The sequence below is a fragment of the Talpa occidentalis genome, unplaced genomic scaffold (assembly GCF_014898055.3).
Source record: "Talpa occidentalis isolate TD23 unplaced genomic scaffold, MPIMG_talOcc4v2.1, whole genome shotgun sequence".
NCBI lineage: Eukaryota > Metazoa > Chordata > Mammalia > Eulipotyphla > Talpidae > Talpa > Talpa occidentalis.
In genome coordinates this window covers 17,189,139-17,333,317 of record NW_026555331.1, presented here as the reverse complement: position 1 = coordinate 17,333,317, position 144,179 = coordinate 17,189,139, and the positions used below count along the sequence as shown (strand labels likewise).

At 39.9% G+C, this 144,179-nt stretch overlaps 1 protein-coding gene across 11 annotated transcripts; it reads right to left on the bottom strand.

Moving 5' to 3' along the window:
- Positions 1–34,720: 34,720 nt before the first annotated feature.
- On the bottom strand, positions 34,721–142,520 carry ENPP2 (ectonucleotide pyrophosphatase/phosphodiesterase 2). Of its 11 annotated transcripts, none has more exons than XM_054692014.1 (27): positions 142,454–142,520; positions 111,754–111,856; positions 102,730–102,885; positions 99,698–99,823; positions 96,795–96,855; positions 94,416–94,513; positions 94,122–94,201; positions 93,223–93,342; positions 86,140–86,195; positions 80,035–80,100; positions 79,310–79,382; positions 74,411–74,566; positions 72,423–72,531; positions 69,261–69,386; positions 66,132–66,163; positions 65,345–65,472; positions 62,983–63,070; positions 62,734–62,821; positions 61,439–61,623; positions 58,582–58,633; positions 50,572–50,646; positions 49,153–49,289; positions 47,658–47,793; positions 46,931–47,008; positions 43,034–43,166; positions 40,369–40,525; positions 34,721–35,317 (listed from the first exon to the last, which is right to left on the bottom strand). In XM_054692014.1, the coding sequence occupies exons 1-27, from the start codon at positions 142,472–142,474 to the stop codon at positions 35,147–35,149; spliced, it is 2,811 nt and encodes a 936-aa protein (XP_054547989.1). In that variant the 5' UTR covers positions 142,475–142,520; the 3' UTR covers positions 34,721–35,146. The 11 variants fall into 11 exon arrangements, with proteins under 11 accessions (XP_054547989.1, XP_054547984.1, XP_054547986.1 ...); XM_054692009.1 differs by lacking the exon at positions 142,454–142,520 and adding an exon at positions 112,191–112,317; XM_054692011.1 differs by lacking the exon at positions 142,454–142,520 and adding an exon at positions 112,191–112,317 and having other exon boundaries at positions 61,451–61,623.
- Between the last annotated feature and the right edge of the window lie 1,659 nt (positions 142,521–144,179).

Below are 144,179 nucleotides of genomic sequence, written 5' to 3'. Positions count from 1 at the left end.
CCATGCAAATATATCAACCAGTTTTAGTCTGAAAATATTTGCTTCTAGGAGCCTACCAATTTCAAAATCAGGCTCTTCCACATCAAAAAATCTTGTCCATTCTCAGGGGATTTATAGCAACTCCATTTTCCTGTTCCTAACAAAATGCAGGACAGAAGTAAGATGGTATCCATGGAGGAAATAGGAGGTTGGTGCTTTAAATAAATGTGAGACTGAAGAAAGGCCCCTGGTAATCAAGCAAGTTCCTCTGAGCCATGTCAATGCTATGAGCCCTGAGCTGACCCAAGATTGAAGACATTTAGCTAGTTTCTGTAGGAATTATTGTCAAAAGTCTTTCAGGCAAGCTATTTTAACTTAGACCATTATTGACTATCTTAGGTCTAACCATCAAACCCTTCAATCCTTCAGTTCTAATACTCCCACATTTCTGCTATTATCAGCTTTGTCCAACTTAAGTTTTTTATAGATTGACTCCACTCTGCCTCTACTGAAGTTGGCCAAATGGCTAACATAAACTCCATATGAAATGGAGTAATATTCATTATTGAGTGAAATCTTACAAAGTGAAAACTTGCACATTTATTTGATGCTCTGGAGTTTATATCCATGGTGCAAATCATGTTCTGTTTTTTTTTCTACAGGATTCCAGGCCATTTGTGTCAAAAACATAGTTAATATATTGAGAAAAATGTCTCCAATATATCATTAAGGACATATCTGCATTTGAAAATCTAAAATCTATAGATGACATGACTGCTTCAGTTTTCAAAGGGTTTTTTTTTTTTTCACAACCTCCTCCTTAAGAGTCTTCAAATAAATCAACCTGCCAGCATGTTGAAACTGCTTTCTATGTTGTGTGCTGCAAAAAAAGCTCAGAGTTTACAAGAAAACCACTAATCCCCACACTAGAGGCACTCAGTCTCTTATAGCAGGTGGTAGCTTATCCTGAAGTCATGATTATCTTTAGAGAAGTGAAAACTATCATTTAGGAAAATTTTATAAGAAAAAAAGCTAAAAGAAAATTCTATCCATGAACTTTGCAAATAGGATTAGATTTGTTTAAAATAGTGTAATTTTCTTATGAATATGTATTTCTCCATGGGACCTAGAATTTAAAAATTAGTGAATAGGTGGTTGTATCAATATTTGGTCGTGCCTCCTGAACTGGACTACACAGCTGCAGACCACGCACTGGCAACCACCATGAAACAGTGATTGCCGAAGAATGCACCTCCAGCTTGACTTAGATACCAAGCTACCTGTTCAATCCTGAACCAAATAGAATGAAGGACAGACAGGATTATATGGACTGTTTTGTTTATTTATTTATCTATCTATCTATCTATTTAAAGATTTATTTATTTATTATACAAGAGCTGGGGTGTAGGCCAGAGTGCAGAGTGGGTGAGAGGATTGGTCTCAGCACTATCAAGGTATTGCCAGCCACTGCAGACTGAGTGTGATCCCTGGCCAGGGAGATGACCCACATGGCACAGCAGACCTTTCCTGTGTCTCACCCACTGCTCCCCTCAGCAGTATATTTCAGTAGATCTGCCTGTTCTGCTCCCCACTCTGTCTCTGGTGAATCCTCTCATCACCACCACCCCCACCTCTGACCTACACCCCAGTTCTCATATGCATAAATAAAAACAAATCTTTAAAAAAATAATTAAGCAGAGGACTTCAGGTTGACAGTGGAGAAAAGATTCCCTCTCTCTCTCCTGGATGTAAACAAGAAGATAGTTGACCTGAATTGCTACCAGAAACCATCTAAAATTATAAGAACACTTTATAAGGTTATCAACCCTTAGAAGAATAATAACAATACAAAACACAATAAAACAAACAACAACAAACAATTATAAACCAGAGACATCCTGCAGGAACAGGGAGGGATTGGAAAGGAGGGAGGAAGGAACACAGGGGACTGTGGCAATGGTGCACGAGTGAATTTGTGGTGGAAATTATTTTTTTTTAAAGATTTATTTATTTATTTATTTATACAAGCACTGGGTACAGTCAGAAGCGTGGGAGGGTGAGAGAATTCACCAGAGCCAGGGCCTCCCAGGTGGCGCAGCGGTTGAGCGCTGGGTTGCGAAGCTGCCCGCGGCCTCTGCGGCGCCAGTTCGATCCCCGGCTGCTCCCGGCCACCGAAGGAGGGTCCCACATGGCGCGCAGACCTCTCCTGCCGCCCGCTGCTCCCCTCAGCAGTGTACTTCGGTCCTTCTGCCTGTTCTGCTCCCTGCTCTGGCTCTGGTGAATTCTCTCACCCTCCCGGCTTCTGACTGTACCCAGTGCATGTATAAACCAAACAAACAAACAAACAAATAGATAAATAAATAAGACATGCCTCTAGAAAATTAAAAAAAAAAAAAAAAAAAAAAGAATTCACCAGAGCCAGAGCAGGGAGCAGAGCAGACAGAAGGACCAAAGTACACTGCTGAGGGGAGCAGCGGGCGGCAGGAGAAGCCTGTGTGCCATGTGGGACCCTCGCCTGGTGGCCGGGGATTGAACCGGCGCTGCAGAGGCTGCAGGCAGCTTCACAGCCCAGAGCTCAACCTCTGCGCCACCAAGGGAGGCCCTGTGGTGGAAATTCTATGGGGACTACACTGAAGAAAAGAAAGCAAACATTGTTTAAAAATGAACAATGATGTAAAATATATAAATAAATTTTTAAAATTTAAATAAATATAAGAATTGACAGGATATAACAAATTCAGAAAGAATAAACTAAGTACATTACCTGCAAAAAAAAAAAAAAAAAAGGTATCAAGGTATCATACCCTTACAAGGCAAAGCAGAGCAAAAAGAAAGGAAACTGATGACTTAGTACCATCATTGAGTCACTGGATCATTTGTGTTTATTTTTCTGTGGCATGCAACCAAAAAAAATCCTAAAAAGTACCCAGATCTTTAAAAAATGTCAAAGTTGTCTTTCCCTCCAAATGTTTTACTACTGAGAAATCGCTGGTGATTTTTCACCCTAGTGCAAGTGCTGCATTCAGGGAAAGCAAAGAAGAAACAAAACCTGAATTGAAGGAAGGAAAGAAGAGTCATTACCTGGATCATCAAGAGACCAAGGTGATTTTCCATATGATGACACATACAGGAGGCGTTAGAGCATCTGGGTCTACTCTGCACCTGATCTTACATTTCATTCACATAAATCCTATAACCAGGCATTTGATCTTCTCAGAAATAGGAAAAAAAACACAGACACAGTCCTTTGACTGTTATAAAACTCACCAGCAAAGCAGATCTTTGCCTCTACTGCTAATAAACATCACAGCCTTAGCCAGAAGCACCGTTCTCAGGGAGGGAAAGTCTGCATTTGTTAAATTCATCTTCTCTTTGGCTCCCCACCTACAGTTTCACCCCACGTTTGGTCTGAAAATACACAGACACCTACCAAGATCTCCTGGAAGGCATGGAAGCCATGGCTGGAGCACTGAAAGCTGGAGACCATTTGGATAGTTCTCAGTAAGCAAGCATCTTCCACAGCTTTGAGGTGGAGAAAACTTGGCTTTGTGGTGATGGTAAGCATACTTTCTGGAGTCAGAGAGCCTTGTCTCAATACAGCCTTTGCTTCTTATATGTTCTGGATGTTGGATAAGTTTCTTAAGTCATATATAGTTTAGCATCCTCATATGTAAAATGGAGGTGATAATGACTACACACCTCTAATGGCTGAAACATCTTGATCTCCATCAATCACTTAGCACAGCACCTAGCTGGAAGTGAACTCTCAATATTACACTAGCTATTAAGATGTATGGGAAGCAGGACTTCCCTGGTGGTGCAAGGGGTTAAGCACAGCATTGTGAAGCTACCTGCTGCTTCTGCAGCACAAGTTTGATTCCAGCTGGCCAGGGAGCAGCCCACATGACGCCTCAGACCTGAGGCTCACCCGCTGCCCCCCTCAGCAGTGTATTTCAGTCAGTCTGCCTGTTCTGTTCCCCATTCTGTCTCTGATGAATCCTCTCACCCCCTGCACCTCTGGCCTTCAACCCAGTTCTTGTATGAATAAATAAATAAATCTTAAAAAAGAAAAGATATATGGAAAACAGAAGCAACAATAACAACCCAGTCAGCAGCACTGAAATGGTTAAAAATCCAGGTAAGGGTGCTTTTCAGATAGGGAACAAGAACATGTTTTTTAAGAATTATCCAGAGCTCTTCATAAGCAGTTTAGACTACTTATGTTTATACTCCTGACTGTTGCATTTTCTTATCTAATAAACTTTGCCAGTTCTTCCACTTTATCAATAATGAGTTTGCCTATCACATCTGTAAACAATCAGACCAAGGTCAAGTTTTGCAGGTACTTCCTTCTCCCATCAATAATTTGAAATTGCTTTTCCAGTACCCAAACACTACTACTGCTACACACACACACACACACACACACACACACACACACACACACACACACATTCTGCTTCTTATTTTTTGCATCACACTGTGGCTAAAGAGAAAAAAGAAACTATTACTTATAAATCAGACATTGTTTTCAAGTCTAGGTTAACATTCCTGGAAAATCCATCTATAGTATTTTTCAGGCAGGTTAAAAATCTCTCAGCTGTGATCAAATAGCGTGCCAAGAACATGGTCAGACAGGGAGTTTGGAAAACTGGAAAGGGAGATTTATTTCCATGTGAAAAGTATATCATAGTCAGCTGGGTTGACTATGAAAAGTATATCATAGTCATTCTGTCATGCAGGGTTCTGTGGACAAACCTGTGCTCCGGAAAGAAGTAAATTGGATTTGAGCATGGGGTCCAATCAATATCAGGGTCGACTCGATTCTTCTATCAAGAAGGACTCACTCTTCTCTCCTTTCTCCATTAAAGAAATAACCTTCATTATGGCACATTTGCTAGCATGGATGGTTGAAATTTGAATCTGTAGAGACGGCCATCTATGCTCTGTGTTATGTGACTTTGCTCTATCAACCTCAGGTGACTCTTTGGGCCCCATGATAAGTATAACCTCTAAAACCTGTGAATCACTCAAAATGAAAATAGGTTTCTATTCATGCAGATCTTTCAAAAAAGAATAGAGGACTGACAGTCCTACTGAGAAGCCTTTTGATTCCAAGTATCACTACAGAAATGAAATAAGTTTCAGATTTGGTAAAGAGGGAAGGTCTTACTGAGGCATAAGTAGGAGGGAAGGACGTAGAAGGGACAACGTTTCCCTACCTGACAATCACAAAGAGTCTGAAATTCTAAGTTTTAACTTCAATAACATAATAGGAAAAAAAATAAAGCATGAAATTTAGAATTAAACAGACAGCAACTTGACTCCATATCCTGCACTAAGTCATGGCTGTATTTTGTGTTTCAGTTTCATCAACTATAAAATGGAAATAATAATGGCCTCAGAGTCTTACTATATCAAATGAGTCTGACTATGTCAAATGAGATGGCATAGACTGTTCCTTTGCAAAGCCAAATAAATGGTTCTTCACCGCAAAAGTAACTATCATTAAAATAAAGATACCTTACTAAATAGGGGAAATATTTGAGCATCATACATTTGATAAATGACTAATATACGAAGAACTGATACAACTCAACAAATAAAAAGACAAATAACCCAATTACAAAATGGGCAGAACAGGGCCTCCCCTGGTGGCGCAGCGGGTTGAGTGCAGCGCTGTGAAGCTGTCCGCGGCCTCTTCATCGCCGGTTCAATTCCCAGCCGGCCGGCGAGAGTCCCATATGGCATGGCAGACCTCTCTGACTCGCCAGCTGCTCCCTTCAGCAGTGCTTTCAGCCCATCTGCCTGTTCTGCTCCCCACTCTGTCTCTGGTGAATTCTCTAACCTTCCTGTGCCTCTGGCCTGTACCCAAGTGCTTACACAAATAAACAAATCTATTTTAAAAAAATTGGGCAGAACAAAGCTCTCCTGACTAAAAAGGTGTTAGTGAGAATGCAAATTGGTCCAGCTCCTAGGGAAAAGAGTGTAGAGGTTCCACAACATTTTCTTTTCTTTCTTTTTTTCTTTATTTATTTTAATTTATATATATGTATTTTACATCATTGTTCATGTCTGTACAATGTATGCTTATATGCTTTCTCTTTCAGGTGTGTTCCCCACAAAATTCCCACCTCCACAACATTTTAAAAATAAGTCTACCCTGTGATCCAGCAATTCCACTCCTAGGTGTCTATCCTAATAACACACAAGCAAAGAACAACCAAGAGCACTTTCTGTGTTTGGAGAAACAAGTCCTTCATTGACAAGAGATTGGGGGTGTGTGGGGTGACTAGAACATATCACAGTGCTCATTCTGTAGAACAAAACTTTCCAATCCATGGAAAAGTCAAGGTTTCCCCAGTGGCACAGACATGAAATAGCTAATCCAGCAGGTGGCAGTATTATGATTCATGTGTTAGGTCTGGGTTAAAGGGCTTGAGTCAAGGTTCTTAGATGTAAGCAACTGAATTAGTTCTTACTGCTTGGAGCATTAAAGGATTTAAGGAAAGTCATGGATGAGTTCAAGAAGTTGCTGGAAAGACCCAAGAAGCAAACTTAAAAATGGGCAGGAATAGTAGAGAGGGTGGGTATCGAGAATGTTAACCAGGGTCCTGCCACAGGAGCAGCCTGGATTGGGTGCCTCTTCTGACATCAGGGCACAACAGGTGCCCCCCACCGCCCCCCAATGCTGCCTCTGACTCAGAAATGAATTCTGACTTGTCCCCTGCTACTCAGCTATTCTAGCTCCAAATTCAGAGACCCAGACAGTAGTATTTAATGACAGTAGTGGAGGCAGGGGTCCCCATTCTACCTGCCAGGGCTCAGGGGGAGGAAGCTTCTAAGCTTTCAAGCTTCCTTAGGAGGATATGACGTCCTGCCTCCCCTACCCCACAACTCATGAAAAGAAATATCCTTGAGCATCAGAGGGGCTCCACACACTGGACTGATTAAAAACAAAAATACATGAAGAATGAAGAGCTGCCCATTCACATGGCACAATACTCCTGAGAAAGGGTACACAAGAGTTACACAGGAGGCCAGCCCCAAACATATAAAGAGGGGACAGGCAATGGATTGGTAAAACAGAGCAGAAAAACAATAAAGACCCAACAATCAGTTGGGCTTAACACTTGTGAGAAGGGGTTAAGGAGAATTATGCGGATGAGGTGGACAGATGTGGTGTTGACAGAAGGCTCCAATCTCTTCAAAGTAACAAGTTACAAAAATGTACTCAAGAAGCCAAGGCCAAGTCCCAATCAGAGGATGGAGATTAGTGAGAACTAAAATTCAGAGAGTGGGCAGATACCCTTGGCCCACTCCCAGCAAAAATATTGGCAACAAGACCAGTGCCACATTCTTTCCAGTGTAAGGGGAAGGCCCTGACACTACAGCCATGTTTGACCAGGACTGACTCAGGCACCAAGGAGGAGCTGAAATAGCTTTCTCCTCTTATGGCCATGTCCTCCAAAGCCCTCCCCCAAAGAAAGGAAAAGACAAGAAACATTCATCTCCTGCCAACTACACAAAACCTGTGGGAAGTGTTTTCACAAATATTCTCTCCAAAACCTTACCAAGAAGCCTGTTATCCCATTTTCCCAGAGCAAATGCTGAATATCATAAATGTCAAAAAACCTGTCCTGTCAAAGAACCTGATGTAAGATTCAAACTCTCGTCTACCTCCAAACAGGTCATACATTTCTTATTATTTATGCTCACTCTCATCCCTTACTGTATTCTAGATTCTACATTCCTCATTTTACTCTGATAGGGCACTTTGCATTTCTGAGACTTCTCAAGTCCGAATTTACATTCTCATTAGAATATGTGTGGGTGGATTTGAGGCCACAGATTCAGTATAAAACACTTACAATGACATTTTTTTAAAGATTTATTTATTCATTCATTCATTCATTCATTCATTCATTTATACAAGCACTGGGTACAGTCAGAAGCGCGGGAGGGTAAGAGAATTCACCAGAGCCAGAGCGGGGAGCAGAGCAGGCAGAAGGACCGAAGTACACTGCTGAGGGGAGCAGCGGGCGGCAGGAGAGGTCTGCGCGCCATGGGGGACCCTCCTCCGGTGGCCAGGGAGCAGCTAGGGATTGAACCGATGCTGCAGAGGCTGCGGGCAGCTTCGCAACCCAGCACTCAACCTCTGTGCCACCCGGGAGGTCCTACAATGACATTTTTACTGGAGGATTTTGCAGGACTGGGGTGAATAGAGGGTTAACTATTACTGGTTACTGCTTGTGATATTTTTTCAGGAAAACTAACACAGATGCACATAAAATCTAAATATTAAAGACAAAATAGATGAAATCAAAGAAATTGCAAGACTTTTGGACTGAAATATGTGTTCACTCTTCTCTGTCACTGAGGATATATGAAAATCAACTCTTTGGAAATACTAGTTAGAAGGAGAACACCTATGGAAACTCAGTTAAGACCACCACTCTCTCCCAAGCACACCCTGATCCACCAGTCTCAACTCTCCATTTTGGAGAAAGGTGGGTGCTGATGAACACTCAGAGAATCCAGGCCACCGAGGGCCCTCCCCCACCCCAAGACAGCCACCACTGGCAACAATGGAAACTGCTAGCCAGAAAAATGAGTCAGCACAATTAGATTAAATAGAGCAAAATAAACTTTTGACTTGAGGTCCAGAAAATTTCTAAGAGGTAACAAGCACTAGGTGACTAATTCATGTAAGAGTGATAGGAGGAGGCTCCAGCTAGGAGCTCACCAAACCCAACAGGACCAAGGCAGCCTGGACCACAGGGGACCTTCTGTGCTGACTTCAGGAGGGCCAAGTGGTCAAGCAGGTCATTTTCAGCTCCTATTTCTGTTACTGTATGGCACAGGGTGATTCAAACCGTATGTCCTTAAAACCACTCTACATTTCAGTGGTTTGGTCGTTTGCGGTCCTTTAAAGCACCATGTGACCAATTGCAAAACAAAGCACTCTCACAAACAACGCTTGTTTCCAACCTAAGTCCCTTATCTTCTCTTCCTCATGCATGTAAAGTAATGTGCTTTCTCTTAGAACTCGTTCCAGGGTAAACTGGATTGATGTTATGCTTTGTGTAAACCATGAGGCCAAAGAACAGAAGAATATAAAAGATCCCACACTGGGTAGGATCAAATTTCAGGGCAGCCTGGAGTTCTGAATCTGAGAGTGGTACCCAGGGACATGTGGTTAGAAAAAACATACATTGGTGGTTGTCAACCTCCAAAGGATAGGGATGTGCCCTTGCCGATGAACATGCTTATCTGCAGGCGTGCGTTTTGTGACTGCGTTGCTCTCTCCCAAGTTAAAACAGCTTGGGCTTGGGGGCCTCCCTGGTGGCTTGAAGAGTTAAGACTCAGCACTATGAAGCTATCTGCAGCCACTGCAGAGGGAGCTGACCCACATGGCGCAGCAGACCTCTCCTGTCTTGCCCACTGCTCCCCTCAGCAGTGTATTTTGTCAGGCTGCCTATTCTGCTCCCCTCTCTGTCTCTGGTGAATCCTCTCACCCTCCCCACCCCCCGACTTCTGGCCTACATATACCCCAGCTCTTGTATGCATAAATAAATAAAATAAATCTGTACAAAAAAAAACAAAAAACAGCTTGGGCTTCAACGTCACACAGAATCAGGTTTTGACTTATTCTGTCACACAGAGAGACTTTGTGGAGTGACTATCTTTTCTGAACTTTATCTGTAAAACTGAGACAATGAAATATACACTACAGCAGGGCTGAAAGAATAAGATGAGAAAATATACACAGAACTGAGGGCTGTGACTGGCATATAGAAAGTGTTTAATAAATTTGAACAACTCATAGGACAAAGATTTTATCTAAAATTCTCTTAAGACTGTGTCTTCTCAATTCCTGGTGCTTTAATACTGTGGTTCAATTGTATGTGCGATCCAAGCATTGTTATATTTACAGTTCTCTAATCAGTGATTTCCCACCTCAATAATAGACACCTGCTGCCTTGCACTTGGAAGGGGCCTTAGTCTTAACCCATTAGGGCTGCTATAACAGAACACCAGAAACATGTGGATCAAGCAACAGATATTTTTTCCACTTGTAGGGGCTAAGATGTCTAAGGTCAAGGTACTGGATAATTTGACTCGAGGTGAAGTACCTTTCCTTGGTTTGCAGACTCTCACCTCCTGGTTGGATCTGGGAGCTTTCTCTCTCATGTCTCTTCTCTAAAGGGCACCAATGGGACTCATGTGGGCTCCATCTTTCACATGTCCCGCCTCCAAATGCCATCCTGTGGAAGGGCATACATTTTCAGCCTAATGGGCTGAAACACTAGGGAGTGTTGATATTTTTCTACCAGTGCCCTGACTTTAAGATTTTATTTATTTATTTGCTTTTGCTTAGAAGAACTTGGGTGTAGGCCAGAGGTGCGGGTAGGTAAGAAGATTCATCAAAGTAGGGATCAGAACAGATGGATTCACTGAAATGAAATACACTGCTAAAGGAGCAGCAGGTGAGACCAGATAGGTCTGCTGTGCTATATGTGGGTTAGCTCCCTGGCTGGGGATCGAACTCAGGCCATAGCAGTGGCAGGGCAGAGACTTAACCCCTAAGCTACCAGGGAGGCCCCCAGGGTCCTGACTTTAGACTGCATAAGAAGATCCACTCTGTTCACTCTCAGTCCTCAGGGTAGTCTTCACATCTCAGACTTCCTTTCTCAACCCGATCTTGGTGCCTAAGGAATCAACCTATTCGCTTACCTTCCGGATGCTATGAGCTTACTTTCCCCTTTTGTGGCTTTCCCTAAACAAATTCTCTGCCACTTAAATACAAGGAGATTAATTGCTTATTTGTTATTATGAGAGTGTCAAAAGTCAAGAAGAAATGTATAAGTGCTTGTCATTTCTTTGGCAGAGTGTCAGGATTTGCCAGCAACCTCTTTGCTTGCCATTGCTTGTCGGCCATGGAGCTTGGAGAATGCACCCAAGGGAATGAAGTAGGAGACTGCTCTGATGGGGAGAAAATCCTTTATTTGAAAACATTCATTTGTTCCTGTCAGATTGATAACTGCTGCAAAACTAGAAAAGGGGGCCCTTATTCAGTGATCAGTCCAAGTCTATGATACAGTTATTTGTGGATTCATTAGTCATCACTCATAAATAAAATTGGGGTTTTGTGAACGTTTTTAGGCAGTGGGGGTATCTAGCAAGTATTCCTGTCAACACTAAATGCCCTGATATCATAGGTAAACATGGAAAACATTTCTAGACTACAGACTACACAGATCTGGGGCCACAGGAGAAGAGTAGCTACCTGCTACTTACATTTGCTGGCCCATCACAGAGTAATTTCCTTCATTGCAAAAATATGAGTTTTTTTTAGGGCAAAAAACAGGAAAGTTATTTTGCCTGAGGGTTTCAATAGTGGAGGCGGGGGGGCTGCCCTCTCCCCTTTAACTCTACCTTGCACTGATTTTCCCTAAAGTTCGAATGCCTGAACTCCTCACCCCCACTTGTTTTCTGTATTCCTAGGACTTATTAGTGTCTTAGGATTTGGGATATAGTTATGGCCTGGAAACTAAATTATAAAAATAAATTTTGGGCCTCCCCTGGTGGCGCAGCATGTTGAGTGCAGCGCTGTGAAGCTGTCCGCAGCCTCTGCAGTGCCGGTTCGATTCCCGGACGGTCAGGGAGCAAACCACATGGCGTGGCAGACCTCTCCTGTCGCGCCCGCTGTCCCCTCAGCAGTGCTTTCGGTCTGTCTGCCTGTTCTGCTCCCCACTCTGTCTCTGGTGGGTACTCTCACCCTCCTGCGCTTCTGGCCTGTACCCCAGTTACTGCATAAATAAATAAATCTTAAAAAATAAAATAAAATAAAAATAAACTTCATTTAACTTGGGCAGTAAAAGAATTGCCTAGACAGATATTGGCTATCTCATAGGATGGCAAGAATATGAGATACCCACTTGTGGCAAGAACCAAGAGAAAACCTAGACAAGACCCAGGCTAGAGATGGTTTGCCTAAAATGCCGCCATTGTAGGTGCAATGGTCCTCAGCCACCAAATCCTTGCTATAGTGACCCTGGACTTATGATTGAGCCACAGTATAGAGGGGTAATTGTTAACTGGCCATGCTGTTTGACCTGTTTCTCAACATTCAAAATGTGGTGTTGGAGAGTGAGTCAGATTAGCTGCACATGGGACATACGACAATACTCCAGTCTCAAGAAGGCAGAGTTAAGAAGAGAGTGACCCACTCCTTTCTGTAGAGAGAATAACCTCGTATCCTAAGACTTTTCCCACAATACAAAAAAAAAACAAAAAACAGTTTTATATTCTCGGCAATCAAAATGACTAATGGGTATTATAGTCCATATAGTCATTTTGGATAAGATCTTCCCAGATCCTTCTTCCCTTCTTAACATTTCCAAAAGCAGTGCTCCTGTTTAACACAATTAAACTCTCCCCAGGACAGCCAAGCTCTCACCATCTGGTGGGAGTCCAAAGCCATGCTCCCTCTGGTGCTGTACCTAGCTCCAGGTCTAGGATCTTGGGATGGTGTCCCTCCTCCATTCTTATATTCTGCCACTTTGACTAAACTAAAAATCAAGTTATGACAACACATGATATGTACACACATATAAAAAACAGGATAAAGTAAGAAGACAAAAAAGGAAAGAGAGTAAACCACACACACACACCATGGAAAGAAACATGGGTTGAGTTTATAACTGGTATTACAGGTTGGGTTTTGTTAGAAGTAGACTCTGAGATTGCATTTCATGTCCATGGTATTTATTTGGGAGAGTACTTGGGAAAAACACCTTTGGAAAGGTAGGGAAATGAGAGAGAAGACAAAGGAAAGAGTCAAGCTTCAGTGTGGACCATTTCAAAGACCATAGTTAGGCTCTGAGTGTGTGAGTCATAAATAATTAATCCATTTCAACCTTCCTATCTCAGAAAGTCTTTTGATTCCATCTCTGCAATTAATATGGCATCTTCTTTATGTAGATCCGGATTTCAGTCAACCAAGTGAACAAATAATTAAAAACCACTCCCTGCTGTTCAGTTTTGTTCTTTGAAAGAAAAAATAGCCATGAAATGGACCGATACCAATTAATTCACCTGAAATAAAGTTAGCTTCTTCCATCCTTAATCTAAAACCCTTAGGATCCCTTCCCACACACAGTTTTGAATTTTGTCCTCATAAATTAGTAAAGTTTCATAATGTTTTTGGAGTATAAGATTTCTCCTCTCAGCTTTAATTTTTTAAATTTAATTTTGATTGAGAATCCTCACCCCAGGTATTCTAGGAGCAAACTGTATTTATAGATCAAGAATGGGTAAAGTTGGTGAACAGAGTTCAAAGGCTGTTCCCTTTAAGAGTTAGGGAGTTAGGGACCTCCCTGGTGGTGCAGGGGTTAAGACACAACCTATGAAGCTATCCGAAGCCACTGCAGCACAGCACGACTTCGATCCCCAGCCAGAGAACAACCCACATGATGCAGCAGACCTCTCCTGACTCACCTGCTGCTCTCCTCAGCAGTGTACTTCACTTAATCTTCCTGTTCTGTTTCCCACTCTGTCTCTGGTGAATCCTCTCACTCCCCACACCTCTGGCCTGTACCCCAGTTCTTGTACAAATAAATAAATCTTTAAAAAAAAAAAAAAGAAGAGTTGTGGAGTTAGATACAAAGTCTTCCAGCAAGCTCAATCAGGAAGGAAATGTTCTAAATGGTCACAGACGTTCACTGTGGTTCTGACTTTAGATATTATCTACCCCCAAACCCCATTCGCATTATAATCTATGAAGTCTCATCCTATTTCACTTCACAACATTAGGAGAAATCTAATGAAACTGAATTGAACTGATTGTGTAATTTGGAAGATATTCTTCTTCCACAGTCATAGAAAATACCTCTCTTTTAGGCTATTCCTTGAACTAAGAATTTAGAAATTTGATTTGGTCAGTCACTTTAAAGCTAACTGTTGCTGCCTTTTGATGAATAGTCTCTGTTTGCCCATTCTGATCTACATACTATTCTTTCCCCATCTTGCTGTTTGCTCCAGAAAGGCAATCTCCATGATTTGCATCAACTACATTATCTTAATCTCCTGACTTCATATTGGGTCTGGTTAATGGGATGCACAAGGCAAAGAATCAAGTGGAGAAAGAGAAGGAGGAATTTATTTCCTGCCCTAATCTGCCATGCCATGAATTAGCAGTGACAGAATTCTTTTGCCATACTCCACAGTTCTTACTGGACAACCTTCCACAGTTCCAGCTGCAACTGCAGTTCTCTCTAGGTTCTGGCAGCAAGTCCTTTCCACTGTTCTTTCAGGAATGGTGTATCATTGGGATCTTATAGCTCAAATCCTAAACTATCTCACCATTCTTTGTTAATTTCCCTTAGACTTGCCCACAGTGCTGTGAATAAGCCCTTTGTTAAACTCTTCTCAAATACCCCATGTGAGTGTGTCATTTCATTCTTGCTGAGACCCCCAATAATGCACACCCCAAATCACACTTCTCAATTCCTGTGGGTCCTTATTCCATCCTAGGACATTTAATTCTTGGTCTACCAAACTCTTGCCTCTAACTTGCATTTCATTCCAGATTACCGGGGATGGTAACTTAAATAGCAGACTCATGAGCTTCCAGATTCTCATCCCTGAATTTGAGCTGAACTTCTATTGCTTTTAATGGAAACCAACTGATTCAGATAGATCCGTATTTCTCATATTTTCCTGATATACATACATATACTCCTGGTACCAGTATTTGCATTAGACACGATCCCTGTTTATATATGATAGGAATTTACACTGATAATTAAACAAAATAATAATAATAATTTGTTAGGAAAAAATTGGGAGCCCATGGAATTGACAGGAAAACCGGAAAATGATGTTCCAGAAGGAATAAAGGAGACAAAACATAATCAAAACACTTCAAGAGTTACTCCTGACACCATAGACTACTCACTGCCAATAGCAATGCTCTTGAGCCCAATGCACTTGCACCCCTCTGCCTTGGGTTACTCAATGTCACTGCAACTGTCCCAGGAACTTCTTAGCAGTTTCTCTAGTTCCTTGGCACCAAAATGTTCACATCAGCCACAGACCAACCCTGGGATTAGTGTCAACATACATTTCAGGCTTCTTATTCTCCTTGGTTTCAGAGCTCAGTTGCCTTTCTTGTTGCTTCATTTTCCACTCCTTTCCCCTTGAGCCTTTCTAAGACAATTCATTCTACTCTCTTCTCTCACATACATCCCTTTCTCTGATTCTAGCTGAGCATGCAGCTGAAGTGGAAGTGTTTCTTTTTAATCCAGCAGTTACTGTGAACACATTGAGAATAATGTCCTTGCATTAGAATAAACTGAAGAGCTATGGCAATGGCAGATTCTTTGAGAACACATAGTGAAGTCACAACATTGCTCCTTGAAGAATCACTGTGGCAGGTGCAGGATCTGGACCAGCAGGGTCACTCTCTGAAAGTAACTTGAGATACTATTAATTTGAGTATTAAAAAAAAAGGAAGGATCCTCATTGTGCCATTAAACTGGTGAGACAGATTATCTTAGTTGATGGAAATTTTGTCCATAAAATATTTCCAGTACAGTCACTCCCTGTTCTTTCTAGAACCTCTGTGCACATCTTGGGAAGAGAATCTTGGTACATATCTGAGGAAGTGACACACTAAGACCACTGAAGAACCAAAGTCACCACTGTGGTGACAGGAAGGTGTTCAAACCTTGAACTTGAAATTAAAGCAAAGCCACTAATGTATTACCTTTCTTGTTTATTATGCCTGCCTGCCTAAATCTGTGGTATAGACATTATCTGCTACAAAATGAAATTGTCATTCATTCACTGAGGATATTTAAAAAGTTTTACTGAGTAAGACCATGTGGTTAAGTGTAATAAGCACTAGGTTTGGAATAAGTAGACCAAGCTGATTCACAGACCTCATAAACATTTAATTATCTGTGCAAATATGGACAAACAACTTACTTTCTTTAAACCTACTCCTCATCTATAAAATCCATAAAATGGAAAAAGCAAGGTCATTGTTGACTACAGCTCCGGGTTACCATGAAGATCAGATGGGATAAAGCATGTGACACAGCTTTGCAAATTGGATTAAACAAAGTATAAATGTGAGAGATGACCTAATTCATCTTCAGATTTTAACAGGCGGATTGGGAATTGGCAAATACACATTTGAAATAACAGTCAGGAGTTCAGGGCCTTTCAATCATCAGTTCCCCAAGGCTTTTAAAGAGAGTCCCAGGGCTAAAACTGCATTGCCACATTTGGGGTATGAAAAGGCCATTTAGCTGTCATCCCCTGCTTCTGGCAGACTCTCAGGGAATGCCAGCAAAACGTCTGAAATTGGAACTGCAACCCACCAAGTACATCCAAATCTTTCATCAAACTGTGCCTAGTTTAGAAGCAATATTATGTTAACATTACCCCCACCGTGCATGATTTCTAATGAAGCCAATCTGCCAAGGTGAAATGAGAGTGTGTGTCACGAAGAAGCATAATTGGATTGACCTGAAAACTCAGTTTAAGAAGCAAATAGACCCTCAATTAAAGATGAGCAAAGAGAGTCCAGAAAATATCAGGAATTCTGTCTCCTTAAAATCTGTTCCCCACTCTGTCTCTGGTGAATCTTCTCACCCCACTCACTTCTAGCCTGGACCCCAGCTCTTGTTGCATAAATAAATAAATCTTAAAAAAAAAATCTGTTTTCTCTCTTTTTGACCCTCTCTCTCATTTCTGAATGTAATTAGAATAGAAATTTGTATTGTGTTTACTGAGTCAGATTATCCTGACAGCTAAACACTCCTAATTGCAGGCTAGCAAACTTCAAAGGCAGAAGCAGCTCTTTGGAGCTAGCATGGAACTTCAGGATGTGGAAGATACCAAAGCAGTCTTTAAGTTCAGCCTCTAAACGGTCATTATTTCTTTCCTCTCCTTCATTGCTCCATCGACTTCTACGTCCCGGTAACCACCTCCTGCTAAACCCCAGCCTTTGATTGTCCTTCAGTTTTCTGGACACCATAATGGATTCCAGGAATATAAAGATGAAAAGACAGAAGCCTTGACATTGAAAACTCTGAAATCATCTCTTTTGTTCATTCTTTCACATTCAGATCAAATCATCCATCCTGTGTGATGCTTATCCTTGTTTACCCTGGAAGATTTTTTTTCAAAGATTTATTATTTACTTATGCAAGAACTGGGGTAAAGGCCAGAGGTGCGGGAAGTGACAGGGATCCAACTCATGTTGCAGTGGCTGGTGGTAGCTTCATAGGGCTGTTTTTAACCCCTACGCCACGAGGGTGTCCCCCCCCCAGGAACATTTAAAAGTTCTGGCCTTATGATTTAACCACTCCTTGAAACTATTTCCATCCTAAGACATAATCTTGCCTTATCTGCAGTTTCACTTTCTGTAGTTTTAGTCAGGTGAACCATGGTCTGAAAACATTACGTACAATAAGATAGTTTGTGAGATTAGACAGAGAGATTACATTCATTTAACCTATTACAGCATATTGTCATAATTGCTCTATTTTATTGTAAATTTCCATTGTTAATCTCTTACTGTGCCTAATTTATAAATTAAACTTTGTCATGGGTTACATGTGCATAGGGAAAAAACATACTATATGAGGGGTTGTTACTATCCAATTTCAGGCATCCACTGAGGATCTCGGAATATATCCTCTCCTGGCAAAGAGGGACTACTCTATTTTAGTTGTATTTATTATAATCACTTGTTTACATATTTCCTTGAAATCAGTGATTGGAGTTTTTGTTGCCCAATGTCCATACGGTATCTGGCACAAATAGGTATTAAAATTTTTTGTTGAGTAGTTGTGGTGACCTACCAATCCAGTCATTCCCCAGTTACCAAATAATTTCATTTCTGCCCCTCAATGATTTTCCTGACCACATTCCATTTCTTCAATACTTTTATTGCCCAAGTTTGGACCTCCATAATATTTTGTTGTACCTGCTTTAGATTTCTCATATACTATTATTATGTGTCTCTGATCCAATTTCTATTTCTACCAGAGTTATCTAAAGTATGTGTCTGACTATCTTAATGCATCAAATATTCTCTACTAATTAGACAGTAATAAAGATCTGCTCAGACTTACCTTCTTAAATCTATTTTTCCTCCAACCAAGTTTCCTGTGTTTCTAAATAACGTATGCACTTTTGATATATCTTTGTCTTTGCCTATGTGCTTTTTAAGCTTAGAGGACTCTTTGCCCTATGTCTGCCTTTTGAAAATCTGCCTATATTTAATGTTTTAGCTTAGACATCTCACAAAAATCACCAAAGCACAGGCTAATAAGAATCTAGCCTTTCAAGTTTACAAAAGGCAGGACTAAATCTAAAAATATAAGTCTCCTAAGTCTAGGCCTCTTTAACACTGGCTCTGCTGCCCCACTTATAGATAAGATGACCACTCATGTATGGGCCAAAGTGGAACACTTTTGAAAATTAAAGAGGATGCTATTAATAATTACACCGGCATAAGTGTCAATCAGAATATACCTACCAAAATTGAATCCCCCTAAAGCTATGGTAAATTACATGGGTTCTGTAGCATCAAGGTCTTTCACCTAATGACACACCAGAGGATAATTAAGGTAATTTGAGCCATTAACAAGTGATTTTGTACTCTGGTTCCCTATTTTAAAACAACAGCAACAATAAACACATACACACACCCCACTGTAACTAGTGTTATTTCTAGAGTAACTGTACAAGTTATTGTGATACCAAATACTTCTTGAGCTCTGGAGTCAGATACACTTGTATGGTCACATAATTTCATCACTTATAAGTTTTAGTCTTTTCATCCATAAAATAAACACAACGGGTCCAACAGAACTTTTGATTCATTCATTCAGCAAATGCTTATTGAGTGCTTACAAAGTATGAGATACTGTGTGTAAAGGCAGGAACTGGACACAGTGCAGGTTCTCTGATCCCATGCAGACTGGGTAAAGGAGGAGTCAGAGTCCTCAGTGGTTTTTTGCAGGTCTTTTATTGGAGTTCACCAGGCATATGGCAGGCAGGGGTGCAGGCTGGGGTGCAGGCAGGCCTCCCAGCCCCCAGCAAGTCTTTTCTCTATCTGGGCTCTCTGGCGTTGGTTCTGCTGCTTCTCGGCTTCTCTTTCGGCTTCGGCTTCTACTGCTGCTTTCTCGGCTTCTGCTGCTGCTGCTGGCGTCCCCGTAACGCCGCCCTTAAAAGCACAGTCTTAGCTCAGCTGAATCCCATCTACCTATGCCCACACCCTACTCCAGGTACCTGCCATCAGGCATGCATTCAGGACAAGGATCCATCATCTATCCTGATGGCGGAAGGGCAGAAAAGCCTGATATTTTCTTTACCCTACACTGTGTTAGATACTGGGGAATAAATACATCACTGAACAAATCACAGGTCTCTGTTACAGTCTGGTTGGAGAGACAGATATTAAACTCAAATGAATGGGCTACCCAAGCAAAGATGCGTGCATGGTATAACACCATACACCGCATAACATAGGGACCTGATGTATATTGTGAGGACTTGAGGGTGGAAATGGTGAGAGATGGAACTAGAAAGGCAGGAACCAGTATAAGAAATGACTCTGCAGGCCATATTAACAGTTTCTGTTCTTGTTCATGTGTTTGTTTTGCAAAGAGCAATGAAGTAATAAAGATTTTTAAGTAGGTAGTTGATGGGGTGAGCAGGGGAAGAGGTTAACATTTGGAAATACAGAATACGGAGTAGACTAAATTAGGGCCAGATCATAAGCAGGAAGACCAGACAGGAAGCTCTTACAATAGCTCTGGTGATAAGGGGTGGTGGGGGGGAGAGAAAGAAGGGGAGAGAGAGAGAGGAAGAGAGAGAGAGAGAGAGAGAGAGAGAGAGAGAGAGAGAGAGAGAGAGAGAGAGAGAGAGAGAGAGGGAGAGAGGGAGAGGGAGAGCAGGAGAACCAAAAGTGATCTCAAAAGGCCTGTTATCTAACTCAACCAGGATCTGTAAAACAAAGGATCCTCATGGGGGAGGCAGCTGGCTCTTTATCCTATTTTTTTTTTTCTTTCTTTATCCTATTATGTGGCTGCAATAAGTGGACTCCAGCTAGCCTTCCTTCTTTGAAGTGGATGCCTCAGAATCAAGCTTTAGTCAAGCTCTTGCATTACAAAAGTAAAACCAACTGTCAGAGTTTTCACTACAAAGGAGCCGAAGACCAATCCTTAAAAAACTTTAATATTTAATGGCAGGTTACAAAGGAAAGACGGTTCAAAGAGAAAGAAACCTCAACCAAAGACGGAGAAGACAATCCAAGAAGGTGTGGCATCTTGGAGTGTTTGTGAAGGAGGCAAGAATCCTTGGGATCGATACTACTGAGAGGTCGAGAAAATGTGGACTGAAAAGTGACCATTGGATTAAGTGGCATGAGCATCATTAGAGACCTCGGGGAGTTACTAGCAGAAGGCAGGACAGCAGCCAGATGGGACTGGAGGGGAAATGAGGGCCCCTAGGGTGGGCAACATTTTTGAGAAGTTTGGCTATGTAAACTGGAAAAGACTAGAAGAATATTGGAAGAATGGCTAAAAGAGGCTTCAGGAGGAAAAAGACATAAAGGGGAGATTTTTTGCAGTTGACAAAAACGAAGCATATTTAACTATTTGTGGAAAGATCCAGTTGAGAGTACTCCCCTTCCAGTTGAGGTGGAAAGGCACTAGAACTTCATTCCAAAACTCCCATCACACCACCAAACTTTCACAAGTTTCTACACACATCTTATCATCATTTCTTAAAAGAAAAAAAAAGGAAGAGCTACCAAACAGGAAAGATACAGTCATTCTGGAGGATCTAAAGAAGTCAAAAATGCATGGTCTTCAGGGGCCTCCTTGGTGGCTCAAGGGGTTAAGCACCGCACTGGTGAAGCAATCCACAGCCTCTGCAGCACTAGTTCGATCCCTGGCCACTCTCCCTGGTGGCGCAAGGGGTTAAGCACTGCACTATGAAGCAATCCGCAGTCTCTGGATCACGAGTTCCATCTCCTGCCAGAGCAACCCCCATGGCGCAGCAGACCTCTCCTGTCTTGCCCGCTGCTCCCCTCAGCAGTGTATTTAGGTCAGTCTGCCTGTTCTGTTCCCCACTCTGTCTCTGGTGAATCCTCTCACCCCCCGCATCTCTGGCCTGTACCCAGCTCTTGTATGCATAAATAAATAAATATTTATTTTTAAAAAATACATGGTCTTTACTCAAGATGTCTGGGAAAGGAAGGAGAAGAGGAATTTGTCGAATTTGTCTCAACCGAACGTGTTAACTCCACTTCAACACATCAGTCACATTAGCCACACATAAGACCTATAGCATGTAGGTAATAAGAGTTCATATCAAGTATTGCATATAACCATGCTTTTTGCTGAATCCTGCCCCGTTATTTTTCCCTTTTATGTTTTTGCCAGTCTTGTGTTCTGAATAATTGTGATTTCTCACTTTCCAAACTCGGTGAGTAGAACAAAGATAAGAGCCTTTAGTGGAAAATTTTGGCAAGATTCTGTCTTATAGCTGCTTTTCTTCTATTGCTCATATTTGCCCAGACTACAGAAGTGACAGACATTCTCCCCACTTCACCTTCTGTAAGACTTTTCTCTTCTTTGACCTAAGAGAACTGAAGCTTCATTTGACACAAGAAGAGTTCCCAGTGGAAAACTCAAGCTAAATATTTTCTGAGTGCATTATGACCCTGCTGCTGGAATCTGGGGGACATGGCACTCTCCCAGCCTCAGAAAATAGCAAGGAGTGACTGCCAACATCTCAGCTCTACTAGTGAGATGAGTCTCACCTTAGTGCAAATCCATCGCTGGGTTCCAAAGTAGTAACTTCCTATCCTGCTTCCAAAACCCACATTTAACTATTTGATGAGTCATTGGTTCCCTGATAGTGGTAAAAAACACTTGAAATGTTTCCCAGGGGAGGAAAATTATACTGCATTCAAGCCTCTTTTTTCTCTCTTTCTCTGTCTCTCACATTCTCTCACTTGTTTTCTCTCTCTCTCTCTCTCTCTCTCTCTCTCTCTCTCTCTCTTTTTCTCTCGTTCTCTCTCTCTCTCTCTCTCGCTCTCTCGTTCCCCTTCTCCTCCAGTGTCTACAAATCTGAAGTTCATAAACTTAAAAATGGAGGTGTCTAGAGCTAAGCCTTTTCCTCATCTAATTCAGCTCAATGAACTGACTTGTGGGTTTTCAAAACAAAAATGAATTATTCCTCTCTCTCTGTCTCATATAGGATCAAGACATTGAATTTATCTCTGTAACTGACAGGTCTGAAGGAATAAGATGGGAGCAGTTACTAGGTTACTATTGGTTAATGTTTTTTGCTTGCCTCACATGAAACTTGGTGGTGGCCCAGTTAGTCAAGGACAAATGGACATAAACAAGGGAACCAGTCACCATCTGGAGAGAACTAGTAAGACAGCCTATGGACTAGGTGGATAGGGAGGTTTGTGACTGGGCAGGCCACAAGAGGAGATGAGTTAGGGAGGTGGCTGTATGGCAGAAAGTTAGAATTTAGGCAAAAGCTTTGAAACAATGAAAATGATGATAGTAGGTAGAAGACAGGTATGTATGGCTAAGATTATTTGCTGAATCTTGGACCAGTTCTTAAACCTTAATCTGCAGAAAGCAGTATTACCAGCTCTAATGTGAGTCAAGATTCTTTCAGTTACGTGTCAAATTCAAGTCCAAATTAGCTAAAGAAAACAAGACATTGTTGTACTACATTACTGCAAATTTCAGTGGGGGTGCTAGCTGTATGCTTGCTTTAAGAAGATGACTCAGCTTCTTTCTCTTTCCTTGCTGCGTCCACCATAAAACACCATAAAAGGAGTATTCATGGGCCTCCCCTGGTGGCTCAGCGGTTGAGCGCTGGGTTGCGAGGCTGCTCACAGCCTCTGCAGCGCCAGTTCGATCCCCGGCCACCGGCAAGGGTCCCACAAAAAAGGAGTATTCATCTCTCCTGGAATATGGTCCTGGTGTTAATCTTCCTGGGTTCAGTTTCAGTGGAAGGAAGATCTATTTTTCTTAAAGTTCCAGCCAGAGTCCCACTGTGCCATTAAACCTGGTCAGGTTCAGACCATCCGCAACTCTCTCTGTGCAGAGGGGAAAGCCAGCCTACAAATGGTCACATCTGAATAACATGCTCATGAAACTTTAATGGGTCTATATCACTCCAGTTGCACGAGCTCAGAGAAGGGTAAACAAAGGTTGTTTCCTAGAAGGAAATCAAGTGGTGCTAGAAAATGGCAGTTGGTGGATCTCAGGCAAACACACTGCAAATATCCTCCACAGGTAACTGAGTTGTTGTGATAATATCTTTGATGGCTTCAAGGACCAACAAGACTAGAGAAAATGAAATAATTTGATGTATATGACAGTGTGAATTGTTCTGTAATAAATAGTATTCATTTTTATGCTGGTTTATCTCGATGTCATATAATTCTCATAATCATTCTCTTAGGTAGGTACTTTATTAACCTCAATTTACAGACAGGAAAGTAAGGCTCCATGAAGTTTAGGGATCCTTCAAATTCTTATCACTATAAATGGAAGAATCAGTATCACAACTGAGCAGATTTAAGCCAGAGATTCTGCCTGAAAGTTTCAAAGAGTCATAAAATCTAGCCTACAGTTTCAGAGGTTATTTGAGGGAAAAAGTCTGGAGGGATAAAATTCCATCATGAAGGAATAGACTTATAAAAACCCACATAATTTGAAATCAGACATGAGTGTAATGCTCAGATAACTGTTAAGCAGCCCTCAATTTATTTTCTTTCAAAATTATATGAAAGCAAAGGTTTGACTGTAAAGACAAAAAATCATCATGGCATAGAATTCTGTCCATCTTGTTGGGTTATTCCAGCTTTTCCAAATGGTCCACTGAAGAAGAATATAAAAGAAGGTATAGAGGTTGTGAGATGGGTTTTAGAATGTCCGGTCATGGGAAACGGCCTTGGGGCAGCATAAACACCCAAGCAATGTATGTTATATTTGGTTAAATGAAGTGATTTCATGTTCCTTTCTTCTTATGAAAATCTTGTGAGACTCTTGTTTTTATGCATTCATCCATTTTTGGACATTTATCAATTGCCTGGTAGACACTGGGACTACACCATTGCATAACAGAGATTTATGAGCGAAATAGTTTATATAATCCAAGCAGACAGGAATCAATGGGGAGCAAGTAGCTAAAGAATGAAGAGATGAATCCTATCTCCTGCTTGTATAGAGTGCAATGGGACTATAATGATGCGAATAAATGATGCGAATAAATAATCTTGACTTTGGAACAAGTTGTTACGAGGTTTCCATGAAGAATTCTACATTGAAATGAAAACTACAGAAAGATTCAGGGATTAAATGTAGAATGAGAGGGCAAATTTAAAATTCAAAATTATACGATTCTAATCACCAAATTAGAACAGGAAAATGATCTAACTCTCTCTCATTTTGCACTTGAGAAAATTGAAGTACAAGATAGATAAAATCACTTGAAAATTCAGCAGAAGCATATGATTAGAACTCCAGTTTGCAAACTCATGACTTAACCTCAGACTCCTCTTGCTATTTTAGTGAAAGACAATTTGGTAAATATGCACTGAGTATCTACTGAGGGTCAAATTCAATGCTGAGATCTAAGGGTGATAAAGCACTGTCCATGTTCCTGAGGAGCTTGAGAGGTAGAGGCAGCCACAAGGATTATTAAATACAGATGCCAAAAATGAGAACCAAGTAGTAGCCAGTAGTTTTCTGGAGAAGTGCTCCCCGAACATTCACCAAGGGAAGAGGGAATCTAAGGCACAATTTCATTGCTGGAAATTATGTTATATATTCTTTGATTGCTCTGTATCTTTGCTCTCACTCTTCTATTCTGTTTAACAGGAGGTTATGCAGTCTTCCACAGGCTCCATTGTCCTCTGATGTCCAGTTGAGTTTGACCAATGAGAGGCAGCAGCAGGAGTGAGATAGGGTTACCATGTTTATCTCTTGCCTCTTGATTGCCATTTTATTTTGATCTACACCTAGGGTTTTTCATTCATAATGACACCAACTATCTCAGAGGTTGAAGAGGGTAAGATTCATAGTCCTGACTATGATTCTTTAGATGTTGCCAACAAAATTGGGATCATCTAAACCGACTCCAGCTGACTAATTCTAAATACAAATTTTCACCATAAAAAAATCAATTTTCATTTAGTGAAAATCAAATCTGTGCCAGAAACTATGCAAATGTCTCTGAATATAATGATGAATATGACATGAACCCCCACTGTTGAGTGGGAGAGCTAAATATCTTAAAGTAAAGCAGTGGCTGAAGTTATTACTGAGAGGACAAAGAAAGCCCTGGGGAGGAAAGAACTTAAGGATTATTGAATTAAAACAACTGTACTTTTGGGGGGGGCCTCCCTGGCAGCGCAGGGGTTAAGACGCAACCTATGAAGCTAGTCACTGCAGCACAAGTTTGATTCGCAGCCAGGGATCAGTCCACATGGCGCAGCAGACCTCTCCTGACTTACCCGCTGCTCCCTCAGCAGTCTGCCTGTTCTGTTCCCCACTCTGTCTCTGGTGAATCCTCTCATCTCCCCACACCTCTGGTCTGTACCCCAGTTTTTGTCTGCATAAATAAATAAATCTTTTTAAAAAAGTGTACTTTTTTACATCAAAACACTAATAGAAATGTAAAATAATGTAAACACTGGGATAGGGTGACCATTTCATTGTGGAAAACTCAGTGTAAAATTCCTTCAGTCCAGTGGGAGACATCTGGTCACCCTAGTATGTGGGTCAAGATCAAATGTGATATAGAAAGAGTATATGAATGTAGTAGGGTAAGTATAAGCAAAGCAAAAACACAAGTGTAATAAAAAATGACATCTTGTGTACTCTACCTAGAGAATAATAGAACCAGTGTGGACTTAGAACTTGTGACCCTCATAATCAAAAACCATGAGCCCAGGATCAATCCAGTCGAACACCTGTTTCTGTCTGGACAACAAATTAAGAGTTAAATTTCTTAGTGTTTGGAAAAATGTAAAGAAAACCAGTATTTTTGATGCATAAAAATTATATGAAATTCAAATTTCAGATCCCACAAATAAGGTTCACCGAACAAAGCATATTCCAGCCATTTACGTATTGTCTAAAGTTTCTTGCACAGTACAATAGCAGAATTGAGTAATCAGAGGCTGTATAACAAAACCCTTCACAGAAAACTTTTCCCAGCCCCCGATTTGGAGATTGCACAGTCAAATAGTCTTCCACTGACTGTTGACAGGAACAATAGCTCACAAACAATGACCAAGTAAAAAACTCTATTAACACTTTAAGAGGTAAGAAATATGTATTTTTATGGGAAATTGATGTTTAAATTTTAGCATCTAATTCATTTTTTAAAAAGTTCTCTGGCATAGTTATGTAATCTGTGGCCTGTATCCAGTCTGCAGGTCACCACCTGGCTGGCTGATGTACATCACATGTTCTGTAGAACACCTACCCCATAAAGAAGTTGTATTAGCTCCTTAATTTGAAGGCAAACCTATTGCAGCTGACTCTATTCATCAGATGTTTTCAATTTCAAATTTGTTTATAAAGCAATTACTTTAGCCATTAATGCCTCTCTAGAACCTCAAATCTTTAAAACAATCATAATGCTTTTTCTTTTTTTTTAAGATTTATTTTATGGGCCTCCCTGGTAGCTCAAAGAGTTAACCACAGCACCGTGAACCTCTCTGCAACCTCTGCAGCATGAGTTCGAGCCCCGGCCAGCCAGGGAGCTGACCCACATGGCGCAGCAGACCTCTCCCGACTTGCCCGCTGCTCCCCTCAGCAGTGTATTTCAGTCAGTCTGCCTGTTCTGCTCCCCACTCCGTCTCTGGTGAATCCTCTCACCCCCCACACCTCTGGCCTGCACCCCAATTCTTTTATGTATAAATAAATACATTTTTAAAAATAGAACCACAAATCTTTACAACAATCAAAAATTAAAAATTAAATTAAAAATTAAATTAAAAAGGGCTTCTCCGGTGGCGCAGCGGTTGAGCGCTGGGTTGCGGGGCTGCCCGCAGCCTCTGCAGCACTGGTTCGATTCCTGGCTGCTCCCCTACCACTGGAGGAGGGTCCCACATGGCGCTCAGACCTCTCTTGCCGCCCGCTGCTCCCCTCAGCAGTGTACTTCGGTCCTTCTGCCTGCTCTGCTCCCCGCTCTGGCTCTGGTGAATTCTCTCACCCTCCCGTGCTTCTGACCGTGCCTGGTGCTTGTATAAATAAATAAATAAATAATATATATTAAAAAAAATCTCTTAAAAAATAAAAATAATAAAATTAAAAATAAAAATTTATTTATGCATACAAGAGCCTGGGGTATGTGTGTGTGAGAGAAGATTCACCAGAGACAGAGTGGGGGGCAGAACAGGGAATCTACTGAAATACACTGCTGAGGGGAGCAGCGGGTGAGACAGGAGAGATCTGCTGCACCACGTGGGTCCGCTCCCTGGCCAGCTGGGGATTGAACTTGTGCTGCAGTGACTGCCCATATCTTCATAGTGCTGCGCCTTAACCCCTTGCACCACCAGGGCGGCCCTACATGCTTTTTCCTGTCCTAAATAGAATACAGTCCCGTTCACTCACCGCTCCCATTTGGTCTCTCATTCTCTCCACATGCTAGTGTGGTTGGCTGTTCTCCAGACCACTTCACTGAATGTGCTTCCAGGAAGGTCAAGATGAGCACCTAATTGCAAAATTCAGTGGGTGCTTTCAAGTCCCATCAAACTTGATTTCTCTCCAGCATTTGACATCCCTGACCACTTCCTCCATTTTGGAAGCGGCTCTATCCTTGAATTTCATAAGGCTTTCCCTTTCCTGGTTCTCTTCCTACCTCTCCAGGATTAGTCCTTTATTTTTTTTTTCCCTTTCCCTTGGTTCATTTTCACCTAGTTTATATTTAGTGAAGCCCAGACAGGTACCAAGCACGGTGCTAGGTATTTTCCAAATGTAGTTGATTTGTTTCTCACACTGTAAGAAATGAAACTATTTCCCTAAAATAAATTTTATTTTTAATCTAAACTTCTAGTTTGCATAACATACTCGATGTTTTAATTTGGACTTTATTGAGGTTCTTATCTTCTTTCATAGTTGTCATACCAGAATCTGGTAAACGGAAAATGATGGGAGTATTGCCACATTCACGACTGAGGTCTGCTTATCTGCTTATCTCCTCTTTCTTTCTTTCTTTTTTTCTTTCTTTTTCTTTCTTTCTTTCCTTGTTTCTTTCTTTCTTTCTCTTTCTCTCTTTCTCTCTCTCTCTCTTTCTCTCTTTCTTTCAAGATTTATTTACTTATGCATATAAGAACTGAGGTGAGAGGATTCACCAGAGGTGTAGGGGGTGAGAGGATTCCCCAGAGACAAAGTAGGGAACAGAACAGGCAGATCTATTGAAATAAGCTGCTGAGGGTAGCAGAGGGCGAGTCAGGAGAGGTCTGCTGCACCATGTGGGTAGCTCCCTGGGCAGGGATTGAACATGTGCTGCAGTGGCTGCGGATTGCCTTATAGTGCTGCGCCTTAACCCCTTGCACCAGCAGGGAGGCCCTATCTCCTGTTTCTAAGTCATGACCAGGACACCCAGGGCCCAGGGCTCACCTCCCTAAAAGGCTCACACAACACCTAGAATGTAACCACGTGCTCAGATGCAATCTTCTCTGCACTTCTGAATTCAGAATACAGTAAGATCTCTTAAAACTCAACAATAATAAAACAAATAATTAATTTTTATGAGCAAAATAGTTGAACAGATATTTCCCAAATGAATGGCAAAAATCACACAAAAATGTCTTCAACATTAGTAGTCAATAGAGAACTACAAATAAATCCCACAAAGAGACACCACCACTCACCTATTAGAATAACTAAAATGAAGATGATTATTCGAGGAACTGGCAGGGATGTGAGGGCATGGAGCGCTCATACACTGCTGGAAAAATGTAAAATATATCAAGTACTTTAGAAAACCGTTTGGCAATTACTTAAAAATTTCCATATACACGTACTTACCATATGCTCAAGCTATCACACACCTAAGTATTTGCCAAAGTAAAATGAAAGCATGTGTCAATATAAAAACTAGTACAAAAATGTCCCTAGCAACTTTGTTCATAATAGCTAAAAACTTGAAATAAACTAAACATCCATCAACATATGAATAAGCAAACAATCCATATCTTCCTTAATGAGTACTGACCTATAATGACAGAAAGCAGGTCAAGGCTTGGCACTGGGGATGGTGGGAGGAAGAAGTTATGAAGGGATCTGAAGAAAGCTTTGGGTTGAATGGTTTCTTTCACTCTGTCACTTGTGATGATGGTTTCATATAGATGTTTGTTGAAATACATCAAACTGTATACTTTAAACATGTGCGGCTACTTAGGTCACTTTTACCTCAATTTTTTTTTTAAATAGAGGCATGTTTTATTTATTTATTTGTTTGTTTGTTTGTTTTGTTTATACATGCACTGGGTACAGTCAGAAGCACGGGAGAGTGAGAGAATTCACCAGAGCCAGAGCAGGGAACAGAGCAGGCAGAAGGACCGAAGTACACTGCTGAGGGGAGCAGCGGGCGGCAGGAGAGGTCTGCGCGCCATGTGGGACCCTCCTCTGGTGGCCGGGGAGCAGCCGGGGATCGAACCAGCGCCACAGAGGTCGCAGGCAGCATCTCAACTGCTGTGCCACCGGGGAGGCCCAACCTCAAATTTTTTTTAAGATTTATTTATTTATGCCTACAAGACCTGGGTTGTAGGCCAGAGGTGTGGGGCTGAGAGGAGTCACCAGAGACAGAGTAGGGAACAGAACAGATGGATTGACTGAAATACACTGCTGAGGGGAGCAGCAGGCGAGTCAGGAGAGGTCTGTTGTGCCATGTGGGTTAGAGGCCAAGGATCAAACTCAAGCTGCAGTGGCTGGCAATAGTTTGATAGCACTGTGTCTTTAACCCCTGTGCCACCAAGAGGCACCTCAATAAATTTTTTTTAATATTTTATTTTATATAATTCTTACATCATTTTTTTCATTTTTGCACAATGTATGCATTTTCATTTTGGTTACATTCCCCATACAACTGCACCACCCCTTATTTTGACCCTAATCCTGCCTCTCTCCAACCCCCCGTCCCCCGTAGAGTGTCTCTGGCTTATAGTTGCTTGTTGATTTTAATTTTTACTTTGTATTAATTAGTCTTTTTCCTGGTCCCTTATTTAGGTTTTCCAAATTCCTGCTATGAGTGAGTGAGACCATCCGGTATTTTTCTTTTTCTGCCTGACCTATTTCGCTGAGCATGATCCCTTCCAGCTCCATCCATGTTGCTGCAAACTGCATGTGTTTATCTTTTTTGAATGCCGAGTAATATTCCATTGTGTATATGTACCACATCTTCTTGATCCAGTCATCTATTTTTGGGCATTTGGGCTGTTTCCAAAGCTTAGCTATTGTAAATAGTGCTGCTGTAAACATAGGGGTGCAGGTGCCCTTTGGAATTAGTGTTTCTCTGTCATTTGGGTAAATACCTAGCAGTGGAATTGCTGGATCATCAAGAAAATTTTTTACAGGACTGAAGATTCAACTTGTCCACTTTCAGATTCCAGCCAAGCTGAAATCCCTGCCAAGAAGGGTCAAGGACATTTCCTAGAAACGTTGCCCAAGCAGGAGGGCTCACCACTCTTAGCTGGGCCTCCAACAGTGCTGTGCTTTCCTGTAAACCCAGCATCTAAACCTTGTTCCTCACTGTCCCTTTTAATCTCTCTCCTCAGAGCTGTGGGAAAATTCCTCCTGGCCCTCACCGCTTCCCACTCTCATAGCTAACTTGAGCAGGAGCTAGTGAGAAATCATTGTAGTAAGGAGAAATGCAAACAGATGAATCCTCTGAGCTTTGTCCAGTCACCTACCAGTAAACAGGAGAAACAATGGACATGTAGTTTGGGGCTGCGGGCAAACTCATTTGGCATCAAACACTGCCTTTGTTCAGAGATTTAAAAAAAGTCAACTCTCCTAAAAACAATTCATAATGTTTATACCCTTGAAAATCTGTGCGGCTGCCTTCCTGGTTTCCCCTATTTACAATGAGCTCATTTTGGGGAGGCAATTTCTCAACCCATCCAAAGGACAGGACCACCATGCTAGCAAGCAGTTGGCAACTTGCTCAATGAAAGCATGAATGAGCCAAGGCCTGCATTTAAAAAAAAAATCCCAACTTAAAATAGTCTTCCAGACCTCTTTTTTAATAGGGTCCCTGTCCATTCAGGGACTTTCATAAATAACCCCACAATTAATGACGTGTTTATCGGCAAAGTCACTCACCTGAAATATAGAGTGGTTGATGTTCTCTCTGGGTATGGAGTTTATTTATGGGGAAGAAAAGCTTGACCTAAGGATAAAAATAGGGCAGCAGCATGCAACTAAATTCACAAGTGTGTTCCATAAAAGCCTCAGGTGTAGCCTATTTTGAGTAGAGTTCAAGATGAGGTGACAGAGGCATCGAGCTCAGCAGGCACTGAGTATTTTTTAAATATAAGTATTTTTTTATAAATAGATTGGCCATTCTCCCTTGTAGTGTTACTGCTGGGAGAGAGAATTACAGCACCTAATAGGTGGCTCCTCTTCTTTCAGATATTTATGCAGTTACATTTAGAGCATACTGTGTAGTTATTGCATATGTATGTCAATATACAGAAATCTTAAATCAGATCCTGTCATACTTCTGCTCAGACTTGATAGTTCTTTTCCATTGTATTTGTTTATTTTTTTTTTATTTTTAAAAAGATTTATTTATTTATTTATTATTCATTTATTTATACAAGCACTGGGTACAGTCAGAAGTGCGGGAGGGTGAGAGAATTCACCAGAGCCAGAGTGGGGAGCAGAGCAGGCAGAAGGACCGAAGTACACTGCTGAGGGGAGCAGCGGGCGGCAGGAGAGGTCTGCGCGCCATGTGGGACCCTCCTCCGGTGGCCGAGGAGCAGCCGGGGATCGAACCGACGCTGCAGAGGCTGCGGGCAGCCCCGCAACCCAGCGCTCAACCGCTGCGCCACCAGGGAGGCCCAACAACTGTATTTAGAGTAGTAATGAACATCAAGTGTCTCACTGGGCATTGACAAAGATCTGCTGACCTGGTCCTTATCAGCTTCACCACTGTGTTCAGACACACCTGTTGTCTTTCTGACCTTCACACAGCCCAAGGTCTCTACCAGCCTCTTTTTTCTTGTCCCTGTTCTTCCTGAGGCCAGCCCTTTCCATGGCCCAAGTCTTAGCTGTAATGTTTTCCACAAGGCTCTTCTCTTTCTACCTTTAGTCATGCTATACCTGTTTAATCCTTTCACAGCCTAGATCACAACTAAACTTTTCACTTTTCTTCAAAGGGCCTCTTTCTCCCATTAAAGAGCAAGCTTCACAATGTCAGGGGCCCGTTCACTGTTTTATTTTGTTAACTGTTTTATCTCTAATAGCATGCACAGACATGTAATAAATGCTCCATAAATCATTACTGAATCTGAAATGAATAGTGGATCATATTCTAATTCATTTCTACCATACTTTCACCCATACTTTCACCCAACCTCAAACTACAAAGTCCAAATCAAGTGTCCTTCCCTTGCCAGAAAATCTTCCCTAAGCTTCCCTTTCTCAGTATTTCAAGACAAAGCACATGAAGTGCCAGAGAAGCCCCTGGAGCATAGTGGCTGCTCTGCAATGTACCTATTGCGAGTGAGGCCCTGGCTACCTCCTCCAGTGACTCCTTTAGTGGGGTCCCCAGATGGCAGTTTTTCTCTTACCACCTTCATTTTTCCCATATCCCTGAACTGTCATGCTTTGGTTGTGATGTCTTTTTTATCGATATCCTTTATAAACAAATTGATTTTTTAAAATTTTTTTTTAAATAGAGGCATGTTTGGGCCTCCCCGGTGGCGCAGCGGTTGAGCGCTGGGTTGCGAAGCTGCCCGCGGCCTCTGCGGCGCCGGTTCGATCCCCGGCTGCTCCCCGGCCACCGGAGGAGGGTCCCACATGGCGCGCAGACCTCTCCTGCCGCCCGCTGCTCCCCTCAGCAGTGTACTTCGGTCCTTCTGCCTGCTCTGCTCCCCGCTCTGGCTCTGGTGAATTCTCTCACCCTCCCGCGCTTCTGACTGTACCCAGTGCATGTATAAACAAAACAAACAAACAAACCAGCAAACAAATAAATAAAGCATGCCTCTATAAAAAAAAAAAAAAAAAATAGAGGCATGTTTTATTTATTTATTTATTTGTTTGTTTGTTTGTTTTTGCTTATACAAGCACTGGGTACAGTCAGAAGCGCGGGAGGGTGAGAGAATTCACCAGAGCCAGAGCAGGGAGCAGAGCAGGCAGACTGACGAAATACACTGCTGAGGGGAGCAGCGGGCGGCAGGAGAGGTCTGTGGCCATGTGGGACCCTCCTCCGGTGGCCGGGGAGCAGCCGGGGCTCAAACTGGCGCTGCAGAGGCCGCGGGCGGCTTCGCAACCCAGTGCTCAACCACTGCGCCACCGGGGAGGCCCAACAAATTGATTTTTTAATGAAATTTTATAGAAATTAAAGTCCCATTTCACCAACCACAAAAGGAGGTAACTGTAAAAACCTACATGATGCAAATAAAACCTACATGATGCAAATAAAACAAGATGTTGCCCTCTTTTTTTCTTTTTTTTTTTTTTTTAAGGGAGATTACCAACAGTTAGAGACAGGGCAAGACAAATATGAGTCTTTCTCCACAAAACATCCAGAAATACTGACAAATTTTTAATGATTTCATTGGTGTTTATTTATCTTCCTTTTTCCTCCTTTTTAATTCTTTCCCTCCTTTTTAATTCTTTTTAATTTTTCCTCCTTTTTAATTCTTTCCCTCCCTACCCACCTTGCCTCCTTCCATGTGTTTATGTATTGAAATGTCTTTGCAATCACAAAGACTAGCCATTCTTGTAAATTTCCCAATCAAGGCTTTCTTTTAGTTCCCTTCTGTAAACCTCCCCATACAATGGCGATAGGAATAATCCTCTGATTCTTTCCTCCTGGACATGTTGCCCACTGGTTCAAAAACCCTTTGAAATTTCTGAACTTGGAGGTGAAGTGTCCTTGTGCTTCATTTTTAATTAAAGTTATAACTTTGTCAATTTAAAATCAATGTTCCCACATTCAGATCCTTCATCACAAAGTATTATTGCTAATACTTTTCCATATGACATTTATTATTCTCTATTTTGATTGATTACTAACAATTTTATGTCTATATCCCCATCACAGTGCCTTATTCCTTTTTCTATCCTCCTTGGTTTGACATCTTACACAGAAAACATGCTTACTGCTCTCTGGGTTGACTCTAATACATAGAGGTTTGAACTAACTTGGTGAAAAGAACTTATTCTTCTAAACGTCAAAATATTTTGAAAAGGCATAGGTAATAGAGGGTATTAAGGAGTTCTGTTTGTTTCCTTGTCCCTCTGCCCATCTGCTTTCCCGTGGATCTACACCTGAGCCATGTCATCCAAGCCACTGGAGTTGAACATCACAGATGCCCCTTTGGCTAGGTGAGTTCCATTCAGCGAGAAAGGGGACCTGGAAATATATCTTTCATATATGACTGCACTAGAAGCAGACATTCTAATTTATAAGTGAAATAAAACCAGAAGAAAACTGAATGTGTGATTTATTATATTTAAGATTGGTTTATAAGGCTTAAATATGTCTTTCATAATTAACAGTAAGTGAATGCAACTTTACAAAATCAGTATATCAATACAGTACAGGGCTAAGTATGACAACTGTGCACTGGAAAATTAATATTTCCTCAATGCAAATATTGAAATTGCAGCACCCTTTAAAAGCTTCCACTACAAATGCAAGCTGCAGTGTTTATTACAAGCTCTATTCAGAACACAAGACTACCTAAATCAAGCATTAGAGAAAAACAGTGGAGTCATTCAGGCGTAATATGTCAGATTTGGTACAGGATTAAAATACTAACTTTTTTTAATGTTCTGGTTTCAAATTAATAAATACAAAAACAATATAAAAATATACACCAGTTGATAAGACTGCACTGCAGATGATCGGAAATTTAAATCTCGCTCTCATATGTATGCAGGTATGTCTTTAGTGTCAGAATTTCTGAATAGCTGCGGCTGGTCTTTCGGAAGAAATCCAGACTGGTGAGATGTTCAATGTCCCGCACCCGAGCTGTGTGCATCTTTATGAGTTCTTCTACCCATTTCGATTCATCCTCTGAGCTCTGCAATGGAAACAGAATACAATCAGAGTTACGACTTTCCAGAGCAGGTCCTCCAAATGGTTAGTTTGCTCCAAGTCCACAAATGACACCTACGTCCTCCTGTGTCCACAGCTAATGGGTGTTATTCCTTCCTGGCTTCCCTACCCCCACCACATTCCTGTCGGTAATGTGCCACAAATACCTGGCCTTGGCTGTAAACATTTTCAGCAGTAATTAGCTGTACCAAATAACTGAGCCATGGTGGGAAGGGACATTTGACTCAATTGACTCTCAGAATATAAATCAAAATTAGGAAAAACCAAAGGTCCTGGGGAATTTAGTAATTTGTTTCTATTCCCCCCTGCTGACAAATGGCAATTCGGAGCACAGGGCACATTGGGAATGCTCTGCTGCCTCAAGGAAGGTGGAGAGCTGGAGCTCACTGCACAGACCTATGTGTGCATTCCTAGTCTTTCAGAAGACATCAAGGATATCGGAGACCAGGTTGCAATGTATTGGCAATGAGTTTCCCTGGAAGCAGCTCAGATGATACACCTGGCACTTGGAGCCCTACAAGCCTCAGATGCTATTGAGATGCCTCTACTTCCTGGCTATGCACTGTTGGCCAAGCAACTTGACTTCTCTAGACCTGTTTCTTCATTGCTTCCCAAGAATAATGCTGCTTACTTCAGCAGCAAGCTGGGAGGGAGGAAGGACATGAAGGAAAAGGGGTCAAGAAGCAAGGAAACCAGATCATGGACAAAAGGAAGGAAATCTTGCCCCGTCTCAGGTCCATGCCAAGAATTTCCTCACTGGCACAAATTCCAGATGAAAGACAGTCAGATATCCCAAGCAAACAATTTATTTATCTCATGTGTAAGTGAAAATGAAATGCAACTGAAGTGAAGAAATCTTTTACATCTGAAAATGTCTTCCTTCACTGTTGAGAGGATGGGAGTTAGAATGAGCTCTGTGCGTGCTGAGGATTATGGGGAAATGCCTACCTGCATCAGTAGACATACGGTAGGACAACTTTTGCAAATAATTCATCCCAAGTGCTCCTGGAATTGCAAAGGTTCCCAGGAGTCCTTTTGCAAGTTGAAGGGTGACTGTATGTTCCAGGGCTGAGAATATCCAGACATACCCTTGACCCATTCTTTTACCACTAGTGGTCTCAGAGAACTAGCCACCAAACCCCAGGACCTGCACTGGGTTTTCTCGGAAAGCTGTAACCCACACAGACCTGGATAGGGAGCTCCAGCAGTTTGCGCCAGTGCTAAATATGTACCATGAAGGGGTGGGTTCAGGAAACTCAGGCCTGGCCATCCCAGACAAAGTGAAGAAATGGGAAGAAATTGCTTTGCAAGCTGGGGAAGCAAGGATTTTAACCCTCCATGCCCCACCCTCCTAACCCAGCTAACCAGATCTCTGCAATTCAGAGGAAAGGACAGACCTAAATATAACCCTACCCACTGACCAATCCGCAGAGTGACTATGTAATTAACGAAGTAGGAGGTCTCCAAATGGTCAGGACCCCCTCAGAGTAAGCAGAGTAAGCATGAAACTGTATTATTTTGGGGAGAACTTTCATATTCAACTCATTTATTTGATTTTTCAATGGTCAGTAAGTCTAATTTTTTCATAAATGCAGTCATTTGAATGTGTGGACAAGGAGTGAAAAGCTTTTTCCTAATGTAAATAATGATCTGCTATGATTATAAGAATTCAGGAGAAAATTGTTTTTGGCTCTCTCTTTCCTTAGGAAGTGATTTTCCAATTTCATTTGAGGAGGCATTGTCTCTGGTTCTCACATGCTAAAATCTAGTCTCCAATCTTTAAGAAAATATCTTCTGCCTAATGTTAGCAAAAAATTGATAGAAGTATTTTCTAAGAGAGACTCTGGTATGAAATACAAAACTAGTAACATTCAAATAAAAACTCATGTGTACCAAGGAAAGAAGAAAAGGAAAAACATGAAAAATAAATTAAAAAATGATGCACACAAAAGCACATCCATGAACTTGCTTCTTATTTTTCTTGCTATGCACATTTATTTTCTTCCAGGGCTTTTTCTCAAGTTGTTTGTGAATTCAAGCCCCAAAACTTTAAGGTGAATTTCACAGCAGGTACAGGGTTTTGTGTGGGCAGAAGATTCTTAAAAGAGAGCATGTTAACCATGACCTCGATTAAAAATGCCTCTAAACTCTGTAAAGATCCAGGAACCCGGAAGGAAAAGAAGAACAGCGAGGACATGTTTGGCAGTATTTGCCAGATGTAAGTTCGGGGTGACTAAAAAACTACCTTTGAAATAAGTTTAGAACATTTTTCAAACTCTCCCATCACCAAATACCCCGAATGACAGAGAAACTGGAACATAACATTTCCCAGGAAACAGTATATACCTTAAATGATCTACCATAAGTCTGAAATGTTCCTTTGAATTTCACTCCATAATAATATATATTTAGTTTTTTAATAAAAACTTTCACCCCTCCCCCCAATGAGTTTGTAGTAAAACTTTACTTCAAAGGAAGTGTCAAGTCTTAATTGTCATGAACCCCCATCTCCTGCCCTCCGCTGGGGACACCATGGTTACTCTTGTGCTAATGCACAATCAAGAGGGTCGTCAAGCCAGGAGCTGAAGACTCTCACCTCTCACTTGTAGGTCCCTTGCTTCTCCACCTCCTAGCCAATTATTTATAAGATCTTCTTGATTGTTCCAGTAGAATATTATTGCTTTTTGCTCATCTTCTAAAATGTCCAAGACCACAACTCCAGTTCAAGTTATTTCCTAAGTCATAAAACTTGCCAAAGCCCTTTGAGCCCAGGGCCAATAGCTTCCAATTCAAATTTATCTCCTAAAAGCAGACCTTAAAATGCTGCTCACATGTTCAAACATGATGTCTGTGCAGTGACAAACACTCCAGAGGTCCCAGGGTTCCATTATGGAAATCTGGTAAACTTGAAAGACTTTTGGAGTCAGAGGTCTTGAGCCTAAAGTTCTGCTCTCCTACCTGACTTTACCAGGTAACCAGCTTTATTTGGTTATTATCCATTTAAAAAAAAAGATTTATTTATTTATGCACCATGTGGGTTGCTCCCTGGCCAGAGATCAAACTCATGCGGTAGTGGCTGCGGGATAGCTTCAAAGGTTATGTCTTAACCCCTTCCGCCACCAGGGAGGTCCCTGGTTATTATCTGTTATAAGCTCTAGGTTTCTCATTAGTTAATGAAAGGGGAGGGGGACATATATAAACTGCCTCATAAGGTGACCAGGTGATTACTAATAATGTACTCAGAGGAGCTGCCAACTACTGGGATGGTAACGTGGAGTCAGTAAGTGGCACCAACCACTCCTGCTGTTGCCATGACTGACTACTTTTATTTTGAATTTGATTCCAGGTAACTTTAGAAACCTCATCTTCCACTAGTACCCAACTTTTCAATATTCTCGCTAAACTTAATGAGCATTCTTGGTCATGTTTCATATTTCTTTTCCGTCTTTTATTTTGCTTTGGATATCATAGCTGCAATCTTCATCTATAATTGAAGCCACAGCCCCAAAGCCACCTTGCTGGTGAAGCTGATCAGCTCTGTCGAAGCTATTCTCACCACTCTTCGCCTTTCTGTGCAGTGATTTCTGTATCTGTTTTACTAGCTTTTCCTGATGTAGGCAGCCTAGGTAGTGACTACGTCTAGCACACTATTGCTTTTCTCATAGTACTATGCAATTTAGAAATCTGAGTATGGGGCCTCCCTGGTGACATAAGGGGTTAAGATGAAGTACTATGAAGCTATCTGCAGCCACTGCAGCATGAGTTCTATCCCCAGGCAGGGAGGTGACCCACATGGTGCAGCAGACCTCTCCTGTCTTGCCTGCTGCTCCCCTCAGCAGTGTATTTTAGTCGATCTGCCTATTCTGTTCCCTACTCTGTCTCTGGTGAATCCTCTCATCCCCTGCACCTCTGGCTTGTACCCCAGCTCTTATATGCATAAATAAATAGATCTTTAAAAAAAAGAAATCTGAGTAATGCTTGCTGACTAAAGTCCTCTTCTACAAATTTTATGCCTGTTCATTCTAGTCTGTGAAATGAAAGCTTAGAGACCATTCCTTCTAACAATCAATCTTGGAGCACAGGGGGAAGACATGGAAAAGACATGGAAATGTTATACAATTTGGCCCTGACTACAGATGAGTACAGAGCCAGGGGCATGCAGCTGCCTGCCTGAGGGCTTCACCATGTCGCGCTGGAATCAGTGAATCTGGAGTTATCCATGTTATTTGAGAATGGGGTGAGCTGTGTATCTGTCCTCAAATCGAGACCAAATGAATATCTGATTTGTAAGGTATGTACCTGTATGTGTGTATCTTTAAAAAAGGTCTTATGATGGAAAATTTCAAACATCCACAAAAGGAGAAAAAAATATTATGTACACCTATGAATTCTGACCTAGTTTCAACAATTATCAAAAGTCAGCTACTTCTCTCTTTCTTTATTTTTTAAAGATTTATTTATTTATGTATATAAGAACTGGGCTACAGGCCAGAGGTATGGGGGGTGACTGGATTCACCAGAGACAGAGTGGGGAGCAGAACAGGCAGATCTACTGAAATACACTGCTGAGGGGAGCAGCAGGTGAGACAGAAGCGGTCTGCTGTGTCATGTGGGTCAGCTCCCTGGCCGGGGATTGAACTCATGCTGCAGTGGTTGTCAATAACTTGATGGTGGTGTCTTTGGCCCCTGTGCCACCAAGGAGGCTCTTCTCTTTCTTTTAAGGAAATATATAATAATCTGCAAATCTCAAAATATTTGGGCACTTTACCACTTGTCAAAATCATACACCACAGTGAAATTCCGGGCAATGACAGCCACCCTTACACTGAAAAGTAAAAAGACAGTAGAACACAAGGTCTCCAAGGGTTAAGCAAAGGTTTGTTTGGGTCCTTTTCTCTTCCCACTTGGCTGTGTAGTTAAAATATTTTAAAAGTATGTTCTAGTTCAACAGTGGGAGTATCAATTAAGGCACGAAAATGGATTATGTAAGCAAGTCCTGAAGGACTGTAAACTCACATTGCAGCTCTCCTCGTTGTCAGGCCGGTGAGGAAGGATGAATGAGGAGACAGAGAGGGGCCCGTCACACTTGTCAGCAGGCTGGGTGAAGTCCAGGCAGCTGGTGATGATGCTGTAGTAGTGAGTGGGAACAGGAATGGAACTGCCTTCCACGTACCTGGAACAGAAAGGTAACACAGAAGCACTGCTGACATAGAAGCTTTCCTTTTTATTTTATTTTATTATTTTTTTTTAATAATAAATTTTATTTTTATATTCCCCCATACATATTTTATTATTTTTTTAAATTTACTTTTTCTATTTTTTTTTTTGTTTTTTACATCATTGTTCATTTTTAAACAATATTTGCTTCCCCCCACCCCCTCAGGTATAGTCCCCATAGTTTCCTTCACCAGTGCACCATCACCTCAGTCCCCTGTGAAGCTTTCCTTTTTAAATGATGACTAATGAGGGCCTCCCCGGTGGCGCAGCAGGTTGAGCGCAGTGCTGTGACACTGTCCGTAGCCTCTGCGGCATAGGTTTGATTCCTGGCCAGCCAGAGAGATATCCACATCGCATGGCAGACCTCTCCTGTTTTTCCCGCTGCTCCCCTCAGCAGTGTATTTCAGTCAATCTGCCCGTTCTGCTCTCCATTTTGTCTCTGGTGAATCATGTCACCCTCCACACCTCTGTCCTTTGCCCCAGTTCTTGTATAAAATAAATCTTTAAAAATACTTAAATAAATGATGACTGATGAATATCACCTATGTCCCAAAATGAACCCCACTTCACTGAGCCATTTTTCAGTTCTTAGCACTAGCCTGCTCCATATTTCTTTTTTTTCTTTTTTCTTCTTTTTTTAAAGATTGACTTATTTATGCATACAAGAACTGGGGTACAAGCCAGAGGTGCAGGGGTGAGAGGATTCACCAGAGACAGAGTGGGGAACAGAACAGGCAGATTGACTGAAATACACTGCTGAGGGGAGCAGCAGGCAAGTCAGGAGAGGTCTGTTGCACCATGTGGGTCAGCTCCCTGGCCGACCAGGGATCGAACTCGTACTGCAGTGGCTGCAGATATTGCAACTAACAGGGAGGTCCCCTGCTCCCTGTTTCTTAACATTTTATCTTTTATCACCTTTTATTAAAATAACATTGCATCTTAACATTATATGTTTCAGGTGTGCATTGTGATAGAAACAGGGGTCTGCACTACCTTCAGTTCACCACTTAAAGTCCACTATTGTCCGTCACCACACAATTGACCACTTTGACCCAACTTGTTCATCGCCTCTGCCCCTTCCCTTGTAATCACTAATTTGGCCTTACAGCCTAAAAGTTCATTTTTGCTTTATTCAGATCAGGAAGGCAAATGGTGTTTTTCTTTCTCTGTCTGAACTTGGAAGTTTTTGATGTCTGGAATTCCCTCTTTATCTCAATCTGATAGAGTGAAAAAGATATTCCAGGCAAATAAAATATCTCAAAACAGGACATGGGGGTTAGACGTGATACACAGACCATAGTAGTATAAATGAAATGCTGGATGGGTCATTAAAGGCTAAATTATGAAGGGTCCTGAGTGGCAAGCTGTAGACCAGGCATTATTATTTGGACAGTTATGCTCCACTGAAGGCTCCTATACTAGAGTGCCATTAAGAGATCCATGTTTCAGGAGGGTAACTTTCACAGTGCTCTATAAAATGGATCAGAGACACTGGAGCCAGGGGGATAATCATCCTCTCAAGCCACAATGAGATCTTAAACTTGGCACAAAGAATTCATTTACTAAAGGAAATACTAAGAACAGAGCGCTAGTAAGGAGACTACAGGCAGAAATTATCTTTTCCAGTAGAACAATGTATAAAAATTCACAATTCTCTAATTTTCTATTATCTCAATTTTATTTTTTAAATTAATATCTCAATTTTAATCATTTTCAAAACATTGAAATTATAATTCAACTGATAATGTAATTTGCGCTGCAAACTACAATGATAAGCAATAAAATAATATACAAATAAGATGCAATTGAAAGGTAGCAAGATAACTTCTATTTTATCAGTATCTATGTAACAAAATTAGCACTTGCTTTTCTAATTATCTGTGAATTACAACGAAACCCTCTCTTATATTGCTCTCTGAATGTATCTTGCATATATGAAATTACGAATATGTTGTATTTATACCTCTTGCCTTCTCCAACAGACTGTTAAGTTCCTAATGAACAGAGAATGCCTTATCCTTTCATATCCCATACAGCACCATGAATAGAGATAGAAACTATCAATAGATTTGATCAAAGACTATATGCAAATTTCTGCTGAGATGTACTGACTCAGAAAAGCTAAGGGATTCCAAAAGGGCTACCAAATAGTGGAGATAAGTGAAAATTACCTTACCACTGAGTGGTTCAAGAATAAGTGAGCAAAAAGTTGCTTGAATTTTTTAATATATTTCCTTCCATGGAATGGAAAAGTGAATTTATTTATCACAAAACTCAATTCCATTCCAGTCACCAGTACCATGTCTAATCAAAGGTGCCAAGCACTGAAGATTTCACAAGGAAATCCAAAGAGTAAAAGAAAAAAGGGATATCAACTCTCCTATGGTACATGAATATTTAAACACCGCCTTCAAAGAGATCCTGGAATTTAAAAGTATACATTAAGTGGAAAGGAACAGCTTACTGTTTGATTTTGTCCTGCGTATCATGTAAGCCATCATAGTCATAGTCAAAAATTGGTCCGCTTATCACATTAACTCCATTTCTTTCTGAAGCATATTTCTTCACCAATACCCTCTGGAAATAATTCCAGACTCCTGTGTAAAGACAAAATCAGATCTTCATGAACAAAACTTGCTTTGGTAGAATTCTCCCTTAGATGCATTTTACAAGCCAAGAGACAGTAAGAGCGGTTGTGATTCATGAGGAAAATCCATCTTAAAGACTTAGCTGTGTGTATGTCATTTATTAACCACAAAGACAAAGCTATGGGCCCTTTGGGAGGGGAGTTTAAGGATTCACAGATGAAGTGGTTCCTGAGCTGAGGTTGAAGGATAAGTGAATGCTACCTAGGCAGCAAGGTAGAGATAGAACATTCTATGCAGAAGGAACAATATGTGCAAAAGAAACATTACAGTGTTTGTGAGAAATTGAAAAAAGGCCATAATGTACTTTCTCTTACCTCAGGGTCTCAGGTATGCTAGTTCCCTCATTTACCTCATAGACCTGATCTTTCCAGAGAACTCTCAGGACACATTACCCAACCACCCATTTCATGGTCCACTTGAATACCTACCTAATAATCATGTCAAGAAAAAAAACTATCTAAACAGAATTCTTGAATTCCCTTCCCATTCCAGCTCCAACTCTTTTTCTCCCAGAGAACAAATTATTTATTAATTAATTAATTTATCTATTTTTGCTTTTTATTTATTTATTTATTTTTAGTTTTTAAATTTCTTACATCATTGGTCATCTTTGTATATTTATTGTTCCCTTCCTGGGTGTGGTCCTCCCACCAATATTCCACCCATATACCACCACTCTTCTCCCCCACATCTCCCTCCGCCACTCCAACCACTCCAATTCCTCCCTTGCTGCACATCCTACATCCATAGTTGGCCCATGAGATCTGTCTTTTTTTGGAAACTTGTCCCTTTCCTGGGCGAGGACCTGTGCTCTCAGGCCAGGCTGCTCAGATCCCCAGGCAATTCCAGCTCTTGAAATCTCCATCATTGTGAGCTCACACTCACCCAGTTATTCAGGTCAAAATCCATGGAATCATCCCTGACTTCTCGACTTACTTCAAGTACAGTGGACAAGTCCTTTCAGAACACCCTGAAAACATCCCGGCCATTCAAGTGTGACCACTTCTCACCCATTTTACTGTGTCCTCCATGGTCTAAGTTACTGTTCTCTCTGCAGTGAAGCAGCACAAAGCACTGGTTCCTGGGTTCCAGATCAGGGACTCTCATTCTCCCTGCCCATTCTCTGCACAGTAGCCAGATGGATCATCTCACACCATAAATCAGGTTGTATCTCACACTCTCCAATACCTGTTTCTAACACTCCAGCTAATAAAATCCCAACTCTCCACCATGGCTCCTGCTAACCACTATGATTTCCTAACCCTCTCTGCCTCAGGTATGTGACTTTCTTCCTGTTCCATCACCCAATTTGCCAAACTTGTTTCTCACAAACTTTTGTATTTGATCTGCCTTTTGCCTGGAAAACTCATAGTCTGATATGTACATGCCTGGTTCTCCTCCATTATTCATTTCAGTTTTACAGTCACCCTCTGGAAAATGATTCTTTGTCTACCTTAGCTCCAATGTAATGATAAACAATCAGAGGGGCATGAGAGCTGTAGAAAGGAAAAAGAGAAAGGCAAAAAGGGAACTGAGGAAAGAGGGTAAAAAAGGTAGACAAGCACTTGGTTCTAAAGTACTAGATTCAGCTTATTATTGCTCTATTATGCAAGAGGACTGTGAAATTGAGGCTGTTATCCCTTCTTATATCTCCTTATTAAAAAGTATTTGGCTAAATATGGATTTAAAATACGACTAGTTGTATGACAACTTTCCATATTAGCTACTGCTTGCAGCTACAATGCTATGATTAAAAAAATAAACAAATCATTTTAGATTTCCTCTTTGATTGCGCCAATAAAATATTATGTTTGGTATTGAATTTTTTGTCTTATTTTCCAAAATCACTTTTGGGCCATGACTCCACATTCAAGGAAAATGGATGATTGAGATTGTTACTGTAATAATAAAAATCAAATTTAAAGTCATGTTTTCTGAATAATTACAAATAAAAGCTTTCAGAAATGGCAAAAAAAAGCATTTGGTTATTTTTCTCCTATTTCTTCAACTGCTCATTATACATCCTGATACTCAACTGTGAATGAAGACAGAGTAACACACCACAGCCAAAACCAGAGGAAATTATCTACAATAATGAAAAGAGGACAGTGGGAGACAAGTTCAAATGTTAACATAAGCTTAAAAAAATGGAGAGGCAGAGAGGGAAAGAAATAACAATGAGAACAGTCAGAAAGCCAAACCCGCAGAAATGTGGCAAGTGAAAAACCCTTCCTCTAGGGAAGAACAGCGAGCCTTCTGTGAAAAGTCTCTTGTCATGCCAGCCTCAGGCCGGCACTGTGTGTTTCCTTACCGCCACTCAAAAAGGCGTCAATAAAGACTAAAGAAATCCAGGAAGACCTTGTTTGTGTAATTAAATGAAGTTTGCCGCTCATGTCATATTATAACAAATATATCTATGTGGGTTTTGGAAACATTTCTCAGTAGGGTCTGAGGACAAAGCAGAAAGCATACATAGTTGAAAGCAGACTAATTTTTCATTCATGAACAGTGACTTCTACCTTTGAACAAACTTTCATTTGTTAACTAAAACATCAAACATTTTTTTTCTCTAAACCATGTTGACCTTTTCACCAAGATCTAGTTGAGGAGATTGGGCATGGTGATGACATTCCAGAATCATGTGTTCCTATTTTGAGGTTTTATTTCAGCCCCAAGAGTCTGTAACACAGCCCAGTGCTCCATTGCCAGATGGAAATGGATAGAGGTGCTTCTTTCTCCTATCTTTCCTATGAGGCTGTAGATCTGTCTGCCTCAATGAACTAAAGGGAGGTAAAAACTACTGTAATGCTTTCTCTATCTTTGAATGCATGCAGGGATTGATGGATGGATGATGGACAGACGGACAGATAGATAAATGAATGAAATCTCTGTTACACAAATAGAAGATTGTTACTACAAATTAAGTCATAGATCCATGTGCCACCAAATCTCATATTTTTTACAAATGAGAGGGTAAAGTGTATTTCTATGATCACACAGCTACTGATCATCTCCAAAAACCAGAACTCAGTTTTTGAGTCAGGATTTATTGTGCCTATCCCATTCACAGCCTCACTATCATCCACAAATATTTATGTCATGTGCAAAGAAATTATGAGTATTCAATGAAACTAAAATAATTTGCACAGTCTTAAAACTATCAAAATGTTAATACTCTGATGATTTAGGAGAAAGATTGTTGCTGGACTTCAATGTCAACATTTAGAATACATCATCATCATTATCACTCTAAAAGAGAGAGGTGCTGGTGATTTTTACTGTAATAGCATATATATGTATGCATATATGGATATACATGTATATGTTGTTAAATGTCAAGTGGCCTCCAAAATAAAAGAAGACCCTTATTAACTACCAAAATAATAAACAGTGAAATAGAAAGAACATAAGATTAGAAGGGAAATACAAATATGATTTAGTTTACTTTTTACTACTCAAGAACTGGGTCATTTCTTGTGACTTCAATTTCTTAATTATAAACAAGGCATAAACAACCTGCTGACCTCTCTCACAGATTCATATTTAGGATTAATGGTAGAGAAATTATATAGAAGTCTGCAAAAATTATAAGGACTAACTACATAAAAAGGTATTAGTGTACAAGTTAATATACAGACAGAAAAGTCCAAGTGGTAAATGGAGGAACATTTCTTTTCATAAACAATAATTTACTAGGTAGATACTGGACTTACGTTTAAAGGCAGGATACATTGGAACCATATTGGTGACGAGGAATGCATCATATTTAGCTTCTGGTGAAGAGCTCAGATCTAAACAACAGGAAAACACATGGTATCTATTACTTACAAAACCCCACATCAATCAAAAAGCAACCTTCTAAAATAGTCTAAACAGCACAAAGTGAATGAATCTACACTTGTATTCTCCCCTATTTATCATGTCCTCCTGTCCCTCCCATTCAATCTCTTCTCATAGCATTCCTTCAAAAAATGTTTACAATGCTCTTACTTCCTATCTAGTGCTGAGACTACTCAATATTATACAAAAGAATTCCTTTATTATGCAAAAGTCCAGCATATTTGGACTTTAAAAAATGTCACCAAGGTTATGATAGATCATTAAAAGTCTTCTTGTATTCTTAAGAGATCACCTCTAGAGTATTATTTAAATGATTAATGTCTTAAAGATTTACTGTCTCACTTTCAGATTCTCATTTAATAATATGACAGGATATTCAGAATACACCTTTGCATTTTAGAATTCCCCTGGGAACAGGATTGGTGGGAACTGGTCTCTTTTCTGGACTACTTTGGGAGGATCCTTTGGAACTTCATTTCTTCAAAGTCTTGGGCACCTATCTTAAGAAAACCTGAAATCTTAAATACTAAGTTTCAAACCCCAATCTCTACAAAATAATATTTCTCCAGGAGGGTTAAATCCTGATACTCTACAACTTACAAGGAGGGAACAGGAATCCATAGGACATCTGCTTATCATTTTTGTAGGCCAAACAGCTTTGACTGAAACTCGAAGAAACACGGACATCAGGCCGGACGCAATTGGTCAAGTGTTCAGGGATTCCAGAGACCTCAGCCTGCAGGGTGAGTAAGGGGCATTCAGTAACACCACGGTCAGGAGAGTGCCCGACCAACAAAAGACACTGCACCAGGTTGCTGATATGAACAGCTAGAATCAAAACCTCTCTAACTTTGACTATAGTTCATATTCTGATTCTGACTCCCTAAAAAAAAGCTTCGGTTTTAAATACAGTAAGTCTGTAGTTTTCAAAATCTTGGTTTTCTTTAGCAGCAGAACTTTTCTATCAAAATCTTAAATAAAACAGCAAAATACAAAGCAAAAATCCTGCTGGTAAAATAGTGACTATGATTCCATGAAGACAGCTTACAAAAATAACACTAAGAGAGAAATAATATAGACATATCACCTAGTAAAAGAAAGAGTGCATACATGTTGTTTATATAAAACATGCCAATAAACAAGAATCTGTTTACATGCCAATAAACATGAAGATGTTTGGGACAAAGGAAGGGTTCATTTGTATTCAGAAGTTTAAAAAAAATGTATCTCAACCATACACTACTTTTTCTAATTATTGATACAATCTTAGCTTCTTCGAAACTGAAATCCCAAGACAAAATCCTTATTACAAAACAAATAGGATGTTGACAGTGAGGAGGCTATGTGGGGATGTAGGCATATGGAAACTGTCTATCCTTTCCACTTCATTTTGTTGTGAACCTAAAACTACTTAGCATGGAGGGGATCATGCTAAGCCAAAAAAGCCAGAAGGAGAAAGGCAAATACTGAACAGTTCACATATATGTGGGATATAGAGTAACCAAAGGGTGAGACAAAACCAAATTGAAAACAAACTCTAGAAATCTGACTGCAAAATTGAGGCTACCAGAAGTGGTCCTAAGGATGGTGGGAGAGAGTTATGGGTGCCTTGGTGGTGGGTGTGCTGTGGTGACATACATCTGCAGAGGTGTGAGCTGATACCTGTGAAGCATACACAGTGTTGTAAACCAATGCTACCTCTTGCAATAAAAGAGAAAAAAATCATAGAAATTCATATTTAAGATAAATAAAAGAGAAAAAATCACAGAAATGCAAATTTAAAATAAAGGCTACTTAAACAAACAAATCTTGGTGCCTTCTGTAATTATTGAACAAAATAAGCAGAGTAAAAGAAACAAAAAGAATTAGCATGCTACCTTCCATATTTAATGTATTACCATGAAGTTAATGGAATATGGAATGAAGTCCAATTCAAAATATCTTACAATGGGTCCAACATAGGAAAAATTAAAACTTTTCATCAGGAAAAATTAAACTCTTTTCTAAGACAAAACTCTATTAAGGTAAACCATCATTATATTAAGGCAAAGAATGTAAGTAAATGAAGAATATACAACCCAATTTTCACAATGACCTGCTTGGAAACAGTGTATGATGTCCAGAGGGGCATGAGGAGTATTTCACTATAACCGCTTTCAAAGTCAGTATGATATAAGATATCATATCTAGTTCGATAAAGCACGGCAGGTCGTCCATAGAGGAGGTGTCTCTCTAGGAAAGAAGAAATAAAACAGGTTAAACAGATATTAAACTTTGCATTAAATATTAAAGAAATACTGGGAAAGAATCAAGTTGTCCAAACTTTGCTTACTTGCTAATTAATAATGTAGCTCCTTCCCTTAATTTAATCAAGTTAGTTTTCCTAACAATTTTGTGGCTTATCTGATTGCCTAAACATGGGTCAAGGCTTACAGTTATCAAAACTGCCATGTAAATGCCGAAGTTATTTGAATGCTTTCTTTAGTTGTAATGCAAGTTTTCATTTAAGAAAGAAATGTTAGCAAGCAAATGATTCTACTGAATGGGCAGTCAATAGAATTAGAATTTTGTAGAATTAATTCATTTGACCCCTGGAAAGGCTCATCAAATTAACCACTGATTTAATTAAGAGGAAGGCACTCTGATCATTATTTGGAAACTGAAACTCAAATATGCATTATTTCAGCATAAAAAGTGAGTAGTGATGAGCATTTAAAGTAAGCAGCTTTATCACATGGAGGAAAACTCTTTGGGTAAGAACTTAAAGGAACATGTATAGATAAAATAAGTGGGCATTCAAAAAGGTCCCATAAATATGGGAGCTCAATCAGACCCCAGAATGCAGATTTAGACCCCCAAGAGAAAGCTCTCCTCTTAGGGAAAAAAAAAAAATCTGAAACCTTACTCTTTTATGAAGAAGAGGAGGTTTAGTATTCAAACATTCACTTCACACCCTCATCAAAAACTTGGAGTTTTATCTGCCTATTTTGGATAGGCTAAAGTCAGAACTTCCATAGATTCTTGGAAACTGAGGTCCTACAGACCAAAATGTTCAGACATCAAGGCTCAGACAATTCACAGTTTCCTAAGTGATAATTTTTTTTAAATGTTGACTAGTATTTCTATTACAGAAAATCAGTTCTGGCAATCACTTATTAAATTATGTATACATGTTGCTTTAATTAAAGTATTACCATTCTATGCAAGTAACAAAGAAAACTCTGTAAAAATCTTTGCAAGCCCCTCCCAAGTACAACTGCTGATTTGAGGCAAAGAGGCCCACAATGTCACAGCACACGCCTGTTCTGGGTAGTTTGGCTTCATGAGCATTGCAGAAAATGTAGAAGCCTTGGTTAAGCTGCCAAATTTGGGGGCCCACCCTGAAGAATTAGAACATAATATAATAATACAGATAAATGAACTATAATGAAAAAACAAAAAGCCAGCAAATCATAACAGCAGTACTTGGGCGCAGTTAACCAAGTCAGACTTTCCTTCAAAACTCAAACCAAACCTTTTCTAGGTTCAAAATTTCCATTAACGTTTTCCTTGTTTTCATTTTTGCTGCCTTTGAATTTCCTGGTTTCAGCTGGAAGCAGAAGCATCAAAATTCTTTGAGAAGCTAGTATTCTCTTTTTATCATTCAAGTTTTAATGTTTACTAAACACATTCCTCCAAATAAAAAAGCAAAGCTGGCATCATCCAAACTATTCCATTAAAAGGCAATAAAATAGCAACCACATTCCTCCATACAACACACTCCTTAGAGTAGCCACCAAACAATAGTCTTGGACTATTGGATAGTCTTGGACTATCCAATGCATGGACTCCACTAACTAGCTCTTCCTCCAGACCTCCCTATTTCTTGGCATTCCTCAAGATAACACTCCCTTCCACAAAGGTTGATGTTTGTAACACTATTCATGATCATGGTTGGCAGCTCTATCCTAGTGTTCATATGATTCCCTTAACTTCACCACCTAGCCTCTTTTCAAATTTTCATTAGTGTATTGGTCCTCATTAAACACAACTTTTATGTGCCAGCCCCAGGACTGTAGAACAGAGAGAGTGCACAAAGAAAATTAAGATAAAACTCTTATTCTCAAAACGCTCACAGTTCAGTAGGAGAGACAAATAACTAAACTTCAATATGGTACACACCAGATCATAGGAATGCACTGTGTGATGGGACACAGAGCATGATGAATGCTGTGGACAGGGCTGAGGGACCATCAGTACTGAGGCATCAGTACAGACCTTAAAGAGTCTTTGAAGGTGACTCCACATCCTGGTTAACGCCTGGTTGATCAGGAATAATGAAACAGTGCCCCTTTTCACATTCAAAAGTGTGCGGCAAATAAGATGAACACATAGATCAGCCCTCATGGAAGAGACATGAAAAGGAAAGGGAGAGAGGGAACAGAGGGCAAGAGTCATCTTAAGATTTGCCTGCTCCTGAAAGAGTTTCCAGCTAAGCTTCTCCATGTCCATATGCTCTTCTGCTCTCCAAGTAGAGACTCAACTATTTTCTTCAGAAATGTACACTTCATAGCTTCCAAGATGTATACAACTGCAGTCTGGGCATATAGCTGGAGCACAAAATGATTGTTATACAAAAAACTTTCTCTCAATTGTTAACTGGGAATGAAAAGTACAAGGAAAGCCATAGTGCAGATTCAAGTGTTCTAAAATCCAACCAAGTTACCCCATCTGACCCAATGAACCTACTTTAGTTTTCCTGAAGTGTTATAGTTTCATCTAAGAAAGAGATGAGAATAGATGATTTGTTTTCCTTAAGAAGCACAGACTTTACGTTCTCGAATAAAAATTTGAATTTTCCTTTTTCAGTTTATCAGAGTACCAAAGAATCACATTCATTATTGTGTCTTGGGGGGACCACCATTGCACTTCTCAAGCTACAAGAGTATACTTGAACCTCAGTATTTGGACATATACCTTCTTCATTTCAAGATCAGTCATTTTGAGGATGAACCTGCAAGCATCATGATTTCTTTATCTGATTCTAGTATAATCCTGTCCAGTCTCAGGCTGGGTTCCCTCTCCATGGAATTCCAGACAGAGCTTTCATGCCACACCCCAGTCCCTTGTTTATAATAGTCTGGCATTTTTGGTACAAGCCAAGTTTCTCTTTCAGAGACCACATTTGGCAAAACACTGTAAAGCAAACCTTTTTAAGTGGTGTGGACTTCCCAGTGCTCATTCTTTTTTTTTCTTTCAAAATTTGGTCATCCAGACTGAGTTTTGTTTCTTTTCCTTCCTCAGCTTCTGATTCATATTCCCACAGATTAGCTGGCTGACTAGAGAGCCACATGAAAATCTCTCCCTTTTTTGTGTTTTTTTTTTTTTTTTTTAAATTCACTCCCACAAAATACGCTCTTACATTTTACCACAAAGTCTCTACCCAAGGTCTTTCTTGTTTCTGCATCTTTTCTTCTCTGTTGCCTTGAAAGTGCCTACTCCCATTCACTGCCATGTCAGCCTCCTACAGGATTAAAGTTGTGCCTCTATTAGTGCCCTGTTCTCTATCACTTCAACCCTTAAAGCACAATGTTGAAATTCACCCACTGCCTAAATCTCACAACATGATAAATTAGGTAGGTCAGGAATTTTATCTGTATCACCAAGCCATGTCTATTTCCAACAATGCCAAGCAAATAATATTTAATTGATACATATTTGCTGAATAAATAAATGATTGCTCTTAAAAAAATTGTTCCTTTTTTGGAAAAAAAATCTGTATTTGACAAGTAAGTTGCTTAATGAATATTTGGTACAGGGATATTAATTTTTTTGAAAATTTATTTATGCATACAAGAGCTGGGGTACAGGCCAGAGGCTTGGGTGGTGAGAGGACTCACCAGAGACAGACTGGGGAACAGAACAGGCAGATTGACCAAAGTACACTGCTGAGGGGAGCAGAGGGCAAGTCAGGAGAGGTCTGCTGAGCCATGTGGGTTGCTCCCTGGCTGGCCGGGAATCGAACTTGTGCTGCAGTGACTGCGGACAGCTTCATAGGTTGTGTCTTAACACTTGCACCACGAGGGAGGCCCCAATTTTGACATTAAAGTATAAAGTGTTTTTTATTTATATTTTTAAGACTTTTTAAAAACTAAGGTAAAATTGGGGTACCCCCTTTAGGTATTACCACCATACTCTGCCCACCACCGACTCACCCATATTCCACCACCGTAGACCATTGTGCTTCCTTCCTTTCCCCCACCACAATATACTGTCCTTTATGACTTTCAAGAACTGGTTTCCTATGCATGATCTACCCAATATGACCCCAGGAAATAAATTAAGCAAGTCAATACCATCTCCATTTCACTGAGGAAGGACTGGAGCTCCATGATTTGCAAATGACAATGCAACTAAATAGCAGAATTCGGAATTCATGCCTTCCTCTTCCTCTTCTTTTACCCCTCTCCTCAGCTTTCCAGGAGGTCCCAGTTGGGTGCTGATTGCTGGGTTATTCTAGTGGAGGTCATGTCAAAGTGAACATATAACTGCTTCTGAATATGAATTCAACCCAAGTCATGCCTAGGAGAAGCTCATGAGGACAGCAATCTTATCAAAGCCTCTATACTTCATAAATCACTTTCAAACCCTGATATACATGGACAATCTCCTTTGATATATTCTGATTGTTCCAACCTTTAGAAGAAGGAAGTGTTTACAGATGATAACATAGGGTGTCTTACAGAGCCAGAGTGAAGTCTCATCTCAGCACTTACCAGTCTGTGACTCTGAACCACCAAAAGCACCACATCTCAATGCCATGCTGCTGTTTACAATTATGTAAAGCATCTAGTTCACTCTTGACCCAAAGTAGCTGTTGCAATTCCAGTTATATTGGCTTAGTAAAGGGTGTATTCTCTAATTCACAATCAGTAAGAAATACTGATAAATAAATGTCACTAAAATTCAGTGGCTATTCCATCTAATTCATCCTGAATTCTACTAAAATCACAAATTATAACATGTATTTATCTCTTCCAAGTCTTTTCCAAAACACACACAAGAATATACACATAGCAAAACACAAATATATCTTCTTTTATTAGCACAATTAATACCTCCAGAACTAACAATGAGAGATATTTCAGAACAAAAAAAGAACTGTAGAAGAAATTGCCTTTCTAGTCATATCAAGAACTCTGTTTAAAATTGAGAATTAGGGCCTCCCCGGTGGCGCAGCGGTTGAGCGCTGGGTTGCGAAGATGCCCGCAGCCTCTGCAGCACCAGTTCGATCCCCAGCTGCTCCCCGGCCACCAGAGGATGGTCCCACATGGTGCAGACCTCCCCTGCCACCCACTGCTCCCCTCAGCAGTGTACTTCGGTACTTCTGCCTGCTCTGCTCCCCACTCTGGCTCTGGTGAATTCTCTCACCCTCCCGCACTTCTGACTGTACCCAGTGCTTGTATAAATAAATAAAGGAAAGAAAGAAAGAAAGAAAGAAAGAAAGAAAGAAAGAAAGAAAGAAAGAAAGAAAGAAAGAAAGAAAGAAAGAAAGAAAGAAAGAAAGAAAGAAAGAAAGAAAGAAAGAAAGAAAGAAAGAAAGAAAGAAAGAAAGAAAGAAAGGAAAGAAAGAAAGAAAGAAAGAAAGAAAGAAAGAAAGAAAGAAAGAAAGAAAGAAAGAAAGAAAGAAAGAAAGAAAGAAAGAAAGAAAATTGAGAATTATTATGGTTTAAATCATTCTTCTATCCAAACTAACTTCACATTGTATGTAGTAAAGATCCAAGTGTATCTAAAGGTTGAAATGATTTCTAACTCCTTTTTTCACATAGATGACAGTGAATGCTAAACTGACTGAGAAAATAAAAAATATTGTATGGCAATGCAAATAGAGAAAAGAATATGTGGAATAAAAATTAGAGTTACTCTTATGGTTTAAATTATATCTAACTATAGTGCCAGAATTGCTGGCTATGAGTGATTAATTTTTTCCATTTTGTTCACTCATTCACCCATTGATTCAATGCTTAAAAGAAATGAGTTTTCATTGCATTCTAGGTTTGCCAAGACATGAAGAATATGTGACTCAGAATCAGCAGTCATGAAATTAAAATCCAGAATTCACCACATATATCTGAAAATATTAAGGCTTGAAGAAGCCATTCATACCACTACTTTTGAAGATTATATATTTTCCTTTTCATTTTAGTAAAATATTTGATTCTATAACATTTAAAATAGCTATAGCAAGATAATTGCCTAAGAATAATTTAATATGTCTATCTTTTGTTACCTCAAGTAACTCCTGGGTTGCTTTATTATTGAAACAGACAGCTTTTATACACGTGTTTTGTGGAGATGTGTGAGTGGTTTAAGGTGTATAACCTCAAAACATTCACATATGAGTGATGTCCAAGGAATGTCTATAGCATCACTTAGTTTATTCTGAAAAAAAGTAGTTACCTCCAGCTGTGTTTTTTGAAATGTAGGAACATAATCAGACAACCATAAATCAGAGACACTCTGTAGGGTACGGGGAGGGAGGGGGATCAAAATGAGGGTGGGAGGAGCACAAGGGACTGAGGTGATGGTGCATGGGTGAATTGGTGGTAGGAATTTTATGGGACTACCCCTGATGTAAAATATATACAAATAAATGGGCCTCCCCGGTGGCGCAGCGGTTGAGCGCTGGGTTGCGAAGCTGCCCGCAGATTCTGCAGCGCTGGTTCGATCCCCGGCTGCTCCCCGGCCACCGGAGGAGGGTCCCGCATGGCGCGCAGACCTCTCCTGCCGCCCGCTGCTCCCCTCAGCAGTGTACTTCGGTCCTTCTGCCTGCTCTGCTCCCCGCTCTGGCTCTGGTGAATTCTCTCACCCTCCCGCGCTTCTGACTGTGCCCAGTGCTTGTATAAATAAATAAATAAATAAACAAATAAATAAATCTTTAAAAATAAATAAATAAATAAATAAATAAAATATATACAAATAAAGAAATTAATTATTAAAAAAAAAGTAGGAACAAAAATCAGGCAATTTTTAGTTTGTGTAGAACTTTAAGTCCACAAAAGGCCTTAAAAGCCTCAATATATATTCAATGATACCAGAAAAGGGAATTACTTTGACCTAATATAGACAGGCAGGCATACAGTGTCTGGGTTTATGAGGTTGAACCCTGGTGTGGCAGACATTGAATATTTCAAGTAGGTGACTAGATTTATGACCCAGGAAACAGAAGACCTAAAATAACTCTGACCAAGAATATGTCACTTTCCAGTTGAAGAAATGACTGAGATAGGGCCTTTAGGAGACAAAGACCAAGAGACAGACAGGAGAGGGATACCGAAGCATACTCATATTCCAGACTCTAAACAAGAAAATTCTGTGCACATAAGACAATGATAAATAATTGTTTCTATTTCATGGAATAGTTTTAAAGTCTCCTGGATCATCAAAGGCTGTCCCACTAGTCATGAGCAACCAAGGAGATGTGTTCCCATCTTCCCTAATAGCAAGGTCAGTTTTGGGAAGTTCTATGCTGATATTACCTGTAATAAGCTGACAGAGCCAGAGGTCACAGAGAAATCAGTTTCCAGCCCATGAAGGGCAGTTTCCATGAAAGTGGGTCAACTTTAAGATTCACTGATTAGAAAAATCATCTTGAAATACTACATTTATATTCACCACTGAGGAAAACAACAAAGAAGTGAGGTCACGATGGCTCCTTCCAGCCCTGAAAGTGAGCGATTTACCTAGAAAATGTCTCTTTTTTTTATGCACAGATGTCTGAAGCTGTTTAGGCTGGGTGTTGTCATGTGAGCACACTGCCACCAACAAACTAAATACAGGACTTTCTCCCCCAGATCTGAAAGTGTTAGTGTCACAAAGAGGCAAAGCTTGGATCAGTAAAAACAAGGGAATCCATTAAAAATTAGCACAAATAACTATTTCATCAGTGCTTTTTTCTCCAAATTATGTTTATTGAACTAAAGTAGGTTAGCTTTATAGAAAGCATCTAAGCATTATCCTCCACCTTAGTGACCAAGTCTTTGAAAAACTTGACTCTCCGCCAATCTTCCAATTTTTCTACTCTAATGACACCACAGTCCACTAGAGGTTAGTCTCAAACATTTCACATCACTTTTAGAGTTTGTGAAGAATTTCCACCAGCTAAGCCCTATCTTTAAAGCTGTGTTCATCCTCCATGCCAAAGAGAATGTGTATTCTATGATCAAAGAGAGAGGAGGGTGGGTGATGATACAGAAAGAGAAAAAGGAGCAAGATGAAGATCTTTATGAAAGGAAAAATAAGTCAAGTAAATAAAACCTACTGGTTTCTTTAACCTTTATTTAATCAGATTGGAAACAGCACATATAATAAACAGAACCATATGTAAGATAATAACTCGAGACATGCTCTCAGAAGTTGACCATATGCATCTTTATTGCATGACTTGGGAGCTGCCATGCTTGAGTTCTATTTGAGGTTTAATACACTTTTCGTCAGCCTCTTGTTTCAAAGATGCTATGCCATCCACCATAGTCCTGCACTGACCCTTCCCCACCCCCCTTTATGTTCTTCTGATTGTCTGGAATTTCCAAAGAAACAGCCTGCATGGTAGACTGCATTATTTTCCTATCTAGTGACTTACTGCCCTTTTACTAAGGATTTTGTCCTCCTATCTATTGCCACGTGACTTGCAAGACAGTGACCCTGTGGAAAGAACATACTTCTCTCCACTGCTGGTTTCATGTGCTCTGCCTTCATCAGGCAACTGTGAATGTCTTATCAAAGCAGAAGCACTGAGATTCATCGCATGGTTCTGCCACTCCTCTCCTTTCCCCTCTGCCATGAGAAGGGCATGTTCTAGCTAGGAGCTGCTCCTTCCACCTGAATTCCAGAATAAAGGATATACTTGAGAGCTCTACACTTTGCCTAGAATGATCTACTGAAATGGGAGTAGCAAATGCAGCTTTCTTGGTACAAATTACTGAGATTCTCTTTTCTTATCATACCCTGCAAAAGTTGACTAATGCTTGTGTTATTATTCAGTAAAATCAAGAGAATGAATTAGGGTTCGTGATGATCCTTAGGTGAAGAGTGAGATCTGACTTGGCTCTTACTATGTATCTCTCCCCACCACAACCCAAACACTGCTACTCTAGGTAGATGAGTTTTTGTACAGGTACAAACTAGTATTATTTATATTGGTGACTTTCATTCACTTTATGGAAGACCCTATCAGACCCTTCACTTCTGACCATCAGATATACAATGGTATGTCTGTTTTTTAGAGCACATTGAAGGAGGGGAAAAAGCTAATGGAATTTTTTTGACCCAGAAAAATTCTGGGCATCTTGTATGCATAGAATAAAGAACATATATACCCACAGAATACATACTCATGGCCAGATGGAGATTAAAATTACATTGCAATCCAAATTTGAATTTCAAAAAAGTATGCTTACAATAGGAAGTAAATAAGGAATCTCTTCAATTTTTTAATACTAGAACACAAAAATTATCTGATTGTTTTTTTCCATCAACTCCTTACCTTCTGTAGACCCTTTTATATGAAGGCGTTTGTTGAGTTCATCCAATTTGTTCTTCATGTGTGGAACAGAAAAGGAAAAGAAAAAAGAAAACAAATGAGAAGTGCTCATTCTTGCCTGCACCCTGCTCTCCACTGTGGGTACTAAATTCAAAGCAGCAGCCTGAATTCCATCAGTATCATGAGCTCTGTCAAGGAATCACTATTTTATTTCAAACTGACATCTTAGGTGCCACTACCTAGTACTTCTATGGCCATAGGCACCCTCCTTAATATCTCCTTGACTTGTTTCCCTCTCTCAAATCTGTGGGTAACCACACTTTCAAGCTCCCTTGTCGTTAATGATGATTTTATGGGCACATCTCTGCAAATTAATTAGAACACTGTCTCAATATTTGGGATGAGGGCCTCCCTGGTGGCGCAGCGGTTGAGCGCTGGGTTGAGAAGCTGCACGCAGCCTCTGCGGTGCCGGTTCGATCCCCGGCTGCTCCCCGGCCTCCGGAGGAGGGTCCCACATGGCGCGCAGACCTCTCCTGCCACCCGCTGCTCCCCTCAGCAGTGTACTTCGGTCCTTCTGCCTGCTCTGCTCCCCGCTCTGGCTCTGGTGAATTCTTTCACCCTCCCGCGCTTCTGACTGTACCCAGTGCATGTATAAACAAAAACAAACAAATAAATAAATAAATAAAACATGCCTCGATAAAAAAAAAATAAATTAAAAAAAAATTAAATTAAAAAAAAATATTTGGGATGAATCCTTAGGTCATTTAAGTGGTCCCAAACCAATTTAAGAAATTACTTTTTCCAAATATGAAATATAATGACCCAGCAATTCTGAAAAGATTCGTCGGCAACACTGTCCCTTTGCTATATAACCTGAGACACTCTAGTGTATGATACAAGAAAATATTAGCAGTGATGTCTATAGCAACATTGTTGGTAGGAGCTAACAATTGGAAATTATCAAATGTTCTCAAATAGGGAAATGCATAGAATAATTACGGTACACTTATACAATTAAATATTAACTATTAGCAGTAAATAATGAATGAGTTAAAATGTCATGTATTAATATGCATAAAACTTGAAAACATACAGAAAAACAGAATTGTATGATATATACAGTATAATAGCATTTACATAAAAATGAACAATATGTAAAACTATACTACAGGTTATTTTAGGGAGTGTTACTAAAGCTTACTCACTATGTTATGTAAGAGATACATATGCATATGTATGGAGTAAAAGTTTTGAGATCTGTATGGCAATTATTCATACTACACTGAGGATACTCATGACCTTTGGGGGAGGGAGAAAGTAGGACAGGGGATTAGGGAATACCCATGGAGCTTCCACTGAATCTGGACTGTTTTCTTTCTCGTAATGTTTGTATTGAGGTGTTCATTTTATTAACTTCTGTACCTTTACAGTATGTTTGGATATTTTTTTTAAGAAAAGGAAGGTAGTCTTTTAAAAGAGAAGCCCATAGACAAAATTCAGAATTTTGTTAAAATGGTTGATGACAACATACCCAAGAAAGGTAATTCAGAATATGAGATACAACTGAAAAATTTCTCTAAATATATTTGGAATCTACCTCAAAGGTCAAGTCTGTTGACCAAGACAGCTCAAAGCTGAGATGTAAGAATTACCTGCCTTAAAGTAATTAGTCTCACTGGCTCTTGTCAGAAGCAAAAGTAGAAGGTAAAAAAAAAAGAGGGGAGTAAGTGGGGGAGACGAGCAAGCTGAATTCCTCCTGTGTTGAACCTGCCAAATTATGGCTCCTATACCCCTAGGAATCCAGAAAGTAGCAAATGTTAGAAGGGAGAAAAGAGTAGAAGAACTACATTCCATTCCATTTTTTTTTTTCCTAATAGAAAGACCATGGATATCGCCACAATAAAAACACACATGCAAAAAATAACAGATTTCTTAGCTTTGTGTTGGAATCATATCAGCTCAGTGTGGCAACGCTGCTTGTTTCCTGCTATCAGAAGCACTTACTAGCAACTAAAAAGATCTTTGATCAATATAAATTTCAATAAGCAAATTATTGCTTAACATTTGTACATTATTTGGTATTCACAACTGTCCAAATACAAAATGCTGGGTAGTCTCTAATTGCACCACCACAGCCACCACCCCCATCCAGCGGTGCACCCCCATCAACCAGTACACCCTTTCCTTCCCTGCTCTGTGCCTTGGAGACAGACCTGGGATCAAAGAGCAAGCTCACTCTCAGGCTGGCTATTGGGCACCACTAATCTGAGGCACCAGCAGAGGATTAGATGACAGAAAAAAGACAGGGTTTTATACCCCCTGCTTCCTCCCTTCCAAGTTGCAGAGTATTAGCTCCACCCACCCCTGTTCTGGTTACTTTTTCCCCCTTTATTATTCAGATCCAGGATCCGTACCCTAAGTTTATCACCACTCCTCACTGACTTGTCAACAGTCCTTATTAAACATGACAGAAACAATCCCTCTGCACTCTCTTTATAAAATCACTTCTTCATGAGCCATTTGTTTCCCTGGGGGGCTGTGATTGAGAGACACGTGATCCAGGTTGAACAAAAAAGAGGAAGTATTTGATTGAGACCTGCGTGTGACATAGAATAGCATTGTGAATTCTGCTTTTTGCTCTTCGTTTTCTATACCTGTAGGTCTGGTGCAGTAGCCACATTCCACGCACACATAAGAAGTAAACAAAATTAAAAAATTTAGTCCCAGGCACTCAAAAGTTACACTAAACAGTGGCTACCATTTTGGACAGCACAGAGATGTCATCAAACAAAGTCCTATTGGACAGCACTGCTCTACACCCAACAAGCTCCTCCATGATAAACATAAAGATTATTTCTACCTTTGGCTCTACCTTATCATCACAGGAGCAGCCCAGGTCAAAATCAGATTGAAGGTACATGATCCCTGGATAGTTGGGTCTGGTGACCTCCTCAGGCATGGTAGGTCTGAAGGTGTTAGTGCGCAGGAGATGATTCAAACTTCCATGGGTCCCATTATTAGGAGCTGGTTTCAATCCCAGGAGATCTGATGAGAAGAGGGGAAAAAAGAGCCCAGTGGTTGGTAAATGTTTTTTTGATAAGAGTGAGGTCAGAGTCATCTACTTCCTAGGTCTAAAAACAAAACACACGTCAGAATTGGATAAAAAGAAATTTAGATGGCAGGTGATCCCTTCCTCCTCCCTGGACCATTCTAATCTGCCCATCTCTTGCCACAGCTTTCTGAGATTTCAAGTATGGACATTTCAGGCATGCTCATGGCTTGACCACAGAGGGAGAGACATTTCCAAAAACAAAAAATAAAGTATTAGGGGCCAAATTTAGCTATCATTTGTGTCTATGACTCAAGGATTGTCAGTACCACGATCTTTCTGGTTTTCTACAAGATGGTTTAATCCCCACTTTTGAAATGAAAGTTGCCATCAATAAATAACCTTAAGGCTGCCCTCTAATGCACTCCACAGAAGTATGGGGACAAGAGGAGGTTTTGGCTCTGTGCCTTGAAGTGCCGCTGTGAAATGAACAGGCTGATTTCATAGCAAGTGAATGGTTGCCAACCGGGCATACAGTGATTTGCCTAAGCTAAGAGGCAGGACAGGGGAGAGAGCTAGCAGCCAAGCTGGGACAAGAACCCAGGAGACCCGACTTTCAGACTCCCCTTTTAACCACCAGACTGGCACTCCCTTACTAAATAGGAAAAGCTGTCCTCATTCAGCAACTGGACGCTCAAGGAAGAAAAATAATTAGGAGCACATAAATAGCTGGCTGGGATGCAAGCTGGCAACCTTTTCACTGGGCTGCAACACGAGAGATGGAGGTGGGAAAAAGCACTGTGTGGAACTCTTGCTTCACCAGGCCTCTGACTGGTGGTGTCACACTGTAATGCTATGTTGGATCAGCCAGAGGCTGCCAACAGCAACACTAGGAAAACTCCCCATTAGTCAACTGGTGAAGGAGACAAAGAAGCCTTAGAAGGGGATGATATTCTGTCATTTGAACCAATGGGCAAGCTGCAACATTTCTGTGGAGAGATGAGGTGGTCCTGGGAAAAAAAGCACCTCATTTCTTTCTCTGACATTGAGGAAGTTCATGTTGACCCAAGATCGTACCATTGGTTTTGATTAAATAAGTGACTTACCACACATAACATTGTAAAGTTCAATGTTTTCAAATGGAGGCACTTTAGTCTTGTACTTAAATGTTGGGCCATAACCTACAAAAACCGTCTTCCAAAAGACAAGAAAACAAACAAAGCAATTTAGATAAGTCTAGTTTCCAATAGAAACCCTCTGCATGTAAATATTGTGCGGCTTTACCCACACCACCCTGCTCCATCTTTTCTGAAAATCATCAAAACACATTTTCAATTCCCAGTTTGTGATCATACCTGCATGCTGTTGACCTTGTTATCAAATCCATGGTCACCCTGGAAAAAACATTTTCCTGATGGTTTCTTATAAACATCCAAAGGTTTCCTACATCAAAACAATAGTATAGCCAGTCAGAGCTTCTGGTGAAATCACTCTGATAAAAAGTGCAATTTCATTGCACAATGAATCTTTAAGAAGGTGAGTTTACAAACCTATTGGTCTCTATTTCCATTGCACCATTCCCGTGTTGAGGGAAAAATAATACTTCTCATTTTCTCCAAATGCCTTGGCTTAGAAAACCAGCCCAGGATAAATGCAGACCTCTGAACAGAAGTCCTGGAGCCCTCTCTAGACCACGTGCTTGCCCCAATAAAAGCACCTGTCACAGGTAATGTTCTGTGCTTCTCCACCTCTGAGACCATAAGATTCTCTACTCTGGGACCACATTTGTCTGGTTCACATCTATATAGCCATCACTGAGTCCAATGCCCAGCACTTAGCAGGTACTTTTCAAGTATGTGAAGGTTAGCAAATGAATGGAGATCGGTGTGCTATAAAAATGGTTGCGTACACATTTCCCCAATGATATGTAATAAAACTAGTGAGTATAATTGAGTGGTAAACTTGATATATGTAATAATGGCATATCTACTACATCTAATAAAACTCCAGACACCGGAATAATATCTCTATTTAGAAACAGAAGCACTTCTCTCTAGGCATCAAAGTCATTTGACCTTCCTCATTATGACAGGAAGATAATTTTTTTAATTAAGAGTCATGTTGCACTTTTACAAAAAAAGTTCATGTTCATTATAACAAATATTTCTTAAGTCCGGCAAGGCATATCACACCTAAGTAATGTGCTCGAGAGAAACAAAGACATTAAACATTTTGGTGAACACCCATAAAAAAAGTACTATCAATATGGGATGATGAGTATTCAATAAGGCAAGAGTTAAATTTAAAAGCTATATTGCAGGGCCTCCCCAGGTGGCACAGCAGTTGAGTGCTGGGCTGTGAAGCTGCCCGCAGCCTCTGCAGTGCCAGTTCGATCCCCGGCCACCGGTGAGGGTCCCCCATGGCACACAGATCTCTCCTGCCGTGCCCGCTGCTCCCCTCAGCAGTGTATTAAAAAAAAAAAAAAGCTATATTGCTAGATACAAATGCCTGCTTTGGTCTATGCTAATTTGCTCATCTGTGTCATCTTTCCCTTAACTTCTACCCAATTCCAAGGGTCTCTTCATTTAAACCTACCAACTATACCAAATTTGTTCTTTCTTCCAAGCCACCCCATACTCAAAAGGTCCGGCAGAGAACATATGCAGCTAAGCCATCTTGGTCATATCTTTGCAACATTTGAAGACTCCCCATATCTGTCCTAAATAATTTCAGTAATGTTTAGTCTTCACGCCACAGTCTTTATGATCCTACATTTTTGTCTCTATGTAGTTCCTGACATTCTCTGTTGGGTACTGGTATGTATTTGTAACCAATGGGTGGCTCCAGGTGTTGGAAATGGCTAGAAGTTCATGGAGGACCAACATTGTCTCATTTCCTTCTCTCCCTTATTAACTCAGTAAAGCACTAGTTTGAGTGCACATTCTAGTGGTCCAATTATTTATTTATTGATTTAAATTGTTACTTTATTATTATTTATTTATATATATTTTACATCATTGTTCATTTTCTTACAATGTTTGCTTTCTTTTCTCAGGGGTAGCCATCCAATTATTGCTGCAGACTGATACATAACAAATTACTTAAGGAGAAGGTTGAAGCAAGAGTAAGTGGGAAAGACTGCTCCCAGCTTTGTGTAAAAAATGGATTAAAACTTCTCATGATTTTCTCCTTAAAGGTGGTTAGAGCTTTCAGACACATTCCACTCCAGATTTAAGAAGAAAGAACAGTCTTCTCAATATCAGAGAATCTCTTGTGGTTCAAGAGAAGACAAACACCTGAAATATTTAAAGCAATAACAAAACTCGTCCACACCAACAGAGGTAGTAAGATGAACATTTTTCTGAACTCATCTATAAATGTCATTACACGTTAAGTCTCATCAACCAAAACCAGATCAGAGTAGCAGGACAATTTTCTACTTACTCAACTAACAAGAATAGAGAATAAAATGTAAATTCAAAAAAATGAGAAAGAGAGAGACACACACAGAGATGCACTGAGACATCCAAAGAGGCACTAAGATATTGAGACCCACCCTTTAGAGATGAGGAACTGACTGTATCTAGCACACAAAATTTTTGGAAACAGTGAGATTTCCAACTAGACTTCTTATGATCACTAACAAACTTTCAGCACTCCAGCAGCCAAAAGGTGAATGTGAAAATGAGAAGCAAGGACAGCCAATCCTCAGGTTACCTTGCAACATGCCATCTGCGATCCACCAGGAGGTGAATGTCCTCGATTCTTCTGTTGTTGGCGTAGTGCAAACGTTTGGGAAGGTGCTGTTTCATGTAAGGTTTAAAGTGCTGATCGGGCTTTTTACACTGAAACATAAATGGAAGTTGAGCTTTAGACGGAGTGTTTTCTAGAAAAAGTCCCAGAGAGTCCCTCTCTAAAAACCTGAAAGAGATATTTGGCCAAACAAAAGGTTGGCTAGGTGAAGAAATCAAATGTGTTACCCCTTTTCAAATAACACAGTTGAATGCAAATGGGTTCAAAGATTAATGACTTTGGAGATGGAGTTGGGAATTTTTAAGATGCGTTCCTGATGCATGAGCCCAACACTAACAGCAATTCAATCTCTGAGGCCTTTCCCAATTGCTAGAAGTCCATGGAGGTGGGGTGGGAAGGGAAGCAGGCTCAAATATGTGACTAAATCCTCATGTCTCTATCCTGGATGGGACAGAGATGGTGGGTGGTGGGCAGAGCTGGTTGAGAGAAAATAAGGATTTGTTTAATCATGAATGAATGCTTCTCAGTTCTAATAGAAAGATCAAATATTTCAGTTCGTATCATTGCCAAGACCATTAGGGAGCCTTCAACTGTCCACAGGCCAGAAGTTTTGAAAGCTCTTAGGGAAACAAATATACAGGATGGCAGGGAGGACAAAGTTCCTCAGCCCCACAGGGGAGGTGAACACCAGAGGTTAGATTAGAGGAGATGGCTGTCCCAAAGACAAGACTTGATAGCTTGAGATACTTACCGTGAGATTAGCAATAATGACTTTAGGGTCATCTGTTCAAAGAGAGGAGAAAAGAGTTCAAAAAAGATAACAATAATGACAAAGAAAAGACATTTTTTTGTTTGCACTAAGAGATTCAATTCCTCTCTCCTCCACCCCAGGAGGGCTATCACTTTTGTGTTTTTTATTTAAAATATAAATAAAATTGCAAGCAGGTATTTAATATTTCAGTAAGTAAAAGGAAACTAAATTAGTCCAACAATTCCTGTAATACATTTCCCCTCCAGGTCCAGATCTCTTTCTGGAAAGGAATATCCTTCCGGAATACCAGGATATGTTAGGTTAACTGAATGTTTCAATTTCCCCAAATTGTCCCTCTGGAGCTTAGATTTTGTTTATTTGCAATTTAACATAGGAACTAATCACATGGGCATTTAGGGCTTTTAATATAACTTCCTACGTATCTGAAGATCTTGAAACAAGTTATCATCCACTTTAGAATGAATCTTCTAATCTATCAAGTTATTTTTTCTGAAGGGAGTTTTATTTCCTTAGGAATATCATGGAGCTAATTACATAGGTAACTGCCCTTCCCCAGACAGACACACTCTCATGTACGCGCCTACTTCATTTTCACTATCAGCAAACAAAGAATATTTTAGTCAATACCCTGACCCAGCTGAAAGCAAAACTATGTAAATGATGGTTGTGCATAAACTGATTATATTATCTAAAGGTTCCCCTTCAGGGGCTGTGGCGAAAAAGAGGAGATTGTAGGTTGGTTGGATTTTGTTTTGTTTTCCAAAATTTGGTTTAGTATGTCATTATAAAATCAGCAGAAAAGAAAAGCAGGGTTCAGAGTAGATACCAACGTTCACGATGGTGCCCTCCCTAGCATATCAATGTCAGTGGACCAGGTCATGTCTGTGTAGATTCCTGATATACCCCCTGGGCCTGGTGTATCGTACGCACTCAATGAACATTTTCTAATAAATATAAATGAATACATGTGCATGTAGTGGTTGAAAATTCATGAATAAGTTTGTCTTGCTCTGTAAGGGCACAGACTTCAAAGTCAATTTTCATCATCTTTGTTCCAAAGTTGTGTCATACCAAGCTAAAAATGTGGATTCCAATCTATTTAAATTGGAGCTAAATTTTAGTTCCCTCTTTTAATGGAAAAGGGGAGGGGATTTAGGAATTTTTAAGCTACATCACTTATGCATGAGACCATCACAGAGAAAAAGTCAGACCCCAGGGCTTTTACCAACTGCTTCAAGTTAAGGGCTGGGAATTGGGGAGAGAAATGAAGGTAAAGAAGTAATAATGGGCTCTTATCTTGTGCAGTCTCTAAGTAAGAGCTTCCCAGGAACTTGGCCTCTGGTCATCCACAACAGCTCTGGGAGACAGACACTGTCAGAAACCTCACTAAGCCAATGAATCTTTAGAAAATGGAGGTTTGCACAATGGACCCTCACAATCTAGCTGAGCCAGCCATGTTTGAATCTCAGCATTCAGTGGCCTCATAAACTACAGTCCCCAAAGGAACCAGAGTAAGTTCATGGTCTTTGATAATGAGAAAATAAACATTAGAGGGTAACCTTGTGCTCAGATAAACCCCAAGGAACTACTAGGAAATAACCAAGGCCCGTGCCCATGAGGCTAGAAGTCTATTATCTCTAAAAGGAAATGGTAATACTTATCACACTGATGGAAGGATTAAATAAGACTGTTCATATCCAGCTGAAATAGTGATGTGGCAAAAACATCATCATAGCTAACCTCCACATTGCTTCGGTTATGTGCTGAACTCCAATCTAAGTGACAGATAGATAATCTCTCATCTAATCTTCCCAGCCTTCTTTACTTCTTAGATGAGGACACTGAGGCACAGTGTTAAAATAACCCCCCAGGTCATAGAATGAGCGTCTGGAAGAGCTGGGATTTGAACCAGGCATTCCCTGAACAATTTACCATTCCACTCCATCTTCTTTCACAAAAATGAAATCACAGATACGAAAAGTGTTTTGTAAAGTACAAAACATTCCATTATTGGCAGTTATCATCTCAGCCCCAAGAAAGCTTTTCTCCTCCCCCCACAAAGCAACCTCCCCAATACACTTACTGGTGCCTGAAATACCTTTCAAAACAGGCAAAACCTTTCTTGCATAAACCCAAAAATGCAAATGCTAAATCAAGAGCACCCTAGTGACCGGCACCGAGACGCCTGTCTCTGACCAGGGCCTCCTATTCCAAGGGGGCAGAGGAGAAGGGAGGACACGGACACCAACGTCCTGTTTATTTTACAACGTTGCCTGGAGCTGACCTTGGAACAGTTCCCACTGGTGTTGACTCAGGAAAGTAGTTGGGAAAAACTTAATTTTCCAAAGCGCTATACTTGGTGCCAATGGTCTCTTATTCCCACAGCTGAAAACGCTAACAGATTCCTCCCTCCTCACCAATGCAGCAGGATCTCCAATAAATCTGTAAACTCAAATCTAGGTGGGCAGTACCTAATATATCTTAGTCCACAAATAAGAGCTCTCGCCAGTGGCATGTGGTAACCTGAATGCGTAAAACCTAAGTGATAAGATTATTCCTGTTTATTTTATTTCTAAACTTTCAAAATAGCTGCCACAGCCCAAGGGCTTAGCAGCTTTCCTCCTGGGTTCTGCCAGTCACTGTTACAAAGGTGAAGTGTTTCTTTCAGCAGGGTTCTCAGGAACCTTCAGAGTCCGAGTGTAGTTCCGACAGCCCTGTCATGAATCTCTGCCTTCAGCCAGAGAGCAAGTCTGACCTTCTTGTCAACAGAACTTTCCAGCTATCACACGTTTCAAATGAAGTGTATTTTCCACATAATAAAAACAAGAGCAAATATTTATATAATGCTACCATCTGCCAGGAACCACTTTAAGTGATAGACACAACTTAATTTTCACAACTCTATGGGGTAGTTACTCTTATTAACAGGCCTATTTATCAGCTGAAACAACTGAGGCTTAGCATTCAATTTAACTGACTCAAGATCATTCATCTAAAAAGTTCAAGAGCTAGAATTTTTGACCAAGTATTCAAGCTTCAGAGAACAACCCTCACCTACTCCTCTGTATTACCACTCTCAAAAATTAGGTAGTTAAAGAATCAACTTACATTTTGCATTATTGCTAAATTTGGATCGAATTCTTCCTAGAGTTCCAGGTACTAGAGTAATGTCATCCACATTAGTCAGGTAATTGCTTAAGAACTCAGTTCTATCACATGTGACATCTTCCATTCCTGTGGGGAGAAAATTATATTTTCAGGGAATCTTAAAATTAATATCTTAATATATACTCTAAATATAACATTCAAGTATTTCCTCAATTAGTTTGGAGCAAGTCAAGGCAAGGATCCCTTCTTGAGATTTCTTACTTGACTTCAATTTTTTAATGCTTCTTTATACAATCTTTAATTTATATCAGACTGACTTAATCACATCATTTTGCAGCACTGGGAAGTTCAAAATGCATCATCTCAATTATCATTTTAAGTCATTCAGCAAGAACAGCAAGACAAAGGAAGGAACTATAGTCTTTAAAAAAATCTATTTACATAGTTGTACTGAAAAGATCTATTTTTTAAAAGAAAAATCCTTGATTGCTTCAACTTTTCAGCTGGGGGTGGTGTAAATAGCTGGAATTTATAGTTCTGTGTCTCTTTTACAAAATGTCATTTTCCAGCTCGCTCTCTCTAATATATCTCCTGACTGGAGTACATAATCACCAGTCCTTACTCTGTCTCCACTGGTGGCCTTGGGTGTTACTGACAAAACAATACTGGCAACAAGAGATGAGAAAGAAAAATGCCAACTTCAATGACCACCCAAATCGGAAAAACAAAAAAAACACTGCAAAGGAGTTGTAAACAATGTAATCAGTCAAAACTGAAAACCAGCAACCAGAACACAAAGAAGGTCTAGGTAAGCAATTTTTTAAACCAACAAATGTTTGTTTCCTGCCACCCATCAAGGGAAAGTTCTTGATCGATGTTAAAAAATATAAAAAAACAAAAACAAATTCAAATCTTAGAATCACAGATGATGGAGGCTCATAGAGACTACTGCATTTGGGAATTTATGAAATGACATGGATCTAGAAAATTTTAATCTATTGCTTTGCATAATCTAATATCTGAACATTCCTTAAGAAGGGAAAAATATATGATTCAAATAAATCTTTCAAAAAAAAAAAAACAAGTAAGGTCCTCCCTGGTGGCGCAGGCAGTTGAGCGCAGTTGCTGTGAAGCTGTCAGCAGCATCTGCAGTGCCGGTTCGATCCCCACCGGCCTCGGAGCAACCCATATGGCAAACAGACCTCTCCTGTCTAGCCCGCTGCTCCCCTCAGCAGTGTATTTCATCAGTCTGCCTGCTCTGTTCCCTGCTCTGTCTCTGGTTAATCCTCTCAACCTCCTGCGCATCTGGCCTGTACCCCGGTTGTTGTATAAATAAAGAAATCTTTAAAAAAAAAAAAGTAAGTTTAAAAAAAAGAAGGGAAAAATATATGATTCCATTAAAAGATGCCCTAAACCTTTAGAATTAAGAAACATAATGTAGTGTAGCCCAGATCAGCTACAATTCAAGTTACCAGCTTCTAGAATTCCAGATCATTACCTTTTTAAAAACACAAATAGGAATGAAGAAAGACGAAAAATATATTTCAACATAGTACAAGGATTATATTTTTTGCCTTTTACAGTATAAATTCTTAGGAAGAAAATAAAAATAATAAGAATAATAGCTACTAACTCCTAGTAGCTATTTATTGTTCTAGCTACAATGTTAATCCAGGAAGAGGAAAGCTCAAAAAAACTTATTAATAGGAGACCGGAAGGGGATTGGTATCTGTCACATTTCTAGGAAGTCATTTGTGCACACAATGGTGACCTTTGTCTCTCGCTTTCAAAGATCATATGTGAAGGGCTTCTCATGCATCATCAACCTGCCCCTCCAGACCAACTCCAGGTAGATAGCATTAGTGTTTTCATTCTAGAAATGAAGAGGCTGAGATTTTGAGAGGTCTGAGAATAAACGGCATAGCACATGCTCTTAAGTTGCACAGTGCAATTTGAACTTCATTGAAACTGTCTCTCACTTCAGATCCCAGGCTCTAAAACACTAGACTAGGAAAGAGATAGCTGCTTCCCCAAAGCCAAAGGAATCTATTCATTACAAGTTTGCACACTGGCAAGATAAAAATTTATTCTATTAAAGATCTTTGCATATTTCAGCACGTCACTTATAAGGGACAATCTACTCCCTTGGTATCTGGCTCCAGCATAGGACCAAATGCTCTTGACACCTGAGCAATTTAAACTGAATCAGTTATGTCACATGCTCCAAATTCCCTCTGCCCTGTCCGCAGAGGGTCACATTTAGTCCCTGCAAAAAAGCAAGTTAGTCCCACATTTTTTAAATTTTTCTTTGCTTCTCTAGAACATTCTGGAGGGAACAGTTTAGGCCCCAAGCAGAATTTTGACTAGGAAGATTTGCCTGTCATTCTTAACAAAAGTAATAGACTCAATCAATTTCCTTTTTCCAATCTACTCTTGTCCTAAAAGGGAGCAATGTTTTGTAGAGCATAATTCCAGGGTCACTATTTCAATTTGATAGAATGCAAGAGGCACTGTCTCTAGAACTCCATTTGCACAAATTAAGAGGATTCTCTAAGCACATACATATACACACACTTCCAGCTCTATCATCATGTTGGTTACACTCTTGATTACCCCAAAAAAATTTTTCTCCTTTATTAAGTGGTTTAGAAAAACTGTTTCCTACACTGCTTCTTCCTCTTCAGCAGTCTTCTCTGCTGAGGCAAGGCCCTCTGGTTTTGATCTTCAATTCCCTCAGGGAATTAAGGGAAATCATTTAACTTACATGGCAGTCCACAAGAATCCTCTCTGCTTCTATATCATGTTTAGATTTATTTTTTTAGTCCCAAACCACTCTGTGGACTCCTTTGGGGGACATACTTAACAGGGATGGGGGATTATCACCTGATAGTTCACATTCACCGAGGCAACTGTTACCAACCCTAGTGAATTGTCTGTGCCATTTTAATGGGACATATTTTTTGTAGAAAGGCTTTTCCTGCAAAAAATTAGAAGGTAAAGGAAGTCCCTGATTTTGGTCATCTCAGGTTTTGGCCTGATTTTGTTCCCCATCCTGGAGAAACTGGGAAGGAGGTGAAGAACATAACCTAGAGCTTCTTCCTCAGTGCCATCAGAAACATCACCTGTGTAACTATCTTGCAAGCAGAGAAAAAAAATCTTTACCATGGTCGCCAACAAAGATGACATTCACACAGCGATGTAGCTTTAGTTGCTTCAGTCCATCCATTAATTGTCCCACTGTTTTGTCAATTTCCCTCAGAGGATTTGTCATCTGGAAAAAGGAGCAAATTAATCCCTGCAGGGGTTTTTCCTTTCAGCTTCTCATAGATCTTCCACCCCAGAATATTCTGGAAAGAAAACTTCAGGCCCAGAGGCAGAGCTTTGTCTAGAGAGATTTGCCTGCCATTTTTAAGAAAAGTTAGTCTTAAGCTCTCTGATTTGTATTCATTCAGGAGCATTATCCAATTCCTTGAGATTTCTTGATTTAAAAAAATACCAGAAATTTCAGAGGCAATTCTGTTCATAAGCGACAGAAGGACTTTTCTAAAATGTAAAAATGTTCTTTAAATCCAAGAATTTTGAGAGTGAACAGAAAGTCAGATAGAGAGTTTAGGTCTCTTGCTCCCCAGGTTTTTAACAAGAACACATTGGACTTTGAACCATGGCAAGAAGACAGAGGCTCAATGAGTGTAAAACAGTTCTGAGGTTAAGTGGCAAATATTGGATGTTAAATTAGAACACATTAATGCAATGAGATCCATCTAATGTTCCAATTTCTAAGAAAACAGATTCCAAAGAGAAAAAATTCTTCTAGGAAATAAGCTACTGCATCTTAGTTCATTTCAACTTGATTTTGAGTAAAACAAGAATACAAGGATACTAATTTAAACAGGAGAAACCATTGAGCTTGTTCTAGAAGATTTATGTAAGCAAAATAAAATGAAAGCTGAAGAATATCCCCAAACTCTAGGAGAGAAAATCCATATCTCATTTTCATGCTTCAAATGGACGACGTTTCTAAAAGCAGACTACTCCCACATACTGGAGAGCACCCTTTCACTCTCATCTCTAACAGTGCAATGGAAAGATTTGCAAGAAACATCTAATCCAACAAACACTTGATAGCACTTTACATGAATTTTACACTTAACTACAATCACACATAGATATCCAAGACGCTGGAGTAAAGAACAGAGGAATCTGCATATCGTTTTTTACTAAGTCACACATTACCACTGCTAGCATCCTCTCAGATGACTCAAGATCTTTCCTCATTCTGTGCCATCGGTTAAATCAGGTGTGAACTTGATTTTCTTCATGACAGGATTAAGTTTCAAATTCTGCCTCAAGGAGTAAATCATAAATGAAACTTGTCAAATGATGTGAATAGCATGATCTGAAGAAAGAGACTAAATGGTGGTTGCTTCTGAGAAAAACCATGCTCTCCTTTGCCTACACAAAGACACACCAAGACAACTGAGCCCAAATTCCAAACCTTCTCCTTGGCAATTAGTTCAGACCATTTTTAAATAAGAGAGTGCCTTGGAGGTATCTGAAGTTTTTGAGAAAAGTAACCACCGATAGGCTGTTTCAAGAGTGCCAAAAAGAGTAGACTTTACCAGTAAGTCGATGAGAAAATACACACCTTTAGCTGCCCATTGCTTTCTCTTTCTGCCTCAGCTGCTTCCTTGTCTACAGTCTAAGACCTATCTGAATTTTCTGACTTCAGATCACTTATCTAAGGAAATTTTCTATTGAGTTCTTGTCTACATTGTCTATAAACAATGTCTACACCACTGATTTGTTCTCAAGAACCAAGGCTACAAAACATCGTAAATAATTCAGTGAAGATGTGCAAGCAAAACCAACAGACTGTGTAATGCTTACTCAAGTCTAAATGTTAACAATCATTCTAGGGCAACTAACCAAAGTATGCAGAAGATTTTTTGTTCCTATCTTGCTGAAAGTTCAGAAGGTATTCATCTCAGTGTCAACGTCCAAAGTATCAGTTTCTTCTGGATTCAAAGCCAGCAATGATGCACCGGAGTTTTTCTAAAATGTAGTCAGCTGACTTTGAAACCAAGATCCTGAAGGAAACCTTCCACTCAGACCTGCCCACCACAAAGCTTTGGAACAATGAATAAACTTACTTTGTCCTGACGAGTTTCCGCAGCATTATGATCCATCCTATGTATTTTCCTTCTTCTTTTCTTTGGAGGAGCAATGGGTCTTTCCTGTCTCCTCTTAGGGGTAACCTTCCTCTTAGGTCTCTTAGCCGGGGGAAGAGGTGAGCCATAACTACTCTCCTGTACTGGCGGATAGAGATGTCTGGACTCAGAAGTCGTCTGTCCCTCTGGGTCAGAGAATTAAAGCTCACACTTTACCGACTGGGGTCAGCGGAGTCTTAGTTAGAAAAACTAAGGGTCCTTAAGTGAGAAAAAACTGGTATGAGGGGTGATTCAGGGAACTCTAAAGAGAAAAAACTCCTAACTCAATTGTGATGCTGCTGGCCCAGCTTCTTCGCTGAGAACAAGAATATAATTTAAGGAAGTAATCATGTAGGGTCCTTTTGGCCAAGGAAGCTTTTTGTCAAACATCTGAAGGTTACATGGAGCTCTACATTCCAAAACTCCTGTGTTAGGGAGAGACCGTCCCTAAGTGATATAGAGCTCTCCAGTTACAAACTCCTGGTGAAAACCAAATAGAATCCTATTCACTTGGTCAATTTCAGGTGACATTGGAATTCACTGTGATGCTTCCAATTCAGAAGCTGTCAGGTATCTGTTCATATCACCAACTATATCAAAGCAATTTCACCTTCATTGGCAAAATCAAGGGCGAAGAAGTAACCAAGGTTGGAATGAAACATAAATAATAGGCAATTCTCCTTGGTCATGAATGTTCTTCCATAAATCAGAATTTTCATCAAGAGAGAGAATTTTCACTGATAATTTAGGTGTCAATTTCAGAGGAACACTAAGCCAAAAGATAATCATAAATAGAACTCTTTTTAAAAATTCTCTTGTAAAGTTGGGTTAAATGTAAAATACCATCAAGATCTCTGCATCTTGGTATGCATACTGAGAAACAACCTTCTTATGCTTTTCCCAACAGAAACTGTTCTTGGGGTTGGGGGTGTGAGTGGCAGTACTATGCATCTTGTTTTAAAAATCTAGAGACGAAAAGCTGACATATAGACTGAGTAAGGAAGATAACCTTTTGGGACTTCCAAATGCTGGAGAAAAACAGGCCCCTGATTTACTGATGGTGCAAAGGTGAATTCAAGCAGCAAGCCCCACTGTCTACCTAGCTGACTCCTCTCAGTGGAACTGTTCCAAGAATCATTCAGATGCAAGAAGGGGCAGGAGGAGGAACAATGTTAGTGTATCCCAAACAAGGAGGCCATCTGCCATGCGATCTCATTGCTTCCAGAGCAAGCGACTGCCAAGTTGCCTCCACTTCCATCTCATCCTCTCTCCGGCACAGCGATTGAAAGACACAGCCCCAGACTCTAATTTGGTCTTTTTCTTTAGTGCTTCTAGTTTTAGGCAATTCTCCATGAGAAAAGAAGCAAGTAGAAAAAGAGCGGTTCCCATTTCAAGGTCACTGAATACATTCAGCTAGCGCTCAAGTCGGCCGTTCAAACGCGAGGCCATTGGCAAGAGACCTCAACATTCCCAAGATGTCAAAGGCGAGCCCTTCAGATTGCAGTCGGTTAGAGGAGCAGCAGGAGAAATAGGATTTAGTCAACATGAGTTTCATCCAGTGATTATGTTGCATGGATTTCTTCCTTCAAATGTTAGAGGTAAAGGAAAGCTAAGTTTTCACTGACCAGCCATACTTAGTCTGACTTTAGAAGATTTAGCCTGAGGTTATTAAGAGGATGGGAGATAGAGGGGCAAATTTCCCTGCTTTCCAGAAGGACATCTGAAGGTAGTAACTAGCCAGCCAAAGCTCTGCCTCTAGGCCTGAAAGAGCAGCCGAATGAGGGGGTCACAGAGAAAGCACAGAAGGTCAAAGAAAAAGATTGAGCCAATAATCAAAGCAAGCATATTTCTGAACATTCACCATTACACTATGAAACCAGGAGCAGCACACCAGTTCCTGAGGCTACTAGCCCAGTGTTTGGTCATCTTAATTAGCAGCCTTTGAAAATCATCCTAAAAAGATTGTACTCCGTGTAAACAAGTAAAACAAAATTCAACTGTGTTGTAGCACCCATTTTGCTAGATTAAATCATTATGATTAAACTTTAAATGCAAGGTGTTTTCTTATTATATATAAGATAACCTTACTGATTTTAAAAACAATATTTCAGCTAGTATTATCTTTATATCTGCAATAAATGTGTATGATGGATACCCAGGTGTGTGTATGTATTTGTATATCAATAGAAAAGAGGTTTTTCTGATTTGCCTTGATTTTGTATTTTAAAATATAAACTGTTTTTGGTTTTCTTTCAGTAATAACATTCCTAAAACCAAATGAGAAATAATTGAAATCCGAAAATACCCCTTGCTTTCTTAGAAGAAAGTGACAGGTTATCATATCTGAAGATAACTTCCAGGACATCTGATCAAGAGTGGCAGGAGATATATGATGAGAATACCCCAGTTCAGGAAGTATTAATACTAAAAACAACATAACATGAATACTTTCAATGCAATTCAAAAATACTCTAAGAAGAAATCTTCGTTTATGCATTTATGAGCAACTCTGAGCACAGAATCATCGTTACAGCAAATTGAAGCACCTTATTACACTTCATTTATCATTGCTCAGCACTTTAAAAAACTGTTTAGCTTACTTCTTGATTAACACACAGACACACTTTCAAGCAGGTAATTATAACTGACCCATACATAGTAAAGATCCAGGGATGTTCATGGATAAAGAACCAGGTGACTTTATTTTTTTTTTTAATTTTTTTTTTTTTAATTTAGAGGCATGTTTTTTATTTATTTGTTTGTTTGTTTGTTTGTTTGTTTATACATGCACGGGTACAGTCAGAAGCACGGGAGGGTGAGAGAATTCACCAGAGCCAGAGCGGGGAGCAGAGCAGGCAGAAGGACCGAAGTACACTGCTGAGGGGAGCAGTGGGCGGCAGGAGAGGTCTGCGTGCCATGTGGGACCCTCCTCAGGTGGCCGGGGAGCAGCCGGGGATCAAACTGGCACCGCAGAGGTCGCGGGCAGCTTCGCAACCCAGCGCTCAACCACTGCGCCACCGGGGAGGCCCCGAACCAGGTGACTTTAAAAAAAGGAAAATGATGAGTTAAAGCTCTGTATTGTAAGGAGCCAACTTTTGACATAAGGAGAATGTTCTATGTTTTGAACATATTTACTGACCCCTTTGCTTATCTTCTGGACCAGAGGAGTGTTCTGTGTCTGCATGGGAAGGACACTAATGTGGGAGTCAGAACTTCTGAAGGAACTTCTAATTCATTTACCAGTCAAGCGACTTGAGTAGACTCAAACCTCTTTAAGCCAAGCTCCTGCTTTTAAAAGGATGGTTATACCAGTCCTTGTTTTGCCTTTATCGGATGTTGTTATCCAAGCCAAGTCGAACCTTTATATAGGGCACATGGAACTGCTTAGGGATTTTTTTTCTAACATTTTAATAAAATGTGGTTCCTCTTGTTCACTTTAGATTAATCTCAAAGGAAGGCATCCTAAAGATAAAACAGCTATGCTTGCACTGGCAAGAATAAGATGTGTATGCAGATGTTTATCTCATTCTATCGTGCATCATAATCATGAAACACTATTTAAACATCAAAGGGATGGGGAAAGAATCACCAAACTTATATAACTTCAATGATTTAAGGCAAATTAAAAATGGTTTCATGGAGCCATTAGTTTCCAGGGCTTAAAGAAATCACTGCTGCATTGATGTTAAGGCCTCAGAAATAATTATGTCTTCTTGGTATTTATCGCCTTTGTATAGACATCGTATATTCTGCTCAAAAATATTGAAACTAAGACAGTTATCTGTATTTCCTGCTCATTCTTACACCAAACACAATGACTTTATATTAGAGTCCACAGTGCCATAATAGGCTATTAGCAAAAGAGGAGGTCATATCCATTAATAAAGAGTTTTTGAAATAAAATCAAGTTATATTAAGTAATAAAAATCCAAAATCAAGTTATATTAAGTAATAAAAACTTCTATGTGATGGAGACCACTCCAAAAAAAAAGGACAGTGGGAAATTATCAAAACTGTAAAATGTTTAGATTTGCAAATTTCATCACATTTTTAAACAATCTATGCTAAAATACTAGGAAGATTTCCATCTCCAGATAAAAGAACACAATGAAACATCCCCATCCATTTCCCACCTCTTAAATTTGAAGTTCTGTGAGATAATACCTTACAAACAGATTGTCTTCTCCAAAGATTCCTGAGTTTTTGATAAAAGGGTGTCCTTCTAAACAGATTCATTCAACAGCATATTTCTCTCAGTTAAAAGTTTGTTTCATTTCAGGCGGTGATTGATGCGTTTATGTTCTTGATCGTAGTGATGCTTTCATAGGTATATACCAAAGGTAAATTTATCAAAAAAGAAAATGTCTAATGCTACAACATATGCAGATTGATTGCTCCTGCGAGCTAAGGCTATTAGAGATACTTAGCTGCCCTACCCTCTCTGAACTTCATAATCATTTTAAGAGAGGCGAAATTTGATTGCAATGTTTTGTATTGCAAATTTCATTCCCAGAGTCCTTTCCACACTCATCTCAGTGATGGCAAATGCAACTCTTCCTGATCCTTCACTTTACAACAGCTATACCCACATGGCTGGGTTATACCCCTCCCATTAACAGCAAGTTTAGAATGTAATTGAGTATCAAATCAATCTGAAATAAAATTCCTGTAAGAGAAAATGTTCACAATTTTTTAAAATGTTAGTCATATAATTCTTTGGCTTTGTATAAACCCTGCAGATAGAAACACCCCAACAGACTTTGTCCAAACTCTGAAATTAAGTCAGCAGATCATGTAGCTCAAGGACATAGGTTGTCCTCGGACAGGTGAGAGGCTACTAACCTCAGGGCCAAAAGGGCCATATTTGTGTCCAGAGAAATCAGGTTGCTCGGAGTAGAAGGCATAGACCGAAGGCCTATGGGAAAATGGAAAGGTTCAGAATCTCCCACAAACCACATATAACAAAGTATATCAAATATCCCCTATACATTTTTTAAAAATCCTCTCAAAGTAAGCTAATCTCCCCAACGCTGTTAGTCTTACCAAGGAAAATGTCTTTCTTTTGCTTCTTATTTCTTCTACCATTCACCACCCTCTACATCACCCCCACTGTGGTAATGGCCTACTGCCATCTTCAGGAATCAAAGTCGCAAAGGAAAACACGTACTCAAGGTCATTGAGGCTCAAGATAATACAGTCCAGTGACAATTCACAAAAGCCAAGTAATCTGCAGCTTGAAAAAACAACTCCATTAAAGTGAAGTCAGTCTTAATGCTTTCCCAATCCCTGGGATGCTACTGGGTCATTCATCAGAGCCTTAAACTCTGGTGCAGTGTCCAAGGTTAATAGCTGTAGTAATCCATGTTACTAAATGGTCCCCAATAACCTACATCCTTTGTATCCTCCTTAAGGAAGTAACACTTAAGTCTAAGAACCATAAAACTTGTAATAATACCACAACTTGGCTGTTCTTCTATTTCACAGTCCATCAAGTTTTTCACCCAATTCTACCCAAAGATGGAAATGTACCGAAGAAAGAGGAACATCAGGGAGAGGGAAACAAATACCTTTCGTTGTCTGGCAGAGTGAGCCACTGCAATATGGTTAATATCCTTCTCTCATGAGGGATGACCCTGTAGAGTAATCACAAGCAAAGCAAGATTTTAGGTTGCATTTCCACAAACTCCAGTCTAATGAATGCTTGCTCTTGCACCCAGGCCAAGCGCTCTCTATTTACCACCATCTGTTTTCACTTCGTTGTAGTAAAAGGTCCTCTTTTGAATTAGTGTTTAAACTCCCATTTCCATTTGCAAAATATTACATTGCTCAACCTCTGCCACAGGGGATGAGATTGGAAACTCTGATGCACAGTCAAATGAGAAACTTGCCCTGTTGATCAGAGACAGTTACACGCAGAAAAGACCCTGGTCTCTGAATCATTCCCTTTTAGTGGGTAGCAGCACTAATTGTGGCCACAGAAAGACCAGGACTTGTAACTGCCTTTTGTTTATGGTGTGACCTTTCTTGACCTCTAGATTTCTTTGATCTCTCTCAGCCTCAGTTTACCCATTAGTAAAACTAAAATAATAGCAAAATACACTGGACAACTTGTTGCAAATTTGAAACAAGTCAGGGAAAGCACATGTGTAATGCCTAGCACATAGTAAGTACCAAAAAAACATTTTTATTAACGATCATAATTAGTCATCATTCTATCCCTAAAGAGCTATGTGACTTTAGAAAGAAACATTATTTAATTTGAAACTTTAAGTGCCTTCTCTATCAAATAAGGGTTAGGAAAGGTATTTTTGAAATTCTCTTCAAGCTCTATAAAAATCTATCAAGAACAGGCACATATAACTATGAGACTGGCAAAAAGGGTATAATCTTCATCCACAATGATTTTTGTGTTTAAGTCTCATTCCTCAGTTGAAATATAATTACCCCAAACCTGGCATTCACTTCAAGAGTTATCAGCTCACATGATAGTATTGTATCCTAGAATGAGGAACATTAAGATGCTCACAAACTAAGTGGTGTTTTTACATATGGTGAAATTTGTTTATTTTTTCCTAACAAGGAACATGCATATTTTTCTGCTCTTCCATCTAACACTGGGCATTAGAGAATTTTTATGATGAATCCAAACTAAAGTCCAAGTTTAACTTGGGTAGTAAAAATTATTGTACTCAAGAGCCAAGCCTAATATATACTATGGTGTCTGAGTGGTAATGATCTGTCCATGTAGGTCCATCAATTGGAATAAATCTAACACTCAGGTGGAGGACATTGATAATGGGGGAGACTATACATACTTTGGGGTAAGTGGTATGTAAGAAATCTCTAGACCTACTACTCAATGTTTCTATGAACTTAAAACTGCTTGATAAACTCTGTTAAAAATGTATCATGGAATATTGGGTGAACCATTTAAACTTTTATTTTTCATGGGCAAGAGCAAGAGAGAGCTAAGAGGAGAATCAATTATCCAAGTATTGGTAGAACATAGGAATCGGCAGGCGTTCTCATCAAGCAGACTCCCCTAGCAGCCCACACCATCATCCTCATCAATTCCAGTCTTCATTGATAGATTGGGGATTTGTCATTCTTCTAACCCCTCTCTAAAATTATCCTACCGGCCTGGAAAATCATGTTGAACATAAAATGAGTTCTACTTTAAACAAACTGCAGAGCTATTGAGTAAATGTGATCCTGTTTATTATATTGTATAACTGAATTAGAAATAGGCATAGCAAAGCCAGGTTAATCACTTAATCACCTTAGAAATCCCCTGTATCCGAACAAAATAACTACATATCTTGAATTCTTTCCTAACTTAAAAAAACAAACAAACAAGAAATGCTGTATGTAGCCTTTTCATCTGCTTCACTATCTACTTAAAGGCTGCTATATTTTCTATCATCTCTGTTAAATCACAAACTGGACTCTGATGGACTCAATTGATGCCAGTGGAAAAATATCAGCTATCGAATTTGTGTTGGTCTCAGAACACCTACCCTTTATCACTTTCTCTGGAGGGGTGTGAGATTGAAAATGATGAATAGGGCACAGGGATTAAAGATTCACCTCTGAAGCCAGAATGCCAAGAGTTTGCATACTGACTCAAGCACATATTAGTGATGAGACTCTGGCAAGGCACTCAATGAACTTTTTGGTGCTTCTATAAATGAGAATAATAATAGCATTTATCTCATAAAGTTGTTGTAAGGATTTGAAGAAGTAATACATGTAAGTCATTTAGTATAGTGTCTGGGACACAGAAAGATTTTTTTTAAGATGCTAGCTTTTATTACAATGTACGCATTCACAGATCTATAGAAGTGAAACATGCATTCATGTAGTATTTGTTAAAAGCATATTATGTTCAAAATATTTGTGCAAATATAAATAAAGACACAGGAAACTCCTACCAAAAAAAGACTATTACAGAAGAGTCATCATTATCAGCTTGGAAAGGTAACAGGCAATTCTAGTTTTCCAAACAGGGGCTGAGCGTATGTGTGGTGGGATGATTGAAAGAGAAATTTGGTGGTGTCAGGGTGACTTTAGGCAACGTCTAACTTCTCTAAAGCCTGGGTATTCTGATCTTAAGAATAAGGATTCGGACAAAGTGGGCTCTCCATTTTTTTCCCCACTTTTGCTATTTCTTTTTTTTAATTTAATTTAATTTTATATATTTTTTACATCATTTTTCATTTTTGCACAATGTAACCATTTTCATCTTGGTTATAGTCCCCATACAATTCCCCCACCCTCCTTATTTTTGCACAATGTAATCCCTCCTACCCCACCTCATAGTGTGTCTCTGGTTTATAGTTACTTGTTGATTTATTATATAATTATAATTATATAATAATTATAATTTATTATATTTAGTCTTTATTATAATTAGTCTTTTTCCTGGTCCCTTATTTAGGTTTTTTAAATTCCTGCTATGAGTGAGACCATCCAGTATTTTTCTTTTTCTTTCTGGCTTATTTCACTGAGCATGATCCCTTAATCCAGTCAAAAAATGGGCAGAAGAGCTAAAAAGGAACTTCTCCAAAGAGGAAATGCGAACGGCCAGCAGGCATATGAAAAAATGTTCAGCATCCCTTGTAATCAGAGAAATGCAAATCAAAATTACAATGAGATACCATCTTACACCAGTGAGAATGGCACGTATTAAAAAAACTAGCAACAACAAATGTTAGCAAGGATGTGGAGAAAAAGGAACTCTCCTGCACTGCTGGTGGGCGTGTGAACTGGTCCAACCACAATGGAAAGCTGTGTGGAGATTCCTCACAGCTTCCATATGATTCAACAATTCCACTCCTAGGTATTTACCCAAAGGACACAGAATCATTAATTCAAAAGGGCACCTGCACCTGTGTGTTTATAGCAGCACTATTTACAATAGTTAAGCTATGGAAACAACCCAAATGCCCAAAAATAGATGACTGGATCAAGAAGATGTGGTAGATATACACAATGGAATATTATTCAGCCATCAAAAAAGATAAACTCATGCAATTTGCAGCAACATGGATGGAGCTGGAAGGGTCTCTCCATTTTCTAGGTGGTTTAGATTATCTTTCTGAAATAACCTCAGAGATCAAAAGGACATGTCCCTTAGCCATTATTATTTAAAAGCTATGCAAATAGACAGCACGAACAAATCTGAGCAGCAGAAAGGGAACTGGGATCCAAGCTATTCTGGTATATAACTGGTGCAGAATTTGTCATGAGACTGTACAGTAGTCAAGGTCAGGGGAGAAGGGAGCATGGAAAACTAAGGAAGGAAAAGGTATTTAGTGGTAAATGGGAATAAATTTAAAGGGGAACAAAATTATCTTAAGACTTACACAGCCATTGTCCAGTCAATGTGACAGACAGAATGTGAATTTAAAAACAAATATTATTTACTGCTTGTTCTCTATGTTCTAAGTACCCTTATAAATGCTTTTAATAAGTCAACTCATTCTATCTTCACTACACCCTATAGTGAAGGTACTATCATTCCCTGTCATTTATTGTGATATTAAATGTCTTGTCCAAACTAAGCAATCTAATACATAGCAGAGTGATGAGAGTTGAGATTAGAGCTCATCCAAATACTGTTGTAAATAGTATTTGAACATGAATGGACAAAAAAGAATGTAATAGAGCTTCCGCTGAGGATGATTTTGGAACAAAATACTGTCATTTTAAAAACAAGAATTATTCTATAGAATGCAGCACAAAATCATGTTTGAAGATGTCCTTCAAAGCCTAAATCTATGGCTTGAATCTGGTTTTAAGTATTAAATATTTCAGAATGTAATATGTGTGAATTCCTTGATTTCCATTAAATAATTAGAAGCATGGCCAAGTTATAATTTTCTGAAGAAAGAAAAATAAATCCAAGTCACTTTTTCAGGATATGAAGATATAAGAGAATAGCTGGAGCAGCAAAATAAGACCACAGTCATCTTTGTAGCAAACAAAAGCCACCTTCTTATAAGTGGCTTAAATGGGTGGAGAAAATTGCCATTCAAAACCAGAACACTGGGCCTTTTCAATGAGACTTTGCAGCAGTTTTGGGGGTGAGGGTGGGGACTAAGTATTAATTATGTTGTTGTCTCTCTCTCCATTCTGCCAGGCAAATATGTTGCAGAGCAGAAGAAATGACTTCAATAATCTATGACAGTCAAGGGTTAAAAAAATGCAATGCCTAAAACTACATTGGTAAATCAACACTCCATTTACATTAAACAGTGTCATTTCGAATGCACCTGATCCTATTTCTCAAATCAAAATATTTCTTTCAAGAAAAGGGGAGAAAGACTATCAAAGGGACACTCTGTCTTAGTATCCTACCCAAATTCAATCAAGTCCCTCAAATCTGAAAAAGCTCCTCTTATTCCTGATTTGGGGACTATAGACAGTTCCGTTTTGGATTCATTTGAACCTGTGATTGCTCTCAGCAAACTACTGCTATAGAATAGGCAAATTTTTGTTAAGGCATAAGAGGCAAATATGGAAACAGCTTTACGTGGTTAAAAATGGAAAGAACATCTCGGTGGCAACAAAATCCCCATGAAAGTTGAAACAGATTCCTTTTCTTACTAAGGAGCTTTAAAAATAATCAACATGTTGATATTTTCATTAGTTAAAGTTCATCTTAAGTCTGTTTTATGAATAGTAACTATCAAACTCCGTGTTACCTCTTTGAGGAAAAGAAGTAGTCTTTTTATGTTATCTTTTTATTTATTGAAGTGATACTGTCTTAAAATAATGTGTCATTGCAGGGCCTCCCCGGTGGCGCAGCGGTTGAGCGCTGGGTTGCGAAGCTGCCTGCAGCCTCTGCAGCGCCGGTTCGATCCCCAGCTGCTCCCCGGCCACTGGAGGAGGGTCCCGCATGGCGCACAGACCTCTCCTGCCGCCCGCTGCTCCCCTCAGCAGTGTACTTCATCACTCTGCCTGCTCTGCTCCCTGCTTTGGTTCTGGTGAATTCTCTCACCCTCCTGCACTTCTGACTGTACCCAGTGCTTGTATAAATAATAAATAAATAAATCTTTAAAAAAAAAAAAAAGAAATTATAATGTGTCATTGCAGATGTACATCATTAAAAATCAACTCATGTATATACTATTTTAAGTCCCGGGAAATTTTGGAGTTCAATGAAAAAGAAGAGTGTGTGCAACCTCCAAATTCTAGACCACTATATCAACTACTGAAGCCATACGAGATTTTTTAAGCTGTGAACCAAAATAAATATAGTGGGTTATAATCTATTTCTAGAAGATGATAAGCAAACCACAACAATAAATATTCTAAGAAAAACATATAATACTTAAGTGGCAAGTTATCAAATACCTATAAATAGGGATAGAAAAAATATAAAGGATGACTAGAAGAAGATATCTTACTTACATGCTGTTAAGAAAAGAAGAAAAAAAAAGATTGAAGAGAAAGAGCAGGTAGGGGCTGGAGGTGTAAGGAGGGATAGGGAGAGAATCTCTAAAAAAATACATAGAATTTCAATTGAATCATCAAAATTCAATTGTTAATTGAATTCAAAAGTGTTAATGCTTTCACATTTCACTGGATGAAATGGAATTGAATTAATGCTTCATCAACTGAATCATAATCATAATTTTATAAACATTGACAAAATAATGGTAACTTACACAGACCAGAAGAATGTTCCTGCTTTTACCCCTTGTTTGGTTGCTGTAATCCATAGCTAATGAGGAAAACATAAGAGGCTTAGGTTATATTCTGAGTTTTGATCAAAGAAGAAAAAGGTTTAAAAATAGATCAGATATCTCACACTTTGTCCATACCCCACCATAAACTTCACATTATTTACAACCACTTTTTTTCACATCTGGAAGTCAGAATCATTATTTCCATAAATGTTATTCGATATGTTCTCTGTAAAAGCTCTCAAAAGCTCTGCTAGGATGCTGGTGGCATTTTGAAAACTTTTATTTCATCTTAAAAGTCTGCCTTTGTACCTGCCTTTTCTGATCATTGTTCTAAACCTTTCACTGAGATAGCAAAATTTCATCAAAAGACCAGGAGTGAGGGCCTCCCCAGTGGCGCAGCGGTTGAGCGCTGGGTTGCGAAGCTGCCCACAGACTCTGCAGCGCTGGTTTGATCCCCAGCCGCAGGGCGCGGGTCCCACATGGTGCACAGACCTCTCCTGCCGCCCACTGCTCCCCTCAGCAGTGTATTTTGTCGGTCTGCCTGTTCTGTTTCCCGCTCTGGTGAATTCTCTCACCCTCCCGCACTTCTGACTGTACCCAGTGCTTGTATCAATCAATAAATAAATCTTTAAAAAACAAAAAAAAACCAGACCAGGAGTGAACCACACGTTTCTTTTACTATTGAAAGTTCCATAAGAGAACCCCTAGTTGGCAAGGGATGCAAGCCAGAGTCTTGTTTTGTTTTAATCTAGGTGAATGACAAAGGGAAATGGTTCATTTTTTATTCTGAATTTTCCTTTGCCTCTTTTACTTAGATTTCTAGTAAAGGGAGTTTTAAGAATAAGTCCCTGAGATAAGTTAGGTGAATCGAGCACTTCTCTAAGGCTTTTTAAATATTCTTTCTCTAAGGTTTTTTGAATATTCTTTCTCTAAGGCTTTTTGAATATTCTTTCCAGCTTGTGTAGTGGGAGGAAGAAGACACAGCAGTTAAGAACCTGAGTTAGACAACAAATGAAAATGCATACATTGTGCAAAAATGAAAAATGATGCAAGAATTATATAAAATAAAAGAAAAAAAAAAAAAGAAAATGTAGATAACAGCACCTATTACATAGGGTTACTTTGAAGCTTTCATATGTTAATACATTTAAAGTCATTAAAACAGTGTCTTAGCATGTGATACACGCTCCATCAGTTTTCATCTCAATTATGCAAATTAATGGAAATATAATCCAGTTGTTCTAGGAACACTAAAAGCACCTTGGGATGACCACTGTCTCATTGAACAGAAGTTTGAGAGGAAAAACCCTCACTTTAACAGACCAGCAGGAAGAAAGGAGGCTTATCTGTCCAGAGACCAAAGTAAACACACACTAAGAACTCAGCCAGTCCCTTTTCTTCTTTCAATGTATCCACTCTTTGAGAACGTCTTACTCATTCCTGTGAGAACCTTTGTTTTTTGAGGAAAGGGGAAATTCGGAGGTGTGGGACACCCAGGAACTTGGACATGGGTTTGGAAGAATCTGAGACATCTGGTCTGGAAGACCTCCGTGAGTTTCCCAGGTCCCTGACATCACAAGACAGAGGCCCTCTGAGATCTGGGGAGAACAGAGCTGCCAGTAGATGTCAGAGACCTGGGATGATGATATACTCCTCTCATTGGGATGGATCAGAAAGATAAGCCCCTCAGATTGCTTCCAGTGTTTGGTCCACTATAGCCTTCTGCTTTATAGACATGCTCTGGTATGGGCAGATGTCCCTGGGACAGCAGGACTCAAATATGCCCTGGGGCATCCTTCATTCTTGCTCTCCAGCAAGCACTAGCCAGAGGAGGCATTCAGAGTGCTGGACATCCCACATGTGGCTCAAAGCCGCATTTGGGGGGCCTCCCTGGTTGCACAAGGGGTTCAGTCTTAGCACTATGAAGCTATCAGCAGCCACTGCAGCATGAATTCGAGCCCAGGTCAGGGAGCTGACCCAAATGGAGCAGCAGACCTCTCTTATCTCACCCGCTGCTCCCCTCAGCAGTGTATTCCAGTCCATCTGCCTGTTCTGCTCCTCTCTCTCTCACTTTATCTCTGATGAATCCTCTCACCCCCACCTGCGCCCCCCACCCCACCCCCCTGCACCTCTGACCTACACCCCAGCTCTTGTGTGCATAAATAAATAAATCCTTAAAAAAAAACGCACTTGGTCTGGGAGATACCACTTTCTTATATTAGTGATCAGTTTCCACACTCATGTTAATATAAAAGACACTTAGTGTATTCATAGCCAGACACACTTAGTGTATTCAAGTCCTACAAAATCCAATGACTGGCTACCTCCGAGGAAGTCATGCTGGGTAATATGTTGCAGAGAGGAAGCAGAAGCTCAATTTGGAGTTTTTTAAAGAATTTTTTAAAAAATATACTCTGTTCAGTGATGACCCCCATACTTTCAAAAATTCTACTGAGGAATACATGCTGATGTGGGCTTTTTCTGGGCAGCAGGAAGCCCTCTGAGTGATTTCTAGCTCAGGAATGCTCAAAGGAACACATCTCCAGAAAGGCTTGCAGTGGTGGGAAGAGAAAACGCTGGGAGAAGAGAAGTCGTGGGCTGAAGAAGTGAGTGGGCTGACATTACCCCCATGGAGAAACCAGGGTCATCTATTTCTTCCTTACACTTTACTTCCCCAAATTTCTACAGTGACAGTGAGCATGCTTGTGATCAGAAAAAAATTAAACAATATAAAGAAGTAATGGGAACTATGAAGACAATTTAAAAAGTCATGTTGATCATATTTTCTAAAAGAAAATTAGGAACATAGTCAGAAAACAAGAGAAATGAAACAAATAGGAAAGAATACTTGAAATTTAAAAACATTGAAAAATCTTAAGTCAAAATAACAAAAAATCCTAGCAGTAATGAAGCCAATTTGCCAAGTTTAACAAATGGTATGAAACAGCTCTTTGGTTACATCAGGATCATAAGCAGCTATAAATGTTCTTTTGCAGGTCATATGTTTACATTATAACTGCAAAGAAAAAAGGCACTAAAATGTTGGTCCAAAAAAAGAAAAGTGAAAACAAGCCTCTGGGGTTATTAAAAAAGAAAAAAAAAGAGGGAGAGAAAGACCAAAGTTCCTAGTTCCTTGTTAATTCAGAGAAATGAAAATTATGATTTCTCTGAATTTGAATGTAATATAAATTTCCTCAGAGATTGGTAAAAACAACACAGCCAGAAGGGGAAAAAAGCTGACAAGACACTGAAGTTGGACTTCCTGCCTTTAATCCCACTATATTTTCACTGTTCTGCTTGATTGAGAGGCACTATGTTCCATACTGGTGTCCTCAGAGCAAGATATTTTTTGCAGCAGATAGAACTACTGTCTGTCTGTCTGTTCTTTACAGGGAAGTTACTCCTTTTCATTCAAAAGCACAGAGCTAAGATAAACAGAATTCTGGGAGACCAGAGGGGTGGTTGGGCCCTATCACAAGAATAGGTGGGTCACTGAGGTTCCAGAGTCAGGATAAACGAAAGATGTTGGGGTCAGGACATGCATCAGAATAGGACAGTGTGGTTCTTTCCAGGAAGTTAGGGTCAGAAGAATCGGAGTGATGTAATACAGGAGCCAACATGTCTCAGATGGGGGTGCCCAACAGTTGGATCCAAAGCCTAGTTGGGAGACACCTCAGTGAGTCAGGATGTGGGTTAGGGCCTGAGCATAAAGAGATAAATCAAGTTCTACTGCACTCCCACCCGCCATGGTGACCACAGTCTAAAGCAGACATGTGAATAAGTAATTTTAAAAGGACATGGCCAAATTCAGGATAGAAATAATATGAATAAGTAAAATCTTTAAAAAAAAAGAAAGAATTTGAAAAGCCAAAGTTGGGTCCCTGAGCTTAGCCAGAACTGGGGAGCTAAGGGAAGGCTACCTGGGACAGATACTTCAAGTGAACTTGAAATAGAAGGTAAGAGTTTAGTAGCAAAGGGGTCAAGTGAGCTGAGAATATCCTAAGTAAATTAAGATACAGGAGGGAGAGAGAGAGAGAGAAAGAGAGAGGGGGGGAGGGAGAGAGAGAGAGAGAGAGAGAGAGAGAGAGAGAGAGAGAGAGAGGAAAATACAGAAATATCTCAATTATGAAAAAGAAACAACAGAATAAAGAAAAAGTAAAATTTTCCTAAAATGAAGGCAAATCCTTTCCCAGCTGGGTAATGAAATAGGCAGACAGAGGTAAGGGGTGACTCGAGCAACCCCCAAGCTCATCTTCATCTCTTGGGCCTGGAGGGTTCACTCCTGTTCTACCACAGCTCTTCTCTTTGCCTTCTCTTTGGAACATGCCATTTTTCTTGCATTTTTACACTACAGTCATCCTTCGGATGGTCTTGGTACCAACTCTGCATCTCCAGTACTGGCAGAAAGCAGCTAGGTCAAGGAACTTGGAGGGCTAAGTCTGCATCCACTCCTTTTAGAGACACTTCCCTTTGAAACTTTGGCATTAGACAACTTCCTTCAGGGTGGGATGTGGAACTTGCTCTTCAAATCTTCATTTTATTGGGCCCCCTGTATCCCATGCATTCTCTACCTTGCTGAGTCCAGATAGAAAGAGAACCATTAAGCTCTCTTAGTATGGGAAATTGCAGAATGACAGCAGAGAGCATTTTCAAAGAAACACACACAATTAAGGAACTCCATCAGGAGTATGGAACATTTTTTGCTAATGAGCAAAAAAAAGAAATGCAATTTTAAAACAAGAGCAACAAAAGGAACCCCACTAAAATACATATGAGAAATGAAGGGTCATACAGTAAATGACTTTTCAAAACACTGAAGATTAACAAATGAAGTTGAGCAGGCTCAACTTTACTGAAATGACTCTGAGTTTTTAAAAGTCTGGAGTTAGCTGGAGAAATTATTTTTGGAAGGTTGAAAGTGAGATTCAAATTTTCAGATGGACACTGTACAAACGCTTCATCCCATCCACTAGATTAAATGAGGGTAAGAGGGGTCCTTACTCATCATTCAATCAGGCCCCTATATTATTTAGTCAAATGTCTTTTGTGGTTTAATCACTCAGTAAATATGTTGAGTTTAATTTAATTACCTAATTACCTGTTTCAGATTTTATAAATATTTTCTCTACCCCAATTAATTTTTCATGGGGGACTTTGTGAAATGTGCAAGCCTCCACTTGAAGAATATTTATTAGTATTTATAGTTTCTTATGACTCTTACACTGTAGTTTCTTTCTTCCTATATGCCAAACTTCAATAAAATCTGTTTTGAAATTAAAGCTACCTGTGCCCTGGAACTCCTATGGCAGATTATTGTTCAAGAAGATAGAAACACAAATTGGTTTCTTTGCAAATCTTGGTCAGCAGTACCAAAGTAGTAAACTTGGTCAAACGTGTCAACTTTGAGAGTTGCCCGAGGAAACAGGCAAACAAAGTTGAAACAGAAACTTCACTGAGCAGGTTAATGGCACAGGTTAATGGCCTTCTCTCTGCTCTGGAAAAGTTAATCACTATGTTGACTCATCTCCTGAGTCATGCCAACCCAGAGGAAACCTACTGTCAACACTTGGTGTACAGCGATCCAATTTGATAAAATTACTATTTATCTCTAAATCCTTTGTGGTTCTTCGGGCGAGTTTACCCTCATGACAAAATTAACATAAAAGACCAACAGGCAATAACTTGATAGAGCTCTAATTTCAATCATTTCTTGTAGATAAAAAATGTTCCTCTATCCTAAACTCTGTATGTGAAATCTACCCCGTAAACAAATTTCATTATGCTCACAACCAAGGTCATCATAGACTTCCGGGAGTCCAGTCCTACATCAAGGGCAGATCGGAACCCCCATGATAAAGAAACACGTCCACAAACATACAGAAAGTCTTCCATAGTTTTTCAAGAAAGGCTCATATGTAACCTGGCATAATGATGAATCTATTATGCAGAATCTATTATGCAGAAGTATTTTGATCACAAAGACCTTTTCTCCAAGAACAATACCTTAAGAAAAATTCCTCTTCTTTTCTTCCTTTATTGCCTTTATTATTCCAACAGATCCCAGCAAACACTTCTACAAGAAGTGTTTAAGGGTAGGTGTGCATGGACAATGGCCTCTCCACGCGTTGCACAGAAGTTCCCTGCCCTCTTCTTTCCTAACCCGGCCTCTAGGGAGATGTGGTCCCCAAGCAAAGTTGACATAAGATAGAACCATGTGTTATTTTTCTTCTGCAAGTTTCCATTTGAGGGCTTGTACTCAAAAATATTGCTGCGGGGATTCTGATCCTGCTCCACGGGGCTGGATGCACTTAGTTCAGCTTGGCACATTCAGCCAGAGATGGAGATTGTTACTTTGCTTGTGTTGCCAAAGCAAGTTGCCTAGCCATACACAATCACGGGGAATAAATACATCATGTAGAAAGCCAACTACATCTTTGTTTTGACCCAACCTTTTGATTTGAAGTAAACAGAAGACTTCTTTCAAAGTATTAATGGGCTACTCCAGAATTAAGGTAGATTTCTAGTGATATATAATTTCTAAGTTTTTTTAAAAACAGATTAAACAAAAGAATTCATGAATTTTTATTGAATTCTTTTTCCTCCAACAAATTTCCCTGCTTCTATTCATATGGAAATTGTGCCAAAATTTTGGATGGTCAACACTTGAGGAAATCATTCACTTCTTTTTTCAAATCTAGCATATCATTGATATTCCTTCTTCAAAATGTTTCTAAAATTCACTCCTCACAATTTTCACCACTTCTGCTCAAATCAAGATACTTATTAACTCATACTTTTATCCTCACTGACACACAAACACAGTGTGCATATATGCAGAAAAGTCATGGTGTATTTATTCTTTTTTCTATGTAAAAATACATCATGACTTTTCTGACAAGCCAATATGCAGACATATTTTACGTGTGCACAAACACATAACATCAAAAGACAGAAACATTAGCAAACAGGAGGAAACTACATGCATCTTTTTTTTGCAGGTAACGTGGGGATGAGAAATGTTTCAATGCACACACACACACACACACAAAATGCAAAACTTACCGGCTGACCTCCCCACCATCTGTGATTAAATTTCTCTCGTCCTCGAAGATGGAAAGTAGCATCAAATACAGGGTCATACATTGAATTACCAACAATTCCATGGGATTCTGGATACAATCCCTTTAGTAAAATTAAATTTCTTGTTAAAAATACCAATATAATAACTCACCTATATTAGTTTCATAATAAATCTTCTTGCAGGTCTTACAGTAATATTTAATTTCCAAATATGTATGATATATGTAACTTTTACACGTATCTTGCTAATAAATATGAATATTTTCTATGGACTAATTAAAAGCCATTTGGGAAACTTAGGATGATTATAAGAAATTTAGTTACTAGGCTTTTTAACTACTGCAATTTAATAAAAGGTGGCAATAATTTTTATTACAATAAAATAACCTTTAGTTTGACATTTGCTTATGTGCTTCCAAAGATGCTTTATTTCTAAATATACTTTTCAATTTCCTACATTCTCTTTTTATACCCCTGAAAAATTAATAGTCTGATAAATAAACGAATTATGTTTTTAAAGAAGAAAGCTGGGTAAAATTAGGAGTACCTAAAAATTATAACATAGCCATCCCAAATTCAACATTTTTACTTAAGTTTCAGAAAATAAAGAATAGAGCTGTTGGTATTGGAGAGAGACTCAGTGCACGTGCACAGACAGAACTCCTCCTGAAGAAAGTTTGCTTTAAAGTTGCAATGAAGCTCAAACACCCTCAAAGTTGTGAAAAGTATTTACTCTGAGCAATTGAAACAGGTAAGATGAAAACAGAAGTTGTTTTTTTTTTTTACAGCAAGGATTGTGTTTTAAAATCTCCCTTTCAAGTAGTATCAGGATGAAATCAATCCTTGGAATCTACATCATTTGGGGAAAAAAAAACACTTACAGTGGCCAAGGTGTATAAGTTCGGGAAAGTTTTTGTCGGGTACACAGGCCTCATGTAGGGAGAGTGTGTGCCGCAGGATCCTAAAGACAGAAGTCAGGTATTACAACTTGAAAACAATGGGATCATTGCATGTTTGGAAACCCACTTCATAAACTGTCAAACACATTACCTTCATTTTTGGTATTTCAAATAATAAAATATGTTGAAAGCATTGTAGACCTAGATCTCTAAGCCTGCAATGCACGGTTACCGGGCAGACTGTGCATTATAGATGAGATACAGAAAGTGACTTACTTAGTTTTTCAATGTTAGGCATGACCTTGCTGCCTTTCTTCATGTATGATGCACGGAAACCATCCACAGAGAAGATGATTAATGGAGGGCGGACAAACCTTAGAGAGTAACACATCAAGCTTTAGAAAAATGACTGCCATTATTTCTATTAAGTGTGCTTACTCATTCTCAAATAACTGGGTCCAAGAATTTCCACAATAAATCCCAGGTCAGGGTACCTGTACAAGTCTAGGTTTCTGGCCACATAACATTTGTGTCAAGTGAAGTCAAGAGTTAAATAATCAGGGTCATTAAAAAAAAAAAAAAAACAGACTTCAGATTTCACTTAACATGTTTCCTTAATCCTGGTGTTGCAAACAAGGTTTTGAACAAAAGGTTATATTGCCTAGTATATTTACGATCTCATTTGGAAAACTCCTATTAAGTCTTTAAAATCCAGACTGAAGTTTCCTCTTCTATAATGTTAACTTCTTAAAGGTGATAATTCTTTTAGCATTCATATATATGTTATGTTATATTTAGTGTTCTGTAATATGTTACAATAAAAATACATGTTTAATAAAAGTACAGTTTGTGTCTTATTTTTCTATTTTGAGTAATAGTAGGACTTAGTAAATGTTTATCAAATACATGAATAAATGAATGCATGAGTAAATGAAAATAAAAAATAGCAATAGAACTCCTGTCACTAGAACTAAATACATATTAAAATTTTTGATGTAGGGCCTCCCCTGGTGGTGCAGGCAGTTGAGCATCGTGCTGTGAAGCTGTCCACAGCCTCTGCAGCGCCGGTTCAATCCCTGCCGGCTGGCGAGGGTACCACTGGAGCGACAGACCGTCTCTCCTGCCGCCCGCTGCTCCCCTCAGCAGCATATTTCGTCGGTCTGCCAGTTCTGTTCCCCGCTCTGTCTCTGGTGAATCCTCTCACCCTCCCGCACATCTGGCCTGTGCCCTGGTTCTTGTATAAATAAATAATCTTTAAAAAAATTTATTTCATGTAGGCTTAAATTTAAAATAATTTCAAAAATAATGAAAATTATTGAAGAACTAGACTGTCTAAGGTAAGATCTGATACCACAGGTTCTATTATATTCTCTTTTTTAAGACTTACTTTTATTTATTTTGCATACATGAACTGGGGTATAGGCCAGAGGTGTGAGAGGATTCACCAGAGACAGAATGGGGAACAGAACAGACAGATCTACTGAATACACTGCTGAGGGGAGCAGCAGGTGAAACAGGAGAGTTCTTCAGTGCATCATGTTGGTTAGTGGCTGGTAATAGCTTGATAGCACTGAGACTTTAACCCTTGTACCACCAAGGAAGCTCAGTTCTAGTATATTCTAAAGACACAATTTACAATCACTTGAAAATGCTAAAATATGTACAAAACCGTTTCTAATATTTTCAAGAAAAACCAGCAAGTATAGGCTTCAGTTTGTTTCAAGTCACAGTAAATAAGGTATATTTTAAATGAGTCACATATATAAAGCACTAGAACAAAAATATGTAAGTCCAATGTCATCATTACTACTCTTATGATTATCCTTTAATGGTATAGTCCAGATAGATAGATAGAATAACACAGAACTCTTATTTCCAGAAAATAAATGAACACATCTTAAAGGGTCAACAACTATTGCCATCCCATTTAAAAAATCCAAAAAGCTTCAAAGGGTTCATTAAAGTTAAAAAGGAGACAATGAGAAAGTCCATATCTAAATACTTGGAACTCATGACCCAAGCTGCATTGCCTACAAGCACATACTTGAACAAACACATTAATGAAAATACATTTGTTGAACATTTACTTTCTGCAAACATTGAAAGACCTATGAATTTTCAACAGTTTCCTGGAAGGTGCAGCAAGTGCCTTAAGCTGGTCGCACTCAAGCTGTGGGGTGTCACTCTAATTTGGCTGCATGCCAGCAAAGCAAAGCGCTGCTCCAGTGGTTTGTCAAGTTTCTGCAGCATGTGGCAGGAATTATCATTTTGGATGAAATTTTTTGAGTTCTCTAACTCCCCTCTGAAAAGGGGGATAGGGAGGCAAAGGAGCACTCCAGGAAAAAACTAAAAAGAGTCTACCAGAAATGTGTTTCCTTCTCTAGTGACTTTAGTCTCTTTACACTTTGTAAAATCTTCAGCAAAAGTGAATTAGAAGGGGCAGTCCATCTCTGATTTTGCAGAGTTTAAAATAGAGATTTTCCATAGTTTAAAATGGTCTAGCATTCGACTGGAAAGCTGTTCATCCATACTGATAAGTTTGCCTGTATAAGAGAATTTTAGTTTTACATTTTTTTAGCCATTTACCCACTCTTTTCTTATGATATTTCATTACCTAATGTGTAAAACTCCATACTATTCACATAATACACTTACCCTGCGGGGCATTCTGGCGCCTTAATTTCCTCACAGTCATCATCTACCCAATGTGATTCTCCTAAAACAAAAAAATGAGTAAGTGGGTTGGTAAATCTAATTATAGACACCATCCAGACCAGAGCTTTGAAGACTATAATTTCAGAATCTGTGTCCTGCCTGATAATTGTTGATTGGACATCATCTAAAAAGAAATTCTGAAATGAAGTCTAGGGTCTGGCTTGGCTAACTAAAGAACACCCATATGTGATGGGAAGGTTAAGATCTAATAACCCCAGTGTTTATTAAAAATTTAATATTTAGGGGCCTCCCCGGTGGCACAGCAGATTGAGCACTGCGCTATGAAGCTGTCCACAGCCTCTGCGACGCAGGTTCGATCCCGGCCGGCGGGTGAGAATCCCACATGGTGCAGCAGACTTCTCCTGTCTTGCCTGCTGCTCCCCTCAGCAGTGCTTTCGGTCCGTCTGCCTGTTCTGCTCCCCGTTCTCTCTCTGCTGAATTCTCTCACCCTCCCTCTGACTGTACCCCAGTTTTTGTATAATAAATAAAACTTTAAAAAAAAGCTGCATGCCTATAGCAGCAACTATTATAAAAAATTAATATTTGATATTTAATAACCCCTTCCTACTTTAATGGTCTGGCGATAAAAACATCAGTGGCGTCAGTGAACAAAATTTCATGTTTATTTCCCTCCAGAAATAAACTGTTGGGTCATTAGATGGAACATTCTTTTTTTCACCACTAAACATCTCAGAGCCATAGAAAGCAGTTTAGTTTCTCTTTAGCTGGGGGGAAGGCTGATCACACTCAGAGATGACAGATGGAGAGAGTGCAATAGAGAGGTTATTTTCCAGTAGGTCTCTGTACAGCCCTTGAATTTAGGGACCAGAGCCAATGCTCTCTTTCACCTCTATGTTCCACCAAGACCTGAGAGCAGAAACTTATGTCTCTTCTGAGAGACTCCTCTCATGAACATAGGCCAGAGAAGAGCTCAGATATATTTTTTTTTAATTGATGCTTCCTTTGGAGAAAATAAAAATTATCAAAAAAAAAAACATTTGTGTCCTATTATCCCAAGACAAAGAAAAGTCACGTTTCTTGAAAATAAGTAAAATGTGTGACCAGCACTTTGGAAAAATTGCTTCCATGTAAAAAGTATTGGAACTCTCCCTGGTCAATAAGAATTTTACTGACAGGTCTTTTTGTCTGTCAATTTTAAAGTAAACAGGAGCATCTCCTGTTGCAATTAAAACTTAAAAATAGTTCAAAAAGACAACATCACTAGACTGAAAAAATCAATGTGATTAATGTCTAAATATTATTTAATATTTTCTCGCATAGAAAATAAAGAGACTATGTTATCAAAAAAATAAGAATTTTACTGACAACCATGCTTCTTTTTTTTAATTTATTTTTAAAAATATTTATTTATTTATGCATACAAGAACTGGGGTACAGGCCAGAGGTGCAAGGGGTGAGAGGATTCACCAGAGACAGAGTGGGGAGCGGAACAGGCAGATTGACTGAAATATATTGCTGAGGGGAGCAAGACAGGAGAGGTCTGCTGCACCATATGGGTCACCTCCTTGGCCCGGGATAGAACTCGTGCTGCAGTAGCTGCAGATTGCTTCATAATGCTGCATCTTAACCCCCTGTGCCACCAGGGAGGCCCCAGTACCATACTTCTTTAAAGGGGGAAGTTTTCTACACTGGCATCACCCAGGCATACATGTGGGCTCCACAAATGTACAACTAGAATTTTAAACCAGCAAAGGCCAAAGCTTAATGATTAAACTGCCAGTGCTACCTCAGACTTTTTATTTTTTTTTCTCCTAAGAGTCTGGATGGCTTATTGGTATTATTATTACATGTGTTAATAAAAGGTAAAAGAAAATATATTCTTAATCAATTACATACTTTTTCAACAATTACAATGTTTTTTGGTTAGGACAAATTATTCAAACTAAGGATTAAAGTAATACCCTCTTGTCACAACCAAACACTTCACCTATTTCTCTGAAATCTATTAATAGAAACTTTTCATAAATACTCTGGGTCAGAGATAGGAAGAAGGACTAAATGTAGACATTAAAAAGTGACTTACAAACTTTCTATATTCTTGGATCTTTCCATTAACTTCTTTTTTAATATTTATTTATTGTTATGAGGTACCATTATTTTACATCCTATCCAGAGCAACTTCTACAAGTGAGAACCACAACAACTTGAGCCCCTTAAAGACAGACACTGCATCTTCCATGTTGTTGGCGATATGACTAGTGACTGTTACTCACCGGGGAATCCCAGCACCAACCAGACAAAGTCAGTACCTGTGCATATGTGGCTTTGGGGTGTTGGTTGGAGCTGCTGGTACCCTGCTCCTCTGTACCAGCTTGTACCCCCATCCATAGCCCAGCACGTCAGCTTAGTTTAAATTCTCTGGGTACATCCTGACCTCAAGGGTAAGAACTCTGGGGTATGATTTCCAGAGCCAGCTACGTAAGATTTCATCCGAGACAACACCCTTGCTTGCCTTTCCCCACTCCCACTTGCCTAGTTCCCTTACATGGTTTCCCTACAGCACATCCTAAAACAAATATCATGTTAAAAATTCCTGTCTCAAACTATGCTTCTAGAAAAATCTGTCCTAAGACCAAGACACAAAGTTTTGAAATATCTTCATTAGTATGAGTCTACCTAATTAGGGAATGGAGCGTTGTGTCCTCATTATTTCAGTCAGGGAAATGCAGAGGAACGAAACAAAGATGGACGCATGAGAAGTTCAACTCCTTCCTTCCTCCCAAACACATGCCAAGGTGTTACGCCCACAACCTCCAAGGTCACTTGGAGAATCTCCAGTTTTTATCCTTTCAAAGCTCAGGCAAGTCCAAGGAAACACATACCTTTGCAAACCACTTGGTAATTAGTGCAGCAGTCTCCCCTGGCCAAGCAGTCCTCCGAGCACTGACAAGCATGGTCTTCATTTCTTACTTCTCCACATCTGTCCTTGGTGCACTCCCAGCCACCAGCTGAAATCAGCACAATAAAACACTGTCATTGCTTCACATGAGCCAAATGAAAGAGGCCATGATCACTTACAAGGATTGCCAACAAAAAGAGCTAAAATCCCACATTATTTAATCTGCTTGTGAAATTAGAGTTGGCCTGAGACCACGATATTTGGAGGACTTACAAAGAGAAGGAATTTCCAATTTTTCAAATCAGAGTACATACAAAGTCAAAAGCAAATACAGTGCTGCAGGAAAATGGAATCTTTAACATTGGGCAAACAGATCAAACAGACCCAGTAAAAATTGTATCTAAGGTGTGTGATAGGGTGTTTACTATTGTGTGCTTAATCACAGTAGCTGAGCTCTTGTTCTCCAAAGCAGTTTTACTTAACTTTAATCACTTTGATTTAAATACAAAGGATAATGCAACTCAATGGCCTCTACCAGCTAGAAGATGCACCGGGAGGTTAAAGTCCTAAATTGATAGGCGGATAAAGGGATATTAAAAACACTTGCAGTTTCAACCATTGACCAAAATGTGGCACTACCTAAAGCCTAGGTCAGTGTTCCTACTTTCAAGGAGGCCAGTAAGTGGGTTACAGATTTCTTCTTGAGCACATTTGACTGAGCTCAGGGCTCACCTTTACCAAAAAGGTATATTCAGAAAAGGAATATTTTCATTTTAACGAGAGTGTTGTAATTTTGTCTGACTTTTTCATTCACAAGATGATAAACTCTAAGGCAGAAAAAAATCACATTTCTTTTTTCACCATTATTCTCCCAGGACTGCCATTGCTCCCGGCACATTCAGGGTATTCCATGAATACTTGTCAAATCTGATTGAAAAATACCATGAAAATAAAATGACTCTAAGAATTCAGGATTGCTTTATTGAGAAACTTCATTTTAATTCATTTGTTCAATGAAAATCTCTAATGGTGAAAAAGAAGTGATCAAAGTTTTGTCTGCCCTTTGAAGGAAATATCAGCATTTCAGTGTATAAATTTGTAACATGTATCTAAATTTTTTTAAATGCATATACATTATGAAGTTGATATCCCCCTCTTAGAAATTTGTCTTAAGGAAAAGAAACAAAATTATGACTATGTATGAATAGTATTCACTAGCACACTATTTGTAATAACAAGAAATTGGCTGAAATATAAATGTCAATTACTCAATGAATTAGTTTGCACCTGTTAAATGGAATACTATGCAGTCATTCAAAAGAATGACATACATAAAATTTGTAACTACATATACACCCTCACACAGCAACTGTATACACACTTGTACAAATATATATACAGAGACATAGTAAACAAACACAAACAGAGAGAAAGTGATCAGAGTTTACACTCAAATATTGATTGTGCTTATCTCTAATAAGTGTATCAATACAGCAGACTCTCAGAAACTTGTTTTCTTCTTTAGTTTTTTATTATTTGATATTTGCTTTTTCCACACTTGGTATATGTTACCATTGTACACAGGGAAATAAACTACTTTTAAAATACTATGATATTTATTTGTTAAATCTAAGAAGAAAGGCATGAGCTACACTCAGAGAGAATGAAGCAAGAGTCAATCCATTGACCATTACAAGGAGCTCAAAGCCCAGGGATCCAGAGGGCTAAGATGACACATCTGGGACAAGATATTCAAGGTAGAGAGGAAACGCAAAACATTAGTTGGTTGCTCAGCACCAAGCAAACACAGACTGTTGCTTTGAAATAATATTTTAGGACCCAAGAAGTCTTCTGGAACATCTGTTCTGTCTATATATTCAGTTTACAAGACTCTCAGCATTTAAATTTGCAGACCCATTACTAAGGAACCTGGGAGATGTTCCAAAGGAAAGTAACAACAAAAAAAGGCCAGATGTTTGGAAAAAACATTGTACAAAAAAACAGCTTAAGAAAACTCTTCTTATTTGGCAGGGGGTGAGCAGGGGACAAACACATCAAACCTAGTAAGGGAGCTGATGTCAGCTTTCATCTGAATCAAGACAATTACTTTAATAAAGGAGAATAATGTCTCTGTTTGTAATGATATCATTAGAAAGATTAGACTAATAACAATAATAGTATGAGTTAGATTTTTGAAAGTATCACCTAACCGTGAAAGTCCAAAAACAAGTAACAAGATGTTCAGAGAGTTGTGGAATATCCATGTCTACTGCTCTTAAGAGCGGGGGAACTTGTCACCTTTCTCCAAACTGGACTCTGACATTGCCCAAAAGCAGGGCAGAGAGACTCTGCACTTACTTATCTGCAGTGCTGGGCTCTAGAAGAGGAATGGGTGGAAAGGCAAACACCCTCATGGTGCTTCTTCTTCACCATGCACATTCATTACAAGCCTGTACATTCTACAGGCCAGTCCAGTGTAAAAGAAATGTAAAGGAAGGCCAGGAAGACTGCAGCGGGACATTTTAGAATCACCAGAACATGTGACCCTAAATAGAGTTCCATAACAAATTCCCCCTCACACTGAGAACTGGGAATGACATCAGGGCAGGCTATCACTCTAGGATAAAATGATATAAAACAAAAGCTAGAAACTGGGCAGCAAGCACCAAAAAAAAAAAAAAAAAAAAAAAAAACCCTACGTGCCCCCAGCAGTGAAGGTGGGAACTGATTGCAAGGGTCAAAAATGATAAAGATGAAAAAGCCTCACCGTGTATCCTTCCCAAACCAACAAATGACAGCTGCTGCAGAGAATCTATTGCTTGTTCGCAAACAACCGTCAAACAGGGAGTTCTCATCATCCAACCAATAATCATTCAAGAAACGCAACCAAAACCCACAGTTTGGTTTGGACAAAGAAGGTGGCAGTGCCAGGGTGCAGCACAGCTGGGAAGGAACAGAGGAGTGTGGGGGTGTCTTTAAGTCATCGAGACTAGAGAGGACGTGACAGTTACTTACCTGTCTTCAAACAAAGCTCATCGAAGTCATGGCAGCAACTGCTGTAGCTCTTACACAGGTTGTCACACCGACAGTCAGGGGGTCCGAGCTCTTGAAGTTCAAAGCATCTGCCTTTGCAGGATTCAGAGGTATTGATCCAGGGCGAGTCCGATAACACTGCAGGACACAAAAGGCAAAGACACTGGGGTTGGGGAGTGGGGTGTGTCCCCAGGGAGGGCTGACACTGGGCAGCATGACAGTTGGAGATACAGTCAGACTCAGATTGAGCAACCTGGCTCCATCACCTGCTTGCTAGGTACCCGGGGCAGCCTGAGGCACTTTCTTGTGCCTCAGTCTCTTCATCTATAAAGAAGAAAATTAATAAAAGTAACTTGAGTTTGTGGTAAGAAGTAAATGGAGCGAAGCATGCCAAACACTTCCCAGATCGCCAGGCAGATAAAGTGTAACAAGTGTGAGTTATTGGTTTGATCACTGGTGACAATTATTATGACGGCAAATCTGTGATGGTTACTGTATATGCTAATGATACCAACAGAAAGCAGAACTTTGGTCTATACACTTAGAAACAAGATTTCATTTCTCTATTTTAAAATCCATAGCTTTTCTTCCTATGGAAAAGTGAGCCCTAATGTTCTGAGAATAGTCTGAACACATTGGATAGGAATAAAGGATATTAAGATCTCTTCCAGCCATAAAATCTCCATCTGGAACTAAAGTTCCACCAACCACAATCTCAGCTTGTCAAAAATGAATTTTCTTCCATTATTTTCATATATAGATATGATTCAATATCTAATTCAGTAAGATAAAAATCCCATAATTCTGTAATTTACAGGCATGGAAGTTTAAACAGAAGTGTCATCCATTATAGCATCTAAAAGATAATATGTCTATGTATAATTTTAACAGAATATGCTATGAACCTATGTGAAGAACACATTAAAACTCTACAAGAAAACATTTTAATAGATCGAATTAAATGGAAAGTCATACCATCTTGCAGGTAAAAATATCAATATTATAAATTAACAGCTCTTCTGAAATATACCTAAAGATTCAATGCAATCACCAATAAAAATATGGAGAGGATTTCTGGAAGCCTGAGCAAATATCAAGTGTAACAAAAAACAAATACATATAGGAGAACAAAAAGACTGAAAAGGGAAGAACAATCTGGTAAGGAACAGAGAGTGAAATACATTCTGAAGTCAAATAATGAAAAGAGGTTGGTGCTAGAAAATAAGTAGATCAGTGTAGAGGTGCTGACCAGAGTTAGGGTCAAATATTTATAGTGAAAGTGACTTTTTAATCAGAGGGCACATGAAAGTATTAGTCTGTATGTGAAAGAAGGATTCATCAGTAAGTAGTACTGAAATAATTGGCAAACTGGAATGAAAGTAGCTGGAGCCTTAGTCTAGCTTACAAAGTAATGGATGGAAAGCACACGCAGTGTCATAGCCATCGTTAAGGATGCAAAATTTGTAAAATAAAACAAAATTTGGAAGTATCTATCAATATTTTAAAATACATATGACTCTTCCACCCTGAAGTTCCAATCCAAATGGCTCTTCTGTAGATGGACTATTGTTTATTCCTTAACAAGAATGAGTCATATCTGTGTAGGCTAACATGGAAAGATCTACAAAATATATAATGTTTTTTTAAAGAGCAGAGTACTTAACAGTGTTATAGTATTAAATCTTCTATATTTTGCATTAAAATAGACATAAAGAGGGCAAGAAGAATAGAGAAAAATAATGAAATTAAAACAGAGACAGACTTAGAGATGAGCAAGAGAAGGTTGGGGTACAGGGAGTGAGAAAAGTGCAGATGGACATAACTTTTTAAAAGTACAGCTATGATACAGCCTCTTTTTTTCCTTGTAAGAAGCTCTTTACAGGGGTTACATTTGGGGGAAATGATGGAAAAAAAAGAAAAGCAAAGAAACTTCGTAGTATTTTATAGTTTGAAACTTCTAACATTGTACCAATGTCTATTTATCTTCAGATATGCCTGAGAATATATGAATATGGGTATAAAATATTCATTATATAGTACATTATATATAAATATCCTAATCAATGTCATTTTATGACATGTTATTGGTAATCTTGTTTCCTTATTGACAAGTTTACATATTTTTCTTTGTTTTATCATTAGTATCCGCTACTCTTCACAGCAAGAAACATAAGAAGCAATGGAAGAACAGATCTGAAATGCCATTTCTAGGCTCACTGAAACCATTTACCTGAACACCCTGTTCATTTCTCATCCTTTGTCCCCTTGAAAGTCAGAGTCACCCAATCCTCGTATTTATGGTGTCAGATCAGTTCAACTGAAGCAAACAGATTCACTCAACCATGGGATGTGAAACTCTTTTGCATGGATGATTCTGATGTTGAAATACATAGAAACCACACCAGTTCACTTCGGAAATGACGTCAGGTCTCCATGCACTGCCTCACCTCTGGTTCATAAACCACATTTTTCTATTGACTTTGGCTCAGCAACCAACAGTGCACACCAAACCATGAGAGAAGATGGGGGAGGAGGAAACGAGAAGTAAAAGAGGAAAAATAGAGAAAGTCTGACAGTAAAAATAAAGATAAGGAAAACGCTTAGAATTGAATCAATCCTTTTTTAAAAGGACCACTTAGCACTGCTTAGACAGAACCATGTCAACATTCACCTCATAGATTTTGAGCAGCTTCATTCCGGTGAGTTGCAGACATGAATATGCTGAGCTGTGCTTCCAGCTGCGATAATAAGAAGAGATCTAAAGCACAGTTTACTCTTGTTTCCTTGTCCACCTGCTCCTCTTGGTGGGGTCCCAGCATGCATTTGACATTTCCCTCTACTCAAGCTGGTTGCTTTCCCCTCATCATAACCTCTTCCTTCTTTCTTTCTTTACTTTCAAAAGATCTGCATAAACATGCAGCCAGTTAACCTTTCCTTCTTCCATTCCATCAATGTGACTTTTACTGTTTTCTTACAACTTCTATCATGTTCTGATTGTGCCCCTCACTTGGCTTTATACACACAAGAACTGGGGTACAGGCCAGAGTTTTGGGGAGTTAGAGGATTCACCAGAGACAAATTGGGGAGCAGAACAGGCAGATGTACTGAAATACACTGCTGAGGGGAGCAGCAGGCGAGTCAGGAGAGGTCTGCTGCACCATGTGGGTAGCTCCTTGGCCAGGGATTGAACTTGTGCTGCAGTGGCTGTGGTGGTTGCATCTTAACCCCTTGTGCCACCAGGGAGGCCCCCCTCACTTGGCTTTTGAAAATAATTGAATCTCACTCAAGACCTGGCCTCTATCAACTATTATCTTCCTTGTACTCTTAAATGAAAGACAACTTTGTTAACAAAGATTTGCACTTGGGTCCCTCACACAAAGATTTATCCCACAAAAAGAACTGTATTCAGGATCAGGTGACCAACAGCTTAGAATAAGAGTTCCCGACCCGTGAAAGATGGATGTTAGGCCAAGATTCATTCCCGTCTGACGTGGATTCAGCAGGCAATGTCAGAAAGGTGAATTAAATGATATAAATCTTCTTCAAATCCAATAATTCCAAGAAAGTTGAACCACTGCACCTTTCTAAATGAAGGGAGCATAGGAAAATGTCTACTTTCACCTTTCCGGGGCCTGCATGGATCCAGCCCTGCCATCTTCTTTCATAACTGCACTAGTCCCAGGGCTTCCCCTGGTGGTGCAGCGGTTGAGCACTGGGCTGTGAAGCTGCACGCAGCCTCAGCAGTGCCAGTTCGATCCCCGGCCATCAGGCGAGGGTCCCACATGGCGCGCAGACCTCTCCTGCCGCCCGCTGCTCCCCTCAGCAGTGTACTTCATCACTCTGCCTGTTCTGCTCTCCGCTCTGGCTCTGGTAAATTCTCTCACCCTCCCGCACTTCTGACTGTTACCCAGTGCTTGTATAAATAAATAAATAAATCTCTAAAAAAAAAATAACTGCACTAGTCCCTATTCTTTTGGGTCAGCAGTTCATCTACCACAATCAGGCCTTTTCACGTCACACCCTCGTCGTACATTCTTTTCACACAAGTTCAAGACAGATTTTGGTACTTCTCTCTGTGCTATGCCTGATTCCATGTTCAAATTGGGTCATTATCAGTCTGAATTCTAAAGTCTAGGTGTTGTCTGGTCCTGTGTGCAGGGTTATGAGTTCTGACGCCCTGTATGCTCCTCCCATTGGTCTCAGTTCTCAGTCCAAGTGTTTCCTGAAAGTGGGAGGAAAGCTTTGAAATGGGCTTCAGACTGTGGTTATGCCACCTCCTTCACGAAGAGCCTTTAAACAGATCCAGTTCTCCTGTGTCTGTCTGATCTATTTGGTGTAGAAACCACAAGGAAGGGAGAGCAGCATGAATGATATTCAAGATGCTGCTCAACTCTCGAATGAGCTATTGTCTTGCATCTCTTTTGAAGTCATTCTTTCTGGTCAGACTTTCTTACACTGAAGGGGCCATTTTTTCTTGATACTGTCCCTCGCCCATTAGTAAGATGCCTGAGTGTCAGCATCTTCCCTTCCTCAATACGTGCCTTCCTAAAAATGCCCATTACTATCCTCTCCTCTTCACAACTGCTGGACCAGAGGTCATAGAGAATTTTTTTTAATAAATCAGTATACCCAGTAAGTTTTCAAACACCTGTACTTACAGTGTGTTTATAAATACAATGTTCTTGTACAGAAAGACCTTCTTCAAGAAGACAGATTTCTGTGAGATTTAAATAAAATAAATTAAGAACTTTAATTCAACTTCTAAACCACTCAAGTAATACTGATGTTGGTAATCAGTTACATAAGTGTGAGTGATTTGCAAAGCTGCTATCAGACAATTAAACATTTTCATTTTAGATCACAAGTATCATTAACTCAAAAAAGTAAAAGTTTAGATGCTATTTTTCAAACATAATTGAAGATAAAAGCATCATTATATACCGAGCATCTTATATTTTCATCAGGCTTAATATGGAATTTTGTTTCCAAAAAATTTTTGAACAAAAAGGCAAAAAATAAAGGATGAAGAATAAAGTATCTAGAGCTAATCTGAGCTGGCAAAGACATGGCTAAAATATTATATCGTCCAAATATAACTACAGTGTTTATTTTTTCTTTAACAAAAAAATTTTCAGGTTTTGTAGATAAGTTCCAAATTTTAGAAATTCTTTTGAAGACATGATTTTGGAAGATATTGATTTCTGTTGACTCAAGAATCTATGTTCTAGTCTGTTGAAGACTGAGACTTCTGGTTATGCAAAAAAGACAGGAGATTCTCTACAGGTTTAAGATAGATAAAAAATTTCTACAGCAACGTTCCCTTTAAAGAGAACTGAGGGGCCTCCCTGGTGGTGCAAGGGGTTAAGCACCGCACTATGAAGCAATCCACAGCCTCTGCAGCACTGAGTTCTATGCCCGGCCGGCCAGGGAGCAACCCACATGGTGAAGCAGACCTCTCCTGACTGGCCCGCCGCTCCCCTCAGCAGTGTATTTCAGTCAGTCTGCCTGTTCTGTTCCCCACTGTCTCTGGTGAATCCTCTCACCTCCCACAACTCTGGCCTGTACCCCAGCTCTTGTATGCATAAATAAATAAATCTTCAAAAAAAAAAAAAGAGAGTGAACTGAAAAGTCTTTGTCCTCCTTAGATTCTAATTTAGACCATTTCATTCCATTTACTTAAACACCCCAGATTTCTACTTGAGATCTAGAATAAAGTGCCCTGATGCTATATTCCTTGTGAGAGAGCTTCCCCGCAGGGCAATCACCCATATACCTGTCAGCTTTATGTTCCTACATTGTACAACCGTTCCATTTCAATAGCTTTCATTGTAGAAAGAGACTCCTAAAGTGATTGCATAAACATCAACCTTCTGGTTCCTGTTAGCATTTTCTGTCCTCTCTATAATTCACAAAGAAAAGCTTTCCTCATAAAGTCATTAGAGACTCTCTTCATTTCATATTTACTCATGAATTTCACTCACATTCACATACTTTTAAATTTTCCTTTAAGCCCTTCGGGGGGATGATGAATTGGACTGAAATTTCAAATCTCTATTAGTTGTTCACAAGCTAACAAATTTCCTTTTGCTTTTCAAGTATTAAATTGCCTATATTTCAGAGAGCACATTTTTAAATCACAAACTTCAGTAAAATGGACCTCACCATAACACCACAAACATACACATACACACATGTACGTAAGAACACATACTTGAACACACATAATTCTCTTGCAGTCTTAGAAGCTAATCAAATGTATGGCACTTTGTCAAACTCAAATGCATCATCTGTTTACTTGTCATTGAAAATGGATTCCAGTTAACCTCATTTACCTAAGTGCTCAGGTAAATGAGATAATAATCATCTCTGCTCATTTCATATCTTCTCATAAGCCTATAGATCTTTTAGGATCTGTTAGGAGAAATCCCCCTCCACCATTACTTGCAATCAGTCATTGGATCCTAAGTAAACCCAGCTAACAAATTAATGCTAGTTAATTAATTATAACAATTTGTTTGCTCTGCCACAGCCTTGAAACTAACACCCCAGTCCATGATGCAGCTGCAGGGTATGTGTGTGTGTATAGAATGTTCTCAGCTGCTGTTGAGGACTTAGAGAAACCTCATTTATTAAACAAGAAATGGGCAGCTTTGGGTGGGAGAGGTTGCTCTGGGTGGTCTGAAGCTGGTCCTGTATTAACACTCTTTGTTTTCCTTTTATTTGGTGGTGTATTCTTGTTGATCCATGGGCATGGCTGCCTTTCCTCCTATTATCTTGTTATAATTTGTGTATCAAATTTCATCCAGTGTTTTCTGATGTGAAGGTCTTGCTGGGAGTCATAATAACCAGGCACATACATTATCTGAGGGAAGCCCTGTCTGAGCACATGCAGCATTTGAAAAGACAAAAATGCTTAAACTCTACGCCTGATTCTTTTACCCAGTTTCCAAAGTACATCTCTGGTCATCACTCAAGAGAAATCAACCACAGTGCTAGCCAACAGGAAAGCTATAGCAACTGTAAAATTAAGAGTAAGAAGTATTCAGGTGTACCAAAATGCTGGAACTCAAGACTTAAATAGAATTGTGTTCCAATACTAAGCTTCTCAGTAAACTTTTCACTGATAAGTTATTTTAAAAGATATTACAAAGGCCTAAAAAACCAAGTATTTAATTAAATAATTCAAGAAGCAAATATTTTGTAAGTATATTTTAAATCACTGAGATTTAAAGATTATATTATTTTTCCCAAAAGCTATAAATTAGTACTTACAGCTATTTTCTAGAAGGCACAGAAATAATGCATTATACCAAAATATATTCAAGCCTTTGGTCTACATCTTTTAAATTCTCCAGTAGAAGCACACAAAGTCAGGAGTCAATGAACCAAAATAGACAGAATCATGAGTTGTTTAGTTTTGTTTAATGTACAAGGAAAATCAGAAGTAATCTGTTCCTCTTCGCACAGCAAAGAAACAGCCATCACTAGTGGCTTGCCCAAGGGCCACTCAGCAAGTTATAGGGGTCCAGGGAGCCAGCTCAGGACTTCTGTGATTATATCCCAAAAATGTCCACTTGGAAAAAAATGTGTGACTTGATTTTATGTAATCATTAAGGAAACAGCTTGTAAGAAGTTTAACTGAACTAATATAGTAGGACAAAAAAGGAACAAGATCCTTTCAGCATCGGCATTGGCTTCCCAAGCTGCTAGGCTGCCATGAGGCCAGGCTGAGACCTCCTCACCCACCCCTCCAGCATGTGCACTTCCAGGCACTGCTCATTCGTGCAGTGAAATGCCTGTGACAAGAGGAGTTTTGAAGAGAGCACTTGTTACCAACAGAAATAGGAGTGTTGGTCAGTGACAACTCTCTTCTACCTCCTTAACTGAAGGTGACCAATGTCATCCGTTTGGCTTTTGAGGAGTGCTGTGTTTATGGTCTTGTCATTTTTCACCCCCACCATACTCACTAAATTACTTCTACTATTCCTCTTTCAACCTTCAGGCATGACTCAAAAGTAACACACTCAAGGTAGTCCCTCGATGAATGGATCATAACAAGGTTAAGAAAAGCTCCAGTTGGCAAACAGACAGGTGGTCGGCTTTTATAGAAGCAGGTCAAGAAACACAGAGACACTCAAGATTCATGGGAAGGCAGATAAACAGGCTGAGATGTCATGGAAAGTCAAAAAAAATATTGCCCCCTAGAGTGCTCATTACTTAATAAGTAATTTTTATTTATAAAACCATCAGCAGCTCCAGTTTCCAGGAAATTAACCAACTCATTACTTAAGACCTGGTCAGTTAAGCCCCCTCAGTCTACACAAGGAGCTCCTTTATAAGAATTCCCACACTGCTTAGGGTGCAGTGTATTGTAAAAGGAAACTCTTTCACTTCGGTTCTTTTAGTTAAGTCAAGGTACACTATTAAAACTTACCTTTCCTTATGCCAAAAAAAAAGAAAAAAAGGCAGTAAGAGCAAGTCAATTTGGTAAGTTCTTTCAAACCTCCTCTTTTTGCTGTTTTCCCTATTTTAGGTAAACCTGAAACTGATAGTCCTAAATTTTTGAAGTTTTATAAAGAGAATCACTGTCTTTTTTTTTTTTTCACTTTTTTTTCACATTCCTTTTTTTTTTTTTTTTGCCTACATCAGGAGACAAATACTCAATGTCATACCCGATGATAATGAACTCAATATATTTCTAGAAATAAACCAGCACCTGTCCTTGCTATTTCTATTTTAGCCTTGACCATTAACAAGAGTTTTTATTTTATCTTAACATTTATCAATTTCAAAGGACAAAGATTTAAAGAGCCCGTGATAATGAAGCATAAATGTTCTCTAATTAAAATCACCTGAATTATACATAGAACTAATTTTATTATTCCAGCAAAGTCTAGGATTAAATTAGTTCAACCACCAGATTATCTTAAAGATCAATTTCTTAATGCATTTGCACTGATTACCACATGGATAGTATTTTGAAAGGAATGTAAATGCTACGCTTACCTGTAGGAGGGCCTTCCTGCCATCCTTCTGTCCTCTTCACTCGATTTGCTGTGAATCCTAAGCAGATATTAATTCCGATGGCAAAAGTGATCAGGGATATTACCTACGGGGATGAAGAGATAAAACTGTGAAACACAGCTAGATAAGAAGAATTACATGAAGGCAATTCCAAGGATTTTAACATCACTGCCCAATCTGACAGCTTCCCAAAGGCACCATAACCTGCTGTCTATATTTTTAAAACAAAAAGGAAAAAAAAGGCCTGTGTGGGGGCTGTCATCCCCTGCTGCCCCTACCTGACTCGGCTGGAAGGAGCTTCTCCCTGCCATGGCATAGGGCTCTTGGAAAGCCTTTTGCAGCCTGTTCTCTTTTGCCCTCGCTCAATGCACTGCTTTTGGGGACTCTGAGTTCAGTCTATTAACTACAAGCAATCCCACCTGGGAGGTTGACAGGCTTCTCCAATTCGTCCAAAGCTTGATTTCATCACAGTCTGTCTGCAAATCACAGCTCTGAGCCCCAGAGGCTGCAAACATCATCCTCCTTTCCCCACCCCCTGGTGGGTCCCTCCCCTCACACAGACCTTTCATGTGGTTTCCTCTGGTAACTTGAGGGTTTCTTATGTTGCTGTGGCCAATAACAGTGCATTTTCATTTTCCTCCCTTCACAAAAAAATCAGTTTTACAAAAAGAAACCAAATGTATTTTGTCCGATAAAATTGAAACAGAGCAATAAAAGGGATCCCCCAGCTTTAAGCTTTTAAGGTTTACAATGTAGTTATTCAGTGGAGTCAACCTCACGACTTTATTTTCTTAAAAACAAGTTAAGTTTTATAACTTCTAAACCTAAGAACTTTCCCTTTCTTTCCCATTTATTTATTTTTCTGGCAGTTTAAACGATCCTGTCTCTATTGCCACATTCGGAGCAACTCCCTGTGCCTCAAATATTTCTCACGATGAAATCTCCCAAGATTGTAACACAAGAGATACCATTATTTTTCCCTATGTGTTGTCAGAGTTTAGAGAAGTAACTTGTATCAAAATATGGAGAAAGCCAGCAAAGCAACATAAGGTCCTCTGCTCTGTGACAAGTGACAAAATAACTTCAGTCTCTGTCTCTTCTTCCCCAAAAACATGTGTGTGTGTGTGTTTGTGTGTGCATATGTGTGTGTGTGCATGTGTTTGGGGGGAGGAGGTGGGAGAGAGGGAAACTTTATGAGATTGTTGTGAGGAAGGAAATCTCATGGCAGGCAGAATTTAATTTTAAAGAATTGTTTCCCAAGTTCTTTCCCAGTTAGATTATCATCTAGTCACCCAACACAGTGCCCTTTGAGGCGCTCCTGAGTGTTAATACTTCTTTACTAAGTTATATGGCAGCCAGGATACTTCTAAAAGAAGAAATCAAAGCTTCTAAATCTGAAAGTGATTTAAATATCATATCCCTTTATGTTGGCCTTTGGCTTGTCTCTCTCTGGTTCTGGTGAGCATCGTCTTTTGCACAGCACGTGTGTGTGCGTGTGCATAAATACAGGACGCACCACGCAACAGATTACTGTCAGAGCTACAGCTTTGCACAAATAAAACATGATAGCAGAAAAGCCAGAGCTTGTGTATAGTGGATTATACAGTAGGCCTGGCTCTCATTATATATTCTAGAATTTTAGTAACAGCTAATTGAGAAAGAGAAAATTCACTGCCAAACTGATGCCTTTCTAAAAACCCTTTTAGTTTTGCACTCTTGCAGAGATGGCAGGCTTAGGAGTTTTGCTATGTGAGTCTCTTGCTTTCGTCTGTGTGACATACTGAAATGATTTGGACTTGGGTATTTAACAAGGCTTGTGAAAGATGTTAACCCCACGTAAGATTTCTCTACTGTTTATGTTAAATTTCAAGATGCAGGCTTGCTTTTCAGAGAGGAAAGTATCAAGGCAATCCTAGGCTTTCATTGTATGCTCCAGGGTCCCACATGGCCTAAAAAAAAAAAAAAACAGACTTCCCAGATCTCCACCTCCCCAGCCCCACTGGAGTCTAATGACTTTTGATTCTGTCTGACATTTGATTGTAGAAACCCAGCTTGAGGACAGTGAAGGCTCCCCTTGGGGAAAAAATTAGACTCAGAAGCTGAACATCATCCATTAAATTTCTTGACATGCAGAGTAGCTGTGCAGGGGGAAAAAACCTTAAGTGCAATAGCCAAGTTGATCCATAATTGGCTTCTGTACAGCACTTGTTACCAATTATCTGAAAGGATTGAGCTCAGCCATGATTTCTGCTAACCATTCTGCCAAAGAACTTTATCTCCTACCATGTCATCCAGCATACGGAATTCATTAACACGCATCCACACAAACGCACATGAGTACTATGCACGCACGCACATACCACATAACGTAGTTCAACAGAATTTACTACAAGATATCATTATAAATTAACCAGGATGAACCAAAGTCCCTTCCACCGGCATCAAATTAACTACAGAATACAATTACCTCTCATTATCTAAAACAGAGAACATCAAAAAGCTTGATAATGCATAATTGAATCAGCCTAGAAACTCAACTAAAATGATTGTAGCATAGTCCAAAGCCTCCTATAACAAAACCAAACTAAGAAAATTCACCTGCTATGGTGTTTCAAATTTTAGTATAAGGTTACACAGGGCTGGGCTAGTACAGAAGAAAGTGGATGAGAAAGGATGAAATAAACTTCCAGCATGGTTTATTAATCCAGCCGTATTTCAGGGAACACTGCCCCCTGGCAGAAGAAACCCAGAACTATAAACAAACCTTTCAACAGTCTCAGTCCCTAGAAATCACTCCCTGGTTCTCAAGCTTTCTTGGGCATACGAATCACTCTGGAGGTTTCTTTAAATTGTTAATGTTCATGGATGACTCCCCAAGATTCTAGACCCCCAAGGTCTAGAGGATGGGGAGAAGAACTAGCCAGCACAATAGACTATTCTGATACAAGTAACATAAAGATGACAGAGCATTAAAATAATCCTGAGTTAATTTCATTATACCTTGAATATGGAATTGCTTGGCCTAATTCATAATGTAATTTTAAGATATTATTAATAACTCTCAGGGTTAATTGGACATTAAAATTTAGATCTTTTCATGACAAACCATGGCTGATCCTCCATGGGAATCATCTCCAAACCGTAAACAGCAGAGCAGGATTTTATTTACTTTGCTGGTGGCACAAAGCAGCAGTGTGTATATTGCTTAATTGCAATACAGAGGTCGCATTTATACAAATGCACAGTCTATCTTTTCATGAAATGGTTCTGTGAATCCTTGTTCCCAAGCCCCGATTAAGGTAAGAGGGCTGGAGGTTAACAGTGAGATTTGAAAGATATGCAATTGATGGTTGTCATTCTTGCTCCCTACAGTAAGTATGAGATTTTCATGGACTGATTCAAACTTTATATCCAGTTTCTCATTCTGCAGAATTAGCTGTATAAGGATGCCTTGACTTTGCTTAACACTATTTCCAGAAGATCTCTGAGACGATGATGTTAGACAATTATTGACCTCTCTTCCTCCCCCACCGCCATGATTTTCAGTAGTATCATTAAGTGACAGCTATAACACTTCACCAGGAAAATAAGAATATAATACCCACATGTATTCTTTCTATTTTATTTTAAACCACTTTGAGCTAAATCTTGTTTTTCAATTCTCCTGCGGTTGGGGGTTATTAGAAAATTCAGAGTACACTGGACAACAGTATTTTATTTGCAAAAGTAATTTACCCATCTAAATTGAGCAAGACATGATGATGCCTAATAGAAGAACAAGCTGGCTCCATTGCTCCCACAGATGTGTATAAAGTAGACAGTACTTAAGATTCTAAACCACAGAAGCAAAGTTTTATGGGTAATCTATGATCCCAGGAGTTTTCCCATGGAGAAATAGCGTACGCCTATTCCAATGCAAACAGGACTTGTGTTATTAGCTATTACACAATTGAAATCTGAAATCAACTCTGTCACATCTTTCAGTGACTTCAACTTATTCATAAATTTCAATGCAATACATTTGCTCCCAGTACATTGTAAGCATGAACCCCCTACACCAGAACATTCTCTTTCCTCTATAAATACTCATTGCACAAATAGTCATCGGCTCCTGTTGTGTACCAAGTGCTCCTCTGGGCACTTGTACTATATAAAGAGCTGAACCAAACATAGTCCCCTGCTCTCCTTATTAATCAAACAGACACAGAAAAAATGTAAAATCTCAGCTGTGGTGGGTGTAGAAATAAAGAGGAAAATGATGCTATAAGAACATGTAATTCACGTCTGATCTAGTCAAGAGGGCCCGGGAAGACTTTGTGGTGTGTCAACAGGGCTGTGATTTGAAGGGTAGGTGGGACTAACTAAATAAGAGTGGAGAATTCCAGGCAGGGAGACAGATGTGCAAAGGTCCTATTTGGGGGAGGCACAGTGGCACATCTGTGAGAAAAGACAGCCAGACCAGACTAGAGAAGGAAAAGCAAAAGTCAGGGTGCAGTGAAATGAGACAAGCAAGGTCAGCGGAGGCCAGTTCATGCAGGGTCATCCCTGTCAAGTCAGGTGATTTTTGTCTTTATTCTACTGGAAATGGAAAGCCATGAAAAGGGCTTAAGCAAGTGGAAGTTTAATCAGATTTCGAAGCATTAATTTCAGTACTGCCTGGACATGAATTAGAAGGCATCTAGAATGGATAGAGTTGATCACTTTGGAAACTATGGCAGTAATCCAGACAAAAAATAATGATACCTTGCACCAATTAGGTCCTAGTGAAGGCAGAGAGGGAAAAAACTGGAGAGCAGAGAAAAAGACTTGTTAACCAACTGAGAATGGAGATTGAGAAGCAAGAAGGCATTCCATGTGATTCCTGAGTTAATGAACACTAAGCAGTTATGAAGACCAAACACATACTCAGTAAAGTCACATCTTAAATTTTAATTATATTATAGAGAAGATACAGATTTGGATATACATTTGTTAACACCAGAATTAGTTAAAAGAAGGATGTTGTTAATAGCTTTAAAAGCATTTGTCAGTGGTTTTAAAAGTCATCTGAGGTAAGTAATTGAAATTAATGATATATTGGAACTTAAAAAAGAGAAACTAAACATGTTCATAATTAATGTTTAAAAAAGAATTATCCCCAAGAAATAACTCAACTCTGTTCCTAACGCCAGCTTATCATAAAACATTCTAAAACTCAAAATTCCATGTAAGTCTATTTCTTTCCAGTTGCTCTGAAACCAGTTTGCTAAATATCCAGGCAAATGGAAGAAGGTTATAACAACAGCACGTATAAGCGCACCATAAAGATTTTACTATTTGATTCTACTTTGTAATGAGGGCTGGGTAACACCTAAGCACAAATGTGTGGCTAGGTGACTGGAGAAAATTGTTTTACCACAAGTTTTATAACAGGGTTTAAGACTCTCGTCTTTTATTCCCAGCATAGGCAGGCTATATGAGAAGCGGTTGTTGGCTCCACTTTCAGAGGAAAACATGGAGGTTCAAAGAGCATGTGATATCTCCAACATGGAAAGACAAGTGGCAGAGGCCTGACTAGAAACCAGGCCACCTACAGCAGTTCAGTCCACTTTCCAGGATACCATGATGCTTCCATTAGACCAGATGAGCGCCTCAGCTCAACATCAAACCCAGCTACCTGGACAACCTCTTTTTGTTCTACAATAATCTCCTTATCTCTCACTTCCGATCAGATACCACCTCTATAGATTCTAGTTATTAAATACAATTGCTATCAGAGCTTGGGGGGTGCTATTTAGTGCCTAAATTAACTTCCTATGTAATTGCTTTCAGATTTATCCCTCTATCTTCATTCTTTGGAAACACAGCATAAGTTAATCTCATAACAGCTCTTATTTGCACTCTGCTACCTTCAAACACCATTTCATTGAGTTGAGTCCTATGCAACCTGTGATTCACTCCCATTCATTGCCCAAAAAGTACTTCCTAAATATGCAACTCTGATGACTTTTCTCCCAAATTTAAAACCTTCCAATGGCTTCCTATCAAAACACTTCTCAATGTGTGATCCCTATGAGCAGAGTCAGAATCCCCTAGACATTCTGTTACTGAAATTGTTAGAACAGAAAATCCTTGGGTCCTACCTCAAAACTACTGAATCAGAAACTCAGGGGGTATAGAGTCTAAAACTTATGTTTTAACAAACCCACCAAGTAATTCTGATGCAAGTTTGAGAACCACTCACCTAGAGGGTGAAACCCAAACTGCTCAGCAAGGTTTGTAGGACTCTACGTCCAAAACTGAACTCCCTGGATTCAGGTCCCAATTCCACCATGGCTTAACAAGAGACCTTCTATGACCCCTAAGTAAATTACTTCTCTATCCTGTGACTCAGTTTTCTCATCTGTACCTTGCTAATAGGATTATTAAGAGCATTACATAAAATAATCCATATAAATTGCCTAGTACAATGACTGGCACAGAATAATGCTTAATAAATGGTAAGTTTTATTAATTAGCGAAATATTTGCTATTCTTTGATTAAGCTTTCTCACCCTTCCATTACTTAATATATGTTGTTGTTTTGACCTAGAGTTGTTGTTTTGACCTAGAATGCCCTTCTCTACCGAATCTCTCTGGCAAATTCCAACATATTCTTGAAGATTCGGGTAGGTGTCATTGCTCTTGCCCTGATTTTTGTCCTTCTTATTCAGAGCAATGAACTCCTCCACTCTGCTTCTACATTGTCTGCAGACTTTTTAGATATCTCTAAGCTTGTGATCTCTGGGAATGCAAGAACCAGTGATCCATTTGCACCTTTCTCAGGGTATAATACGCAGACAATAAATGTTTGCTGACTCAAGTATTTGGTATCTCAAAGTGAACTTGAACTCTTGCTCTCTTACTAACTAGCTATGTGAGTTCAAGTCTATGTTTCTTCACCTGTAAACCTGGGTTACTGGCTATCTCAGTGGTTTATAACATCTTTTTAAACATTAAAACTTTAACTTTATCTTCAGATATTATACAATCACAAAATGAATACCAACATCTAAATTTGCAATGACTCGACTTTTAAGTGGAGGTGGGAAACCAGATTCCCTCTAACTAGCCTCCTCTCATTTCCCTATGACACCTTCACAGAAACCGGAAATTCAGGGAATGCAACAAAAACAATAACTAAGTTAATTCCACCGTTTAAAGACTTTTCTGAATCCAACCCTTTGCAGCAGTACTCAGAGATCTATACCTACCAATATCTGGCCCAAATTACCTTCTACTGATCTTCCATTGATGAGTGACAGAAACTCCCACTCCAGCCAAGCTCTTCCCCAAAGAAGTTCAAGTTCATTCCTGCATCCACACTTTTCCTCATGGTGCTTCTCAATCTGGAAGTCCTCTTCTCACTGTTCCACCTTCCATCTATAACCGTCCCCAAAGCCCAACATCTCCCCAAATATCCCTCTCACAATCATAACGCCTACTATACTGCCTTCAATTCAACAACCTAGAGACATTTACCTCCTGTGGTGTTCTCTGATTTTATTTGAGTATTCATTGTCTCAGTAACGAAAGCATTATTTACCAGAGAACAGGAGAAAGAAGCAACATGGAGGCCTCCCTGGTGGCGCAGGCGATTGAACACCGCACTGTGAGGCTGTTTGCAGCCTCTGCAGTGCAGTTCAATCCTGGCCGGCAGGCAAGAATCCCACATGGTGAAGCAGACCTCTCCTGTCTCACCTGCTGTTCCCCTCAGCAGCGTTTTTTCATCAATCTGCCTGTTCCGTTCCCCACTTTGTCTCTGGTGAATCCTCTCACCCTCCCACACATCTGGCCTGTACCCCAGGTCGTCTATAAATAAAATAGATCTTAAAAAAAAAAAAAAAAGAATAAGCAACATGGCAGGAGACTAAGGATCTGGATTCTGTAGTTCAGCCAGCCTGGGTCTGCCACTTTCAAGCATGAGTCCCTGCTTAACTTCTTTAAAACTCAGATTGCTTTTTACAAAAATACTGATACACACAAAATTGATATGAAGACTAAATGATATAATGCATGTTAAGCAAATAGCTCAGTGCTTGAATCATAGAAAACACACAAATATTTGACATTATTAGATACAGGAAGCTAAGGACAGCATCACCTCCTATCATGTAGCAAAATGCTGGTCACATAATAGGTCCTAATAGTGACATAGGTTCCAGGAAAATTACCTTTACTTATGGAGATGATAGGTAGGTTAAAGTTAAAAATGTCACAATCTTATCCTCAAGAGTAATTGAGCAGCACTTAGTTGGCAAAAGTTAGAGTGACTCCAGAAATGGCTTGAAGGCCCAGGTTTCAACCACAGGAATAAAGCCCATATATGTGGATTGGAAAGTCCCAAGAATTTGTGCCTCAATTCAAGAAATGCATTTGAATTCAACCCTATAAGGAAGTTCAAGCTTGCCCCTGGAACAATGTAATCACATGCTTAACAGGACATGGTACCCTAGGGGGTGGTGGAGGGAGCGGGAGGTGGAGGTGGAAGCAAAACTGACATTTCTGTGATTCCCCTTGCAGTCAACAACTAGAGACATTCAACAAAATAGGGATAGAAAGAAATTTCCTCTGCTTGATAAATGACTTCAACAAAAACTCACAGCTAACACCACACTTGGTGGTAAAGAGTGACAGCTTTGCCCCCAACTTCCTTTCAACAGTGAACATATAAACAGGGCAATTAGGCAAGAAAAACAATTAAAAGTAATTTAAATCTGAAAAGAACCCTAAAACCGCCATTCCATTGGCAATATAATACTCTATGTAGAAAATCCTGAAGCTGAAGCTATTAAAAAACCATCAGAACTAATAAATAACTGCTGGGGGGGTGCATAATGCAACATAAATATAAAAATATAAATTATTTTTCTATAAAATGGCAGTGGACAATCTAAAATGAAATTAACAGGAGAAATTTGTATTTACACTGGTATCAAAAAGTCTAAAATGTTTATGAATCATTTTAATAAAAGAAATATGAAATTTGCACTTTGAAAAGTCTTCTTATAGAAGACTTAAATAAATTGGTAGACATTCCTGTTTGTGGATTGGAAAGCATTATTGCTAAGAAAGCAAGAAAGTGAGGGGCCTCTGTGGTGGCACGGCATGAGTTCGATCCCAGGGAGTTAACCCATATGGAGCTGCAGATCTCTCCTATCTCACTCACTGCTCCCCTCAGCAGTGTATTTTAGTCAATTCTCCTGTTCTGTTCCCCACTCTATCTCTGGTGAATCCTCTCATCCCCCGCATCTCTGGCCTGTACCCCAGCTCTTATATGCATAAATAAATAAATCTGAAAAAAAGAAAGTGAAAAGATGACCCAAATGTGCAAAGCATATATCCATAAGGGCTCTTAGAACTTGTTGATAAAGACACATAACCTCATTTTAAACTGGCCTAAGGACCAGAATAGGTATTTCTCGAATGAAGATATATAAATGGACAAGAAGATGAAAAGATGCACAACAGTATTAGTCATTAGGGAAATTGAAATCAAAACTGTAATTAGACACCACTTCACACCCACTAAACTTAAAATTAAAAAGACAAATGATAACAAGTGTTGGAAAGTATGTGGTAAAATAGGAAACATCAAACATTCTTGGCAGGATTGTAAAATGGTGCAATCACTCTGGAAAACAGTTTGACAGTTTCTTAAAATGTTAAAATCAGTTAGCATCTGACAGCAATTATATTCCCCCATAGATACCCAGGAGAAATGAAAATATATGTCCATTGAAAACAGTAGATAAATGTTTATAACATAATTGTCAATTGGATGGACAACATGGATGGACGTTGAAAAAATCATGTTAAGTGAAGAAATGTAGAGGCCTCCTACTGTATGATTCCATTTACATGAGGCATCTAGAATAGGTAAATCCATCAGGAAAGAATATGAGTGTTTGTCAGGAGATGGTGGTTACTGCTTTGGGATATGAAGTTTTGTTTTGGGGTGATGAGATATCCTAAAGTTACTTTGGAGTGATGTTGGCATATCTCTGTGAATGTATTAAAAACCACTGAATATATTTATAAAATTGTACAGTTTAAATGGTGGGTTTGATAGTTGATGAATTACAACTCCAAAAAAACCACTTTTTAAAAAATGAGAGTAGCTTATCCTAGCAATTAAGCAAATGCCAGGGCATCTGGACCCACAGAAAGAGAACACTAGTCATGATCCTGAGCTCGCCCGACCGTGCCTTCAAAACTGTCTTCTGAGTCACCTCAGTTTCCCTCCGATCCTGACAATTGATAGGAGGACTGAGGCATGTGAGTGATAGTGCAGGCCTGTTTTAACCAGACCCGGGGGTGATGACATCCTCTACATTTCTGAAAATAAGAGGATTTTTTGGGATTCTCCCCCCAGCCTTCCCCTCCCCTCCAGCCTGTTGCCACACCACATTCATCAGTCTTCCTGTTACATTAATTTCAAAATAAATTGCCTAAGAAGAGAATCCAGTTATCCCCTACAGATAGATACACAGGGATGGATGGATGGATGGACAGACAGACTGACTGACAGAAAGACAGACAGACAGATAAACAGATAATTGTGTTGCCTGGCAAAGAACAGGCATTTACTTAATGCTAGCTATGCTTATGGAGTGTCTTTCCCATGCTAGGTAAGGTACCACTCATATATACTGGCTTTCCCCTCTCCTCACCTTTTCTGAAATGAAGCCAATCCTGAGCTATGGCTCTTGGAGTTTCCTCGGCTGAAAATGCCCTTCTCTTATTTATAGAAAAAATACAGTTGATATTTTAACTACTGTAACAAATGCCTGTCTATCCTACGAGCTTTCTTGCTCTTCCAGTGAGAGGTGTTCTAGCCCCGTGACCTTGCCTGTGAGCAGCCTTGCAGTTTTATTGATTTCAAAGCTGAGCCTGGAGTGCCTGGAAGCTATCCGGATTGTGTTCACCTCTGACTGTCTCATCTTAGGTTACTATGAATCGGATGGCGTTAAAAGAGGCATGACCAAGACGATGAGGTGTCCACATCACCCAATCCATTCATGAATTCACTGACTCATTTATCTATTTACCAAACTTTTACTAAGCACATAGTATGTATCAGGAGATGTAAAGTGAATAGGACAGAGTCTCTGCCCCTTGCGTCCCACACTCTGGAGGAGGAAGAAATGAAATGTCAGATCATTGTAAGTGATAAGCAAAACAAAGCAGAACAACATAACAGAGCCTAGTGGGAGGAGCGACTTTCAACTGGGTGGCAAGGAAGCTCTCTCTGAAAAGCTGACCTTTGAACAGAAATCTGGATGGAGCCAGGGAAGAATCAGGTGTCTTTGGAAGGAATAGCAACTGGGTAGTGCTGAGGCAGGAGCAGCCTGGAGTGTTCAGGAAGGCCAGAGTAGCTGGAGCGGAGTGAGTGATGGGGGATAAAATGGCAGATGATGTCAAAGCGGCCATCGGCTGCTGGCTCAAGCAGGATTTCACAGGTCATAGTGGAGCCCTTGTGTGTCACATTTGGAGTGAAGAGAAGATATTGGAGGAATCTGAGCCAGGCAGTGACAAGATGCGATTTATGTCTCAAAAGACTCACTCTGACTGCGATTAGAGAATGGATAGTCAACGAGATTTCCGTATGGCCAGCGGATGCGAAACCTATGACGGGATCATCTGCCTGCTTTGTGGATGGTGGGAGAAGGTGTCAGTGGTTGCCGTCCTTAAATACTTGAAGAGCAAGGCAAGATATACGAGTTTCATTGTGTGTATTTCCTTGCGTAAAACTGGAAATTACAGAGTACTTTTCATGTCCTAGTAAATTTTAGCAATCAGTGTTGTTACACAAAATAAATTAGAAGGAATACCAGATGGTTTCACTTATATGTGGAATACAGGGAAATCAAACAAAGGGTCAGATAAAACAAAGCCAACAACAAACCCTAGAAATCTGCAGAACTGAGGCTATGAGGAGAGAGGCAGAGGGTGGGAAACAGGGTGTGGAGGGAGCACAATGGACTGTGGAGGATTATGGGTGCCCTGGCGGTGGGTGGTATTGCAACACACATCCGAGGAGATGTGATCTTCCACCTCTGAACCATATGCAGTACTGTAAACCAACGTTATGCCAATAAAGAAAGAAAAAAGTAATAACAAAATAAAGTGAATTCAGTCACTCTTCAAGGAAAGGTGGAGCAAGGTTGAGCAAGGTGGTCAAGACTTCTTCTAAAGTCTCTCAATTCAGAGAAAGATTGGTTATACACAACCTTTCCAAATTGAAGCACATATTTTCCTTCTCAAAACTCAAAACATTGTAGAGATAGGATTAAGGAGCTTATCTTTTCTCTACAATATTAGCAAAGAAATACTGAATTAAAGACTTGACTTTGGGATAAACAGCTGGGACTACATCAAATTAAAGAGCTTCTGCACAGCAAAAGAGACAATAACAAAAACAAAGAGACACCCCACCAACTGGGAGAACATTTTTGCACCCAACACTAATGATAAAGGACTGATCACAAAAATCTGCAAAGAGCTGATGAGACTCAACAACAACAAAGATAATAATCCAGTTAAAAAATGGGCAGAAGAGCTAAAAAGAAACTTCTCTGAAGAGGAAATGCAAATGGCCAACAGGCATATGAAAAAATGTTCAACATCACTTGTCATCAGGGAAATGCAAATCAAAACTACCATGAGATACCATCTTACACCAGTGAGAATGGCACATATTAAAAAAACTAGCAACAACAAATGTTGGTGAGGGTGTGGAGAAAAAGGAACTCTCCTGCACTGTTGGTGGGAGTGCAAACTGGTCCAACCACTATGGAGAGCTGTGTGGAGATTTCTGGACCTACTAAACATAGAGCTTCCATATGATCCAGCAATTCCACTCCTAGGTATCTACCCAAAGGACACAGAAACATCCATTCCAAAGAACACCTGCACCCCTATGTTTATAGCAGCACTGTTTACAATAGCTAAGCTTTGGAAACAACCCAAATGCCCAAAAATAGATGACTGGATCAAGAAGATGTGGTACATATACACCATGGAATATTACTCAGCATTCAAAAAAGATAAACACATGCCATTTGCAGCAACATGGATGGCGCTGGAAGGGATCATGCTCAGCAAAATAAGCCAAAAAGAAAAAGAAAAATACCGGATGGTCTCACTCATAGCAGGAATCTAGAAAACTTAAATAAGGGACCAGGAAAATGAATAACTATAAGAAAGTGAAAATCAGAATCAACAAAAAACTATGAAACAGAGACACTTTTGGGGGAGTGGGGGGCGGGAGGGGAGGGATTGGGATCAGAAAGGGGGGGTTGCAACTGTATGGGGAATATAAAAATAAAATTTATTATTAAAAAAAAAAATAAATAAATAAATAAAGACTTGACTTTGGGCTTGTTTGTCCATTTGTTTACAAAGGAAAGGTAATGTCTATGCTTCCTGTCTCATCAGAAGGAAGATAAGGATCTTTATCTACACTTTGATATTATTTCATCTCCTGAAGGAATATATACACAGATACAGGTAGATATAATTGGCAGGTATAATTGACTACATAATTAGTAAGTGCAATTTAACTTATGCCAATTAAAATAAACAATTGCCGGGGCTAACAAATGAAGCAAATAAAGAAGTAAACACCTTTCACCAAATGATTGGATGAAGAGATGAAGCCGTATACAGCTGGGTTGATCTAGAAGACCAGATCTAAGACAAACTGACCTTATATTGCCTCTCCCGGCCTTATAGGTCTCATAATCTTTTGTAAACAGCGAGTCACTGCAAAGTTGAAATCCAATAACCTCAGCTTGCCACTGGAGTATTATGCAAGAGAACGCAGAAGTCCTGGATGTTACGTTGTCCCGCTAAGCCTCTGACTTTCTTATGAACAGTGTTATACAACTTGTCAATTACTAAAACCCTGGGCTCTGGGGCTTGATTAGGGTCAAGGCTCACTCACTTGCAGCCTGGACCAAGTTAGGAAAGCTTTCTAGATCCCCATGTCGTCATACATGCAATGTGAATAACCCCAGTAGTACCTTCCTTGTAGGTTGTTGTGAGGGTTAAATAAAATAATAAAATAATCCACACGGTGTTTATGGTTCATAAAAATATCTGCCATCTGTTGAGTTCTCAGGATGTGCCAGGCAGTCACAGAAACAATCTCACTGAATTCTCTCAATCATCTTTTGAAGTACATTTTGGTTTCTGTTTTTGACAGAGGCTCACAGAAGTCTAATTTGCTTTGCTAACGTTCACACAAATTCATTCAAACTTGAGTCTGCCTAATCACAGTCCAGCTCTTTGCATTTTTTGCTGTAGTCCATTATGTGACAATACATTTAGTTTTATTAATTTAAAAGAATTTCTTCCAGCCTTACATTTGGAGGGAAGTTGAGGGGTTTTCTCCAGTGCTTTGAATAGGTCAGAACCAGAACAGATTGTGTAAAGGACAGTTTCTCGCTTGGCACCAGCCTTAGCTTGGAGCCGGCGGGCCAGCCTACTCCTTTTCTGTCATCTGACCAAGCAGCTGGCTCTGCAGGCTTTCTAGGTCTGGATCTGGGCAAATCATGCTAACAGACTGATGGCCTATGGCCTCATGTGACAAAACATTTTGCCAAAGATGCACTTTTCTCCTTTCCCCAGTCTCCTTTCACTTTCTGCAGCTGTTTCCCCTTTTTCCTGAGAATTGACCAAAATTCAGAAATTCTGATTCTTGCAATTAATCTCACAGGACTTGCTTTTTGATAACAATGCAGTTGTTTCAGCCAAGGACAGGTAGCTGATGAGATGCTCATGCAAAGAATGAAGACGGAGCCTAACAGAGCTGGGGAAATCTCAACATGCTGGTTCCTTTCACCAGCACCCAGCTTATTCCACTCACAACAAGGCTACCAAGTAAGCACAGTACATGTTGCCTTGTGCCAGGATCCTGTCCCTGGCTAAACACTTCAACATAGGATTTAGCTTTCATTCACTTCTCATTCACACAATTATGGAGCAAATACTTCATTGAGACCCTATGATGGTCTAGCAAAGTTTCAGGCACGAAAGACCCCAGCAATTCACAGAAGAACAAAAATATCTCCTCATGGAATTTACATTCTGTTGAATGGAAAAAAGGCATAACATGTATAACCACATCAATTTGTGATAAGAACGATGAATAAAACAGGATAGTGGGAATAAATAGAGAATGCAGTTATTAGCACTTGAAAGACACAAATAATGCCATTAGGATTTTCCTTCTATAGAGGAAGAGTTTTGAATAATTTACCAAGAGTTATCCAGTCATTGTTTGAACAGGAATTTGCCATATTCTAATAATAACGGTGATGAATACAGCAACAATGATCATAACAATTACCATCTATGAAGGTAGTTACTTAATAGCATGGAAGATAAAACAGTTAGGCACATGTTAAGTGGTGGAGCAAAGATTGAAACTCAAGTCTGAATAGTTGCAAGTCCCTAATCTCTCCACTATACTAGCCTCGTCCATTATTCTGCCAGAAATTCTTCTTATTAAACTGAAAGTTCTTACAGTGCAAGAGCCGCATGTCCATCATTTCCCCAAAGTTCCACACCATCTGGCACAGAAAGTATTAGATATACTCTATCTCAGACAGTCACAATCCCTGCACAGATAGAAACCTAAATACCCAAGAAAAATGGCTGCCTATTCTAATTTCCAGGCCTTCTTGGGCTCCCTTGGCAGTAAGTTGCACTGTGTAATTAGTGCTGCAGGCAAGATTACACTGAACCTCCAGAGCACAAATGACATTCTGAGCTCATGATGCAACAGCAACCTGCCAGCGTCTGCCGAGCCTCCCCAAGGTACCCACATTCCCAAGCAGAATTATGACCTGGCAGACTTGTTGGCCTCTTTATTAGACTTGTGCTTGTCTAGGAATGAAAGGAATAAACAAGTGGGATGTTCATGCCCTGCATTTTAATGAGAACTATAATCTATGGAGAAAAGGGGGCTTTGTGATGAGTTTGAAGAATGCCTGACTCTTACTGCATTAGTGCAACTCCAGTCTAACAATGCTTTTCTCAACATTCGTTGGTACTGGTGCCCACAGCTGCACTTCACACTGACATGCACACCATGGCCAATCCATAGGAACTGATCAGAATGCATGTATAGCGAATGATAGACTTTTATCCTTACTGCTGTCCAAGATGCTTAGTGAGAGTACAACCCAGCTAAATGTAAACATTTTGAGAGGAAGTATAATTCCCTTCTGGTTAAGATTTAGTGACAAGTAGATAGTTCTTAGTGTCAAGCCATCCTAAGTTGGAAATTATACTTACTATCAAAATTCAATGCTGCCACTTACTAGCAGGTGGTTTGGAAACTGTAAATGGTTGGACTTCTCTGCTTTCATTAAGTCTTCAGTTTTTAGCTCAGAGAGTCATCATCGCTGAGTACATTGCATGTGTGCACACGCACACATATATGCACACACACATTTTCTCTCTTTCCCCTTCTTTTTATGCCTCACAACATAGTACCTGGCAGGTGTGTCTCTCTTACTGAACTGTCATCTCCACAAGACTAAAGAGGAGTCAATGCCTTTTCCATTTCATCTGCCAAGTCTAGCACAGTGCCTGACACACAAGGACAGTCCAGTAACGTTGCTTAATGACATATCTCGTACCTGCAAGAATAATTGTTATCTGAAAGACAAGAAACAAGTGCTGGAGAGAACAGCTTTATACACTGTGGGAATATAAATTGGTGCAGTCACTAAATCTTAACCAAAAGGGAATGATTCTTGCTCTCAAAATTATGGAAAGCAGATGGAGATTTCTCAAAAAATTAAAAATAGAAATGCCAGTTCTCCCACTTCTCATTATTTACTCAAAACATACAAAAGCACTAATTCAAAAATATATATATTTTTATCCTCATGTTTATTGCAGCACTACTTATACTATAAAATAACTGGAAACAACCTCAGCGCCCATTGACTGATGAATGGATAAAGAAGATATGGTATTTATACACAACAGGATACTGTTCAGTTATAAAAAATATGAAATCCTACCCTTTGTAACAAGGATAGACCTCAAGTGAATTACATTAAGAGAAATAAATCAGGTGAAGAAAGACAAATACCATGTGACTTCACTCATATGCAGCATGTAGAGAAAACAAGCAAATGAAGTAAGTAACACAAAAATAAACTTTTGGACTGTAAGACCAATTAGTTGTTACCAGATAAGAAAGGGGGAAATAGGGCCTCTCTGGTGGTGCAGGGGTAAAAGTCTTAGCACTCTCAAACTATCCCCAGTTACTGCAGCATGAGTTCCATCCCCAGCCAGGGAGCTACCCACATGGTGCAGCAGACCTCTCCTGTCTCACCCCTGCTCCCCTCAGCAGTGTGTTTTGGTCAGTCTGCCTGTTCTGTTCCCCACTCTGTCTCTGGTGAATCCTCTCACTCCCCGCCTCTGGCCTAGACCCCAGTTTTTGTGTACATAAATAAATAAAAATAAATATTTTTTGAAAGGGGGAATATAAAAGGGTAATTGGAGAAGAGAAGGACAATGGACAAGGACAGAATTGGCCTCTCACTGGTGAACTTACAACATTTTTTTTTTTTTTTTTTTTTATAGAGGCATGCTTTATTTATTTGTTTGCTGGTTTGTTTGTTTGTTTTGTTTATACATGCACTGGGTACAGTCAGAAGCGCGGGAGGGTGAGAGAATTCACCAGAGCCAGAGCGGGGAGCAGAGCAGGCAGAAGGACCAAGGTACACTGCTGAGGGGAGCAGCGGGCAGCAGGAGAGGTCTGCACGCCATGTGGGACCCTCCTCCGGTGGCCGGGGAGCAGCCGGGGATCGAACCGGCGCCACAGAGGCCGCGGGCAGCTTCTCAACCCAGCGCTCAACCGCTGCGCCACCGGGGAGGCCCTCACTGGTGAACTTAATGTAGTCTGTACACATGTTGATTCTCAGCGATGAACATCTGAAACTTATATTGTGCTTTTAATGCAATGATATTTCAATTTAAAAAAATATTTTTGTTCGAGTTCTAGTGAGGTTGCGGAGAACCTCTTATATTGTTGGTGGTAAACTAGTCCAATCCCTGTGGAAAGCCATGTGGTGTTTTCTCAAAAGACTAAAAATGGATCTGCCATATGACCTAGCAATTCCACTCCTAGGTATCTACCCAAAGAACACTAAATAAAGGAAACCTGTACTCTTATGTTTATTGCGGCGCTATTAACAATAGCCAAGACATAGAAACAGAATAAATGCCCCAAAAATTGGTGAGTGGATCAAGAAGATATGTTATACATACACAATGAAAGATTACTCAGTGATTAAAAAAGATAAATGCATGCCATTTGCAGCAACAAGGAGCTAGAAGGAATTAGACTAAGTGAAATTAGCCACAAGGAGAAATCTAAATACCATGGTATCACTTGTATGTGAAATACAGAGAAATCAAACAAAGGGTCAAAGAAAGAGAATCTATGGCCAGAAAACTGATCATAGAGCTGAGGCATCCAGGAGAGGAGAGGGACTAGAAGGGAGGGGGAGAGGCTAGAAGGGAGGAGGAGGGACTAGAAGGGAGGGACGAGAAAAGGAGGGGACTATGGCAGAGGTCGATGGGTGCTTTGGTGTAGGGACAGCTATGATGACCACACCTAAGGGGAGCTATTCACTGTTGTCAAAATATTAACAAAGATTTAAAGCAATGGTACTTCATTAAGAAAAATAATGAATTTAAAAAGAACAGAAAAAATATTATTGTTGTTTGAACAAATTAAGAAAGAGGAAGGAAATAATGAAACCGGAATGTGGCGTGTTGAGACAGAGGATCAGTCAACTGTCCCACAGCTTTCCTCTCTGTGAAATGGAAGCAGATTTCTGGGTCTTCTCCTCCTTCCCTCCCCAGCCTGGGTCAGAGTTGATCAGAGTTCTCAAGGATTCTCTAGATCCTTGAGGAGAACTAAGTCCCAACCAGAGGAAAACAATGCCACTTTCTTGCTCCTATTCCCATCCATCCCTAGACAGGCTGGGAAAACAGCAAAATCTTACTGATGATCTGCACATGTATTTATGTCACTTTGCTTTAACAAAAGCCCTTAAGATGTGTCTTACTTCATCTGAACTAGCCACTGAATTATTTACATACAATATAAAAATTTTCTAATCTTTTCAAACTTTTCTTATTTTTGCCCAAAGATCAAATTATAGATTGAGGTGTTTCTGCAGAAAATTGCTTGTTATTTAGGAAGGTCATTCTCTGGCAGAGCAACTAACTACATTTTTACTCCAAAGCCACGGGGAGTGTAACAGTAATGAGGGACTTAGTGTCCAGCGAGTATGGGATGAACGTCCTGCAGCATCTCACTACACGCCTTCCCAAGACAAATGTGGTCAGCTAAGGAGTAGAAGACCTGCTCCAGCCAAAGATATCTGTACAAAGAAGCTTTGTACAGAAAAAAAAGCATCTTCCCTGATGTGATCTGACAAGGGAGTTGCTGTGCACTTCCAACTTCCCAGTTGGCGATCATCAGCCAACCATGACAGAAGCTCCCAATCTTTCCAAAGTCTTTTTGCTACTTGGAAATAATAGGTATTTGAAATGAAGCCACAAATGCCTTGTGGACCACATTTCGAGTGCTCTTCTAATTTCCTTTTTAGACCTCTTTCCTCAGCAACAAGAACACAGATCAGTATTATGTTCATCTGTAATTTATAGGGGGGAGACACTGAGCCACTGGAAATGCAGCGAGGGAGCTGGGGCTTAAACAATGTGGCTCCAGAGCCAGAGCACAAACCCATGACACCATCCTATCTGCCTGGTATCGAGAAGGACGGTGTTTAATAAATCACAGAACAGTTTTCCCCATTGTTATACCCACTTGGGACAACCTTAGTTGACCAACAACCTTCAGATCAGTGCTACTAACCTGAAGTCTGGAAATTCATAGTCCTTGGTTTGACTTATAAGAGCTTTGAAACCTTGTCTAGTTAGGTAACCTCTTCAGCTATTTTTTATTTTTGTTTTCAGCCTAAAAATGAGAATGACAGTGATTGTTTCCAAAGGTGGTTTTGAGCATGGATAGGCACATTTTTTTTCTGTATAGGATCAGATAATACACATTGTATAGTTACATCCCTATTAGCAATTACTCAACTTGCTATTGAGGCATGAAGGCAACACAGGGGATAGGAAGAGCAGAGGAGGCGGTAGTGTTCCAGTAACACTTCATTCACCAAATGGGCGGCAATCCAATGTGCTCTGCAGGCTATAGTTTGGTGACCTTGGTTTTGAGGATTACACGAGATAATGAATGTGCTTTCCATGATCTTTAGAATATAAGGTATAGAAAATGATAGCATAACTATGGCTTCAGCATGAGATGACCCATACTTTCAAGTCAGGTCAACCAAACTGAAAGCTTAGATGAACTGAAACTTTCAACTTGTGTCAATCTTCATCAAGATCTGAAGTCTTGCTTGGGTAAATGCATAACTTTCATAGACTTTTGAAATGTTGAAAAATTATAATATCCCTCCTCCAATATTACCAGATAAATAGGGTTGCCAGAGACTGTGTATAAATATTTCCAAGGTTGGGGATGTATTAGGTGTTTATTTGCAATCACCATTATTTGCAGGACATACTGGGGGGTTTTCCTTTTGCTCTCATCTGTTTTGTTTTTTCCTAAATCTGACTACCCTCACCACAGACTTTTGTATGGTTCGATAATTTGGGAACTACTGATTTGATCACATAATAAGAATAACCCAACACAAGTAACATTTTGTTCTCTCAGGGAGGAAAAGAATTGCATTCTTATGGAATTATCCCCAAAGTTCAAAACTAATAAGTCCCCTGGGTGGAAGCCACTGAAACACTAAGAGACGACCAGTTCTCTGTGCTCACGGGTGCCAAGAACAAGCTTAGGTCACCCAAGGAAAAAGTGCAATAATCTTGCATTTATTCCTCCTGATTAAAGTCAAGCAGCTTTTTGGAAATGTTCAGCATCCATCAAGTCACCCCGTTGAATTAATATCTGAGCGGTATTAATGATGGAAAAACTCAACGGTATCCAACACGTCCAATGTTTTGCATTGCTTTTGTCAGCAACCAAACTGTGTGCTGAGAAATCCCATTTTGTCAGTAAACAACACTTTTGAGGGGAGAAGAAATATTCTGTGCACATAAACACAGTGGCCTAAATCAAAGATTCACAATAAATATTTGATGACAAAGGCATGGGTGGAGTAGGTGCCTTCAAGCATCAGATGTCTTCTAACAGGAGGAAAGTAAAATCATTCTCGGTGTTCAGGAAAAGGGGGGAAACATGGGTTAGCATGTCAATACCCACATCTTTTCAAACTTTAAAGAAGGAAAATGGTATTTGATCTGCCCATGAAAGAGAAATGTATCATTCTTGAATTAAAAGAGTACAATATACACTGTCAAAAGACCCACATTAAGTTTAACTACCACTGTTAAGCAGTGCAACCTAGAATAATTCACTTAGTCTCTCTGACCCTCCACTTCTATCTTTTATTAAGGTACTATGCCATATTATATAAACTGCAGATATTTACAGTATAAAAGTTGTTAAGTTTGATGCATGCATGCAATCGTGAAAGCTTAACATCAAGAAAATGAATTTATCCATCACCAAAAAAAGGTTGCTTGTAACACTATATAAATTCACAGGTAACCACTACGGATCTTTCAGACAATAGATTAGTTTAAATATTTACTATTTGATATAAATGGAATCATATAGTATATAATCTTGTGTCTGGATTCTGTCAATCAGTATAACTGCTTTGAAGTTCATACGTGAGGTTGTGCCTATCATTTGCTCCGTCTTCTGTGTTGGGGAACAGGATTTCGTTAAATGGATATCTCATGCACACACACACACACACACACACACACTCACAGACACGCTCACACAAATGCACAAAAGAATACCTATCTCAGGGCCTCCCTGGTGGCGCAAGGGGTTAAGTGTCACTATGAAGCAATCCTCAGCCAGTGCAGCAAGAGTTCGATCCCCAGCCAGGGAGTGGACCCACATGGTGCAGACCTCTCCTGTCTCACCCACTACTCCCCTCAGCAGTGTATTTTAGTTAATCTGCCTATTCTGTTCCCCACTCTGTCTCTGGTGAATCCTCTCACCATCCCACCTCTGGCCTGTACCCCAGCTCTTGTATATATAAATAAATAATTTTTTTTTTAAAAAAAGAATGCCTGTCTCATGTTTCAGTCATGGTCGAAAAAAGTGATGGATATGAAAATGCTTTGAAAATAGCCACATACAGTTGTCTGTCCTTCCTATGACCATGGCAGATTCTCTGGTGCTGAAGAGCCAAATCCCGCTGTATTGAATGATAGCAGCTGCAAGCGTGTTAAGGGAGTTATGCTTTCATGAAATCTGTGTCCATTTGCTAAAGCTGCCATAACAAAGGGTCACAAACTGGATGGCTTAGAAAACAGAAATTTGTTGTCTCAGTTCCTGGAGTTTAGAAGTCCAAAGTCAAGTCCGGATCACTCTGCAGGCAGTGAAGGTAGGATCTGCTCCAGTCCTCTCTGCCTTTATAGATATGCATCTCATCGGATCATCTTCCTTCCACATGAGTCTCTCTGTCCAAATGTCCCCCTTTTTTAAGGACACCACTTATTGGAGGAGGGTCTGTCCCACTGTCCTCACTTCGATTGCCTCTGTAAAAACCCTGAAATGGTTAATTTTCTGTTAATTTTATTAAGCAAAGGGATGCCCAGATAACTGATATAACATTTCTAGTATGTCTGTGGGTGTGTTTCTGGAAGAAATTAACATTTGAATCAAGCCAGTAAAGATGGTCCTCCACCATGAGCCAGGTCTTCGAATCCATTGAGGAACTAAATAGAAAAGGGAATGGTGAAGCTGGTCTTTTCAAATGAGCTGAAACATCCATATTTTTCTATCCTCCAACCGCAGCATTCCAGGTTCTGAAGTCTTGGGATTCACCCTAGGACTTACACCCCTGTTCTTTGGACTTAAACTGAATTTTACCACCGGTTTTCTTTGTACTCCACTTACAGATGAGAGATCATAGGACTTCTTTGACTTCATTATCAAGTGAGCCAATTCCTGTAATAATTTCAATAGATAGACAGACAGATTGATCGATCTTATTCTATTTCTCTGTAGAAGCCTGACTATTGATTCTGCTATTCTAGTAAACCTTGACTATACAGACCTTATCTCCAAATAAAGTTGCATTCTGAGGTACCAAGGATTAAGACATCGACAATGAATTTGGGAGTAGGATGGGGATATAATTCAAACCATAACAACATCTTTTATTTATTTTGTTTTAAAGTTACCAAAGAATTCACAGTGTTTCCCAACAAAGACCAGCTTCTCAGATGAAAACATTTCACTCTACAACAGAGACCTACTAGCTTGTTGAGTGTCTAGGATAATAAACTTTACTTTAGCATCAGGAGCTAAGGTTATGGCCACAGACTTTTCCAGACACCAAAACATGAGGCAGTATCCCTCTTCTCAGAAAACTCTCTTTATCTTGGAACCAACATCGCACCACTTTTCCTTATATCTACCTTGAGAACAAAAATTTACCTTACTGATACTATAGTTCATAGACACTAAAGTTTTTAGCTGTCAAACTCAACTCTTTGTCAAAAAATATACTTAGAGGTTCTATCTCATTTCTGCATCAACCTACAGGTTGTTGACACACTTTAAAATCAGATGCCTCCATTAAATTACAGAATTAACAAGTATATGCACATACATAAATTAAAAATCTTACAATAATAAATTAATATAACATAAAATATGAAGTTTTTTAAAGTTAGATTTTTGTATACTCATGTTTTCATAGCAACTCGATATCATTTTTCAGTCATTAACTGTCTTATAATTGTAGAAATCGTAAATGTGCCCTGCACAGTGGATCTACAAGCATGGTAGCATTTTTGTAACATCAACTAAGTAGAACTAGTCTGATGCCTACCCAGAAGGGCTTGTTAAGAACAGATACAGAACACAACACAATGCATCCACTGACAACCACGTTTTTGAAAAATACATAATAGTATGAGGTAATATTCTTGATATGTTGTCAGTGAAAAGCAGGTTACAGAAGGATATGCAGTGACTTCTCATTTTAAGACCACGTGTACATAAAGGAATAGACAAGGGTTATTCACCAGTTTGTTAACATGCTTGTCTCTGGGTAGTGAGATTGTAGTCAATTTTTTGTCTCTTCTTGCTTCTTCCATTATCAAATTATTTTCTACAAAATCCATGCCTCATTTAAAAGGCATTCCCTTCTGAATGATTATTATCATAGACAGCACCATTCATAACATAGCATATTGTATTTTTCACCAACCTTAGTACGAGACTTCTGGGGGAGAGGAGATCAAATATAGATAAAATAATTACACCTTCAACATTATAATGCAATTTATAACATTATAACAAAACTTTATGAAGAACGTAACATTTGATTCATGTTAGACTTTGATGAAAATGTATATTCTCAGCGAAGTACACAGAATGTGCAGAGGATAATCCTCACACAGGAAACAGGGTAAGTAAACAAACATTTGGCAAAATACTGGGTCTGCTCTGAGAGTAACAACTACTTCAAGAGTAGTTCAGAGGTTCTCTAATAGGCTGCCAGGAGTTGAAGCAGAATTGTTAAGTCAGGGGGGTGGATGATCATAAAATTTACTGTTCAAACTAAGACCCTTTTGAGAGTGAAAGTGAATGCTCTTAATAGCTACTAGGAGACCACAGGCCAGCACTAGGACCACACAGGGACACCGGGATGGGATCGCAGAGCACTTTAAATGCTGGCTAAGATATTTGAACTTCATACACAGAGTCTTGGAATCTTCAGGTTGAAAGGAAATGGCAATCCCACCATCCTGACTACCCCATCCCTGACTTTCCAGCTTTTCCAAGAATAGCTATAAGTCTTTGTTTAAATATCTCTGTGACAAAGAATGCATTGCTCGGAACAATTCTGTTAGAAAATTCTTCATTGTATTGAGCTGAAATTGATGTCCTGGACCTCCCACCCTTTTGGCCCTGTGCTACATCTCACAGAGACAAGCACAATGCTTAATCTCTCTTCTACAGGAGAGTGAATGATGTAAAGACAGATAAATGGCTCTCTAGATCTTTTTCTTTGCAGATTAAATGTCCTATAATGTCATCTTTCCTACAGCCCTCCTGTAATTTGTCCCCATTTGCTTTTTATTTCCTAATTCATTTTTAAAATGTTTCTTTCTGTCATCCTCCAGCCACCATCTTGGTTAGGGCCACCATCTTTTCTCATTTATGTTACCACCAGGCCTCCTAAGTGGTTCTCTCCCTCATTGAGCAACCCTCCAACCCATTACCCAAACTGCTGCCAGAATGATCTTTCCACAGCACAAACGTGATTGTGACACAGCCCTGCTAACAATCGTCAGTGGCACCTTTGCTCCTACAGGTGAACTGCAGCCTCACAACAACAAGTTCTATCCCCACCACTGCTCTGCTCTCATCCCTCTCATTCCCTCACCCCTCTTCTTCCAGCTCCTTGAATAGACCTCTTGTCCTTAATCTATTGAAGGAACGTACGGTCACCTATGCTTGGAACTGTCTTCCCTCCACCAACTGCATGTTGATAACTCATATTCAGCCTCTAGACTATCTACCCTGGTTCCAGTAAGACAGAATTAAATACCCCTTCTTTGGTGGTTCCACAGGAACTTGCTTTCTCCCTCTTAAAGCAAGTAGAACATTAAAATCACCTGCTTATTCATCTAGAACTTTTGCTATTCATCTAGAACTTTTTGTGAATTCCATGAGAGCAGGTCTGTCTTTCTCAGCTGTCATCAGCATCTAGTACAATAATCAGCACAGAAAATACTAATCAGTGAATGTGTAGCACCAAAGTACAATTGCTCTAAATATGCTCTGCACAATGCAGACTAGAATGACTATCAACTTCCACATCATACAATCTATACCTTTCTTAATAAGACCTAACAAACATCTCACAATTGATTTTACAATCAGTTTATATTCCAAAACCTTAACTTCATGAAACCATGACTTCTATCTTTATCTTCTGTCTCTCTCTCCTCCTCTGTCTCTTCTCCTCACCTCTCTTCATTATCCTCTCTTCCACTTTCTCTCCCACACCCTCCCTCTACCTCTCACTGCTTCCCCTCTCCCTCACGTATACCAAATAATTTGCAATTGACCTTAACACCCATGTGTAATACATGTTATATCTATCTCTGCACAATCCTCCCCAAAATAAAGTTAAAATAGGCTATAACTTTCTGATAATTTTGAACTCCTAATCTTTTTGCATTTTTCTCAAATGTGATATATTTTATGTTTCTATGGATGTCAATGATATTAAATAAAACAGAAATGAAGACAGAGCCCACCAAAATCTACCATCTGTTAATCCATCTATTAACCAGTTTTCCCTTAATAAGTTCATTCAAGGAGTCATTAATCCAGCCCATAAGTAGTCTTCCAATCTAGAAAACTATCACAAGATCTGTGTCATTCTTTTTTTTTTAAAGATTTATTTATTTATTTATACAAGAACCGGGGTACAGGCCAGATGCACGTGAGGGTGAGAGAATTCACCAGAGACAGAGCTGGGAACAGAACAGGCAGACTGACTGAAATACACTGCTGAGGGGAGCAGTGGGCGAGACAGGAGAGGTCTGCGCACCATGTGGGACCCTCGCCGGCCAGCTGGGATCGAACCAGCACTGCAGAGACTGTGGACAGCTTCACAGCATGGCGCTCAACAGCCTGCGCCACCAGGGGAGACCCCATCTACATCATTCTTGAAAGCCATTAATGATTAGTCTTCAAATTTATTAATGTTAGTTGAATATAACCATGCTCCAGGTGCTTTCATATACTTTATTTTAGTTACAATTTCCAACACATGTTATAGTTTTTTAATAGATAATAATAAAAAAAAATGTCCCAGAGGTAGTAAGTACTAGAACAGGAACATGCACCCAGGTCCTATGACTCTAGGTTCACGGTCAATACCACACATTACACCGGGATCCTCTCAAAAGAGAAAATATGCAGAATTGGTATTGGGTTGACTCCTAATAATCACCACCTACTCTCCCAAATATCTCTTGAATGAAGTAATCCTCTTGATAGAAATTCTCACCCTGAACTTCCTGACAACTCAAGGGGTTTTAAGGGTAAACATATTTGAATCCCCTCAAAGTTTGTGAAAAGTGCTATGTGTTGAATATTATACATATTTTTTCCTCAGGAGAATAACGCACCTCTGAATCTTAAATGGATCATGGCTCCAAACAAGAACAAGTTGAAGTTCAATCACTCTCTCCAGAAAATAATCATGGTTCACCTCTCTATGTAGAGTTTCAAAAGCATATATTTCTCTCTTTAGAAAATCAAAGCTACATGTTCTCATCTCTAGTCTCTCAAAGCTTCCATCACCACTAGGAACCCTGGAGACTCCACCTACTGGTTCCTTCTGAGACCATGGACACATTTTCAGTTATCAAAATATACCAGCTTGTATCTTTGATACCAGCTTGTCCACAGGCTTTCTTAGAAGTGCCCATATCATGCCCTTCAGTAGCCTCTTCCCATGCCACATTCAAGCCTGAAAAAGAGTCCTTTGCCTTCACAAAACCAAAGCAAAATTCTAACAGGTCTTTCCTACAGCTTTTCCCAGCTTTGGCTAAGGTTAGAACAAAGGGTAGCAATAGGAGAAAATCACTCTTTGAGAATGTGGATCAGAGAGATGGTTAGTAAATGTGGAGACTTGGGGATTATTTCAAATACAAAATACAAAATGTTAAGTAAGTGGAGTCTGTTCTCTGCCTGATAATCATGGCTGATCACCCTTCAGTCTCACCGCACTGCACAATGGATGATCACTTCCAGATAGGTTTGTGTATCTCTGCCACCTTATTCAACATCTGAACATAACAGTCACAGACAAGAATTCATTGAACATCCCATGTGGACCCAGCTAAGCCCAAAAGAGCTGATCCCTGCCTCTGAGGAGTTTACAGACCAGTGGGGGGCAGGAAAGTAAATAGATCATTACAATAAAGAAAGGCAAACGTTCAGACACAAGGAATAAAGAAAACTCTGCGAGAATATGGGAGGGTCACCTCTGTGGATGAGGAGCAGATGGTCTGGGTCATTTCCAAAAGTGGCTCTCTGCTGATTCTTAAGGGAAAATGGAAGTAAGACACAGGTCTAAGAGAAGGACAAAGAGGAAGGTCAAGTTCAGGGAGTAATTTAATATGCCTAAATTGTGCACAATGAAGTGTGAATTAAAATGTGCTTAAATGGGGGAAGAGAGTAAATGGCAAGAGATAAGACTGAAAAGGAAGGGGAAGGGCAAGCCATGGAGAATGTCTACATACCCATTATTCATTATTCTCAAAAGGAAAAAAGCAGGACTTCAGGAAAAAAGGAAGACTTTAGGAAAAAGATCTCCTGGGCATGTTGCATTTTAAGAGACCACTTGTAGTATGGTGACAAGGTGTGGGTGAACAGGACTGCCTCCAAGTGTGACTGATGGAAGTTGAGACCAGGATCAAATATAGGGGAGGGGGGTGCTGACTTCAACTAAAATAGTGGCAGGATGGAGGGAGGCACAGGAGTGTGCATGAAAGAGGTGGAGCAAATAGGACTCGGGAGCTGATTCTGTGTCCTGAATGGAGGAGAGGAAATCCCCCAGGATGGTCCAGTTGGGTCTGGCTTTCACAAGCAGGGTGCCATGTGAGCAGCAGAGAGCAGAAGAGGAGAAACAGGCCTGGGAGAAGGACAAAGCAGACAAATTTATTTTCAACAGGTTGCTTTTAAGGTGTTCCCTGAGGTATCATCATGGAGATGTTCTACATAAAAGGTTAGGGTTTGGGAGAAATGACCAGGCTAAGCCAAGCTTCCATGTCATGGCTGAAACATGGGAGTGGATGAGAATATTTTGGGGGGCTCTATGAAAGGGAGGGTCAGGGACAATCAAACACTGATTCACTCAAGCCCTTTGCAGGCATTAAATAGTCACTTGAAAGGTCAGAGACCGAGAAGTGCAGTATTACAGAATCCAGGAAGGAATTAAAAAAAAAAAAAAAAAGGAACCACCAAGAGTAGAAAATAACACAGAGGGGCCTCCCTCATGGCGCAGGGGTTAAAGGCACAGAGCTATCAAGCTGTCCCAGCCACTGCCTCAAGAGTTCGATCCCTGGCCTGGGAGCTAACCCACGTAGTGCAGCAGACCTCTCCTGTCTCACCCGCTGCTCCTCAGCAGTGTATTTCAGTGCATCTGCCTGTTCTGTTCCCCACTCTGTCTCTAGTGAATCCTCCCACCCCCTGCACCTCTGGCCTACACCCCAGTTCTTGTATGCATAAATAAATAAATCTTTTTTAAAAAGTGACAGAGAAGAAAGGTTAGCCCTCACCTTGGACTTAGCTTCCAAGAGGTCTTCCCAGACACTGACCAAGGTGGTGTTCAAAAGCAAGGACAGATACCAGCTGCTGGGTGTGAAGGAGTCACTAGGTGTGAGGACACAGAGATAGGGAATGACACTCACTTTTCCCAGGAGGTTGGTGGGAAAGAGGAGAGGAAAATGGAGCAGGCAGTTGAGGGGAAGCGCACAAACCCAACGCACTACGAGTGAACTGACTTGAGGAAAGCCTCTTCCCTTCCCTGGAACTGGGTGTGTGATAAATACATAAACAGACGCCAGAACTGCTTCCCTCTGCGTCCTGCTGAGACTTTGTTTTCAGAGCCTTTATCTTTGGGAAACTGCTTTGGGCTTAACTTGTTAAAATGAAACCAGAGGAAGGCAGTGCAGCCGCGCACAGTAACCCTTTGACCCACCGTTGGCACCTGACGGCTGCGTCCTTACCCCCCTCCCGACCCTTCCCACCTGCTCAGTTTGCCCCAGGAGATTTCCAAGCCCAGATCAAAAGCACCCCCTCCCCAATCGAGATCTCAGGTTCCCTCAATTCTCACCCCAAATTAGCCAGATCCATTTGAAAGGCGAGTTCACATAGTTAAGTACAAAGGGCTTGGGAGCCGGCAGCGCCGCATCTGCGCACACAAAGGTGTGGATCCCGCGAGGGGGACCCGGCCTCGTGCTAGGGGCGCTCCCCATCTCCGAGAAAGAGGGATGGAGTCAGTGCAGGATCCCAGAGAGCAAGACCGAACCAGATGGCTTTAAAAATTCCCACCCGTCTCACAAAGCCCTTGTGCAACAGGTAATAAACAAAACGCCTCGCGGCCCCGGGAGGACGGAGCTCACCAGCCCTGGACCCGCTGTGCCCAAGGGAGCTCCCACTGGGCGCTAGTCCAGCCGTAGTGACCTGAGACCCGGCCCCGGCCCCACTTTGCAAGATCTACCCCACTCCTTTACCAGAAACCAGACCCATATTTACATATGCAAAAAAATCCCTGGCAATGAAAACTCGAAATGACTTAAACTGCATCTTGCGCGCTGCAAGTTGCTCCAGCTGAGCGCCCGGGAACGCAGCCCAACAGGGACTGGAGGCCCTTTGCAAGGTTTCTCTGCTGACAGAACAGCAGCTTGGCCCCGGGAGCACCAGCAATGGAGGCCGGGAGGAGAGAGGCGCCTACCGTACCCGATGGTCGAGGCGGGTCATCCTGCGGCCGTGCGGGAGCCTGCTGGGCCCCGGCGCTGCGGACGCGGCTCGCCTGCGGGCGCGCGGATCTGTGAGCTCTGCCCCGGCACGCCCGCCCCGGGCTGCTCTTGTTTGCACTGGCCCGTTTGCTCTTGGGATTTCTCCAATGCAGATGTAGTCAGGGGGCCGCTGCCCCAGGGGACAATGATTCCATTGGAGGCCGGCCTTTGACAAGACTCACACATGACCTTTGACTAAAATGGCTTGGGGAAGGAAAGTGTCCCCAGGCTGGAGACGAGGCATCCAGGGCTGCCTTCCACATACCCACCCCCCACCGTGCCAAGTTAATTTTTTATCCTGTAATCCTCCAAGGAGAGTCTCCGGTGTCGTTTGATTTACCTCTTCTTCTTCATTCTGGAGGATTCTTTCCGGGGGTTTCTGAAAGGACTGGCTGCCGAAGCGTCCTGCTGTGTTAATGCCTACTTCTCTGAATTAGCATTTCCAGGTTGAAATGGGCTGGCGCATACTGTATAAGTTTCTCTGACTCTGGGGGATAATGTCACCAGGTCCCCTCTGCAGCATGTTAGTTTACAAAGAGCTTTGCACAATCATGCTGTTATTTGGCCTCCCAACCTATGCTTAGGAGGCCAGCCTATGACTGCTAATTTACACATAAACAGAAACTCCAGGAAAAATAAGATATTTGCCCAATCACCTTACCAGAAAGTGAAAATCTGGAAACTTTCCATCAACCTGGTGTCTACATCTTCAAATCATCCACTTCCCTGCTGAATGATGCACTGGCACTAACTGAATTATAATATTTAAGCGTATAGTGTAACACCTGGTTATAATAAATAATATAAAGCAATAGCAGCTAGGACTATTTTGTTTTTTAAAATGATAAAAGTGAGTGTTACAAATTGTTTTAATGTAATTGCTGTTTTGGTTATTGATATCCACCGATACTTTAAATTCATTGACTACGTGGGGGGAGGCGTCTAAATTTATCTCTTTACAAGTTGCTAAAGGTTGCAGCTTGTGGGATTGTGAAGAGAGGCCTGAACAAGTGGCTAGGACGTTATTTGAAGAAGAGGGATTTCTTTTCTTTTTTTTTTTCATTTTTTTCATTTTATGTATTTTTTACATCATTTTTCATCTTTGCACAATGTACGCATTTTCCTCTTAAAAAAATAAAATAAAAAATCAAGAGGAGAGATATGATGGAAGTCTGCAGTGATGTCCTGCTCTGGGCATACGCTCCTTGTTGCAGTGTAGAGAACGGGGGAGGGGTCACATTTAGAACCAGCTTGGAAGGAGGCAGCCAGGAGGAGAAAAGAGAAAAGCATATCATTGACCCAGAAGACATCACATATAAAAGCCATCCTCGTGCCTTCGTGGAAATAAAAATACATCCTGCAGCAGGATCCGGGGTGTGAGAAGCACATCTAGACAGAAGGATGTGGGTTTGGACTTTGAGAGCCTCCTGTGTCACTTTAGGGAATTTGAACTTCATCCTGCAGGGCTGAATGGGTTGATACAACTAGCCCTGGGTTATCAGCTCACCAGAAAAGAATGCAGAAGTCCTATGTTGTTCTAGAACAAGAAAAAATAACATATATAATATGTAGATATCATATATATATATATATATATATATACATACACACATCTTGGTGGTTATGGCATTAGCTTCATTAAATAGATGCAGCTTATTCTTCCTAAC

Coding starts and splice junctions, on each gene's coding strand:
- ENPP2 (XM_054692009.1), bottom strand. CDS start 112,289: ATGATGTTTGCAGCCTCTGGGGCTCAGAGCTGTGATTTGCAGACAGAC. Junction 58,634..61,438: donor ATGATAAGGTAGAGCCAAAG/GTAGAAATAATC, acceptor CCACACATGAAG/AACAAATTGGATGAACTCAA. Junction 35,318..40,368: donor ACAACGAGGAGAGCTGCAAT/GTGAGTTTACAG, acceptor TTTCCATTGCAG/AGCTCAGAGGATGAATCGAA.